We start from the raw sequence: 121,896 nt of genomic DNA, 5'->3' as shown, positions 1-121,896 counted from the left end.
ACCAGCTTTTTTTTTTTCATTATGTCATCAAATTTCAAAATTGAGCTCCTGACCCCTATCTGCATGATTTTATACATTACACTGCTGTCAAACGATTGGCTGGTTAGATAATCACAAGTAGATGTACAGGTGTACCTAATAAAGTGGCCGGAGAGTGTATGTACCTACAGAAGTGTGGTTGTGTATATTATAATGATTTTTGTGATCAACGGTGGTGTGTGTGTGACATACATTCACCTAAAGGATTATTAGGAACACATTTACATTTACATTTACATTTATTCATTTGGCAGACGCTTTTATCCAAAGCGACTTACAAAAGAGGAAGAACATCAGCGAATCATCTTAGGGAGACAGTGGTACAAAAAGTGCCATATTACAAAGTTTCACTATCATCATAATAGTATACAAAACAGATTTAAGTGCAACAAGAAATGTAAATATATATATATATATATTTTTTTTTATTTTTTTTTATTGACCGGTTAAGTGCTTTTGGAAAAGATGTGTTTTTAGCCGCTTTTTGAAGATAGAGAGTGAGTTAGCTTCCCGGATTGAGTTGGGAAGGTCATTCCACCACCGTGGTATGATGAAACTGAAAGTCCGGGAAAGTGTTTTGGTGCCTCTTTGTTTTGGTACGACAAGGCGACGTTCCTTAGCCGACCGCAGGCTTCTGGTGGGAACGTAGCTCTGCATAAATGTTTTAAGGTATGCTGGAGCAGACCCAGTGACTGTTTTATATGCCAGCATCAGGGCCTTGAATTTAAAACGGGCATGAACCGGCAGCCAGTGGAGAGAGACAAAGAGTGGTGTAACATGTGCTCTCTTAGGTTCATTAAAGACCAGACGTGCTGCTGCATTCTGGATCATTTGGAGAGGTCTAATAGCACATGCAGGAAGGCCTGCAATGAGAGCGTTACAGTAGTCCAGTCTAGTTATGACAAGGGACTGAACGAGCAGTTGTGTGGCATGTACAGAGAGGAAGGGTCTTATCTTCCTGATATTGTAGAGTGTAAATCTACAAGATCTTGCAGTTTTTGAAATGTGGTCTGTGAAATTTAGCTCATCATCAATGGTTACCCCAAGATTTCTGACCGTTTTGGAAGGCGAAACTGTAGTTGGACCCAGCTGCACGGTGATGTTGTGTTCAACAGCAGGGTTGGCTGGAAAGACAAGGAGTTCGGTCTTGGCAGGGTTGAGTTGAAGGTGATGTTCCTTCATCCAGGCCGAGATGTCTGCCAGACAGGCAGCGATTCGAACGGTCACTGTGGTGTCGTTGGGCTGGAAAGACAAGTAGAGTTGCGTGTCATCAGCGTAGCAGTGGTAAGAGAAACCATGTGACTGGAGGATGGGTCCCAGTGATGTTGTGTATATGGAGAAGAGAAGTGGCCCAAGCACTGATCCCTGAGGTACCCCAGTAAGTAACTTGTGTGGCTTGGATACTTCCCTCTCCATGCTACCTCAAAGGACCTTTCTGAGAGATAAGAGTTGAACCAGTCAAGCACAGTTCCAGTGATACCCAGTTTAGAGAGGGTGGAGAGTAGGATCTGACGGTTGACTGTGTCAAAGGCAGCAGAAAGGTCCAGCAAAATCAGAACGGATGATCTCGATTCAGCTCTCGCCTGTCTCAGCGACTCGATGACAGACAGCAGGGCAGTCTCAGTGGAGTGTCCACTTTTGAAGCCCGACTGATTGTCATCCAGCAGCTTGTTCTGTGAGAGATAGGCGGAGATCTGATTGAAAACTGCCCTTTCAAGTGTTTTTGCCATGAATGGGATGAGAGAGACTGGTCTGTAGTGTTCTATCTGTGTGGGGTTAAGTGCAGGTTTTTTCAGCAGTGGGGTTACTCGAGCCTGCTTAAATGTAGTGGGAAAAGTGCCTGCAAGAAGGGATGTGTTAATTATGTGTGTAAGTGCCGGTAGGATGGACGGAGAGATGGCCTGGAGAAGGTGTGATGGAATGGGGTCAAGGGAACAGGTTGTGGGGTGGTTGGAGAGGAGGAGTTTAGAGACCTCAGTGTCAGTTAAAGGAGAGAACATAGGGAAAGAAGGGTTGCATACAGGAGCCAGGTGTTTGACAGGGTGTGGTGCTGTGAATGTATTGCTGATGGCTGTAACCTTATCAGTAAAAAATGTGGTGAATATATCTGCTGTCAGTGATGTGTCAGGTGGTGGAGGGGAGGGCAGAGAAGTGTGTTAAATGTTCTAAACAAGCTACGAGTGTCTGTGGTGCTGTTGATCTTGGTCTGGTAATATGAAGTTTTTGCAGTTTTAACGTTATTTGAAAAAGTTGCGAGCAGAAGCTGATATTTACCTAGATCAGCTGGATCTTTAGATTTCCGCCATCTCCTCTCAGCTGCCCTGAGATCAGTCCGATGTTCACGAAGGACGTCAGACAGCCAGGGGCTGGGTGGTGTAGTCCGTGCTGGTCTAGAGGAGAGAGGACAGATGTTGTCTAGACAGGTTGTTAAAGTAGAGCTAAGTGTGTCTGTGGCAGTGTTCACATCAAGCATGGAAAATACATTTATTGTGGGAAGAGAGGCAGAGACATCAGTGGAAAGGCGAGAGGTGAGAGGGAACGGAGGTTACGGCGAAAGGAAACCAAAGGTGGGGTCGGTTTTACAATGGATGGGAGAATCATGTTGAATTGAACAAAGTAGTGATCAGAAACATGTAAAGGTGTAACAAGAATATTAGAGGTGGTACAGTTACGTGTAAAAATGAGGTCCAGCTGGTTGCCCGACCTGTGAGTTGCTGTGGTGTGTAGTCTTTCCAAGTCAAATGAGGCCAGAAGAGTATTCAGTTCAATGGCCTGGGGTTTGTCCTGGTGTATGTTGAAATCACCAAGAACCACAAGTGGCCTGCCATCCTCTGGCAAGGAGGACAGCAGGACATCCAATTCCTCACGAAAGCTTGTCAGCTGACCTGGGGGCGATAGATGACAACAACATGTAATTTTGTGGGTTGCATTGTAGTAATGGCATGGAATTCAAAAGATGTATTGTTACATAGTGAAGCATGTGGTGAAAAAGTCCAGTTATTATGAATGAGCAAACCTGTTCCCCACCCCTACCAGTATGTCGAGGGGTGTGGGAGAAGGAGAAGTTGTTAGAGAGAGCAGCAGGTGTTGCTGTATCCTCAGGACGTATCCATGTCTCTGTCAGTGCCAGGATGCTGAGGGTGGACTGCGTGGCGAAAGCTGGAATGAAGGCAGCTTTGTTCACAGCAGACTGGCAGTTCCAGAGTCCCACTGAGAACGAGAGTGGAGCAGGTGTTGAAGTGCAAAGCGGCCGTAGGTTGAGTGGGTTGCGTTTTGTCTTGCATCTGTATCTTGTGAACGGTCTACAACAGATAACAGGGATGTGCTTGAAGGCATGTGTTATTAGTGAACTAGACATGTTAATATGTATGTATAAGTAAAATAATAAAAGAGATAGAATAGAAAAATACTTAAGTGCTTTGGTGAGTGGCGCCTTGTCAGTGTCCTTGCTCGGTGGACTCGCACAGGTAGACTCGCTGGTCTTTACCCAAGTAGGTCTTCACACGAGGGCCACCACTTCGCTGCCGCTTCGGCGTCAGCATTAAGTCCAATAAATAACAACTTTTACGAGCCGTTCAGTGGAAAAAAGCAGCCACGCCTTAATGCTACTTATCACAACAAAGCTAGTCACGTGGTCACCGAACCGAAACTCAGGGTTGCGCGAACAAACGCAACTTCTGTACAGCGCAAATAAATTATGCTGCACTTAGCAATAAATAATACTCTGAAACCAGTGAAGCACTGTTTGCAGACACTAAAACGACAAAAGTTTTACACACACACAGGATAACCAACCCGAAGTCTAAGCAAATCTAGCAACGAATCCTACGTGACAACTTTAAACAAGTCTAGCAATTCTATCAGCGAATACTATGGGACAAGTCAACACAAATATAGCGCGCACACACACCAAACACACGTCTAAGCGACCCGCGTTCAAGACAGTAAACAAACAGCACCTGATCTAGCAATGAATACCACTATAACAACGTTAAAAACAATGAAATAAACACACTTACATACAACTGCAGACTCCTGTAGATAGATCGCTTCTCCAACACACCTGTTCAGTTTCTCATTAATGCAATTATCTAATCAACCAATCACATGGCAGTTGCTTCAATGCATTTAGGGGTGTGGTCCTGGTCAAGACAATCTCCTGAACTCCAAACTGAATGTCAGAATGGGAAAGAAAGGTGATTTAAGCAATTTTGAGTGTGGCATGGTTGTTGGTGCCAGACGGGCCGGTCTGAGTATTTCACAATCTGCTCAGTTACTGGGATTTTCACGCACAACCATTTCTAGGGTTTACAAAGAATGGTGTGAAAAGGGAAAAACATCCAGTATGTGGCAGTCCTGTGGGCGAAAATGCCTTGTTGATGCTAGAGGTCAGAGGAGAATGGGCGGACTGATTCAAGCTGATAGAAGAGCAACTTTGCCTGAAATAACCACTCGTTACAACCGGGGTATGCAGCAAAGCATTTGTGAAGCCACAACACGCACAACCTTGAGGCGGATGGGCTACAACAGCAGAAGACCCCACCGGGTACCACTCATCTCCACTACAAATAGGAAAAAGAGGCTACAATTTGCAAGAGCTCACCAAAATTGGACAGTTCAAGACTGGAAAAATGTTGCCTGGTCTGATGAGTCTCAATTTCTGTTGAGACATTCAGATGGTAGAGTCATAATTTGGCGTAAACAGAATGAGAACATGGATCCATCATGCCTTGTTACCACTGTGCAGGCTGGTGGTGGTGGTGTAATGGTGTGGAGGATGTTTTCTTGGCACACTTTAGGCCCCTTAGTGCCAATTGGGCATCGTTTTCTGACCATGTCCATCCCTTTATGGCCACCATGTACCCATCCTCTGATGGCTACTTCCAGCAGGATAATGCACCATGTCACAAAGCTCGAATCATTTCAAATTGGTTTCTTGAACATGACAATGAGTTCACTGTACTAAAATGGCCCCCACAGTCACCAGATCTCAACCCAATAGAGCATCTCTGGGATGTGGTGGAACGGGCGCTTCGTGCCCTGGATGTGTATCCCAAAAATCTCCATCAACTGCAAGATGCTATCCTATCAATATGGGCCAACATATCTAAAGAATGCTTTCAGCACCTTGTTGAATCAATGCCACGTAGAATTAAGGCAGTTCTGAAGGTGAAAGGGGGTCAAACACAGTATTAGTATGGTGTTCCTAATAATCCTTTAGGTGAGTGTATGTTCTCCTTTCTTTTCATTTGACTGTGTTGTAAAACACCTGCTTGCAACCATGCTTGTGTCCGAGTCATGTAGCGTCTGTCTTTGCCTGTCACAGTAAGGAAAGACTAAGCAAATTTTTATAGAATGGAAATATTCAATTATTAATAGTTATCAGTTTTTTCCATCACCTCGGTTATCGGTATCATCAAAATCCAATATCGATGGACTTCTAATGATAACCGCAAGTCAGGAGAGAGAAAAGATGATGGGAAGGTTTTTCATTTTTATTATAAACAGCATTAATTGAAAATAAAATTGAGTGATTAGCAGATCATTTTGAAACTACATTGTACACTGGTAAAACTTAATGATTATTGGTTCATATTATAATATGCAAATAAATTTTATTTGGGATTATATGAAAAGTGTTTGAACCATTAGTAATTCTCTGCATTTTAAAGGACCATTTTCTCTTTTATATTTACATTATTTAGATTTTTCATGGCACAATTATTCACACATTGACCCAAATGTCACTAAGTTTCATGGGTGCCTTCATTGGCGTCCCCTAAACCTCTGCGGCCCCCGTTGAGGAGCCCGTTGATTTCCCCACTGTGGTACCCGTTGAGGTACCTGTTGAGGCGGTGCATTAGCAGTAGCATTGAGTAAAGCACATCCTGATGTCAGACAGACTCCAGGAACTCCACGTAGGCCAGGGTGACCCCTCAAACAAGGCTGCCCAACATGACCCCTCTCACCTATCTGACCTGGTTTCCCATCAAATGCCTGGTCAGGACGCCCACGCTGACCTAGTAATGATATAAAAACAGTCAAGATGTAAACCTGCACTACAATTTACATGGCAGTATGACTCTTAATTTCCTAAATCTCTATGATGTTTTGATGGAGGGAGACATCAATTCTTGTGTAACGAGTTTCCACTGAGGAAGGGACGGAAACAGCAACAGGATTCAGGTAAGGTTGTTTTTAATTCACACACTAATTCACACACTACTACAACACACTAGCTTCTTGGCCTTCATGTCGGGCTCTCCCCTGGGCTCTGTTGCTGCTGCTTTTTATGCCGCTCCCCTCAAGCTACTGCAATTAGAGACAGGTGTTAGACATAATTTAGCTCAGGTGTGAGCGCTCTTACTGCTTTTCTCTCCCGGACGGGCGCTTGACCACGCCCCCGCTGCCACATACCCCCACCGCCCGACTCAGGCCGGGGCGTCATCCGGCCTGCCTACCACTCCCCGCCCCCCCATTTCTGGAGAGGAAGTCAGCGGCAGCCATCTGCACCCCCGGTCTGTGGACCACCTTGAACTTAAAAGGTTGGAGGGCCAGATACCAACGGGTGATCCGGGCGTTAGTATCTTTCATGCGGTGGAGCCACTGCAGTGGGGCGTGATCCGAGCAAAGGGTGAAGGCCTGCCCCAGCAGGTAGTATCGGAGGGTGAGGACCGCCCACTTGATGGCCAGACACTCCTTCTCCATGGTGCTGTACTTAGTCTCCCTCAAGGAGAGCTTCCGGCTAATGTACAGCACCGGGTGTTCCTCTCCCTCCACCACATGCGAGAGTACAGCCCCCAGCCCTCTGTCTGAAGCGTCCGTCTGCAAAACAAAAGGGAGAGAGAAGTCAGGTGCATACAAAAGCGGCCCCCCACAAAGTGCAGCTTTAATCTGTATAAACGCCTGTTGGCACTGCTCCGACCATTGGACCGGATCTGGAGCCCCCTTTTTAGTGAGGTCAGTCAGCGGGCTGGTGACATCCGAATAATTAGGCACAAATCTTCTGTAATAGCCAGCCAGCCCCAGGAACTGCCTCACCCCCTTTTTGGTCTTGGGTCTAGGGCAAGTCGCAATTGCCGTGGTCTTGTCAATTTGGGGATGCACCTGGCCATGACCCAAGTGGAACCCCAGATACCGTACCTCCACACGCCCAACCGCGCACTTTTTTGGGTTTGCCGTGAGCCCCGCCCGCCGCAGCGATCTCAGGACGGCCCTCAGATGCTGCATGTGCCACTGCCAATCATTGCTATAAATGATGATATCGTCTAGATAGGCAGCGGCATAAGCAGTGTGCGGTCTGAGGATCCTATCCATGAGGCGCTGAAACGTGGCTGGCGCCCCGAACAAACCGAAAGGAAGCGTCACGAATTGGTGTAATCCGAACGGCGTGGTGAAGGCCGTTTTTTCACGGGAAATTGGTGTCAAGGGGATCTGCCAATAACCCATCGTTAGATCCAAGGTCGAATAAAATCGAGCCGTACCTAACCGATCGAGCAGTTCATCAACACGGGGCATTGGGTACGCGTCAAATTTAGACACCGCGTTGACTTTCCTATAATCCACACAGAAACGTACAGACCCATCGCTCTTGGGAACAAGGACGACCGGGCTGGACCAATCGCTGTGGGATTCTTCTATTACTCCCATCTCAAGCATCGCGTCCAATTCTTCTCGAACTACTTTCTTTTTATGTTCGGGCAAGCGATAGGGGCGGCAACGTACCACCACGCCCGGCTCGGTCTCGATATGGTGATGTATGATGTTTGTGCGGCCCGGTAGAGGAGAAAACACGTCTGCAAACTCCTTTTGTAATTCGGAAACCTCTGCGAGTTGGCGCGGTGAGAGGTGGTCTCCACAAGGAACCGGGGTGTTGAGATTGCGGGCTTTGTTTACCTCCGGTCCGAGCTCTGCCCTCTCCGGAACTACCGTTGCCAACGTCACAGAGGCCGCCTCTTCTCTCCACAATTTCGTTTTTACTATTAGAAGGTCCCTCCTCCCAAGCTTCGCGGATGACGTCGAGGACCCCGCGTGGGTGTCGCCCGTACAGCAGCTCGAACGGTGAGAACCCCGTGGAGGCTTGTGGGACCTCCCGTACTGCGAATAACAGGGGGTCGAGCCACCTATCCCAATTCCTAGGGTCTTCGTGTACGAACTTACGAATCATATTTTTTAGTGTTTTATTAAATCGCTCCACTAGGCCATCAGTCTGCGGATGGTAAACGCTAGTGCGAATCGACTTAATGTCCAATAGTTCGTAAAGCTCGCTGAAGTGTGCGTGACATAAACATTGTGCCCTGATCGGTGAGGATTTCTTTCGGAATCCCCACCCGGGAGATTATTTTGAAGAGTGCCCCTGCAACACTACGTGCGGAGATGTTGCTCAGGGGCACTGCTTCCGGATATCGCGTTGCGTAATCCACTAGGACTAACACAAAGCGATGTCCGCGTGCTGTCCGATCTAATGGCCCGACGAGGTCCATTCCAATTCTTTCGAAGGGGACCTCGATCAATGGAAGGGGGCGCAAAGGCGCTTTTGGGGTGGCCAGTGGGTTTACCAACTGACATTCACGGCACGCCGTACACCACCTGCGGACGTCACCGCCAATGCCCGGCCAATAGAAACGGGCTATTAGACGGAGAAGTGTCTTTCTTTCCCCTAGGTGCCCGGCCATAGGATTATAGTGAGCCGCCTGGAAAACCATTTCCCGGCGGCTCTGTGGAATCAATAATTGTGTCACTTCCTCCTTTGTTTGAGCGTCCTGCGTCACTCTGTACAACCGATCTTTAATAAGTGAAAAATATGGGTATGCAATGGCGATGCCCGGCCGGAGCTGCTGACCATCAATTACTCTCACTTGGCCAAGAGCATGTTTAAGGGTTTCGTCCCGCGACTGCTCCAGAGGGAAGTCCCCTCAGGGAATTCCCTGAGAGGAGGCGGCCACCTCGCCCCTTCCCTCGTCATTCCGAGCAGCCGAGGGCGGCCCGGCTCCGCCTCCCCTGCCAAAGCATCGCACACCGCACACCTCTTAATGCAGGACCCATCCGCACAAATACCCTCTAAAATATCTTTGAAATTCGGCCAATCAGTACCCAAGATTAGCGGATGGGCGAGGCGGGAACTAACCGCTGCCTCCACACTATGGTTTTTTCCCTTGAATTTAATCGCCAAAGTCACCATGGGATACTTGTGAACATCCCCATGCACACACCTCACCCTCACCAGTTTAGCTAATCCCAAAGCCCCGGGTTGAACCAAGCATTGGTGGATGGTGGTCTGGTTACAGCCGGTATCCAACAATGCTTGGTATGTACCCCCAGGATCCTTACCAGAATACGGTACGCTCCAGCCCGATCGGGGGCAGCCTGCGGGAAGTCGGAGACCCGCACCACCGTCCCTATTTCCATCAGCGGACACAGATCCCGGAAGTGGTCCGGGTCTCCGCACCTCCAGCAGACCGGCCCAGGCGCCACGGCCGCACCCGTGCTGGTGGGCGCCCCCACCTGAGGAGGAGAGCGGCTGAAAGACTGGGAAGGGGTAGGCGGGTTCTCCCACGGCCGGGAAGTTGGTCTCATGAATCCTCCGCGCCTGCGGGGGGCAGGAACGGACCCTGGGGAGAGGGTAGAGCGAGAGGGAAGAGGGGAGGGGAGAAAAACAGGGGAAGACACAGGGGAAGGGGAGAGAGAGAGAGAGAGGGCTCATCCGCCCTTGGAATCGCCACCATGTGGTCCTCCGCGAGACGTACGGCTTCCTCCAGCGACGCCGGGCGGTGGCACTGGACCCACTCCGCCGTTTTCCGGGGCAAGCGCTGGACAAACTGCTCCAGTACCACTTGATCGACGAGCTCCTCGACGTCACGGTCCCCCGCAAGCAGCCACCTCCGACAGGCATCACGGAGCCGTTGGGCGAACGCAAACGGGCGGTCGGATTTATCCAGTTTCATGGCCCGGAAGAGCTGGCGACTTTCTTCCGTTGTCCGACCAACCCGTTGCAGGATGGCTCTTCTCAAGTCGGTATAAGCCAGGAGGCTTGTTGCCGGAAGTTGTTGTGCCGCGAGTTGGGCTTCCCCGGACAAGAGAGGGACGAGGCGGGCTGCCCACTGGTCGCGTGGCCAACCCCAAATTTCCGCCGTGCACTCAAAGAGGTCCAGGAACGCCTCTGGATCATCTACCGGCCCCATCTTCTGTAGCGCGGGTGGGGGCAGTGTGGCGCGGGTGTCCGGGGTCGCGGCTGCGTCTGGAGCAGCCTCCTGGCTGAGGAGGCTCCGGATGGCAAGCCGGTCCTCTGCTTGAGCCCGCATGATCTCAAAGAACCGACGATCCTGGTCCTGTCGGCGCTCAAGCAGAGACTGTTGGTGGCCCTGATGGAGCGTAGCGAGAGACTGGAGGACTTCCGCCAGCTGGGAGGACTCTATGGGGCGACTCTGTTCCATAGCTTTGGACCACTGTTCCTGCCAGTCCCGGGTTTCGGCACCAGTGTAACGAGTTTCCACTGAGGAAGGGACGGAAACAGCAACAGGATTCAGGTAAGGTTGTTTTTAATTCACACACTAATTCACACACTACTACAACACACTAGCTTCTTGGCCTTCATGTCGGGCTCTCCCCTGGGCTCTGTTGCTGCTGCTTTTTATGCCGCTCCCCTCAAGCTACTGCAATTAGAGACAGGTGTTAGACATAATTTAGCTCAGGTGTGAGCGCCCTTACCGCTTTTCTCTCCCGGACGGGCGCTTGACCACGCCCCCGCTGCCACATCTTGTCATGAGCTTGTTATTTTTACCCATTGGTCCCTGGTCTCCAGTATGGCTAGGAAGGCCATTACCTTTAGCTCCCTTGTCTCCAGGATCTCCCCTGTCACCTGTGGCAAAAACCAATGTATTAAGGCATTTAAACAATGTATCATTAGCTTGGCTCAGGACATCATTGCTGACCTAATAACAATGGGAAAGATCGGCTTGTCATTTGCTACAGGGAAATCTTAGTGGACTCTACCATCCTCCAGCTTTCATTCATGATGTATATATAATTCAAGGGATGTAGATTGAATAGCTCATGCTGACTGAAGAGGTGCACAATATGAACATGTAGTGCTACAAAGTTAATGTTTTGAAACTAGGCTAAACATCTAGCTATTCATGAGAATTTGGTATATTCATAATTAGCCCAGTTCTTAAACTCACTGTTTTGTTAAATAACTTCAATGTAGTTAGCTACTTTCTCTTAGTTGCTCATAGTGTAGATAACTAAGCTTTGGATAAAAGCGTCTGCCAAATGAATAAATGAATAAATGTAAATGTAATAAATGTAACTACTTTTGCAAAAGTGTAGCTTGACCATAGTTTAACTACTTTAAAGAAGCTTGCAGCTTGGGAAGCTACAGTTTTAAAGCAACTTCCCCAATACTAATCTCTAATCCCACCTACATGCAAGCACAAAACATTTGTGTCTATTTTGATTAAATTTTTAACTTGCACACTTTATTTTGCATCTAAATAAGGTAATATCATGGCTATTCCTTCATTAAACACCTTATTTTAACCATTCTTCAATTACACCTCTACACTCATTTGACAGTAATGGCGTCTGGCAGTGGAGTCACACAGCTGCTCAAGCTATTACTTTTCTCTGCTGATGCTTGCAGGCTAAACCTATATAGATTTATTTTATGACAAATAACCCATTGCAAAAGACAACAGTTCCTTTAGAAGGTGAATCTGTCATGTGGACTGCCCACTGGGGCAGCTTTTCAACCAGCTGAGAAGTATTTGTTATACTAATTCATCAGTGCGTGAACACAGCCAAGAGCAATGTTGACATAATATTATTGTTTCTCTATACCTTGGCCTGTTCTTTATTTGTAACATATTACGCTATCTGACATCAAGGCAAACACATTTGTTTCAAATGTGTAAGCACCAACGTGGAGGACCACCCTAGTATTGGTGTATGGTCACAAGGCTACTATTTGTCGTCTGTACAGTATGGAGATGGTTTAACTGATGAGCCCTGTCTGCCCTGGTCACCGGGCTCTCCATAGAATCCCTGCTGCCCAATTTCTCCTTTAAAACCATCAATGCCAGGGTCACCCTGTTAAAATGGCATTGAACAAAGCTGAAAATGTAGTCGTTTGTTAGTAAGCTGTTATTTTGAAGACACTTTTATCAATGACTTATGGAACACTTAATACTGGTACAATGCCCCAGAGCAACCTGGGGTTGAGAGCCTTGCTCAGGGGCACAACTGTAATAAGGGAGCTGTGGGAATCAAACCAGCAACTTTTAAATCAAACTACTATTTTTATTACTTTTATAATTAATTTCTTTTTTTCTTTTTTGAAGCTCTACAGACACTTTTGTTTGGAACTAGGGCTGGGGAAAAATATAGATTTTCCGAATAGTAAACATTTTCAGTTGAACAATCCGATATAGATTTTATTTTTTTTATATTTTACTTTATATGCAACACACTACAATGTGATCAGGGCCATAACCAGGGTTTGAAAATTAGTGAGATCCAGGCTGGAGTGTCAAGAATGGTACCAAAATTACAATTATGTTTTACCAATGACGTTGCGAAACTTAATGAATTATAAAAAAATATATAGAGTTTTCTTATAGAAGATATGAGTTTTTTTCTTCAGTGATTCGTCTGTTATTTTACATGTTTTCTAAAGTCATACAATATATTTGAGGAACCATAATTGGGAAACTGTTACCTTTGAGACACAAAACTTTCTTCCACCAGGGGGCGCTTGACGGTTCAGAAAACTGAATCCTCCATTGATCCGCATTCAAATCTCAAGTCATTTTATATAATTGGAGACATATTTAAACTGATGGTAATTTTTAATAAAAAATTATAATTGCAATGATTCGTATGAGTGGATGGAATCCCACTGCAGCGCTATCTATACAATCATTTTCTTAATCTACTCATCCATCCAGTAAAAACTGGTACATGCTGACAAGGTGCTGACCAACAGGTGCCAAGTGACAGCGCCGTCAATGTGCTGCTTTAGCAGTGGCCTGGACCTCTGGACAATAATTTAAAGCCAATTAATGATATTAAAAACATTTTGAATAATTACTGAATTAAAAATCTGACATTATTCGTACCTGTGGATGGAAACCGTCACAATAATCGACTGTGATTGGTCCATCCTGGCCTCTGCTGAGAAAAGTAACAAATGCCACATGACAGCGCTGTGTATGTGCTGATGTCTGAACAGTAATTTACAGCCGATTAATGATATTAAAAACTTTTTGTATAAATATTTAACTAAATATTCAATGCACTGCACTGTATCATGAAATTCACTAATATGAACTAATCTAAGGCAATAAAACATTGTAGACGCATGTTGTTTAGTTGTATATAGCTTCAAATTTTATTTTGGAATATGAAAACCTTCCAGAGGTTCGGTCCTTGGTATCCTCATAGCTGGTTACGGCCATGAATGTGAGTAAATCATTCACATATGTGTCCAAATTGGAACTAAAAATGCAACAATGCAACTAAAAATTTATATGATTAGCCAATGAATTCCACTCATCACTGTTTGAGAAGTATAATGGATTAGAAGTTCAGCACAGAGATCCTTTTTATGCGTGTTCAGAGTAAAAGTTTGGTTTGACTCGTTCCGTGAAATGTGTGTCCGAAGATGCGAGCCACACAATCCTTTTTTTTTACATGTAAAGAAAGTGGACATAACTGACATCTATCCAAATGAATCAGAATCTGAATTGAATCGAGAGCTTGTGAATTAAAATCGAATTTGGAAATCAATACTCAGTCCTATTTGGAACAGAGTAGCTTGGACATTCTGCAAAATGTCTTCTTTTAGAAATAAGTCATACAGGTCTAAAAACAACATGAGGTTGAGTAAATGGTGACTATTTTTACCACTATCCTTTATGTAATTATAAAGTGAGGCATTTTTCATACATGACCAAAATAATTCTGAATTCTCTGCCTTGCTGACCCTGAAACTTTAAAATGAGAAAGCCTCTCTAGGTCAAGTGTAGTTATTTTACAACCTTTTATATTTTACATGTTTGAATTTGAAGCTCTGTAAACTTTTATCAGCCTTTGGGCCCCTTGAGTGAAATGTTCGAGAAGTCCGAAAAAATCTCTGCTAGAGAAATATGGAAAGGCTTTCCACTCCACTGAAGGTGGGATTCACTCCAAAAACCATTCAACACAGAGCAAGTGCCTTGTCTGTGACTTCCTATATTTCTTCACAGGGACTTGGAAATTCTGAATGTTTTAATTCCAACCCTTACTGCCAAACAGTGCTGCACGTTCTCCAGAGGCCTTCCCACTATGTACATATCAAACTTGGCCTAGAAGAAAGTTGATGTATGGACCGTGTTCTTCCTTGGTTTACTATGGCAAAAACAGGTTTAACATGTGCTAACTTCAAGTGTGAGATGTATAAAACAAACCACATCTAAATGCTGTTTCTCAAAGACTTGCAAACTTGATACTGCTCCATCGTTATAGTGGTTTTTGGGTGTTATTCTTGTCAAAGGTGGGAAACTTACTGGAGGTCCAGTTGGTCCCTTAGGCAGGCCCTGGGGGACCTGGGGCGCCCATGGGCACCTCTCCATAGAGTGGGCTTCGGTTGCACATGTCCTCCTCACAGAGTTAGCAATGGTGGACATCTGCTCCAGCACAATCCGCTTGCACACCTCGATAACATGTTGAGTGGGAAGAGTGGGGCCCTAGGAAAGAGATCATTAGCACTGAGATGGCTGGCCTGAAACACGGAGCTCAGATTAGTGTGCCTCTCACCCGTATTGGTCTGGAAATGGGTGGCTGTGTAATGAAGAAGAAACAAATACAGCCAACAATATTTCAACAGCCTCATTATGGTTTTACAGCCAGAGTAAATGAAAAATTTGCAAGCTGCAGAGAAAGCTTCATTAATGAGAAAGCGTTTACTAGCGATCTCAACACCAAAAGCGTCACCACGTATTTCATGCATGTTACGCCAAGTGCCACTAGGGCCGTATCTCCCAGAAACTCAGAATGATATCTGAAAGTGGTGATTGTTAGTCCATTAAAATAAAATGCAAATGAAAGACACTTCATAAACAAACCTGTAAACATGTGTAGCACCCTGCTAAATTAATATATTGTTTATTTTGTGTTCTGTTAACAGAAATACAATATATCCTGAAACATGGGCCAGTTCAATTGTCCCTGGTGTATAATACAATTTTGTATTAATATGTGTTAATGCAGTATAAAGTGGAGGTGTTGAAATATCCTCTGTTGTGAGTAACCTTTGATTCTTCTGTCATTTTATTTTGTATTGGGTGGCTAGGTGTCAGTATTGTTTGTTATCAAATCAGTGCCATCCAGAGAGCAGTTGGGCAACCTATCTGGTTATTGAGGGTGAGAGACTAAAAAATGTTAGAGCGAGACTGAAAACAAGTGTGACGAGAAAAAAAAACAGAGAGATGGTTACGAGCTAAAGTTAGTTCTCTTACGAGAGGTTCTCTCGTATTGCGTAAGCTAGCTTACGCTACGGGAAAGATTCATCTTTTCTGAGATATTGAAGCCAAAAAATTATCCTTAATTTTTGTATCCATTGTCAACGCAGCGCGGCAGCTGCAGACCTTGAGCGGGCTAGCTAGCGAGCTCATAGGTTGCTCTGTGGCAACTGCTGCAGCCTATAGACGAGCTTGGGCTGAACTCGCATCCAATGAGAGGCGTCCAGCGCTCACTGCATCAAAGCCCGCCAAAATGGGCGTGACTAGAGTGCATATAAGCGTAGTTCAGTAGGCTGGAACCCTGATTTTCATCTCTTCAGCGAAGCTCTCCGCGATCGCTGACCTGGAAGCCGCGTCGCCGTTCGAGGGGCATCTAGCAAGCGTGGACAGCGCTAGAAGAAGTCGGCCGTCTCAGCCACCTTCAGCCATCCTGCGAGCTACGCCATCCGGACGACGTATCCTTTTATTCAGCAAGCTAGTTCTCACGAACTATTCACAAAAGAGTACGAGCGTCTTTTTCAAGATGCCTCGCTCCACTTGCGCCTCATGTCGCGCCCTTCTCAGCACAGGAGACCGCCACATCATCTGGCGCTCTCTGCCTGGGACTGGGGCACGCAGAGCTCGCCCTCACTGAGGGCGGATGCGATTTCTGCGAGGAGCTACCGATGTCGACCCTGCGGGCTCGACTCGAGCGATCAAAGCAGAAACCGCCAGCGCCGCTTACCCTCAGCCAGCGCAGGAAGAAGCGCCGCTCACAAAGGCTGCCGGAAACTGTGGTTGAAGTGACTGCCTCGCCGAGCCTCTCCCTCGAGCATCGCTTTCACCCTCCCCGCCCCGGGGCCAGCGCAGTTGCCGCCGGCGGCCGCACTGCTGCCATCTCCGGATGACGGCGGAGGATAAGGGCCGCTGTTCCATCATGGCTTCGGACAGCGAGGAGTGGACAGGCTCCCAAGCCTCCTCCTCGGCCCAGGAATCCAGCAGGACCGCCTCGGGCTCGAGTGGTCACCGCCTCGGGCTCGAGTGGTCACCGCCCCCTGAGCAGGCACCCAACAGACTCGACGGCTGCTTTCTTCAAAGCCATCGCCGCTCTACACCCGCGGCCGGGCCGCTCCCTTCCTGCCGGAATTACATCACGGAGCTTGCAAAGTCGTGGAGCGCTCCTTTTCAGCCAGGACCCGTTCACACATCTCCACCTCTCTGGCGTCGGTGGGCGGTGCCACTGAGAGAGGCTACTCCTCCATCCCCGGTCGAGGACTTCGGTAGCAGCACACCTTTGTCCGCCCTCCGCGAGATGGCGTTCCAAGCCTGTGCTCCCGACTAAGGCCTGCAGAGCGACTTCCGCCTATATTGGCGCGCCTATTCCGCCGCCCGGCCAAGCCGCATCTGCTCTGCACTCAATGGCCGTTTTACAGATCCTACAAACAGACCTTCTTCGGGAGTGGGATGAGAAAGGCAGGCACCCAGAGGCTGTTACTGATCTACGGCGCGACAGACCTGCGCCCTCGGCTACCAAAGCTGCAGCCCAAGCTCTAGGGAAGTGCATGGCCTCGCTGACTGTGACCGAGAGACACTTATGGCTAACACTAGCCGACATGGGAGAAGCAGAGGCTCCACGTTCCTCAACGCACCGCTCTCTCCGACCGGTCTCTTCGGCTCCACGGTGAGTGGCATTGTTGACCGCTTCTCAGAAGTCCAGAAAGCCACCCAAGCCATGAACCTCTTCCTGCGGCGTCGCGCTAAGCTCCTCTGCAGGCCGCTCACGTGATCAGCCTCCTGCACGAGCCTCTTCACAGCGCCCAGTTCAACAATCTCCAGACTTCTCAGCGTCGACAGGGCGGCCGCCCTCGATCGCGCTCAGACAGCCGCCGCAGACCGCCGCCCCGCGGGCCTCGATCTAAAGTAGCGCTGAAACCCGAGCAGCGAAGTCTTCCTAACTGTGTTGAACAAGCGACGGCTCAGTCCCGCCGCGGCCGGACCACCGTCAAAGCTTTGCCCCCTGTCAGTCCCCTTCTCTCAGGCTACTACAGTGGTGAATTTAGCAGCCAACAAGCCGGTGACACTGCCCGCTTGCCTGCACTCAAACGCCGTTTTCACGGCGACCCAAATAAATCTTGTAAAGAGCAAACATGTCTTATGTGTAGAAAAAGTGCCCACAATCCAGTGTTCACTTCTGCACACAAGCACTGCATGTCTCGTGTCCCCACCAGAGCACGCTCACATAAAGCGGTTACGAACCACTCGAGCGCTAGAGTCAATAAATGCGCCCACAAATGCGTGCGCGCGCCCATTCTCTGCCCGCTCTGTTACACGGCCAGCAACCATTCCTCTGTGTGTAAGTCCCGTGCTTGCGCTTCACGTAACAGATGTGACTCTTTCCCCATTCATTCCAATCGGGAAGTCACTCACAAAACAGCCTGTTCATGCTGTCTGCGAGCAATCATGCATGAACACACTAAACGCGCTCACACATTTTGTTCAGCTCTGTGTGCGGCAATCAGAGCGAATTGGCCATTCACCCTCTAGCGTTACGCTTCAAAGCGTGGGAAGCTATTCCAGGGATATCCAAGTGGGTGTTAAGCACAATACAACAGGGCTATTTGCTACAGTTCGATCGCCGCCCCTCGCTTCAGAGCTGGCTCGAAACCACTGTGAACACGGAAGCAGCGTGCATGCTTCGTTCAGAAATAGCAAGCCTTCTGTGCAAAAGGGCCATAGAAAAAGTGCCACCCTCTCTGAGCGAGTCGGGGCTTTACAGCCGTTATTTTCTTGTTCCCAAGAAAGACGGCGGCCTCAGACCCATATTAGATCTCAGGGTTTTGAACAAGGTGCTTGCAAAAAGACCGTTCAAAATGCTTACAATCAGGAAACTCCTCGCGCATGATGCGCCAGGGGACTGGTTTATTTCTCTCGATCTGAAAGATGCATACATTCAGATTCAGATAAATCCCCGTCACAGGCCATTCTTGAGATTCGCCTCGACGGCCAGGTTTATCAATACACCGTCCTTCCGTTCGGCCTGTCCTTAGCACCCCGTACTTTCACGAAGTGCATGGATGCTGGCGCTCGCACCCCTGCGGAGTCAGGGTTTGCGAATTCTGAACTATTTGGACGACTGGCTGATTATGGCTCAGTCACATATGGAGCTTCTGTCTCACAGAGCAGTTCTCCTCAGCCATCTGAACAGTTTGGGTCTTGCAGTCAATTGGACCAAGAGCTCACTACAGCCCAGTCAGACCATTTCCTTCCTGGGAATAGAACTAGACTCCGTGGCAATGACGGCTCGCTTATCTACACAGCGCACGCGCCGTGTTCAGCGACTAGCCGCATCTTTTCAGATGAACAGCCTCACGCCTCTGAAGAAATTCCAGAGAGTGCTAGGTTACATGGCCTCAGCCGCAGCAGTACTTCAGCTGGGTTTACTGCACATCGCCCGCTTCAGCATTGGCTAAACACCCGGCGTCTCGCCGGGCTTGGGCCACAGGCCGCCAGCCCATCAAGGTGACTCAGACCTGCATATCAGCTCTGCAGCCCTGGACAGTGGCCGAATGGTATCAGCGGGGAGTGACAATGGGAGCTGTATCTCGCCGAAAAGTCATCTCGACAGACGCGTCCAACACGGGTTGGAGCGCGGTCTGCGAGGGCTCTCCGGTTTTCGGCCTATGGTCAGTTCAGGAAAAGCTCCTTCACATAAATTGTCTGGAAATGATAGCGGTCGAGTACGCGCTCGTGCGCTTTCTCCCGGTCATTCAGGGTCACCACGTCCTGGTCCGTTCGGACAACAGATCTGTGGTATCCTACCTAAACCGTCAGGGCGGTGTCAGATCCAGGAACCTCTTCCATCTGACAAAACGCATACTGAGTTGGTCCCAGTGCCACCTGCGCTCGCTGAGGGCGACGCACGTGCCAGGCCACCTGAACGACGGCCCAGACAGACTGTCCAGAGACAATATTCCCCCAGGGGAATGGTCCCTGCACGCTCAAACAGTCCAGACATTATGGCACCTATTCGGCAGAGCAGAGATAGACCTCTTTGCGTCCAACGAGAACTCTCACTGCCCAATATTTTTCTCGAGCGAGGACGCCGCTGGCCCAGGACTGGCCCAGACGCCCGCTTTACGCCTTCCCTCCCGTCTCGCTATTGCCACAGGTAATGCAGAGGATCAGGGAAACGCGTCACTCGGTGCTCCTCATAGCCCCGCGTTGGGAGAATCAGACATGGTTCCCGGAGCTTACGCAGCTGTCACTGACAGCGCCGTGGCCCATCCCAGTGAGAGCAGATCTCCTCTCTCAAGCTCGCGGCACAATCTGGCATCCCCACCCAGAGGCTGGGCTGCATGCGTGGGTGATCAACGACTACCCGTCGCTCTGCCAGAAGGAGTAATAAACGCCATCATACACGCTAGAGCCCCTTCCACGAGAAGACTCTATGCGTCAAAATGGTCTGTGTTCTCAAAATGGTGCACCGACAGAGACCTGGACCCGCGGACATGTGGGGTGTCGTCGCTGCTCAGTATTTCTACAAGAGCTGCTGGATAAGGGCAGATCCCCATCCACGCTCAAAGTGTATGTGGCGGCCGTTGCGGCGTTCGCTGAACCCCTGCACGGCCAGTCATGGGGTAAAAACGAGCTGGTCATCCGCTTCCTCAGGGGAGCTAGAAGGATGAACCCCCGCGCCCCCATCGGTTCCTATCTGGGATCTTTCTATAGTTCTCGAAACTATGAAAGCCCCCTTTCGAACCACTTCAATCCGTGGATTTGAAATACCTTTCACTCAAAACCGTTTTCTGACTGCCCTGTCATCAGTCAAACGTGTGGGAGACCTTCACGCGCTGTCTGTCAGCGCTGCGTGTCTTGAGTTTGGACCAAGTGACTCCAAGGTCATTTTAAAGCCTAGACACGGCTATGTTCCCAAGGTGATCGGTACTCCTTTCAGAGCACAGGTCATTTCCCTATCGGCGCTGCCAGCACCGGATAGCGACGCGACGCCAATCTCCTTTGCCCGGTCAGAGCACTGAGATTGTATACTGCGCGCTCCGCTGCTTTCAGACGCTCCGAGCAGCTTTTCATTTCGTTCGAGGGCGCACCAAAGGTCTCGCCGCCTCGAAACAGACACTATCTAGATGGATAGTGGACGCTATTGCTGCTGCATACGCGTCAAAAGACCTGCCATGCCCGTTGGGCATTAGGGCTCACTCCACTAGAGGCATGGCATCCTCGTGGGCATGGTCCAGCGGAATTTCCATTCACGACATATGTGTGGCAGCGGGATGGACTTCCCCTCCACCTTTGTCAGATTTTACAATATGGAAGTGCCCGCTCTGCAGGCAAAACTACTAGTGGTTTAATACGCTACAGCTCCCCTGGTGAGCTGCACTGATGGGACACATTCCACACAGACCGGCACCGCCGCTCTGTCGTTCCCGTCCTACTATGTGCTTATGTATTACACAATCAATGACCCGCATTCTTGCCGGCCAAATATTATTTCCCCACTCATAAGGGCTCCCCGGGTCCCCCCTTAATTCCCTGGGGCTCATACAGTGGATGCTTGGCGCGCACGGCGTTGACAATGGGTTCCCGTAGCGTAAGCTAGTGAGTAGCGTAAGCTAAATTAATATATTGTTTATTTTGTGTTCTGTTAACAGAAATACAATATATCCTGAAACATGGGCCAGTTCAATTGTCCCTGGTGTATAATACAATTTTGTATTAATATGTGTTAATGCAGTATAAAGTGGAGGTGTTGAAATATCCTCTGTTGTGAGTAACCTTTGATTCTTCTGTCATTTTATTTTGTATTGGGTGGCTAGGTGTCAGTATTGTTTGTTATCAAATCAGTGCCATCCAGAGAGCAGTTGGGCAACCTATCTGGTTATTGAGGGGGAGGGACTAAAAAATGTTAGAGCGAGACTGAAAACAAGTGTGACGAGAAAAAAAAACAGAGAGATGGTTACGAGCTAAAGTTAGTTCTAAGTTCTGTATGATTGATATAGTGCTGTTATCGTAGTTAAGAGCCAGGGGGATTTTATTTATTTTTTTTGTCAAGTTTGTAACCCTGTTAAAACGGGAGAGTGAGCTATGTTTTGGAGCTGTTTAAATCGTCCACAGAGATTCTGTTGAAGTGAAGCTAACGCCATATCCACGTGCAAACTGCTACTACATAGCCAGAAACCACTTTGCCTTTTTCTGAGTGAGTATAGACATTGTGAACTAGAATGGAATTGACATTTTGTTTTTGACAATTGCTCATTAGAGTTTGTGAACTTTTTGTTAGTGTGCGTCAGATGCTGCACCCATGTTGCTGCAATAGATGTGCTCAGGATTCGCGCTGCAGGACGGAGGTGTCGCGTTTGCACAGGGATGGACGGAACTTCAGGACGGGCTTCCTCATTGCGTATCTCACCATTGGACAGAACGGTTTGATAGACGGTCACAATAATCTTTCGGTTACCGAGGAATCGTGAGTACAGACAGTCTTATTTGGAAAGGTTTCAATTGAGCTCCAACAAGCGCGCCAACGTTGTGGTACCACAAAACTGAGATATAAAAGTAGAAAAAACCCCCGGGGTATGGTTCATTGTCATTTCATTTGGAACATGAGGACATTTTAAAAGGTTAACTCACCTAGTTCTAAAAAAACAATATAAATACATTTCAAGTATAACATTCAACCGTTGTGGTCTGATATTTAAGTGTGTGCGATTGAAATGTGATTGGTGTGATTTTAGTTTCATTGTTGCACATAAGGGTTATAGTGGCTAAGTATATGTGCATGGGAGTTTTATGCTCACAGTAAAAATAAAATAAAATAAACTAACACAGTATAGCTATATTTAAGCTAACCAGGCCACTCTACACTCTAGCCAGAATTGCGTGCCCGAAGTTTTAGTTGCTGTGAATACATCCCGATTTTAAATTCTAGTAACCTCTCACCAATTCATTCCCCATGCACATGATAACTCCTTAAAAAAAAGTGGAATTGTGCAGGAGGGTTACACGTGGGGGCTCGTCTGGGATTGTTGTTTACTGTTGTTTTGTTTTGTGAGCAGATTTATAAAATGAATAAAAAGTTAGTGACAGTCATAGGAAAGTCAGTGTTAAATGAGGTAGCTTAATAGCCCTATAGCCACTTATGTGTAGTTAAGAGATTTTTTTTATTTTCTTTCTCTGTGTATGTAAAGCTAATATAACATGGAGTCAGAACAGATTTTCAAATGGTGTAAAGACAAAGGTATGGATGCAAAGAAAGCATTTGTGCTTAGTAGGGTTTCTCTTGGTGTTACTGATGAGACTATGTATAAGGTACTGGATTAGGCTGAAGTTTTTAGTCCCTGTAAAATCAGAGGACGGTGTGTAGAACACGTCAGTAAAAGCCAGTTAGTTTTAGTCGAAACTATTAATGATATGACTAAGACTGACATACCTGAACAGTTACTAGCTGGAGATGAGTTTGGACCTTGGATGGTGAATGTCACTGAGATCCAGAGTGTTCCTGTAACTGGTAAAGGAGACTTCCAGTCCAAGTTGCTGTCATTCTTAGCAAATGAGGGGAAGACATTAGCCGATGTCACAGGCTTACTTACCTCTGCTTCTGCTTCACCCACCGCTCCAGACCTGAACACAAAGCTGGTGAATGCCATCTCCTCACTAGTTGAAAAATGTCAAGCTACGCCTGTAGATGGACCGGGCTATCGCAAGCTACGCATGTTCTCCAGTATGAAACCCACTCCACATGGAGAAGAGGAGTATGACGCTTGGGCGGAACAGACCACCCACATGTTGGACGAGTGGCAATGTTCTGATGTTGTCAAGAGACAGAGAGTAGCTGAGAGTCTTAAAGGGCCAGCAGCAGATATTATCCGAGGTTTGCGAGTCACTAATCCCCAGGCCACTGCCAATGACTACTCTAAAGTCCTTGAAACAGCTTTTGGAACCACAGACAGTGCAGCTGATCTCATGGTAAGGTTTCGTAATACATTCCAGCAAGACAGTGAGAAATTATCATCTTACTTACTCAGATTAGACAAGCTATTGCATGCAGTCCATCATAAAGGTGGAATTGACGTGATTGACATGAACCGAGCGTGCATTGATCAAGTTGCTAGAGGCTCTCTGCCTCATGACCTTGTTGCCCTTTGCATAAGACTGACTTACAAACTCAAGCCTCCTCCCAGCTTTACTGATTTGCTTCGGGATGTAAGAGAAGAAGAGGAGATGATCCTTGAAATACCGATTGTAAAGAAGGGTGCGCCTTTAGCTATTGGTAGACGTGCAGAATGTGCTACAGCCTCAGTTGTACATGTACTGCCAGAGCCTGTGCCAGTCTCTGATGTAGCAGAGAAATATCCTGCAATAGAGAGTCTAAGGAAAGAGTTTCAAGGTCTCAAGACTGACGTTGCACGCCTCCTCTCTGCCTCTGTGACTGCATCAGCAAGTAGACCAGAACCCCAGCCAGAAAGCTACTGGAAACTCATATGCACGTGTGAAGGAGAGGGCTCCCAAACCTCAGTATCATGCTGATGTCTTTTGCTACAGATGTGGTGAAGATGGTCATTTCCAGCGGGAGTGTCAGAACCCAGAGAATCTCAGAAAAGTGAACAAGCGTCTCTTGAAAATAAAACAGCCGACGGGAAACTTTCCAGGGGCTCAGCAGAGGAACGGCCTGACGCTCCGGAGAAGATACGTTCCACAAGGTGTGACACGCTACCAGAAAAGAAGGCTAACTTGCCAGAGGGTTTAGTTGGACCTAGCTCTATTGTCTCAGTACAAATTGAGGGCATTTACGCCAAAGCTTTACTTGTTAGCGGGTCTCAAGTTACCATACTGTATTGCTCCTTTTATGACAAGTATCTGAAGCACCTGCCTTTGATCCCTATTGAGTGCCTGGAGATTTGGGGCCTCAGTGCAAAGGAGTATCCATATAATGGTTATATGTGCTTGAAGCTTGAGTTTACTGGAGATGTAGTGGGAGTACCTGAGACCGTAGAAACACTTGTGCTTGTGTGTCCAGATCCGGTCATGAAAGGGGATGTTTCCATTGTGGTCGCCACAAACACCTCTATAGTTCGAAGACTGTTCCATTCATGCAAAACACATGGAGGAGACCATTTTCAGCAAACTCCTGACGACACAGCTGAGATAAAAAAAGGAACAGTCTGGTTCACACGAGACAAGCCTTTCACTCTGCCACCTGGCGGCGTTGCAACGGTTGTTGGTATTCCAAAGTTTCCTGGAGGTCTCTCTAGCCAAACTGTTCTTATAGACCGTCCGGAGGAGGATTGTTTTCCTGAAGAGCTTCTGGTCATGCCGTTTGTTGAAAAGTCCACCGCTGTCCACTGTCGTCGCATCACAGTCACCATGAGAAATGTGTCCAGTCATAATGTGACATTAAAACGTGGAGTTCCTATTGCTCATCTATTCCCTGTAGATGTACTAAATACAGTTCTTGAAAAGGAGGGTTCTAAGCTGTCAACACCTAAATTGTCCCCGTCCTCTTTCAACTTTGGTTATTCTTCTGTGCCACCTGAGTGGAAGGAGCGACTGTGTAAAAAGATGATGGAGAGAAAAGAGGTTTTCTCCTGCAGTGAGTTTGATGTGGGTTGTGCAAAGAGCACACAACACAGCATTTGGGTGACAGATGATAGACCTTTCAGAGAATGTTCTAGACGTTTACCACCGGGTGATTTGGAGGATGTGAAGCATCTGAATGATCTCAAAGAGGCAGGAATCATTTCGGAATCCAGAAGCCCCATGCTTCTCCAATAGTTGTGGTACGCAAGAAAAACGGCACCATACGAATGTGTGTGGACTATAGGACATTAAACAGGAGAACGATTACTGACCAGTATACAGTTCCTCGTGTGGCAGATGCTTTATCCTGCCTGGGTGGTAGCCAGTGGTTCAGTGTGCTTGACCTCAGAAGCGGCTATTATCAGATCCCTTTAGCTGCTGTTGATAAAGAAAAGACAGCCTTCACTTGCCCAGCAGGGTTTTATCAGTTTGAGCGGATGCCGCAGGGGATTTGTGGGGCCCCGGCCACATTTCAACAAATTATGGAAAGGACTGTTGGTGATATGAACCTACTGGAAGTGTTGGTGTATCTGGATGACGTGATCGTTTTTGGAAGAACATTAGAGGAACACAAGCAGCACCTTCTTAAAGTCCTTGACAGATTGAAGGAGGAAGGATTAAAGATATCGTTGGATAAATGTCAGTTCTGCTGCCCCTCTGTTACATACCTTGGCCACGTTGTGTCTAGAAATGGCATTGCTACAGATCCTGCAAAGATTGAGGCTGTGAAATCATGGCCACGTCCAGAAAACATCACTGATCTTCATTCCTTCCTTGGCTTCTGTGGATATTACAGACGTTTTGTAAAGGATTTCTCCCGAGTCTGTTATCCACTCAACCAGTTGCTTCAGGGCTGCATTGTGGCTGGAAGGACAGGGAAAAGGGCAAAGAAAAATAAGGACATCAAAGAACAGAGGAAAGAACAAACAGGCACAGCAACAAAAGATTGGTACCATCCTTCTGAAAGTTTTGGGGCTAGGTGGGATAAAGACTGTGAGAAAGCTTTTGAGGCTTTAATGAGAAGTCTTACAGAGGCACCTGTGCTGGCAATCACCAACCCAAAACTGTCATATGTGCTGCATGTTGATGTGAGCAGAGAAGGATTGGGAGGTGTCCTCTATCAGGATCAGGGAGAAGGTTTGCGCCCAGTTGCTTTTGTCAGCAGAAGCCTCTCGCCAGCAGAAAATAATTATCCCACGCATAAGCTCGAGTTTCTGGCGTTAAAATGGACTGTTGTCAACAAATTGCATGATTACCTCTATGGAGTCAAGTTTGAGGTCCACACTGATAACAATCCATTAACATATGTGTTAACTACAGCTACATTGGACGCAACAGGGCATCGATGGTTGGCGGAATTGTCCACATATGATTTTAGTCTGAAGTATCGGCCTGGAAAACAGAACGTGGATGCGGATGCATTGTCACGTCGTCCTCATGCAAATCACAATGCTTCACATGAGAAGGAAACACTGCTTGCCACCACAGTCCAAGCTGTCTGTCACGTGTCCAAAGTCAGAGTACCTCACTGTCGCCGGTGCAGAGCTGTGGATCTCATGGGCTCATCCAAAGGTGCGGTGCCCAGAGCCTATTGCAACTTGTCCTTTCTGAACAATCAGCAGTTGCCCAAATTGAGCGCAGCAGAAATCTCAGATTCTCAGCAGAAAGACCCATGCATTGGAGAAGTGTGGCGTGCTATCATTCAGAAAAGTGCCAACCACGCCAATAAAGAGAAACATCCTGATGTGTCATTGTTGTTAAAAGAGTGGGATAAGCTAATGGTCAAAGACTCTGTGTTGTATAGAATAAGCCATCCACCAAATAAACCAGCTCTGCAGCAGCTGTTGCTCCCACAAGAGTTCAGAACAACTGTGCTCCAGTCTTTGCATGATCAAGCGGGCCATTTGGGGGTTGACAAGACATACGGCCTGATACGAGAGAGGTTTTACTGGCCTCGCATGAAAATTCAGGTTGAACGGTACTGCAAGAGCTGTCCGAGGTGTATTCAGAGAAAGATGCTGCCTAAAAGAGTTGCTGAGTTGTCACATCTTAACAGTGATGGACCGATGGATCTCGTCTGTATGGATTTTCTGACGATTGAGCCTGACTCCAGAAATATCTGCAATGTGCTCGTAGTTACAGATCATTACACAAGATATGCTCAAGCTTTTGCAACTAAAGATCAAAAGGCATCGACTGTCGCTAAGGTTCTGTGGGAACAGTACTTGGTCCACTATGGTTTGCCAAGAAGGGTGCACTCAGATCAGGGCAGGGATTTCGAGAGTCGGCTTATCCATGAACTGTTGAGCATGCTTGGCATAAAGAAATCCAGGACCACTCCTTATCACCCTCAGGGTGATCCACAGCCTGAACGTTTTAACAGAACTCTTCTTGACATGCTTGGAACTTTGGAAACACAAGACAAATGTAGATGGAGTAAACACCTCAGCCATCTTGTACATGCGTACAATTGCACAGTGAATGAGTCAACAGGCTATTCTCCATATTTTCTAATGTTTGGACGAGAAGCCAGGCTGCCAGTAGATGTGACATTCGGGATCTCAAGTGATGGCACATCCACAAAATCCTACTTGAGATACGTCAAAAACATGAAACGTGAGCTCCAAGCTGCCTATCAGTTGGCAGGGAGTATGGCAGAGAAGAAAAATGTAGGGAACAAGCAACGCTATGATCAGAGAGTTCGTTTCTGTCCATTAGATTCTGGGGACAAGGTCTTGATTCGAAACTTTGGTTTACAAGGGAAGCACAAGCTTGCTGATCGGTGGAAAGATACTCCTTACATTGTGGAGAGTCAACTGCCTGGTTTGCTCGTATTCAAACTGAAGCCAGAGAGTGGACATGGCTCTGAAAAGATACTGCACCGCAATCACATTCTGCCGATCGGACAGGAAGAGCAGCTGCGGCCTGAGATGAACAAAGAGCCTCCAAAACAAAGGAGAGTCAGTAGACGGCTCAAAACAAAGAGAACAGAGAACTGTGACACTCCTTGCTTACTAGCGTCTGAACAGGATGATAAGATGGAGGCAGCATCTGACTCCGACGATGATGAAATGGGTGTATGGCATGACTATTATGTACCACGAGAGTTGCCAGGACCAGGACCAGAACCTCAAAACATTGATCACTCTGAGCCTTTCAGTCTGGATTTGGATCTGGCTGTTTTGATAAGTAGATCAGAAACGGATGAGACTTCAGCTGAAGAACCTGCTGCAGTGGCGGAGGATGACCATTTGATACAACATGTGACTGCAGAAATTGTGGAACGAGAAAGAGACACTGAAATACAGATGTCAGACGAAATAGATGAGAGACAAAACAGTGTAACAGATGTTGGCTCTGACAAGACAACTCGACCTCAGAGTCTAAAGAAAGCTCCAACCAGACTAACTTATGACTTTCTAGGTACCCCAATGTCAGTAGCCGTTGGAACACAGTGCTACCGTAGTTGAAATTAATGACAAAAATGATCCTTCAGTCCTATCTCCTATTAAGAGATATAAAAGTTACTTTTACAAGTGGATAGGTTAAGGGGAATGTTAGTAATCTTCCTAACACAATCTTTTAAGAGAATGTGATTATTTTCTTGAATGTGATTTACGGTGTTAGACGTGTCATGAGGGCATGACCATTTTTTTGTGGGGGGAGAATGTAGCACCCTGCTAAATTAATATATTGTTTATTTTGTGTTCTGTTAACAGAAATACAATATATCCTGAAACATGGGCCAGTTCAATTGTCCCTGGTGTATAATAAAATTTTGTATTAATATGTGTTAATGCAGTATAAAGTGGAGGTGTTGAAATATCCTCTGTTGTGAGTAACCTTTGATTCTTCTGTCATTTTATTTTGTATTGGGTGGCTAGGTGTCAGTATTGTTTGTTATCAAATCAGTGCCATCCAGAGAGCAGTTGGGCAACCTATCTGGTTATTGAGGGGGAGGGACTAAAAAATGTTAGAGTGAGACTGAAAACAAGTGTGACGAGAAAAAAAAACAGAGAGATGGTTACGAGCTAAAGTTAGTTCTAAGTTCTGTATGATTGATATAGTGCTGTTATCGTAGTTAAGAGCCAGGGGGATTTTATTTTTTTTTTTGTCAAGTTTGTAACCCTGTTAAAACGGGAGAGTGAGCTATGTTTTGGAGCTGTTTAAATCGTCCACAGAGATTCTGTTGAAGTGAAGCTAACGCCATATCCACGTGCAAACTGCTACTACATAGCCAGAAACCACTTTGCCTTTTTCTGAGTGAGTATAGACATTGTGAACTAGAATGGAATTGACATTTTGTTTTTGACAATTGCTCATTAGAGTTTGTGAACTTTTTGTTAGTGTGCGTCAGATGCTGCACCCATGTTGCTGCAATAGATGTGCTCAGGATTCGCGCTGCAGGACGGAGGTGTCGCGTTTGCACAGGGATGGACGGAACTTCAGGACGGGTTTCCTCATTGCGTATCTCACCATTGGACAAAACGGTTTGATAGACGGTCACAATAATCTTTCGGTTACCGAGGAATCGTGAGTACAGACAGTCTTATTTGGAAAGGTTTCAATTGAGCTCCAACAAGCGCGCCAACGCTGTGGTACCACAAAACTGAGATATAAAAGTAGAGAAAAACCCCCGGGGTATGGTTCATTGTCATTTCATTTGGAACATGAGGACATTTTAAAAGGTTAACTCACCTAGTTCTAAAAAAACAATATAAATACATTTCAAGTATAACATTCAACCGTTGTGGTCTGATATTTAAGTGTGTGCGATTGAAATGTGATTGGTGTGATTTTAGTTTCATTGTTGCACATAAGGGTTATAGTGGCTAAGTATATGTGCATGGGAGTTTTATGCTCACAATAAAAATAAATTAAAATAAACTAACACAGTATAGCTATATTTAAGCTAACCAGGCCTCTCTACACTCTAGCCAGAGTTGCATGCCCGAAGTTTTAGTTGCTGTGAATACATCCCGATTTTAAATTCTAGTAACCTCTCACCAATTCATTCGCCATGCACATGATAACTCCTTAAAAAAAAAGTGGAATTGTGTAGGAGGGTTACACATGCATTCAGGTTGTCCAAAGTAAGAATTGTACCTTTTTATGGACCATAACACAGTCCCTTTTAGGAAAGTTAGTCCACTTGGTGGCCATCTTGGCAACAAGAGATAGTCAATAGTCATGCAAGTACAGCTCCTATTCACTTGACTGGGGGAAAGGTGAAGTTTAAAAAAACATATTTAAATCAGTAATGCAGTAAATGCATTATACATCAGTTTTGCTTCTTTAGCTGAAATTAGGCTAAAAACTCTTTATGAAGTGGGTTCAGTCACTGTAGACCCTGTCACAAATGATGCACTGGATACTTGCAGACTTGTAGCCTTGAATCTATCCATGAAATCCATGATTCTGGATTGCCTTAATTTTCAGAAGGAAGCTCACGACTGCCCTCGTTTTGGCATTGACCTACCCTTTTGCAGAGCCTGCACTCATGCAGACTTCACTGTGGACTGTAGACCATTTCAGCAGTTAGTATTGCACGGATCCAGCCATCTCACTTTATTGGAATGGTTGCGTCCATATGCGGTTGATTTTTCAGAGATCAAGACACTTTAACTACCATTAGATTTAAACATCCAGAGAACATCTAGCCATCAAACAACAAGGTCCACATTTTTAGAATGTCATTTTATGATAACTGTTTATGCTAATCATGTTGAAGTCACTATTTATGAAGTGCCTCCTGCTGTTTTGAATTAGTTTGAAAACTAGCAGGAAATGTTTAAGGAACTAAGACATCAATTCCTTTGACAAATAGTCCTTGAAATGGTCAATAGAGCACAAGAGTCTGGTTCTGGAAGTAAAAATCACATTTTGTCCATAGGTAAATAATTTTAACAAGAACTTATTAACCTTTAAAGACATCTTTACCATGATCTTCAAGGTTGTTAAAGGATGGTATATGATTCTGTTGAAACCATCAGTCTGTGTTATTCAATTGTGTTTAATAGCCAGATTTTTGATGAACTACAATACCCATGTTCCTGAAGAGAAATGCTCCACCAATCAGAGAATCGCGGCCAACAAAGTGCACCAAACAAGCTATGCACGACGGCCTACTTCCATGATGCAATACGGATGACGCTATCGAGTCAGTCTCCTTACATTTTCAAACTACTAATATATTTGCAAATATCTGAATATTTTGGCAATAAAATATATTTTTCTCTCCTCTAAGTATTTATGTACTTACAAGCAACAACTTTGCTTGCTTCATGGGATTGTACATTCATTCCCTCACAAAAGAACTTTAGTACAGGGTCTAATACCTTTGTATTTTTGTGCGATCTTTTTGCTTGAAACTTTGTAATGTTGTGATTCACTGCCGAGCTGGTTTGTTTTGTTCATGGCTGAGATTTTTTTATGAAGGACTTGATAAAATCCCTATGGAAGAAATTAATAGGAAAAATACTTCCGGAACCAAGATGGCTGAAAAAGAGGGCAGGCACTGTACAATGTACTACTGGGCAATGTACAGCTTTCAGACTTACCGGTGGGCCTGATGGGCCCTGAAAGCCAACTGGACCACCATCTCCTCTCACACCCTTGGACCCGACACAGCCTTTTCTACCCAGCTCTCCAGCGGGGCCTCGTTTTCCTATTCCTCCCTGTACTCCTAGCACACCCCTGTCTCCAGTCTGAACCCCAAACAAATACAGACACACCCATAAATAAACAAGAACACTTTCATAAAGTGTACAAATTTCTGTATGATACCTCGACAGCAAGCTGTTTCCTGGAAAGAAATACAAAATGAAATTCATACAATACATTGATGTGGTGCTCAGTTGCATCTTTCCAAAACAGGATTTCTACAGCTGGTGTGACAATGGACAGACCAGTTCCTGAAGAAATCTCCATGTGGTTATTCGAATTGGAATAGCAAACGATCACTGTCACTTTTTACCCTGCCTTTAAGTCCTTTGGCTCCTTTTGCACCCTGTGGAATAGTATAGAGATGTGAGAAAATAGAACCACATGATAAGTGAAATATATAAACAGGAAATCAAATGCATTTGAGTCAACTACCTTCTGCTCTTTGTTTCCTTAGACCCCCTGAATGCCAGTGTCGCCCTGTAAAATACAAAAGCACAAATTTCACAATTGCATTGTAGCTTTTGTCCAAGAAATATGATGAGATGTAGTTAATGGCCAATGTTTTGCAAGGGGAAACCCCAAAATTCTGATACTGCTGTCAACAATTTGTGTTTGTGTAAAAGAGAGCTGCAAAACTCTGGAAAACTGTGTGCTGTAATGTGTCCTAATCGGAAAATTGCCCTGGAATTTTACACATTAGCTCAAGCTGTAATTTTGTGAACTCTGACTTTCTTCTACTCTGCACAACGAACATGACGTTCTAAGTGTTTGTTTTCAATGTTTCTGCTCTTACCAGAACTATTTTTATATTTCTTTCTGTATGTGTGTGCATTTGAGTTCAAAGTCCAAAGGCTCCATCATTTCTTTCCTTTTTTTTATTTTGAAAATGAATAATAACTGAAGGAACAAAACCAATACTTTCCATTTTCTAAATTCTCCCCATGTGTATTACATAACATATTAATACAACATCAGGCTCTTTCTCTGATCAAAACATTGTTCATGTTTCATAAAATGTGTTGGAAGTAAATATGTCTTTAATGCATTGAGGAGTCATCAATACTGTAAGAAAACATTCACGTGATGCTGAAATAATGTTTAGAAAACAGATGGCCTACGCACGAGTTGGCATGGCTCTTACCATATGATCATTCGCATATAATGCTAGAGCCTCTGTAGAAATACGATTATTTTCAAATATATATATGAAAGTCTTGTCCACATGGACATTTATTGGCATGTATAGAGATCTTCTCAGAAGTTTAGATATCAGTGGAGGGCTAATGCTGGAAAGAGAACAGAGTAGTCAACAGTTTCAGTCTAACTCACTTTGAAGTGTGACGGCACCCAGAGCCAAGTGACTGCATGCAGCCAAAAAACTGCTGTGCTAACAGTGTAGAGCTGTGCATCGCAGACATGACTGCAGTGTGAAAACATGCTGGGTTTTTACGCTGTTAGATGACGCCAGGTGTGTTCTTGAACTGCCGGCAGCAGAAGGCTTTTCTCCATTCACTGTTTTGGTGAATGTGTCAGATCAAAAAGACAGTACAGCAATTTGTCAAGGCCCAAATTAATTTGATGACATGCTGTATAAGTATGCATTTCATAAATGTTAATATAGTTGTCTATCACAGAAGTTCTCTACAGAAGCCTATTTGTACATCAGACTGTGCGCTGCTCACTGTAAATGCTGACATCATCATAATTTATTATCGAGGAAAGGGCTTTTAAGAAAGCTTATAGGTTAACTTTTTCGGCATGGTGGAAATGGATGGGTGACCTGACATCTTTCATATTTATTTATATAGCTAAAGCATTTTCCCCTATAAATAACTTCACTTTATTTTGTAAATTGATTAACTTTTTAATCTCAAATGTGATAATATAAAGTTCTATTAACTTAAAAGTTATACAAATGTAATATAACAAATACAATAATTCAGATAATTCAAATACATAATATTATTGTGGCAGAAATAAAGCATTGATTAGAGTAGACCAATACGCAAAGTGGTTTTGGAAGTCAATATATTGTTTGTTTTATTTCCATATACTGTAATTGATCATAAGGCTATTTTTGCCTACTCTAGACAGCAATACATTTTCAACTGAGTTTGTCAAGCTCTCACCAGACATGTCCTTTCTGGTTTGTCTATGTACACATGTGTCAGACAGATGCTCTTGGAGCATCTCACTTAAGTTTTGTCACAGATCAGCATGTTTTACCATGTTTTAGGACACTGTGTCAAGTTTAAAGTAGGTCTCGAGATCCCAGCCTTCCATTGTGCTCAGTCCAGCTATGTTTGTTAGCAAAATCATGTAATTAGTGAAAGGCTCCTTATTTATTTTGTAATGCCTGCTTTTGATGGTAAAAAAGTCACGTTGCCTGTACAGCTCAGGGAACTGCCCACTCTCACCTATGTCTATGGTACAGCCCCAGGCTGAGGCTGCGCTGACTGCCCCATGCTGACTACATGCTTATTATAGAATGTATGTATGGGTCAGGGGGCATCATTTATTGCATCCATTTTATTAACCCGTTATTTTTCATATGATTAAGCACACAAAATGAACACAAACTTAAACTGATAGCCCTAATTTCGAAGCATTATTTGTTTAGATGGCCATAGGTTCGCGGCACTCATTGCACCCATTGAAGCTCAGCTATAGTTCCAGTGTATAGATGAAGCAGTGAGGGTACTACACAAAGGTATTAACAAACCAAAAAAAGGACTATCATAGTTTTAGAATCAAAGGTATTTTTGTATTTTAGACTGCAGAAATAATCTGGGATATCTGGGGCAGTAAACCGATACTGACGCTTGATTTACACATCTGCAGTAACCCCTCCATAAAGTCAGCTACATGACAGAACATAAATGAACGGATGTAGAAATATGCTAGATTTACAGGACAAAGATTTATAACAGATGATTCACATTACACCTGGACCACAGCTCTGTCAAACAGTGCTATGTCTACTTGTAACTTCTTGCAAGAATCAAAATGTCCTTTTAATGAGGCAACTTTTGTTCAGTTTGGGATATATTCCATATTAGTTATAATTGAAAGGCATATTAATTATGCTTTGCAAGTACAATAAATATTCAAATTAAATAATTGAAGATGGCTTTTGGACATGCTGTAACTGTGAATTGAGATCATTACCTTGGGGCCTGGTCTACCAGGTAATCCCACCTGCCCCTATGGAGACATAACATGTTTTAGTATTTTGCAGTTAATAAACTTGAATATTTCAAAAGCTTTAGAATATTTATCCATAATGCTCACTTTTAGTCCAGGGGGCACAATAAATCCCGGACTTCCTGGCTTCCAGCGGATCCCTTGTAACCTTGTGGGCCTTGAAGATTGCATCACTTTATAAATCTACCAGAAGACAGGGTGTATTTTCTCTGTTGTAGAATCTCAAGGTAAAATATTCAGTTGGCATTTACAGAGGTCACATATAGCTCAGTGAAGTGATTTCTTTCGATAAGCACTTACTGTTGGTCCTGGAGGGCCCATGTTCCCTGGAGGCCCTTGTTTGCCTTTTTCACCCTGTGTGAAATACAGTCCGTTACATAACCAAACAAAACAATACTGGGTCTGGTTGCAATTTTGATTCTAATTCCACTTTTTGTACAGTTTGTGAAGTACTGGGAGGAAGAACTCATTCAGTAGTTCTCAAATCAGTCAATAGAGGTTTAAATAGTGAATCGATTCAACAATTCATCTGATTATAGCAGCTGCGATGTACTGTAACATTGTGTTGAGAACAACTCAACAGAAACATTTTTGTCTCTATATTGTCTTTGTTACGGTATTTAGTGATAACTTTCGATCACATTCGATTCAGAGTGTAAAATCACAACTCTGCTAAAATATGAATTATTTTGCCATGGTGTAGTAGATTCAGTAACAGTAAAGGAAACACTGGCAGAATATTTTACGAAGGTGTTCTGTCTCGATTCCTAACACCAAAACTTCAAAATTTGGTCACCCTTTCACCAGCTTGTCCATTTTTTCCCTCAAGTCCCCATGGTCCTTGATAAGCCTCCAGGTGATAAACCATGAGATCAGAAGCAAGCTAGTGTTCATGAAAACATAGAACAAAACACACTGAAGAGTTCAGTTTAAACATCTGTACCTCATTACCAGGGTCCCCATCTCGCCCGATCAAACCCTGATCACGGACGATACCCTGAAATATTCCAACATGTCAGCACTTGACCTAGTCAGTAACTCAACAGATCAGTTGTTATCATGACTGGTTGATAAGGGAATTTCCACCCATTCCACCAACTCATCCTTTTGGGCCTTGAATACCATATGGACAGTAAAAAGATAAAGGTGTACCATCATGCATAGAGGCTAATTCTTTTCCATAGTCCACGTGATTGATTAAACTTTGCAGAGGAGTGTCAAAAGCAGTATGATTTGTGGGAGTGTGAGAACGTAATAACTAGAATACGTACTGGCTTTCCCTTTTCTCCAGGTGTTCCTCGCTCACCAGGATCTCCCACAATCCCCTGTCACAGCAGAGACAGTATATAAGCGTAAATCATAAACTCTCAAGATTACAATGACTGTTGCACCATTTTTAAAAAAAAGACCAAAAATCCAGCTTTACTACATGTGGTAGCAACTGACTGCATATACAGTAATTTACCAGGACTTTCACACAAGTTTGTTTGAGTGAGAATCTGTATGTGACTTTCAAAAACAATTTAATTTACCCAAAGCCGCAACATTTTTGGGCTTGTTTAACACTTGCTTTTCAAAGCTGGCTTTTTGAAAAAAATATGTTGATGCTTAAATTATGTCCCAGACATCAGTTTAATTCCTGTTCAAACCCAGAGACCTCATAGAAATCTGAAGACAGTGGGTTTCCTAAAAGCATTTGCCTTGTTCTACCAGACTTTGGGTGGGGGGAGGGGGTCTTTTATTTTCTTGTGGGCTCCAAAAACCTAATGATACCCATAAAGAACATCAAAAATGTATTTTATTTCAAAATGAAAATAAATAAATAATATTTATATTAAAAATACATATTTTGCTAAAAGAAAATGAAGCCTATTTTTAGGACAATTACGATATTACAGGTTTTTATATAGTTTTTAATCATTTTTGTATAATTTTTTTTTTATTAATCACACAAATTGTCCTTATTATAATGTATATTATGTATTTATTTATATATATACTGTTATATAAATGTTGCATAGTATTTAAAGTAACAAAGTATTTGCAGCAACAATTTCAGTGTGCGGATAATATTTTTTTATTTAATTCATATTTATTTATTAATACTATTTTTTATACTTCCTTTTTTTTTTTTTTGCCTTTTATTCTTAGTATTTGATATACTACCTTGATTTATTCTGATGTAAATGTATAAATAATATTTTGTTTTACTGTGATATAGTAAAAGAAAAGCTGTTTTACAGTAATAAGAATAAATTAACAATTAACTTAAAATGACTGGATATATTATAGTAATGAGAATTTGGGGGAAAATAGTTGCTTAATTGTCATAAAAATAATGTCACAATGCAGAAACATCAATTGTCCTGAAAATAGACTTATTTTTGGAAAATATCTTTAATTTCCTTTTTTTTTTTTTGAGATTTACTCCAAACAGTGCTAAAATATTTTCACCTTAAAAATTCCACCTTAAGCCTCCACTATAAATACAATGATGAATCATTCAGTTTGTGCACACTCATTTAGTATCCCACTAGTTGACAGATTTTGAATTTAAGGGCAGTCTATGGGTCTTAAATGTCATGAAGCACAATGCTGAATGTCTCAAGTCTGTTTTTTATACCTGGCGACCCCATGGTCCTCGAGACTCTTCAGCACCAGGTAAACCCTCATTTCCCTGTTGTAATAAGACATGGAAATTATGAGATTTGTTAACAAAATGGAGCAAATCTGTTTCAGAGACAATAATAAACCAGATTAAAGGAGAAAACTTGCCTTCACTCCCTGATATCCCGCAATACCCTCGTATCCTTGTTCTCCTGATGCACCCTGGGAGATGTGGTGTGGAACACATGAGTCATTCATATCCACAATAACACAAGCCATCGTGCATAAATTGTTTGAAGAAAATGTTCTAGAGCAAAACTTACAAATTCCCCTAGCAGGCCAGTTTCACCCTGCTCTCCTGGAGGTCCTCGCACTCCCTGTGATCAGATGGACAATATCACAGCGTAACACTTATTAGTCAAGGACAATGGATTGCTTACCCTGATGTCCTTAAGATGAATCATGCAGAAGAAAATAATCTTTACGTTTGTGAACTAATTTTGAAATAAAGTGCCAGCTAAATGTACTCATGCACTTAAAGGGTTAGTTCACCCCCAAAAAATGTGTTATCTTATAATTTACTCATCCTCATATCATCCCAGATGTGTCTGACTTTCTTCTGCAGAAAACAATAAAAAAAAAAAATTAAGAATATCTCAGCTCTGTAGGTCCATGCAATGCAAGTGAATGGTGACCAGAACTCTGAAGGTCGAAATATCACAAAGGCATCATAAAAGTAATTCATACAACTCCAATGGTTTAAATCAATGTCTTCTGAAGCGATCCAATCGATCCTTCCTATAGTGCCATCTAGCACTCTACACATGCGTTAATCACTAGAGGGGTAATCGAGCTTGAAATCACGATTGCCAAGGGGACTGCTGTCAAGATGTACAGTGAAAAAGGAGTTACAATTTGGTCTATTCTTACCTAAATCGACTGGATCGCTTCTTAAGATATGAATGAAACCACTGGAGTAACACTGTATGGATTACTTTTATGATACCTTTTTGTAAAATTTGAACCTTCAGAGTTCTGGTCACCATTCACTTGCATTATATGGACCTACAGAGCTGAGATATACTTCTAAAAATCTTAATTTGTGTTCAGCAGAAGAAAGTCAGAAACATCTGGGATGACATTTGAAGTGATGGTGGCGTAGTGGGCTAAAGCACATAACTGTTAATCAGATGGTCGATGGTTTGATCCCCACAGCCACCACCATTGTGTCCTTGAGCAAGGCACTTAACTCAAGGTTGCTCCAGGGGGATTGTCCCTGTAATAAATGCATTGTAAGTCGCTTTGGATAAAAGCGTCTGCCAAATGCATAAATGACAAGAGTGGAGTAAATGATAAAGAGAATTTTCATTTTTCACTATCCCAGTAGGCAATGTCTTGCATTAGATAACAAGATATCAATGCAAGTGGCATCTGTAAACAAATTATGCTTTTTTCAGATCCAACTTTTCTGAGCCACTTTTTGCAATGACTTTTTACCAAGGGGTCAAGGTTTGACTGGTTTGAGCAGTTAGCCCAATGTAGAGGCCATAACCACACCATTCTGAAGGCAAAAGACATTTTTCTCTATTGACAGCATTCAATAGAAGTACGATAATACAAAAGTACGGTAGTTGAGTATTAAGACATGCCTAGATTATATTTTTCTGCTGCTCCAAAGTGATTAGTTGCATGGCATTTATGGCTCGGTTGCTTGGCTGCACAAGCCAAGAAACTACAATTAAAAATATAGCTATAGTAGTGATGATGGGCCCAAGTACCATGGTACATTTTCACCCGGTGGCTTTCAGAAAACAATGCCAGGTGGCGCTATGACCATGACCCAAATCACCCGCAAAATATCCACATCCATGTGATTAGCCCCAAGACTAAAAATATATCTCAGTTTTGATCTAAATCACTCACTGCACACAGAAGATATGAGACACTTCCTGTTTTCATTTTTCGCCATTCATTTAATACCTCGCCATTGCAACATCATTCGATATATCAAAAATCAGTTCACAATTTAGCATCATCAATGTCTTGGCATAATATTGTCTAAATGTGGTGACAGTTTTATGAATCACCAAGGAGGAGTATTTAAAAGTTCAGAGACTGCAATTTTCAAAAAATCAAAAATGGCAGACTTCCTGTTGGGCAGACCTTATGACTATAATTATGAAAGTTACCCAGCTTAATGAGAAATATATATATATACCAATTTTGGTGACTGTACGTTAAAATGGGGGTTCTACAGAGGTCATTTTACATGCCCATTTTAAACCTGTTAATTGTCACTGGCCAACAGGTGGGCCGTTTGAGTGTGGCTAAGTATGTTCACATACTTAGTATCTGCAATTAGAACATTACAGTGAAAAACATATTTTAAAATGTTAAAAGAGTGCATTTTTAAAACATGCGACAGTAGGCTACTTATGTTTCTTGTTTTCTGCTTAGAAAAAACAGCATGCGTTTCGTTAGGCTCGTTTGAGATGAGCCAGTTCTGCGCAGAACTGATCACCAGTGATCACCAACAGGTGCATGCAGGTTAGAAATCTATCCGACTTGCTGTGATATCATGACCACATATGTCAAATACTCCAGTGAGAGCAAGGTGGCCGCAGTTGTAGCAGGCAGGCGACACAGTTGCATTATCCAAGTTGCGCGAATTGCAAGCACGATGGGAAATTACACATCTTAATGCTCATTGGCTTAAACAACCGTGATGTTTTGTTCTCTTTTAAAATGTTTGATTTTTTTTTATCTCTAATATCATGTTTTGATGTGTATAAATTATATTTGAATATTCCCAACATTCTGGGTTATGTGTTTGGTATCATATTTCTGAAATATCTAAAATACATGTCTTTATAAAACAAAACATTTACAGAAAAACACGTCGCATGGGAGGAATTAAATAACAGGTACATTGAGAATTTTGTTCATATTAATTTTCATTTAAAAGCAACTGAATATTAATTGCATTCACGTTATTAACAGCAAAGCACTTGAACATGAACCACGCGATATCTGCCTTTGATCTCGTAGCGGCTGATCAACTATGAGAAGTGAGAACTGTCCGACTTGACAGCTCTTATTTCACTCCTCCCCAGACTGCACCAGCCTGCTCTTATCTACTTTCAAGGAGAGGCGTTTGACTTCTCAAACGAGCCTAACATGAGGGTCCACGGGTAAAAATTGACCATTTTATCCAAAACATCGAAAATAGGGGGTAAATGGGGAAAAAGCCCCACTAATCCTCTATTTTTATGTTAAAATGTCTCATTTCAATAAAATATTGATAGTAATTAATTTTTATGCAATCAAAATCGATCGCTGTGTTCAAAATGGTTCACTCATTCACTAATTCCTATATAATGATTGGCAGTGAGTGCACTATGTATCAACAGTGAGTGAACAAAATGAGTGAGTAAATTTGGATGCTGATGTATATACACTGAGCATCGGCGCTCTGGGGCTGTCGCAGACACAACTTCACATAGGATCTTTTAAAATAATTGGGCCCGGTTGCATAAAGCACTTTAAGTGTCATTTTCCCTTAAGAACGCCCTAAAGTAACCATTAATTGTTATTTAAGGGGTTTATAGGTAAAAAGTCATAATCCCTTTCGGTTTCCCTTAAAGTCGCCCTGAAGTGCCTTGACAAGCGAGGTTGGAGTAACTGTTTTAACATATTTCCTACTAAAACAGGATGTGGGGGTGGGACTTGTCAAACTACTTGCCACATTTTTAAACCAGCCAATAGGTTTTGGTATGTAGCCACACACTGACACACACCCCTTTTCATCATGCTGATCAAGCTAGAGCACTCTTACCGGGGAAACTTGAGAGGCACTGTCAGTATCGGCCAGCTTTTCCAAATATTTGAAAACTGGACAATGATCTAACTGTGTCAAAATGACTACATTACCTGCCCACAAACACAAAAAGATGACCTTAAAGGTAATAAGTATAGATGAAAAGTAGCAAGACTTTAATTTTGATCTCACAGGATCTTTAAGTATAAATGTTTTACTCAAAAACACCCTTAAAACACGTTAAGTGTTTAAGCCCCTTAAGTGCTATTTTTCGAAGTAAACTTAAACGTTGGTAAGTTAAAGGTTTTCAAAAACAAGATGGCTTAATTTATGTAACTAATACAGTATGTCAAGGCAATTTATTTCATGACTGAAAAACTATTGCAGGAGTACATATTTCACCATCACATAATATGAGAGATCGCCAACAAGCTGGAGGGTGAACTAATAGGAAAACACACACAGAAACATGCCTAGTATTTTCTGCTCTATGCATCTTTATAAACTGTATAAATGGATGCATTAAAATCTTGTTTACTCAGATAATTGTGCAGATGTGGACTTTTGGGAATCATTCACCATTGGAGTTTGGCTGTCCTCTATTTAAATTTCTGGTACTGTGTCTGAATAAAAACTGCCACCAAAAGGTAATTTTATGATATATAGTCCGGAAATTTGGATCAGATCTAGGTTAGACATGTGGCTTTGTTTTTCTAATATTTTAACATTTCAGTTGATATTTTTAGTATATTTTATTTATATGAAAATTAAAAAGTTTTTGCAATATATTTTCATTACAATAACCTTCTATAACTTATTTCACTTTAAAAACTGTTTTCACTTGCATAATAAACTGCCAAGAGTCTTCTTTAAAAAGAGACCAGGCTTAGGTTTGTACTACCTAGCATTCATGATAACAACCATTTAAATTTACACCCAAATATATGAAGAAATGAATAAAAACAATTAATGTGTTGCCATTTCAACACTATTTAAGACATCAAACATACCAAACAACCCAAACAATCTAAAGAATTTTAAAGCAACTCATGTTAACACAAGAGGGCTATTTCAGTCTGTTAAAATTGCCTTACTTCCTGCTGCGTTGGTGGCGCTATGACCATGAACCATAATAGCTGCATAAATGTGATCTGCCCCCATTACTAAACATACAGCTGAATTTTCATCAAAATCAAACAATGCACACTAAAGATGTAAGGAACTACCTGTTTCGCATTTTTGCCCTTAAAGGGGTCATGACATGGGTTTTTTTTATTGTATTATTATGTTCCCTTAGGTGCAATTATAGTATTAATATATTTTTTTTTAAGAAAAACTTTTAAAATCTAGTGATTTATGACCTTTTCCCACCCTGTTTCTCATCCTCTGATTCAAACAGTCTGTTTTGGGGGCGTTTCCATTTAAGACTTCAGTGTTAACGCCCACTGTTATGATTGGCTAACGCCAGTGCCTATGTATCAATTATTGACGCCTCCAGCCAGAACAATATGCAAGTAAACTAAGTAAAAACACTGTGATTATTCATAATGAATGAAATTGCGCTTTAAAAAGTAGTTTAAAGTTTAAAATAGATTACTTACAGTTTGCGTCGTCGTTGTTCCCAGAATAGTCGGCACGGACTTATCTTTGAGCAACAGTTTTCTGGCAAAGCCAGCATCATATTGAGATTTGTTCTCAAAACAGTCATCCTTAAAATGTACAGAACAAACGCTTAAGTTAACACTGCCGTGACTGGGACGTCCGCAAAAAATAAACTGCATCCATTTTTCCCTGACGTTTGGATCTTTCGGCAGCTTATTCAGAGGTTTTGTTTGACCACAGCCAGGAACAGCACATCTGTGTGGCATCGTAATTTTCCTGTGCACAAGTAGTCTCTGTCACAGCTCGCTGTCCATCGACTGAACACTTGTGAGGCGCACGGCGATACTGAAATGAGCGTAGTTGTCTTAGCGCTTAAAGCGTAGTTATCTTGTGCTGGAGGCGGTCATATGCAAACGCTGTTACGTCACTTCTAACCGACACGTCACTTCTAACCATGAATCCAGAACGAGCTGTATTTTGAGCTTGATTAAATAAATGATTCGTTTAGAATGGGGAGGACGTCTTAAAATATTAAACTTGCAGGACGTTTTAATGATACAAAGACCTCTTATATACCAAAAGATCAAGGCAAATTTGGTTTCTCATGTCATGACCCCTTTAATTTATTGCCTCGCCATGGCAACTCTGTTATATTAAAAATCTGTTCACAAATTAGCATCTTCAATATCTTGGCATAAGGTTGTCTAAAGTTGGTGACACACATGCTAAGTACCCCAAAAGTACCGAAAACCTTGAAAAGAAGAAGAAGAAGAAGAAGAATCCTTAAAAGAACTATAGGGCCTCTGCACTTTCAGCGCTTGGGCCCTAATAATAGTAATCCGTAGAAGAACAATAGGGTCTCCATACTTTCAGTGCTTGGGCCCTAATGAACAGGAATGCTAAAAGCTAGCTCTCTTCAGGTACTGTAGACTTCCTTGCGTTCAACCATCCATAATTGCTGTGTACAGTATGTATGAAATACAAGTGCTACTCTTTGGTGAAACTGTTTTATAAGGCTGTGAATATGTAAAACAAAAATAAAAACAAAATCCTTTAAACATTTCAGCACGGACTTCTGTCTTTTAATGCTTTTTTGCCTTATGGCCAGTAGCTCCTTTTAACCCTTTCAGTCCTTTGGGTCCTCTGTCACCCTGCAAGAGAGAAGACGATTATTATTGTGAACTTGTGGATGCAAAACAAAAACACAAATGCCATCAAGGTGCACTGTGCAGGTGTATAGTGTCTTACCTCATGACCTCGAAGCCCTCTCAGCCCTTTTTCTCCTTTAATACCTTCTTCATCCTGTAAGACACAAGCTGATAAAGTCAGTGGGCCCGTCCAGAAATGCCAACCAAGGGATGATGCAATGAAGCCACTTACCTTGGGCCCAGGTTCTCCTATGTGTCCGTAATCTCCAGTGTTTCCACGTCTCCCCTGAATCAAGAAGGGTTTGAGATGAATTTTTGCAAAGCTGCTTGTAATAGTCCACAGTATGTAACAATATCAACAAATGCAGACTTTAATTGGCCAGTATGTTTGGCCAAAGACTGAAGGACTCGGTTTACAGCACTGGAAAATGGCAGCATGTATTCCACTATATGACTGCCTGGAGCTTTATAGTGGCTTGGAGAGGGTACCCTCCCTGTTTGTATAAAAATGCACTTGACCAAACAGGATCCTTTCTCACACAACTGAATAACTGCCAATAGCCTGCAGAGGATTAGATGGGGTTTTAATGAGAAAAACCTATATTAAATGGAAAGCAGTGGAAGCCTAAACTTCATGAGGCCTGCGAGCAGAATGTTTTCTTGCTAATTTATTTCTATAAAGTGAGTGACACATTTTACATCTGCAACAATGCAATAATGATATGTTAGTGATGTTTCTCAACTGTTGATCTGCACCACAGAGGTCAGTTGTAATTTGGTCTATTCATCCAATATACATCCCTTCACTTCATTTGTAAGCCGTTATCTGGCCCAGATGGAATTTTGCTTTATCTGCACTGATTTTGGGGAAAATCTCCATAGTGAATTTAAGCATGGCAAAATTTGTTCAGTGGAGTACTACAATCTTTAGCCATCTTCACAGAGATTGTGCTTGTATGCACAACAATATGCTCATAACTATCAAAAATCAGCTAATTCTAAAAACCCATAAATGCTTATAAAAAATAAAAACATGCTAAAATTATATTTAATGTCAAAACCAGAAAAAAAACCCTAGTATATCAAAACGTCTCTGGTTATTTAACCGTAACCCCTGTTGCCTGATAAAAGCGGAACAAGATGCAGGGCTGAATTAGCGGTTCGGGAACAATTTTACACATAAAGTTGTGACCAGCTGTTAATATGTGTGCAACACGTCAATGAATCTGACCAGAATTTATAGCCTCTGCTGGTGTCATCATTGGATGAACCTGTAGCAGGGCTATAAATAGATGCGTCACAGGTGGATCATCAGGTATTTGGTCTGAAGAGCAGTCCTGGGGCATCCCAGTGCAGCAATGAAGCGCAGTATCTCGTACCGCTTTTATCAGGGAACAGGGGTTAAAGTTAAGTAACCCGAGACGTTCCCTGTCAAAAAGTTACACTTTGATGCTGCGCTGATTTAGCGCTTTGAGAACGAGAATACCCACGCCGCTGCACTATGGATGTCTGGATCCCTTACGGTTGTGTAGTTGTGCTCACAAGAGCACGAGAGGTCTCAGACATGAGCTTGTGATGTTGACTCAAGGATGTTGAACATCCAAACTATTAAATCTTATGAATGTGGGCAGAGAGGAACAGCCTGCCGCATCACAAACATGCTGCAAAGGGACACCTCTAGTCAAGGCTTTAGAGGAGGCGACCCCTCTGGTAGAGTGAGCCCTGATACCTACTGGCGAAGCTTGACCATGCGCCTCGTAGGCCAGGGCAATAGCGTCCCTCACCCAATGCGACATAGTCTGCCTGGTGGCCGCTGCCCCCCTGTTGCGGCCCCCATGGCAAACAAATAGTTGCCCTGACTTATGCCACTAGTGCGGTGGACATAAGTCTGAAGGGCATGGACAAAGTCTATGAAGTCTTTCCTGCTCCAGCGTAGCAGAAGGCTTCGAGAGTGACCGGATGTACAGTCAAGAATGGAACCTTAGGCAGGTAGTCAGGATGAGGGTGCAAAATTGCTTTAGCCATTCCTGCGGCAAAATCTAAGCAGGCTGGCAAGACAGACAGAGCCTGTAGAAGCCCAGTTCTTTTTAGAGAAGGAATTGCCATAAGAAAAACCATCTTGAGAGTCAGAATTTTATCAGACGCTGATAGTTTGGAGCGTTTGGGGGGTCTCTTGTTCACGTGGCCAGTCTAACTGTTGTCTGGCCACAGCCCGAGTAACCACCTCGAGTAATTCCTCAGCCACTTTATTATTGTGCGTGGAATGTTCAGAGGTTCAGCGTCCCCCTCGTGAACCGAAGAGGCGCCGAAGCGTGCTTCAGGCTTACGAGAAGGATCAGCTGGATCTGGGGAGAGAGTGAGCTATAGGCCAGATCTATTTGAGAGCCCCACGATGAAAGAGTGGGCGCTAGCTCTTGGATGTAAGCGAGACGAGTGCGAAGCATTTTGACTGTAAACAGATCACAATGCTATAAAACCATGGCCTCTAGCCTCGGTCGCTAGTGCATCACATAAGGCCAGGAGAGTTAGGTTTACACACTGCAGAGCTATCACATACCAGCTGGCTACCATTACACGTCAACACCTTTGTCTGCATTCTGACGGCTTATTACATTTTGCTGCACAACACATATGTTCCCTGTCAAAAAGCTACACTTTGATGCTGCTCTGATTTAGAACAACTTTAGGTGTGACCAGCTGTGAATATGTGGCGACCGAGGCCAGAGGTCATGGTTTTATAGCCTCCTTGCTAGCATGTCCGACCCCCATGCACTTAACACAGATCATCGAAGCCCGCTCAGGGCGGGTCGAATAGGACCAGTGACACTGATGCCATGACCCGGTTGGGAGTGAGGTTTAGGGGGTGTGTGGAACGGTAGCCAGCTGGTACGTGATTGCTGTGCAGTGTGTAAACCTCAATCTCCTGGCATAAAGAGATGCACTAGTGACCAAGGCATGGCTTTATAGCCTCCTTGTTAGCGCATCTGACTCCCGTGCCTGGGATCCCGTGCCTGGGTCGAGTAGGATCGGTGACACGTGCAATGTGCAATGGGGATAAATGGCGAAAATCTACATATGCCAATTGTTTTTTACTTAAATCGTTTATGACCATACCCCCTTAAATGAAAACCATTTAAGCATCTATATGACCTTACATGCTACCAGCTTATTTAACATAATCAGTGTTAGATTGTGAATTTAAGTGCACTGCCAGCATCTCTGTGCTGTCGGTTACTTGCATTTATACATTTAGCAGATGCTTTTATTCAAAGTGACTTACACAACATTGAAAATGTTACAAAACAATTTACCAGTATGTGTGTTCTGTGGAAATCAAAGCTATGACCTTGGCATTGCTAGCACTATGCTCTACCAGTTGAGTGACAGGAACATTCGATGCCCTTCTTACAGCCTCCAACTGTATCAGGTAGATAACTGTCTGAAATCCATTTGGTAGTTGGTACTTATCTCATTGCGACACTGCTCAATTGTATAAATCTGATCTTTGCTCAACTTTTTCACATAACCAGTGTTAAGGGTTGCCAACTGTCCTGCAATATCCAGGACATCCCATGTTTTGTCCCAAATGAAGACGTCCTGTATGGGATGCCTACTGTCCCATTTTGAAGCAATAAAACCCTCAAGGAGGACCCCATCATTTGGACAGTGCAACACTCAAGGGGAACTCCCATCCCACATTGAAAAGCATCCCGTATTCATGCAGCAAAAAGTTAGCAAACCTAACATTGCTTGTTCCACTCATGTCACTTCAAATCATCAACTCTCATTGAAATTAAAAGACTTCTGGTCGCTTTATCGCTGAAAATCTCTGTCACTGTGAACACCCCTTCATTGGTTGCTGAAACATCAAATTTGCCAAAAATAATTAAGAACCAAACATGGAAGATTTTAAATATGTAACCTTCAGAGCTTTCTGCTGAGTTCTGCGGGCACCGATTGCTTGGGGGTGCAAGTCTTTATTAAACAATGAGTCTCTTAACACAGTTAGCAAGAAACTCCCTTAAACTCCCTCCCTCCCTGTGCAATTTGTGGACTAACCTATGGGAATAGGAGCTTGCAGAAGACGTTATAGAGTCAAGTCATTTTTATTTGTATAGCACCTTTCAAAACACACAAAGTTTTAAAGAAGCTTTACAGAAAATCATGCATTAACAGAAAATTAAACTGTAATATCTATAATGTCTTAGTCATCATTGTGTAGTTTGAAAAAATATGATTGTGAGTCATGTTTAAAAATAAGTAATTAAATAATAATTGTCTTGGAGTATTACAAACTCTTCCCAGTAGAAAGAGACCTCACTAAGCAGCAGATGAACAGTGTCTCTACAGGGCAGGAAGGGCACTTAGTAGCCCCCAGCAGGGCAGCAGTAAACACAACCTTGCCTCTCTGCTGCACAATCCATCAGTCAGCTATTCCAGTCCTACAACATTCATACAGTACCACATTATCAAACTTATGGCCATATATATCTGGCTGGAAAAATGTAGGTGTGATAATGTGGATGGCAAGAGTAAGAACACATGCATTTTTGGACAGATAAAACTGGTTGATAGTGGAAGTGTATGAGCATCTCCACAGTTCATTTTTAGAAGTGCACATGTTCACTGTGTTGCATGCTGATGGGGCTGACTTTTAATATATTATTCCAGTATGCCACAGAGAGCTGGACTCGGATCAAAGAAGTAAATTAGTCATAACTCTGGGGTGGAAAGAACCAAGTCTACCGCCCAAGGTTGCTCACAAACTTGGGCCTTGCTTGCATAGCCCAAATGTATACAAGTAATTGGATCCTGATGCATTATGTCATGTCCTTTAATTAAGTTGATCAGGAGACATTGTCCTGTATTTTTGCAGGGCCTGTTTGGACTCTAATGGCTTCTCTTCCTTTGAGTTCATCTCAGAGACTCGGAGTCTGACACCACAACTGATTTTTCCATTTGTTTATTTATACCACTGCAACTCAAAAGCAAATGGGTGTACAGTAAATATAAAGATTCTGCAAAGAGTTTAAAATGTTTAGTCACATTGAGTATGGTGGAACATTGCCAATAGTATTACAGCATATCACCTATATTTTCTACAGTAGTAGTCACTAACAAAAAGGTATTGTTGTACTACTATGCTTTACAGTACTTTCAAGTCCATTGGAGGACCATAAATATGGCAGGTCATTCTGTAACATATCAATTTATCAAAGAACCATTATTGTATGTGTTGTTTTTTTTTTACGACATTTTCTTGTCCAGTCAAGGAGAAGGTAGTGTTAAGAAATCAAAACCTTGAACAAATTATTTGTAAACATTCATGTATATGTTGTGTCCGAAACCCTTCATGAATGCCACATGTGAGAGTAAAAGAGTTCAGACACAGCAGTAAATGCTTAAGCACTGTATGACTATTTCACCTAATACTATTTGTTTATGAAGTTACAGTCAAAAAACTGACTTGAAATCAATATTTAGGTGTGGTTTGAAACAGGTTTTGTCTTTCATACCACAAAAGCTAAGCAGAAGTGGGGGCGGAGGTCGGGAAAATGTTTTTGCTGTCTGTCTGAACAAAGCCTAAGACAAGCATGTAGAAAGCATTCCACAAAAGACAGTTAAGCAATTCCAGTTCATTCAAGGGATAAAGAAGTTATACTTTTCCAGTCATTTTTTTTATTACCAGCAATTTTGCAAAACATTGCATGGCTCCTTACACGTATTGTGGCAGAGGTGAAATGTTCAATGTGTGGTACTTAAAGCAAGAAAAATTCTCCCCCAAACAGATGAGGTTGTTATGGTGAATGCTTCACTGAGTTTGAAATCAACAAAACCGACCTCCCTACCCTAAACCTTAAATCTAAACCTAACCTATAGTGTCATAAAAAGCAAATGTGAGATAAAAAATGCAATTGCTAATGCAACCATGTCATTTTATAGTGCGGTCACTTTGAAATCACGTATAGACTATAGAATAAAGATTTTGCAGTAGAAATGGGATTCTATGAGACCAGATTGTGACTTACAGAGCATTTGAAATATATGTAGTTTGTACATTCCCTCGGAATGAAGCCCTTGGCCTTGCAGCTGCTTGCGGCATGCTCTACCAGTTAAACTACATAAACACTCTGATTCTTATGTTATGCTTGATATATTCTTAATTATCTTTCAATACCACACAATTATCGCTTAAGTACACACATAATACAGTCCTCACTTATTATGGCCTTTAGCTTACCTAATGCAGTAACTGCCAGTCATTGACAGTGATTGCTCCTGCTGTCAGTAAATAAAATTGTTTCCTCTCACCGAATGAGAGAAGCCGCAATGTTTACCATGCTCTCAGAGTAAGTCCTGACTCTCAGCTTTGTTTCCATCTTCAGTAATGTGCCGAATGCCATTTTCCACAACTTCACTTCCCAGGCAGGAACTATTCCAGGTTAATTCACTCTCCATTTCTCTCTACACTGTCTCATCTTTCAATCCACTTCGCTAGCTTTCATTTCAAACATCATGCTTGTCCAATGGCCCTTAATACCCCCTTATTAAAACCTTAATGACCAGTGACTGTTGCTTATAGCTTGCCCAATCAAACGCAGCAGAGCCCCACACTATTGTGAGAGATTTCAGACAGAGCTCTTACCCAGTTGCCCACTCTGCCTGGATATCCTGTATTCCCTGGCAGACCTCTATGACCCTGTGGAAAAGAGATTGCAATGCATAGTGAGTTTGCGATGAGAGCCATTCCTAGAATGCAGTCAGTGTTAATATCATCAACATAATTTCTGACAAAAATAGTAATTGATAAAGGACTTTTTTATAATTTTTTTATTGCAAGCAATAACTAAGAGATGAAAAAGACACCCCTTACAAATCGAGAGTTCATGGCAAATTTGCCACAAATTCACCACTGAAAATGTTCACATGCAAATGAGATTTGCAGAAAATTGTCCTTTGTTGCCAAAGGTTTGCTGCATGTTCATCACTACCTGTAAAGAGCTGCAAACTTCTGGCAAACATTTGTGACAAATCACAAACTGATTTGCATGTGAAAATAATCAGTGCTTGATAGCTGAAAGCTCTTTTACGATCAAAATGTTTAAGCAAACATACTTCCATAATTTATGTAAGGAATGAACATCTTTTGTATCATGCATAATATATCATGAAATAATTTTGCAAAGACATCTCCAGTTGTGTAAGATCCAATATACTTGTCAGTCGATGGCTTTACTTAAACAACCATTAGATCTTTTAGTCCAAAAGTGTGCGCATTTTGATAAATTATGATTTTCAGAAGCTGACTATTTCTTCAAACAGAAATGTGATTCATGTTCATTTTCCACAATTTATGCAATCTTAAGCACTACAGCACTCTAATACTCTCATATGGTGTGTGTTTTGTTCACCCAGGTAGACAGGCTGCTGCCCTGCAAGATATGATTCAAATATGGACTTATTACATCAGAGGCCACATGACAGGACTTCTGCATACCATACCACATTAGAATGGTATCTTTATAAACTCTGTATAAAGAGTAAAATAAGGTTTTGACTAATAAGACATGTCGTGAATAAATAGATAATTGCGAAAATATATGGTTTGTCTATATTTCACAAGCGTGTTTTATAGGTTTATTATCTGCATAATTACATCTGTCATTTTCTTCAGGATGTATATACTATATTATGCTTTCTTTGTTATTCTATGAACTGATTCCACATTTTATTAGTAAAAGAAGCTCACCCTCAATGATGATTAAACGTAAGATGTGTGCAGTAGATAATGTGCAATCTGTAATGTTTTCAATTTGCAGTCACGGCGCTAACGCTAATGCTGGCATGTTTGACATAGCCATAATAAGCACCTTTTACCCTCTGCTATTGTGTTTTATGATGGTATTTGACAAAAGAATCCATGTAAAATCATGAAAAAAGTTTGCTATGTTTTTGGAGGAAGACATTTGATGCAATTCCCAAAATCTAGAATTGCCACAAATTGACTGCAAACTTGCAACAATTTTGCCAGAACTCTCGATTTTTTGTAGAACAATCATTGTTGGTTGTCATTTATGGGTTTAACTGGCATACATATAAGAGGATTAGTCAATGGGCAGAATCAACGCTGTGTTGGTAAAAACGCGCTACACGCAATGCAATACCCAACATATTTGGTTTCTCAAATGCAAAGTATGGACTTGCGTTCTCGTGAAGGTGTTGTGCTGATTTCTGACTCCCTAGTTTGGTTATAGGTTAGTGTATGGGTGGGCTTTTGTACATTATTGTCAACTAAAATGTTATTTTCATTGACTAAAATTATATGCCATTTTAGTCAGAGTAAAACTGATTAAAATTTATGAATATAGCATGACAAAAGATTGACTGAATTTAAAAGACACAATGACTTAAACAATAAAGTGTGTAAAAATGAACACTGTATGTGGTTAATGTATGATCCTATGATAATATATAAAAATTATAATGATAATAATATCAAAGTTCACCCTCTCATGTAAACTAACTCTCAATGGCTAACTTTGCACGTCCATGTTGTTAGGCATCCTAACAACATGTTGTTATTAATTAAGTGTATGAGCATGACCAGGTCACATTTCTTTCATTGAAATACCTCTTTAAATTACAGCACAAGCATATTCATATTTGTTTGTGCAGAGCTCAAAAGGTACAACAAAGCATAATGTGCAGGGTGGTTGTAGCTATACCTTGGGTCCTGAACGTCCCTGGGCACCCGGCTGTCCATGTACACATTTACAGGTGGCTCTTCCCCTGCTGGCAGTTAAACCAATCTCAGCATATCCTCCACACTGTTGTGGAACAAATCAGTGAGAACAGGCTGAGGTCAACTGAAAGCTCATGCAGAAGGGCAGGGAGGCTGACTCACCATGCTGGATAGTTCCCAACAGCCTTCAGAATATGCCTGGTCAGCATCACAGGACACCTCCATCTTTTGCAGATCCACATGTTCAAGCACAGATGTGTGTGTATGTAGGTTCACATAAACATGCACTCTTTCTCTATCTGGCAACCAGCCTAACTCCCTCAAAATATTATGCTTTGGAAGCTGAACTATTATACACACCATGACACCATTTTAGGCCAGCAGCATATCACTCTGCAGGTCTCGCCTGGTTACCCACCGAAACTCAGCAGGGCTGAGCCTGGCAAGTACCTGGATGAGAGACCTCCTGGAGAAAACTATGGTTGCTGCTGGAAGAGGTGTTAGTGAAGCCAACAGTGGGGGCCCACCCTGCAGCCTGTATGGGTCCTAATGCACCAGTATAGTTATGGGGACACTATACTGTAAAAAGGCACCGTCTTTCAGATAAGGCATAAAATCTAGGTACTGACTCTCTATGGTCATTAAAAATCCAAAGACATTTCTTGAAAACAATAATAGGGCCGTAACCTAGGTGTCTTGGCCAGATTTGCTCTTTGGCCTCAATCCATCATGGATACCTAATAATCTTCTATACATATGAATTGGTTACATCACTGTACTCTCCTCTCCAACAACAGCTGGTGTGTAGTGAGTGTTCTGGCACACTATAGCTGCTGTTGCATCATCCAGGTGGATGCTGCACACTGGTGGTGGTTGAGGATATTCCCCCCATAATGAAAAGCACTTTGAGTGCCTAAAAAAAGCACTATATAAATGTAAGGATTTATTAATTATTATTATTATTATTATGACTTAACAGCTGTGAAGGATATGTCATTGGACCTTCACAGGGAGTTAAAAGGAATAGTTGACCCAAAAATGGTACAGCTATATCCAAGTCCGTCCCTGGTACTTACCGAGACAGAGCTGTCACCCATAGCCCTCTTCACAATGGAGGTAAACCCTCGCCAGATGACTGGCTGTGGCTCATCCATGCTGACCTCTTCACAGTCCACCAACAACTTCACCTGCTGTCCCTTGACGCTTAGTGCTAGCTTGTGCCAGCTCACCATCAAAGAGTTTCTCCACTCTCTGGAAGGTTTGCAACATCTGAGTGCCTTGAGGGCTGGTGTAGAAGAAGTCCAGGGTTTGAGTCTCACCCTGAAAACGCATGCCCACCTGATCCTGGCCTTCAGAGTCACTGACCTCCAGGATTCCAGGATGTTTTAGCTGCATCTTTGGTCAATTTGAAGGTGGCGATGATGGAGTAGTCTGAGTGCATGTAGACCATCTTGGTAGACATCACTGGATGGATGGATGGATGGAAGCAGTGGTAGATGGAGGGGTGGATGGGTGGAGAAGTGGATGAATGTTAGAGTGGATGGATACATAGATTAACTAATGTTGTGCTGGATGAATGGATTCATGGAACAGTGGATGGATGGATGAATAGATAGAGGAATGGATGGGTGGATGGATTCATGGAGTGGTGGATGGATGATAGAGAGGATGGATGGATGGATGGAAGGATGAGTGGGTGGATGAATGGATTGATGGAGAGGTGGATGAATGGAGTGTATGTGTAGTTCACAAGGAAAAGAGAAATGAATAGAAGGGATATTTGAGTGGTGGAGATAATAATCTTGCAATACAGTTATTAAAATACAACCATCATAGTAAAATACAGAATGCCATTTTTTTATTAATATGGCAATAATGAAAAGTGGAAGCCTTCTATTAAAGTACTTTGTAAGTACCATGGTACAATTACAATACTGTCTGAGACGGTCAATCTGCACATCTTATCACGTGGCTTGTTGAGCGCGTTACCGTGGAGACTTAGTGCATGTGGAGGCCCACGCTATTCTCCGCAGCATTCACGCACAAAGCGCCATATGCCCCACCAAGTGTGAGAACCACACATTACAGAGACCACTAGGAGGATTCCCCATGTGACTCTACCCTGGCAAATTTAGTTGCTTAGGAGACCTGGCTGGAGTGACTCAGCGACTCCAGGGGTGGTAGTCAGCATCAATAATTGCTGAGCAACCCAGGCCCCTGTAAAAACAGTTTAACATGTTTTTTTTTAATGTGAAGTTGTACATTAATCTAAACCAAATGATCTCCAATAGTTTCCAGTTCGATTTTGAGTTGGACAGTCATTTTGTCAAAATTAGCCATTAATCATTGCAAGAACAGTATTAATTTATGCTCAGCATGGTTACACAGCTCTAACTCACTGTCTCTTTTCATGTTGTTGATCACATTTGCTGGTTGCTTAACTTCTCTTTGGTCAAGTAGGGGATGTTGGAGGGAGGTAGTGGTGGACGGCAATGTTGGCCGCACACACAAAAAGAAAGACCCAACACATGCACACCAGTGTAAACACAAACACACAGCTGCTGATGATAATTTTATACAGGGGTCTTCAACAGGGGGTCTGTGGCAGTACTGTACGGGGTTCACCAATTATTCTTGGATCTCTAAACACATTTTTTTAAAGAAAACATGAAATATGTGTTAAAGAAAAAAAAAAAACACTTCAATTAACTTTAACCAAAGCTAAAGTTAAGAAGTTAAAGTACAACAAAATTTGTGTTGTTCTTCTGTTAGTAGAGTCACAGTCATGAACTACCATTTGCTATTACTAGTCAGTGAAGTTCCATGTAAACAAGTCTTGAAATGCAAAACATTATGGTATATGTAACAGAGTCCCTGCTATCTCTCTTTCCACCAAGGGTTCCTGGGTCTTAAAAAAGGCTGAAGACCCCTAATATAATGCAAACATTTGAACAATTATCGTGTTGGTTAAGGACGTTAAGCTCTTTGTAATGGTGCCCTACATACAGCTGAGGATTATACAGAGGAAATGTGTAAGCATATATTGCATGATAACATGAAAATAAAAGCCCAGATTACACCAGTGGAAGAATCGGCAGCAGGAAATGAGAGATATTGTTTGGCGAGTGTGATTACACAGTGGAAAAGTGAGTCGGACAAAATCAATACCTCATTCTCTTCTTGAGGTGCTGGGAGGGGTTAATGCGATACGCCACTGAGTCAGATTTGGACCCATTGACCCTTCTCACTCCTCTCAACATAGACAAGCGGAACTCTTCTAACAGGTTATAAGCTAAAAATAGACAATATTATTGTGATTCATACAATCAAAAAGTAAAAAATGTATGTTGAACAGTATTATTGGAAATGTTATTTCATAGATGGGAAGTGGTCTTGCTCTTTACAGCGTAACTAGATGTTATTAAAGGAACATCTAGTAAGGAGTCAAATATTTAATGGTTAGCTTTAGCAGTTAGCCCCTGCTGTTGGATGTCAAAACTACAGGAGGGTGGGGTAATTTTGAAGTCATTCAAAAGCAGCAATGGTAGTCTAAAAATGTTTTTTTAAGCAACCTATATATGGCTTATATTTATATTTATACAGTAGTAGATGTTTTTTCCAGATGTTTTGGCTTTTAAAGGTATAGTTCACCTAAAAATGAAATGCATCCCCTTGTTTATTTACTCTCATGTTGTTTCAAACTTGTATGACTTTATTTCTTCTGTGGAACTCAAGAGATTCACACTAGGCTTTGAGTATGCACATTTTTGTCTGACTCTGCAACAGGCAGGATTTGTCTCACTTGAGGGCTTCTGGTTTTAATAAAAATAAAATAATATATACTATCATTCCTGCAACAGTAAAAACACACAGATTTATAAATATGTATATATTGAAATATATATACACTAAGGGCCAAAAGTTTGGAATAATGTACAGATTTTGCTCTTATGGAAAGAACTGTACTTTTATTCACCAAAGTGGCATTCAACTGATCACGATGTATAGTCAACATATTAATAACATGAAAATGTACTATTACAATTTGAAAGAAATGTTCAGAACTTCTTAAACTACTTCAAAGAGTTCTTATCAAAAAATCCTCCACGTGCAGCAAAGACAGCTTTGCAGATTCTTGGCATTCTAGCTGTCAGTTTGTCCAGATTCTCAGGTGACATTTCACCCCACACTTCCTGTAGCAATTGCTGTCGGGCGTTTCTCACGCACCTTACAGTCTAGCTGATCCCACAAAAGCTCAATGGGGTTAATATCCATAACACTCTTTTCCAATTATCTGTTGTCCAATGTCTGTTTCTTTGTCCACTCTAACCTTTTCTTTTTGTTTTTCTGTTTCAAAAGTGGATTTTTCTTTGCAATTCTTCCCATAAGTCCTGCACCCCTGAGTCTTCTCTTTACTGTTGTACATGAAACTGGTGTTGAGCGGGTAGAATTCAATGAAGCTGTCAGCGGAGGACATGTGAGGTGTCTATTTCTCAAACTAGAGACTCTGATGTACTTCTCCTCTTGTTTAGTTGTACATCTGGTCTCCCACATCTCTTTCTTTCCTTGTTAAAGCCAGTTGTCCTTTGTCTTTGAAGACTGTAGTTACACCTTTGTATGAAATCTTCAGTGTTTTTGCAATTTCAAGCATTGTATAGCCTTCATTCCTCAAAACTATCATTGACTGACGAGTTTCTAGAGAAAGCTGTTTCTTTTTTTGACATTTTTGACCTAATATTGACCTTAAGTCAATAAAAGGTGTTGGAGTGATGGCTGCTGGAAATGGGGCCTGTCAAAATTTTATCAAATATTACTTTTTTTTCAAATAGTGATGGTGCTGTTTTATACATCAGTAATGTCCTCGCAATACTTGTAATCAGTTGAATGACACTTTGGAGAATTAAAGTACCAATTTCTTTCTGAAACAGCTAAATCTGTTTTGGCCACCAGTGTATATGTATATATATATATATATATATATATATATATATATATATATATATATATATATACATGGGCACTACTATCTCACAGGACCTGAAGTGGGAGATACACATTGACTCCATTGTGAAAAAGGCCCAGCAGAGGTTGTACTTCCTTCGCCAGCTGAGGAAGTTCAACCTGCCACCAGTGCTGCTGAAACAGTTCTACTCAGCACTCATTGAGTCTGTCCTCTGCACTTCAATAACTGTCTGGTTTGGTGCAGCTACGAAATCAGACATTATTGGTTGCCCCCTGCCCCCCCTTCAAGAACTGTACACTTCCAGAGTGAGGAAAAAGGCTGGTAAAATCACTCTGGACCCCACTCAACCAGCCCACTACCTTTTTGAACTGTTGCCTTCTGGCCGGCGCTTCAGAGCTCTGAACACCAGAACCGTCAGACACAGGAACAGTTTTTTCCCTCAGGCCATCCATATAATGAACAATTAAATTGCCCCATTGAGCAATAATGATGTGCAATACACAGTTTAATTTTAATTTTAATTTATATTATCCAACATATCCACTTCTGCCATTACTTACATTGCTCTGTACATAATATACAGTTTTTTGTTCTTATATACAGATTGTAATAGATTTGCACTACGTGTGTATGTGGGTATGTATGAAGGTGAGTGTATGTACGTATATGTATAATTATTTATTTTGTGTTCTTTTTTGTTTTTAATTACCTATGTCTTGCTGCTGTTTTTGTATTGTTGTGCACTGGAAGCTCCTGTCACCTAGACAAATTCCTTGTATGTGTAAGCATACTTGGCAATAAAGCTGATTCTAATTCTGATTCTGATACATATTATATATATATATATGGGTTGGGGAGTAACAAAATACATGTAATGGAATTATGTATTTTACGTATTTAAATCCAAAATATAAGTAACTCTATTCCAATACAGTTACATTCAAAATATATTTTGATTACAGAAGAGATTACTTTGCATTTTATTGTCATTTGTTTCATTTAATATTTAGTCCTTTCAGATGGAAAACATTTATACATATAAACAATTTGATCCAAAGTGCATTTGAACAGCGGTGAAACACTTTCTTATGATGTGTTACATTCATACGAGCAGACAGAGAAGTACGTTTGAAGTAAGTTTAGAGCAGAAGAAATAGAAATAAACCTTGTGTAAATTGTCAGATTTACGCTAAGCTAAAATGCTATTTCTAGCCATTTTACATGCACATGTTACCAGACATGATCATATTATTTTATCAAGACAATTTTTTTCTAGTAAGATCTTTGATATTAGTGCAAAAATTATATTCTAACTAATCATTTTTGTATTTTTTCCTGTAAAAATATTTAAAAAAAATCCTTAAAACAAGATCAATTTGATTTATTTGTTTTAGAAACAACACCGCATAAGATATTTATGTTTTTCAGAGAATGTATTTTTAACATGTGTATTTTGTCTTACTGTACTTACAGAGTTTTTAAAGTCAAAACAAGTGAAAAAAATCTACCAGTGCTGAAGAAGTAATCCAAAGTATTTAGAATACGTTACTGATCTTGAGTAATCTAACGGAATACGTTATAAATTACGTTTTACAGCATGTATTCTGTAATCTGTAGTGGAATACATTTCAAAAGTAACCCTCCCAACCCTGTATATACTGTGTATATATATATATATATATATATATAGTGTGTGTGATATTACTTATATACAACAGTTCAATGAACAAGTACATTTAAAAAAATTATTAAAAATTGAGTATGGTCATAAAAACGCATTTGTGCATGGAACTACTTTCTTACACGACTTAACAGAATCTGCCGTTGCTGGTTCAAAACAAATGATGCGTCCAAGCCTTCATTAGTAATTCAAAAATGTCACTTCAGAAATAGTATCACAGCTTGTGCTGTTTCGAACATGTTATTGGATAAACATGGATGTGTGTGTGTGTGTGTGTGTGTGTGTGTGAGCGTGTATTTATCACTTTGTGGGGACCAAATGTCCCCATAAGGATAGTAAAACCCGAAATTTTTGACCTTGTGGGGACATTTTGTCGGTCCCCATGAGGAAAACAGCTTATAAATCATACTAAATGATGTTTTTTGAAAATGTAAAAATGCAGAATGTTTTCTGTGAGGGTTAGGTTTAGGGGTAGGGTTAGGTTTAGGGGATAGAATATAAAGTTTGTACAGTATAAAAACCATTATGTCTATGGAAAGTCCCCATAAAACATGGAAACACTACTGTGTGTGTGTGTGAGAGAGAGAGAGAGATAAATGGATGGAGCGTGTGCATTCACATGTTGCCACACCCAAGCAGAGATGCTATCAGTTTTCTGGATATCAGCTTTCTCAGTGGTAAAATAGCCATCCAAGTGGGGGTATTCCTCTCTATTTCGCAGTAGCCAGTGTTTACGGAACGTCTCTCGTCCAATCAGATTCGAGGACTGGAAATAACTGTTGTATATATACAGTGAGGAAAATAAGTATTTGAACACCCTGCTATTTTGCAAGTTCTCCCACTTAGAAATCATGGAGGGGTCTGAAATTGTCATCGTAGGTGCATGTCCACTGTGAGAGACATAATCTAAAAAAAAAAATCCAGAAATCACAATGTATGATTTTTTAACTATTTATTTGTATGATACAGCTGCAAATAAGTATTTGAACACCTGAGAAAATCAATGTTAATATTTGGTACAGTAGCCTTTGTTTGTAATTACAGAGGTCAAACGTTTCCTGTAGTTTTTCACCAGGTTTGCACACACTGCAGGAGGGATTTTGGCCCACTCCTCCACACAGATCTTCTCTAGATCAGTCAGGTTTCTGGGCTGTCGCTGAGAAACATGGAGTTTGAGCTCCCTCCAAAGATTCTCTATTGGGTTTAGGTCTGGAGACTGGCTAGGCCACGCCAGAACCTTGATATGCTTCTTACAGAGCCACTCCTTGGTTATCCTGGCTGTGTGCTTCGGGTCATTGTCATGTTGGAAGACCCAGCCTCGACCCATCTTCAATGCTCTAACTGAGGGAAGGAGGTTGTTCCCCAAAATCTCGCAATACATGGCCCCGGTCATCCTCTCCTTAATACAGTGCAGTCAGCCCTGTCCCATGTGCAGAAAAACACCCCCAAAGCATGATGCTACCACCCCCATGCTTCACAGTAGGGATGGTGTTCTTGGGATGGTACTCATCATTCTTCTTCCTCCAAACACGGTTAGTGGAATTATGACCAAAAAGTTCTATTTTAGTCTTATCTGACCACATGACTTTCTCCCATGACTCCTCTGGATCATCCAAATGGTCATTGGCAAACTTAAGACGGGCCTTGACATGTGCTGGTTTAAGCAGGGGAACCTTCCGTGCTATGCATGATTTCAAACCATGACGCCTTAGTGTATTACCAACAGTAACCTTGGAAACGGTGGTCCCAGCTCTTTTCAGGTCATTGACCAGCTCCTCCCGTGTAGTTCTGGGCTGATTTCTCACCTTTCTTAGGATCATTGAGACCCCACGAGGTGAGATCTTGCATGGAGCCCCAGTCCGAGGGAGACTGACAGTCATGTTTAGCTTCTTCCATTTTGTAATGATTTCTCCAACAGTGGACCTTTTTTCACCAAGCTGCTTGGCAATTTCCCCGTAGCCCTTTCCAGCCTTGTGGAGGTGTACAATTTTGTCTCTAGTGTCTTTGGACAGCTCTTTGGTCTTGGCCATGTTAGTAGTTGGATTCTTACTGATTGTATGGGGTGGACAGGTGTCTTTATGCAGCTAACGACCTCAAACAGGTGTATCTAATTTAGGATAATAAACGGCGTGGAGGTGGACATTTTAAAGGCAGACTAACAGGTCTTTGAGGGTCAGAATTCTAGCTGATAGACAGGTGTTCAAATACTTATTTGCAGCTGTATCATACAAATAAATAGTTAAAAAATCATACATTGTGATTTCTGGATTTTTTTTTAGATTATGTCTCTCACAGTGGACATGCACCTACGATGACAATTTCAGACCCCTCCATGATTTCTAAGTGGGAGAACTTCCAAAATAGCAGGGTGTTCAAATACTTATTTTCCTCACTGTATATATATTGTACATCAAAATGATATAGATATATATATCTCGGCAGCCGAGCAACTGCTATTGAGATGAATGGGAATATCAAAGCGCAGCTCTCTCCAGGTATTATAGACCTCCTGGGAGAAAATCAAATTGAATTGGAGTAAATGCAACTTTGGTGATTTAGTTTTTAAAGTGCTGTAGAAGCCAACATTTCTATGATTTCTCTATGATGAGTTTTCAAGATTTTATGGATTTATTTCAGGCTCTTAATTTAGAGCTTTTATTTCCAGTAAAGTACTGTAGGAATTATACAACAATATTACAATAACAAAACTCTGCAATGACTTCACATTTAAAGTTTATATAATGCTTTATGCTCCAGTGTTATGCAAAGAAAAGAAAAGGAAACCCACAGGGAAAAAATGAGCATGTATTTGGAATCTGGATATGGAATCGGACTGACAAATCATTTTCTACCAAAAATATTTTAAATAGCCATGACAGAATTTAAACTCCATCCAGTAGCCCTTCTGCACCATGATGATGATCTCCTGGGTAGAAATTACTTAAAACTGGTTCTTGCTTCCCTCTGCTGGTCAAAAGTGGAACAAATAAACTTTCATAGGATATTAATGTCACTCTGGTGCACCTGATACCTGGCTGCATGTGATTGGTTTAATCCAGTGCTTTCACAATAATCTGAGAATCTTCTAATCTAAGGGCCATTACATTTATCAGCCTGACACTTAATTGTGTGGTCCATTGTTGGATGCTTACTTGGAGATTCCTTGCACGTGACACAGCCAAAGACAACCAGGAGTACTGTGATAACCATCATTCAGCCTTTAACCCTCACGGATGCATAATTAGCCTAATACGAGACCGGGTGTGTAGTATCAGGACCCGGCCCCGCCCTCCGCCCTGCCACAAACACATTTAAAATTAAAATGTTAACAGCATATGACACGAGCAAAATTTGCTGATATTTCCATAAACTTTCATTTGATATTTGAATTCTAAATACAATTGAAATAGGAAGGGGGTAATTGCAGAAGAGCAAGCAAAACTTCTATATTTATTGAAAACCAAAATTAACGCTTTTTTTAAGGTTAATGTTTCATTCATTTAAATGCCATTTTGTAGACTTTGAAATATTAAAATAATCAACACAGTTAAATGCTTTGAGACCAACTTATTAATTACCTAAAACATGCTTGCAATACAGTAATGCTTGAATTTGATTTCAACTATTCCATGAATCCTGGTAAACTTTATGCAAAAAGCAAATGCTAAATAATAGTTTAACACAGAGTCTGATGAGCAACCTTCAACAATAGCCCACACGATCATTTCAGATGAATTAAAAAGCATTTCATAATAATATTGATTGAGCTGTAAACATATAAAATTCACTTACATACAGGTGAAACTCGAAAAATTAGAATATCGTGCAAAAGTTCATTAATTTCAGTAATTCAACTTAAAAGGTGAAACTAATATATTATATAGACTCATTACAAGCAAAGTAAGAGATTTCAAGCCTTTATTTGATATCATTTTGATGATTATGGCTTACAGCTTATGAAAACCCCAAATTCAGAATCTCAGAAAATTAGAATATTACATGAAATCAATAAAAAAAAAAGGATTTTAAATACAGAAATGTCGGCCCTCTGAAAAGTATAATCATGCATATGTACTCAGTACTTGGTTTGGGCCCCTTTTGCATTAATTATTGCCTCATTGCGGCATGGCATGGATGCTATCAGCCTGTGGCACTGCTGAGGTGTTATGGAAGACCAAGATGCTTCAATAGCGGCCTTCAGCTCTTCTGCATTGTTTGGTCTCATGTCTCTCATCTTTCTCTTGGCAATGCCCCATAGATTCTCTATGGGGTTCAGGTCAGGCGAGTTTGCTGGCCAATCAAGCACAGTAATACCATGGTCATTGAACCAGGTTTTGGTACTTTTGGCAGTGTGGGCAGGTGCCAAGTCCTGCTGGAAAATGAAGTCAGCATCTCCATAAAGCTTGTCTGCTGAAGGAAGCATGAAGTGCTCTAAAATGTCCCGGTAGACGGCTGCGTTGACTCTGGACTTAATAAAGCACAGTGGACCAACACCAGCCGATGACATGGCTCCCCAAACCAACACAGACTGTGGAAACTTCACACTGGACTTCAAGCATCTTGGATTGTGTGCCTCTCCATTCTTCCTCCAGACTCTGGGACCTTGGTTTCCAAATGAGATGCAAAATTTGCTCTCATCAGAAAAGAGGACTTTGGACCACTGAGCAACAGACCAGTTCTTTTTTCTTTAGCCCAGGTAAGACGTTTGACATTTGAAGCCCATGTCCAGGACCCGTCTGTGTGTGGTGGCTCTTGATGCAGCAACTCCAGCCTCAGTCCACTCCTTGTGAAGCTCCCCACACATTTGAATGGCCTTTTCCTGACAATCCTCTCCAGGCTACGGTCATCCCTGCTGCTTGTGCACCTTTTTTTCCACACTTTTCCCTTCCACTTAACTTTCTATTAATGTGCTTTGATACAGCACTTTGAGAACATCCAACTTCTTTTGCAATTACCTTTTGAGGCTTTCCCTCCTTGTGGAGGGTGTCAATGATGGTTTTCTGCACAACTGTCAGGTCAGCAGTCTTCCCCATGATTGTGAATTCAACTGAACCAGACTGAGAGACCATTTAAAGGCTCAGGAACCCTTTGCAGGTGTTTAGCTGATTAGAGTGTGACACTTTGAGCCTACAATACTGAACCTTTTCACAATATTCTAATTTTCTGAGATTCTGAATTTGGGGTTTTCATAAGCTGTAAGCCATAATCATCAAAATTATATCAAATAAAGGCTTGAAATATCTTACTTTGCTTGTAATGAGTCTATATAATATATTAGTTTCACCTTTTAAGTTGAATTACTGAAATTAATGAACTTTTGCACGATATTCTAATTTTTCGAGTTTCACCTGTAGTCTTGAAAAGCAACTTCCTGCAGATTGATCTTTGCTTGTTTCCACAGTGATCATAAAGGCAATGGTCCCAGCATTGACTTCAGCCCAAAGCCTAATTTCCAGAACCTTCTTAAAAGAAAATCTAACCAATGAACAACTCCACCCTTGGGCCCAAGAGGCATTCATCACTCTTGCACATTATCCTATGTAAACACTAAACTCCACATGCTTGAAATAATCATTCTCACAATAATCAATCACTGACACTTCGGGTAGTTTTTATTCATGTTTATGCATTTATGGTTATGTCAGAGGGGCAGTAATATTTTGGAACCTGCATCATGGCTTAATGTAGTTTTGTTGATATTCTATGGCTGAGTCCGCAAAATGATGAAAACAAAATTTGAAACAAAAATAAAGGCAAACTATCTGTGTTAAGTATACAGTGGACAGTGAATCACTGTCTAGATAGTCCGCTAGGAGACAGATGTAGTATGTCACGGATAGGCACTAGCAGAGCTCTGCAAACATTCTGACCGACACTCCTAAACCATTAACCAGACCACTGCATATATATTATACATCCATGGTATAGTATGAGCCATTTAATTAAAACAGAATTTATAATTACATTTTACAGAAACAATAATGAAAAATACTGTAAACAGTGTGATAAAACAGAAGAAGTACAGTATAAATGGGTTAAAGATAAAAGCCTTTCACAAAAACTAATATACGTTTTCACAAGCAGTAGGTTGACTTTTCTTTAGCTAAAATCGGTCTGTGCTTACCAAAATACAAAACACTGCCTCTGGTGGCCAAAGTGAGTTGAATCCTACTCAAATGCATGTGACAAAATAAAATAGAATAAAATAAAATAGTTAAATGTAATCCAAAAGTAATCAGATTAGATTAGACCCAAACATTTTATCTACAAGATTACATTACTGGTTGCATTTTTGTCACGTAATTTGTAACCAGTACCGTATTACAATTCACAAGTAATCGAGTTTATTGACAATGTTTCGACCCGTTCGAAATGTTGGCCAGAAATTGGAAGGGTTAGCTGTATGCCAGAACTTTCCTAATTTTTCAGTGAACGGTGTATGACCAAAACTTTATGGGATGTGTTTATTTGGTGTAAACAGCTCGCAATGCTCGCACCTGCCCCGCCCCAACAAAAGAGCAGCATGCTCTTCCCCCAAACACACAAAACAAAACTGGCGTGTGTCCGTTTTAGCCATATGGCGTAAACACGGAAACACACACCGTTTGCCTTGATTATTGCTCATGTTAAGGAAGAAAGAAAGGTTTTCTGCTCGCTGCCTAACAAATCTAACTCCTATAAGAGGAAAGTTGAAAGTATTGACAGGCTTGAGAAGCACAACACACACAATAGTTTGAAGACAAAAGTCCTAATGATGCACCTGTGGCGCATCTATTTATGATGTCATCAGCAGAGGCTATAAATTCCAGTCAATTTCATTAACGTGTTGCACACATATTCACAGCTGGTCACTCCTATAAGACGTTCCCAAAGCACCAAATCAGCGCAGCATCAAAGTATAGCTTTTGATAGGGAACACCGTGTTTCTGTGGCACCACACCTCTGTGGACCCTGACATAGCAACATTGGCTCAACCATTATCATTAGGTCTAGTATTTTTGGAACTACCTGTTTGTATGACCAATGGAAGATGGGCAGAGTGTATGGGAAGTTTGTTTTCTATTTTGTGCCACTAGTGGTGTAGAAATTGCACACTTCAAAAAAAAATTTAACAAGTGACAATTGACAAATCCTTTTTTTTTTTACTTTATATTCATAAACTTACATCCACTGACCACAGTACTTTAAAGGTTTAACAGCTTTGGGGTTCTTTTGAATTTTATTTTTATCTCTTTGTTTGACTTTAAATTTGAAAGTACTTTGCCTGGCTTGACCTTGGCCGAGATCAGAATGGCACACTACCATACTATTACTATTACTGCCATATGACAGAAGTTGTAAGAGTAGTATGGGTAGTATGACATTCCAAACTCATCCCTTGTTTCCTTACCTCGCCATTACTGTGTACAGGTGTGTTTTAAATAGTTCCAGTGCATACTTAACTATTGTGTTTCCATTGTCTTTTGTTATAACCATCTTTGGTGAGTCTCTTCCAGGTTTGTTTTTATTTATTATTTTCTTTAACTTTTCAAGACTTGTTTTGAGAACTTTTACTTTTATTGTAATAAATTGTGAATTATAATAAACTGAAATTATATGAATTTGGCCTATTACAAAACCAAGGTTGTTTTCATGGCACAGTTGATTCAACATATTTATTTATGTATTTAATTTATTTTCCTTTTTTATTCCCTCTTATTGGTTTACATTAAAAAAAAACTTGAAAAAAGATTGAAATTATGATGGCAGGGTCATAATTAGTATGTAATCACCATATTGATCTTAAGCATTTAAAATTGTATGAATGGATCAAATGGATCTATTGGAAGTGGCATTATTGCTATTGGATGAATTGAAATGCTACGGACCATTGCATTAATACAGAGCACAACATTCTAAATGCATAGAAGCTGGGTTTGTTTTTGTCCACTGGATTTTTTCTGTTTTGTTGGCACTTTTGACACTCCTGATGAGTAAGATAAAGATTTACTGTCATTTGACTCCCAGCAATTGTTTATACTCATATTCAAAAGCTCACCATTTACTCTTTGCTAAAAATTGGTCTTATATATTTTTCAGAATTTTTTTTTCAGAAATATTGTTGTATATGTTAATATGATGAATATTATTATTTTTTATTATTATTATTTATAATTCTGATTCTGTTCACCACATCTCCCTCCAAATAGTCTTATTTTATTCCCCTAGATCAGTGTTTCCCAAACTGGGGTATGAGTACCCCTGGAGGGTACGTGAGGTGGCAATGGGGTACGCTAATGACATTCTGAGATTTATCGTTCTTTCAATTTCATCACAGTCTAAAATAACATTCAAACCCAGTTCATGTATTTCTCACTGGTAAAAATTATTTTGTGTGCCCTCTAGTGTAGAAACACCAAAATGGTTGTGTCATAAAGGTCAGAAAAATATGCAATGAAATAACACAATATTTTGCGGTTAAAAAATGCATCTACTCATGCGTCGTGCGTCACACAAGTATCTTTTTTCATCAGCCCAGTCCAGTGCTACGTTTTGATACTGATGGTATGAATTCATAAGCTTTGATGACACAGTAATTTTCAATCACATTTGTTCGCAAGGTAGAGACATGATTTTACATTGTTGCATGATGTTTTTTCAGCAAATTAGCTCAATCTTACTAACAGTAAAAATCACCTTGAGCTGACCGCACAACTGCACAGATACTTACCCTCAATGCTCAAATTTGGAAATGCCATGCCTGCAATGATGCACAATTCCAGGCACAGAACCGAACGCTATTCTTGCAAACCGTGACGCGATGAGTAGGGAGTTTTCAAGTTATGCAGTTATATCATATCTAGCATTCCCATCTCAATCGGTAAGCCATTTATTCAGTATACGTTTATGATTAATATAACAAGTACAAAACATGTACAAATATAACATGTTTAATGGGAGTTGTTTACAAAGATAATTGTGTTAAACAGACATATTTCCAAATGACCTTGTGTGCATTTTATCTATGTGTTAGAGAGGGGGTATGTGAAAGGATGTTGAATGTTTGAAGGTGTATGCCACTGTTAAAAGTTTGGGAACCACTGCCCTAGATGACAGCAAGTACTAGAAAAAACTATTTTTCCTTTATCAGCTTCCGTCACAAAATGCCGATCTGAAATATAGATGGCGCTATAATGCATTTTAGCCCTCGCAGATGCTCTCGTCTATAGACATTCATTCTATATTTCAGTTCATGCACCACCCCCATTTTTTTCAACAAATATTTAGGATATCTCGGATACCCCCACGTGATAAAATGCACGGATTGACTGTCTCAGACTCGGAGGCAACTGAGAATCATCCTCCGCCACCTGTATTGAGACAAGTCACTCCGCCACCATGAGGAACTAGAGCGCACTGGGAATCGGTCATGCCAAATTGGGGAGTGTGACAGCGGGGGCTTGGTCAAGCGTCCGTCCGGAGAGAGAAACTGTAAGGGCGCTTGCACCTGAGCTAGATTATGTTTAACACCCGTTTATAATTCTAGTGAGCATGGGGAGAGTGGCATATAAGCAACCATGCCACCAACAGAGAGGAGAAAGAGACTGGCACGAGGAAGGCCACATGCTTCTGAAGCTGTTGTGTTTAATTTATTGTGTTTGTGAAACCGATGTGTTTAAGTGACTACGTGCCTGTGAAGGTGATGAGTTTGTGATGTGGTAAAGCACTGAAGTTTTTATTGGCCTGGCATTGGCGGCAATGTCCGAAGGTGGTGTGCGACATGCCACGAATGTCAACTGGTGAACCCACCGGCCACCCCAAAAGCACCATTGTGCCCTCTTCCTTTGATCGAGGTCACCTTCGAGAGAATTAGAATTGACCTCGTCGGGCCATTAGAGCGGTCAGCACGCGGACATCACTTTGTATTATTCCTGGTGGAATATGCGACGCGATATCCGGAAGTAGTGCCTCTGCGCAACATCTCAGCACTTAGTGTTGCAGAGGCACTCTTCAAAATAATCTCCCGGGTGGGGATTCCAAAAGAAATCTTCACCGATCAGGGCACAACCTTTATGTAACGGAACACTACCTAAGCTTTACAAGTTACTAAGCCCGCATCGAGCTCCAAATTACTCGGAAAGTGGCAAAATCTGTACATTTATACATTTATACATACATATTGTACATTTATATATATTTATATATGCTGAGTAAGGAAGCTGTGGCAAGGAACACAAAACTCCATAAGATATTTGTTAATTGAGAAAAATAACCTTGGGAGAAACCAATGCAGGGGGCTCATCTAATTTTTTATTTGGTTCGTCGGTAAATACTACTGAATTCATTTGAATTCATTAGTTAATTAATTACTTGCATTGGGGAGACGGCAGAAGAGTTTTAACTGGAGAGTCGATCTGTGTTTGTCATCAGCTTTGAGAAGGTGAGTTCTTGCGGTTTAAAATTGTATCTATTTGAAGTACTCCCCAGTTAGGTTGTAGCAATTCTTTGCGTTGTTTTATTTTGTTTTAGTTTGTTATTTTTGTGCGTCTCCTGGGTTGAGTGGTGGTGGTGTTCTGAACTGTTTGTTCTGTTCCACGCCATCTGTATTTTATTTTGGTTTGGATTGAATGTCGGATTATTGAATTAAGACATTAGTAATTAGTAGAATTTGGTTATACTCCTTCTTCAGAGTTATTAAATCTTTGTTCTAAAAAACAGCTGTGGAAAATTGTAGAATGGTAAGAATTGAGTGGTATAGAGTAACGATTAAAATTTTAAACGATCTAAAAATGTTGCCTAGTACATCAAAACCATTAGTTCTGCAGCTCAAAATCTCTCCATTTCATTTTTAGGGTTATTGTTTGAGAAGCAGAAAGAGCTTATGAAAATGCAACAGCCTCATGAGAGTGAAATGTGAGAGCGTGAGATCAAAATAGAAAAGTTTAAAACACAAAACTCTGTCACCTCACTGCTCATCCTCTCCTGGCTTTCAGGTTGCGCTCCCTCTGGTTCCATGTTCAACAGGAGGCCTTCACGCTGTCTCCCACAACCTTCAAACTCTCTTCTTACTTATTCAGCATGAAACCTTCTGCAGCCCACCTCAACTGGAAATGGCTGCGCCATCCATCCTCTGTCCTTGCATTGCTGAAACAGCTCCAGGTATGTTTACTCCTGGGCGCTTCTTCTATGAGGCCTCCTTAAAGCCCTCTTCCCATGGAACTGTCAGCTCCATCAAGATAATCTTCTTTCCCTCTTGCAACCACAAAAGTATATCTGACTTAAATTATATTTAAGTCAGGAATTTAAGCTTTCTGCCGAAATCCACTCTCAGCTTCCACACTCAGGCCAACTTCAGCAGGCATGTCTTTGCTGAGGGCCTAGCTATGTCCTTGACAAAGGCAATTGGCTATACTAGCTTTGTGCTGACAGAGGGTTTATTCCTCCTTCCCTTTTCCAAGATAGCTGCAAGCTCTAACAACACTTTGTGACACCACATCAGGGTTTGTGTGTGGAAATGAGGAGACGGGGAGCAGTGACACTCTTCAGGTCAGATTTGTATTCTCTTCTTCCTTTGGTGTACAGCATATGCACTTTTTTGTGGCTTTTCACAGTCAATAATTCACTCTCAAAATAAACATAAACATCTTCACAATACTCAATATAAACAGATGTCAACGCTGCACACTCGTTCTCTCTCTGCTCTCTGGCATGTTTTGGCTGCTTTTGAGGTCTCTCCCTGCTATCACTGTAACAAGAAACAGCTCTTCATGTCAGAAATCATGACAACCAGTTTGATGAGCAACACTATTTCCTCTCTCCTGCAAACAGACACATGACTACGTCCCCATCACCACACTCTTTATCATGGTGTCCACCCTTATCTTCCCTAGGTTAGTGCTGTCTTGCACCCAGACTGAATATGAGCTATGGTTCCCTTCTCTTCACAGACATTGCACACTGGGTCCTCTCTCAACCCCCACCTATAAGTTCACCTGGAATGGCAGGGTGTGGTAGAATTCCCTCAGCAGAAAGGACAACCAAAATTGCTCCGCCCTACACAGGTCAGCCTCTTAGAGAGGACCCACCTCTAGAGCCCTCTTTTGCCCTCTTGCCTTCCTCTTCCAGGTTCCTCACTTCAGCCTGGACCACAGCTCTCCTCTCAGTAGGGCTGGCTTTAGACCATTGCTAAATGGGCTTTTCTTTGCACAAACCATTTGGTATAGGCCCATTTACACAGCCTTACAGTAAGAATAGCTAATTATATTGCAATGAATGATAGTGAGATAAACAGACCCAAAATCAGAGGAACAGTTCAAAAGATTTATTAACAGTAATGATGAGCAGTCAATGGGTTGAGGAATGTAGAAAATCCCGACACCGGCTGCAGCAGAGGGAAGCGATCTCCAATTCGTGAAGAGTGTGTTCGTAGGATGAGTGTGTGCATTGTGGTCATAAGAACAAAATCTGATCCTGCAAGTCAGGCTCAGATTTTTAGAATCCTCTGTTGAAGCTTGGTGAGATGCAGAACAACGTACAGCAGAGATGAGCGAACTTAACTCCCGACATGCGGACAGAGATGAGGTATCCTCCGTGGAAGACCAGCTGACACGCAGCAATACAGGAAGGCAACCACACACCTGACACGTGGGCAAACAACAGATACACAAGACAGGACCAACTTTGCAGAGAGAGAGTGAGGTTAGTACTCAACATCAAAAAACAATCTAGCAACGATACTGACAACACAACGGTCTTAAGAAGGGAGTGAATTAGGGGAGAACAGGTGTTGCTCACACGGTAATCAGTGGTATGATCAACGTTCCCACGGGAGCAATCAGTGTTCCCATGGAAACGCAGATCATGCATGACAGCCGCGCCTGCGAGACATGAGGGAGAGAAAATGTGACATATATAAGTTATGTACACAGAGATTCAACAAGCCAAGAGCAGAAAAAGGGGTAATTTTCAAGACAATAAAAGGGGGCACTGACTTTTGATTAAATTATTAATTCAAGCTACCTTGTCTCTTTTAACCTCATGCATTAGTTTACCAAAATATGAATTGGAGAAAAGGGATACAAAGGGTTTCCAGATACTTTAAAAAGAAGGGTTGGGAACCGAGAACTGGTTCCATTCTTTAAAAATATCAGAATTGTATGATCTTCTAAACCTTCGGTTCCATTAACGGTTCTCCAGAGTGCAATTTTCCGCCGATGTGGCTGGAATACCATCCTGAAATACTCTGACAGTTTTTCCAGCAGTGAATTTTCCAGCACTCGACTGACTCTACAGCATAAAAACACACAGATCTACCAGTGTATTTCATTCCCAATCGAATGAGTCTCGAGCCGGCTCTTTTTATAGCATGAAACATATGCGCTTCCAGTACAGTTCGATTCCCAAAATAATTACTCAAAGGAGCCGGTTCTTTTGAATCAACAGTGCAAAACACATGGTGCTTCCAGAATAGTCCGATCCCAATAGAACCATTCTAATGAGCCTGTTCTTTTGAATCTACAGCGTGAAACATACAGCGCTTCTAGTATACAAGTAATCTTATACTGATGTGCAGGGATGTAAAGTAACGATTTACAAATACTCACATTACTGTAATTAAGTAGATTTCCCAGGAATTTTACTTTTTTAAGTAGTTAAATTTTTTTATACTTTTACTAGAGTACATTTTAAGTGCTGTAACAGTACTTTTAATGTGCTATTTTCCCATCGTCTGTGTTCACTACTACTGTAGATCACTACTGTAGATCAGATGCCAACTTTTATGGATGTGGAGGATGCCTCAAACACATTTAAACACCTGAACATCACAGCCGTATCTGAAATTGATTTTTGCAGTGAAAAAGGACAATTGCTTGACTGTGTCATGCGAGTTAAACTTGCTCAAGCCAGATATCTGTATTAATCCTGCCTCTAATTTAAAAAAACATATCTAGGTAAATTTAATATTTCTACTTACTAGATTCTGTGTATCTATAATGTAGCCTTTAACCCTTTCCAGCCATTTATTCCCATGGTTCCTGTCTCAATATCTTCGCTGTCCAATCACCGGTTTTATTTCTGAAAACTGCGATTTACTCATGACAATATAAGCTAAAGGCACATATGATTGGTTAAGGGGTTACTGGGCATGAATAATAAATATATTGTCATCTGCGTCATCCTCCATTTGCCTGAGTGGAGCCAGAGAGGACATCACGGGAAATTACCTCCAGTGTTGGATTTACTGCTTCAACTTGAAAACTGAGGCGATATTTCAAGGTAAGACAAGTTATTGCATAGTATAATATGTGTTGTCAATATTGTCTATTGAAAGTCAAAACGTTTTAGTTACGAAGCATTTATTTGTAGGAGTAACTCTATTTTTGTCTGGGAAAAATTACGGCGTTCATCGGATCGGCAGTTAGCCTCTATTTTTAAGCACATTTCTGTGAAATTTGCTAAATAAACTTTAGCTAGCATTACTATGTACATTTTAAGCTAAATATCAATAACTTTTTTAACAATTTTGTTGCTTGTGGAAGATAATCAAACCTTTGTAGTTCCGAAGCATTTATTTGTAGTAGCGCTGCTAGCTAGTTATTTTCTGGAAAAAAATGTGACAAAATGTGAAAGAAATTGACTTTTTCGTGCTGTTGCTGAGATATGCAGCTTTACAAACCGTCAGGGGTGGGAGCTCGTAATTAACTGTCCGTCATAATCTAGATACCAAGGAGCTTGGATTGAGGTGACCCCCGATGAATTTTACAAATTTCTTGGGTTGCTCATTTACACTGGGTTTTCAATTCTCCCTGATTCCCATCGTCATTGGGGAACCAAGTCACTTCAGGGCTCGTGGGCGAGGGGATTTATGTTGCGTGACCGCTACAAGGCTCTTTAAGCAGTTCTACATGTTGTAGACCCTACCACAGAGGATAATCAGGATTGCCTTAGGAAGTTGCGTTAGCCTAACCAAAATCTCGCAATTGATGAACGTATGGTCAAGTCTAAAGCTCAGTCAGAATTTAAACAATACATGAAGGGCAAGCCTACTCGGTGGGGTTTTAAATTATGGGTAATTGCAACATCAGACTCGGGGTATACTATCGACTTTAATGTTTACATGGGTAGTCATGATGGGTGTGTCACTGACTTGGCCACCAAAGTAGTTGAATCGTTACTGCTGTCATTCAAAGACCAGGGCCACAATGTTGGGTTTGACAACTTTTAAACATCCCCAGCTCGTATGGTTAAGTTGTTAGAAATGGGAACTAATGCCTGTGGGACATGCAGGGTGAATCGTAAACTGTTTCCTGCAGAATTTAAAAACATCAAAATATGGGAATGCAAGACAGCTCGTGGGGGTATGAGGTGGTGTAGGATTGAGGGGAATATACTTGTAGTTCAGTGGAAGGACACATGTGCAGTTGCATGCCTCACCAATTTCCACAATGCGAATGGCTCAACCAAAATTACTAGGTTTGTAAAAAATGATGTCGACTGGACAAAAGAAGTAGCCCTCCAGCCCACTGTCATCAGCGATTATAACAAAAACACGGGTGGTGTTGATAGGTCAGCCCATGTGCTGACCACGAACAATAATCTTCAAAGTGAAATAAAATGAATTAGGCAATATTAGCAATTACTTGTGCAGGATGGGAACTGTTTCTTCTTCCACTCATCTTAACATTCATAAATGCTGAAAAACACAAGCAGACAAGCGCTTGTGACATCACAAGACTCGTTCAAACAAGAGCTCAATACCTTATAGAGGTAATGATAGAAAATCAGAGAAAAAGCTTCTGGTGTGTAGTCTAGGGCATATAGTCGTCGTATGCCCTCCTATCTGTTTAAGGATTTTGCATATGCCAACATGAAATAACTGATGATACGTTTGGCCGCCAGAACAACGAGTATTTCACCCGGATCTTTTTCAATCTAAAAACGCAATGCTGCAGCACCGTTGAGTGAATTGTGTTTTATTATTATTATTTAAAAAATTAACAGAGATTCTCTCTAAACGCACGGAGATGCACTGGGGAGCACTAGCAAGACAGACAGTTCATTTCAGACGCTATTGGATATTAACCAATCATATCTTCCGTTTCAGTATATATATATTTCCCTGCTAAACGTAAATATATGTATATACATTTAAATGTAACATGCAATTAAACTTTGTTAAAATACTGCATGTTATTGCACCCTTGATAGTTTTTATGTTTATGTTTTTTGGCCTTTTCCCATTTTCCCACTAATCATTCAAATGGTCATAACTTTTAAACACTAGATTATATTTTTAATCTGTCTGCTATTCTACATTTCCCACAAAATCATGTATATTTCATATACTCTAAGTTTCCCTCTAGCTTGTAATTAAAATGGTTGAAATGATGAAGTATGACAAGATTTTTTCTGTGAAATCTTATTGATAAAGGATTAATCAACCATATATTTACAGGTGAAACTCGAAAAATTAGAATATTGTGCAAAAGTTCATTAATTTCAGTAATTCAACATAAAAGGTGAAACTAATATATTATATAGACTCATTCCAAGCAAAGTAAGATATTTCAAGCCTTTATTTGATATAATTTTGATGATTATGGCTTACAGCTTAAGAAAACCCCAAATTCAGAATCTCAGAAAATTAGAATATTGTGAAAAGGTTCAGTGTTGTAGGCTCAAAGTGTCACACTCTAATCAGCTAAACACCTGCAAAGGGTTCCTGAGCCTTTAAATGGTCTCTCAGTCTGGTTCAGTTGAATTCACAATCATGGGGAAGAGTGCTGACCTGACAGTTGTGCAGAAAACCATCATTGACACCCTCCACAAGGAGGGAAAGCCTCAAAAGGTAATTGCAAAAGAAGTTGGATGTTCTCAAAGTGCTGTATCAAAGCACATTAATAGAAAGTTAAGTGGAAGGGAAAAGTGTGGAAGAAAAAGGTGCACAAGCAGCAGGGATGACCGTAGCCTGGAGAGGATTGTCAGGAAAAGGCCATTCAAATGTGTGGGGAGCTTCACAAGGAGTGGACTGAGGCTGGAGTTACTGCATCAAGAGCCACCACACACAGACGGGTCCTGGACATGGGCTTCAAATGTCAAACGTCTTACCTGGGCTAAAGAAAAAAAGAACTGGTCTGTTGCTCAGTGGTCCAAAGTCCTCTTTTCTGATGAGACCAAATTTTGCATCTCATTTGGAAACCAAGGTCCCAGAGTCTGGAGGAAGAATGGAGAGGCACACAATCCAAGATGCTTGAAGTCCAGTGTGAAGTTTCCACAGTCTGTGTTGGTTTGGGGAGCCATGTCATCGGCTGGTGTTGGTCCACTGTGCTTTATTAAGTCCAGAGTCAACGCAGCCGTCTACCGGACATTTTAGAGCACTTCATGCTTCCTTCAGTAGACAAGCTTTATGGAGATGCTGACTTCATTTTCCAGCAGGACTTGGCACCTGCCCACACTGCCAAAAGTACCAAAACCTGGTTCAATGACCATGGTATTACTGTGCTTGATTGGCCAGCAAACTCGCCTGACCTGAACCCCATAGAGAATCTATGGGGCATTGCTAAGAGAAAGATGAGAGACATGAGATCAAACAATGCAGAAGAGCTGAAGGCCGCTATTGAAGCATCTTGGTCTTCCATAACACCTCAGCAGTGCCACAGGCTGATAGCATCCATGCCACGCCGCATTGAGGCAGTAATTAATGCAAAAGGGGCCCAAACCAAGTACTGAGTACATATGCATGATTATACTTTTCAGAGGGCCAACATTTCTGTATTTAAAATCCTTTTTTTATTGATTTCATGTAATATTCTAATTTTCTGAGATTCTGAATTTGGGGTTTTCATAAGCTGTAAGCCATAATCATCAAAATTATATCAAATAAAGGCTTGAAATATCTTACTTTGCTTGTAATGAGTCTATATAATATATTAGTTTCACCTTTTAAGTTGAATTACTGAAATTAATGAACTTTTGCACGATATTCAAATTTTTTCGAGTTTCACCTGTATATCATTTGAAAGCCCTGGTTCTTCTCTTCAAAATGGTATAAAGAGTTCAGGTGTGTGATGTTATATGAATATAATATGAATTTAGATATACCATATTCTGGCACAGAATGGAATTTTCAGAATTTTGGACTCAGGCTGGAAAGCAATCAATCACTGAGATTATTGGGTTGATGTGAGAGATTAAGGTAATGTTATCAATAGGGCTGGGCGATACATTCTGATGTTTATCTGATAGAGAGAGAGATAGTATTATAATGCCTATTGCTCTGTACGGATGTGAGGTTTGGGGTCCACTCTGTATATGGCAGGTTACTCTAGATGGGACAAACACCTCATAGAATCCCTGCATGCAGAATTCTGTAGAAACATTCTAAGAGTTCAGAGAAGAACACCTACTAAAGCATGCCGGGCCGAACTAGGCAGATACCCCCTTATTATACATATTGAAAAACGATCCCTCAAATTTTGGACACACCTAAATTCAAGTTCCCCTAACACACTGCAACATGAAGCCCTTAAAACCCAAGAGCTGAAGCCTCAAACCAGTCCCCTTTGTCAGCTGGCTCTGAAACTCACAAACCCACTAAAACAACTAACAAACACCAGTTTCAGACCAGCACTGCTGAACAAAACCAAATCAAACCACATCTGCACACTGTGAGAGATCAAAAACGGAGACGGATCCTCCCCAAATACAGACTCAGTGATCACAGTCTGGCCATAGAAAAAGGCCGACACAGACAAACATGGCTTCCAAAGGAAGAACGAGTCTGTGCTCACTGTGACAGAGGTGAGGTCGAGACAGAGACACACTTTCTCCTTCACTGTGAGAAATTTACAGAGCTGAGAGAGAAATACCTCCACAAACTCTCAAACCTCATGCCACAGTTTTCCAGCTTGGCAGAAACAGATCAGATGCTGGTGTTACTGGGGGAGGTCCATCATGCATCAGTTGCAGCTAAATAATACCCTCAGAAACCAATTACTGCCTTAATGTACTTCATTCACAGTACTTTTATTTTCTTATGTTCATAATGTCCTGTTAAATGCATATTTTATTTTATATTGTATAGTGTATATTGTTATTATAGTTTTTATTTTATTTTATTCATTAGGCCTACCTGGCACCTTATAATTCTATCTTATCATTATTATTTGTCTTGTTATTATCTGTTTTGTGTATTAACGCTTTGGCAATATTGTATGTAAATGCCAATTAAGTACTTTTAAATTGAAAATAGAGAGAGATAGAGAGATAGAGAGATAGAGAGAGAGAGAGAGAGAGAGAGAGAGAGAGAGAGAGAGAGAGAGAGATAAACGTTTGAGTAGTTTTCTATACTTAGCCTATGTTCTATATCTAGAACGGGTGTTCATTACATCAGTCGCAATAGCAAGACAAAAACAACACTGGTTGGTTGATCTAGAAGAAATATAAAAGATTGACTTTTTATTTCCTGACGTCTGTAGCTGCGTGGTGTTTGATTGACAGGCGGCTAATGTTAAAATGCTAATGCGGTATACGCGCCTAAATGATTATACACTTTATAATTCTATTAATGCCTGTCTTGGTGAAGATTTAATGTAAACGCAGTCGGTTTGATTTAAAGTGAATTTAAACAGTGGGACAAAAAGCGTATTTACATCAAAATGTTGGACTTGAAGTGTACATGTAACCGAATTGATCACTGTCTAGTAGGCTATGTCATATAAAACAACATTAACAAGGACAACTTTTGGCTGAATAGTATATAATAATGCTGACCCGTGATGTAGAGGTGTTAATTTGTATAATAAATTACCAGGAAAGTAGAGATGATAAATAATTTTATAATTATGCTTAGAATTTATAAAAACATTTTTTAATGCCTGATAGAAAAGTATCAACATTTGTAGAGCAATACTTCAGGCAGAACATTTCACCTGTCACAAACATCAGAAAAGTGTGCATCATGCATTAGAATGAGAACAATTGCTGGGATTAAAAGATACAAGAACTAAATCAATGTGGAACATTGTATCTCATAAGGAGGACAATCCGCCACTCACCATGTGCTACTTAAAGAAATAGTTATCTCAAAAATGAAATGATTTTCTCATGATTTACTCCCCCTCATGCCATCCCAGATGTTTGACTCTCTTTCTTCAGCAGAACACAAATTAAGATTTTTAGAAGAATATTTCAGCTCTGTAGGCCCATACAATACAAGTTAATAGATGCCAAAATGTTGACACTCCAAAAAGCACATAAAGGCAGCACAAACGTAATCCATAACTCCAGTGGTTAAATCCATGTCTGCAGATGTGATGTGATAGGTTTGGGTGATAAATTATCAACATTTAAGTACATTTTTGCTAGAAATTCTTGTCCATGCACAGTACCTGTAGATGACAATATGCATGAAGAATGTGAATCAACAAAAACAAAAGAAGTGAAAGTTAAAGTGGAGATTGACTGAGCAGGGAGGAGAATTTATAGTAAAAATTGACTAAAATATTGATCTGTTTCTAACCCAACCTTTCATATCTCTTCTGAAGACATGAATTTAACCACTGGAGGCACATGGATTAGGCTACTTTTATGCTGACTTGTGTGATTTTTGGAACTTCTAAATTTTGGCACCCATTCAATTGCATTGTACGGACCAAAAGAGCGGAGATGTTCTTCTAAAAATCTTAATTTGTGTTCCGCAGAAGAAAGAAAGTCATATAAATCTGAATTATTACTTTGAAGCCCGATGTGGCCCCTGTAACGGACATGACACGCCAAGTGACCCTGCTTTTTTTTGTGCATTTCTTGCATTGTTTTGAAAGTTTTATGCCCAACAGTAACTCTCTGTCGACATTAAGGGAAATTTAGACATTACACATAAACTGATTTTAATGTAATTGGTTCATAAATTATGATATAAAATGAGGATCATTGTATTGAAAATAACTTTTTGATCTTTTAATTTTTGGAATCATGTCGCCCTTTTTATTTATATATTTTAAATCAGATTCATGTAGTGTTTACTTTATCATAGATAAGTGATATATTGTAAAAGTTGTCAGTCACAAACATCTATAAAATACATATATTTTTAATTCTTTCTGGCAAGCAAACATAAAGGGGAATTACAGTATGTGTACCTCATTTTTAAATAGCAAAAAAAAAGTTTTTATTATAAAGGGGCATAGATTTCGCAACTCAGTACTCAATACTCACGAGTACCTTTAGATGAGCTACTCTTTTACTCTTTCTTGTGTGACGATTCGAAGGAAGTCAAGAGAGCGGGATCTAGATGCAGCTTTACTTTTAATAAAAATAAATCAAATACAAGAACAGGGTAAACAAAAGGTAAACCTTCGTCAGCATCACAAACATGTGTCCAACAGCTGACGCTGCATTTCTTCTCCTGTTGCACTGTTCAAACCGAGTCCCCGGTCCGCAGGCCCGTCAGAGGTTTCAGCTTGAGCACATAAGTGTCTTTTAATATCTCCAGAGCATGAGGATTTTGAATTTGTGTACATATTGACTTCAAAGAGCAAATATGTAGCAGAGTGTATCAAAACTCATCAGATTATAAAACAAAATGTACTAAACACTAGCAAACTCCACAGAGCTCGTCGTCTACACGTCTGCTCCTTGCATGACATCACGTGACTCCGTCTAGAAGTGTATTTTTAGCAACAGAACATTTATTTCATGTATCTGGAATGTTTGGGTTGATTTTGTTTGGTCTAACCAGAGTAATGTACAGTATGTTCTCATAATCCAATTGTGACAGATAAGATTGTAATTGGGCGTCCATACATATTTCCTCCCATATATCTAAGGAAATGTCTACTTTAAGGAATCTTCTGAATCTAAATTTGTTTCTTGGAGAGAAGATCTAAGAGTACGGCACTATAATATTATAAAACTGAAATATTAAGCCTTTAGATTGAGGTTTTGATAATACATTTTCTAGTGGTGACTTCTTGGGATTTGCATTTTGATTGGTATATTTTGTACAAAAATAGTCTCTATCTTTTGAAAAATATTTTAAGGACCTCAAATAAGAAAAGCCATTCCACCCTGTCAAAGGCCTTTTAGCGTCCAAGGACTGGATGGCTGTATCTGAAGCCCCTTTTTATTAAGATGTAGTACTGTATATGAAGTACTGTCCTGGAAACCCTGTCTGCCCCTAAGAAATTAGTTTTGGATTATCTATTATCTCTGGTTGATGTATCTCCACCTTCCTTGTAAAAATGTTGCTTTATACTTTAACATGTACGGTGCTAAGCAATGAAATTGGTCGAAATTATTCACATTTGGCATTTCTTTTTTTAGGTTTAGGGAGTAACGTAAAAAGAGCACTTAGAGACACTGGGAGCACACCATTTGCAAATGATTCTTTAAACAGCTCTCAAAGTGGTGGGAAAAGTTTTTCTTAAAATATTTTGTAGAAATCTACATTAAGGCCATCCGGCCTAGGTGTCCAACCTGCCTTTAAACTATCAATAGCCTCTGAAATTTCCTCTATGTTATATCACGTATAGAGAAGTGCCTCTTTGCTTGACATCATGGGAAAATCTAAAGAAATCAGACAAGACCTCAGAAAAAATTGTGGACCTCCCTATCTGGTTCAAACTTGAGAGCATTTCATTCATCTGTACAAACAATAATACACAAGTATAAACACCATGAGACCACACAGCCATCATACTGCTCAGGAAGGAGACGCATTTTGTCTCTTAGAGATAAACGTAGTTTGGTGCAAATCAATCCCAGAACAACAGCAAAGGACATTGTGAAGATGCTGGAGGAAACAGGTAGACAAGTATCTATATCCACAGTAAAACGAGTCCTATATTAACATAACCTGAAAAGCTGTTCAGCAAGGAAGAAACCACTGCTCCAAAACCCACCATAAAAAGCCAGACTACAGTTTGCAAGTGCACATGGGGACAAAGATCTTACTTTTTGGATTCATTTCCTCAGCTTCAACATGTCATCTTTGTAATTCCCATTATGATAATTGCTGTTTAAAAAAATTTGGAATAATTTTGGAATTTGTTTGGTTATAGAGTTAGCTTTAACTGAGGAAAAAAAAAATGTCTCAGTTGCACAACCCATGGTTAAGATTGAAAAATCTAAAATTTTGTCAACTCAGAATAGTGTGAAAACAGAAAGAAAATGTATAGAATATGTTATTGCTTAACTCCTTTACTGAACACCATTATTAGAAAATTGAAGAATTTACACTCTTGTTGGATGGATCAAATTAAAATGGCACACTTTTTAGTGTGTCTGATGGAGTTGACACAAATGACAGAAAGATAATATGATATGAAGATAATGTCAATTTTCTGAAAAATATGTTTTTATAAAAACCTGTTCCCTTACATTGTTTGTTAGCTGAGTCTACAAATATATCCATTTCAAATGATGTATTAAAAAATAATAAATTTTAAACATGTTGTGCCTCTTTTCTCAATGATCAGTGAGCACACACCATCTTCTTCCACGACCACTGCTTTACAAGTCTTCCCACAGCAGCAATATTTAGGAATCAATCGTTTATGGGGAGTTTGCAATAGTAATATATATATATATATCTTCCCTTTTAAGTTAGGTCCAGAAGTCAGTCGTTAGAAATACCTTTTCAAATCTTTTCTTACATCCTGATCCTGGTTGGACAAAAAAAATACAAAAATAAAAATAGCTTACAAGTAATCAGATAAGATGAAAGTGAGGTCAGTGATTATTTGCTGCTAATCCTCAGCATCCTGCAATAGAATATGGCAGTTCAGCCTTGCACAAAAAAGCTGTTTTATAACAAACAACTAAAACTAAAGTCTATAAATGGAGAGAAACTCTCTAAGCATTTATAAGCTGGGATAAAAATTTAATAAATATACATGGAAAAAAAGCTTGCTCTTTGGTTCAGTTTCATACTACTGTTATCATTACTAACTAGGGCAGATATAAATATAAATGTGTGAATTTCTGTGAGATTATACACACTGACAAGGATTAGATCGTGATTTAGTGCAGCACATCATCGCTGACCTCACTTTTATCTGATTACTGTACACATCAACTTGTTCTCTGACATGCATCAATCCAACTCACGTTTAAGGCCATCTGGCCCTCTTTACATAAGATTGTTTTGTCAAAATATCCTGGCACAGGGACTGCTAAACGCTACAAGGCAGATATATCATTTTCTTGTAAAACATTTTATTTACTTCTCAAGACTCGTTAATTATGGGCTCAAGACATTATAGCATTAATGTTCATCAGTCAAAATGCATCCCTGAAAATCATAACTACATTGGACAGATGGAAATAGATGAGGCTTGTGTATATTGTTGAGCCTTCTGCAAGCAGATTTATTAAAAAAGTTGCGAGAAATCTTCATCACTCAGGCAAATCAAAGGTAACCATAAAGTACACAGACATGATTGCACTTAGAAAGTTCTAGTCAGTTAGGTGGCACACGATTTGTGATTTGATCAAAAGAAGCATTGTCTACGCTAGTAATAGAATACTGGCATACTACTTAGTGAATACTGTGCAGTATATATTTTTCTTAATAGTAAGTGAAACAGTAGTGTGCTACAGTACTGTCACATGATCATGTTGCATTTGAGTGAAATACAGTTATCATCTTTTAAAAAAAACAAGGTTATTTGACATTTTTAATCCACTTTTGGGTAAAAACATGTTAATATTTTGCAGTATGATCAAATAAATATTTGGCAAATGTATCATGTAATCTCAATATTTCATGCATATAGAAAATGTGCATACTGTGCACAGTTATATATACTAAGAACTGCATCAGTAGTAAGAGTAGTATGGAAGTATGCTATTCCGACCATTTCGATATAAGATGCATTGCGGATTAAGTTGAAAGACAATGGTCAGGGTTAACTGTAGTGTAGAACGCTAGCTGTGGTTACAGTTGGAATTACTGTATTGCCATTTAAAGGTATAACAGCATCTTGTCATTGCACTTTAAATAGATGAATAAATAATTGTGGTGTCCTATCAGAATACAGAGGCATATTATCGCCAACAAGCATGTCCGCTTGAGGAAATTACTGTACATTCAGCTTCTCCCTCGACACAAACAAGTGGAAAAGTGTTAGTTTACCTAACAACATACAGTCTGTTTTCGCTGTTCGTTAAACAGCAATCAAACTAATTAATAACAATGCAACATTATTCACATAGAGGACAAATACGTACATTGCAATTCAATACACACACACACACTCCACATGAACTTTCTCTTCACGTTCACAACAGAATAATTTACATCTTGCTACAGGTTTTTAAAAAGACTTTGCAGTCTTTAGTGTGAATCTACATCTGTCCGGTCTCAGTCAATTATGGCACAGAATGTGGCCACTTCTTTTGACCGGACTGTTGACTATCTCTTGGTGGTCTTGGCCAGTTTGCTAGTAGGGGTGTTCCTCCTTTGGGGAGTCGGGATTTTAGAGGGCTTGCCTCCATGTTGGCGTGCAGCAGAGCGGGGCGTCGGACGTCCTGAGTCTGTCACTGTCTCTGACGTGTCTGAACAGACTGACTGGATGTCGGAAATGTCAAAGTCTGAGGCGTCGCTACCGCGGCGGCTGCTCCCTCTGCTTCCAGCTTTGCTGCCAGGTCTGCTTGTGATCTTACAAGATCCTGAAGGGAGAGGATAAGGCCAGTTACAGATCAATGTGATGATACTAACTCTAGAGTAATTGGCTTGCACCAAAACTTTACACAAAGGTAGATGAGTGAATCTAATGAAACCTGTGAAAGAACATGTCCGGTCATTTTTTTCAAATCCAAAGAAAGGAATAAGACATTGTATTTAGTTTAAAGAAAATTAAGATGAAAATGAGGAGAAATTGAATGTTTAGTGCCTTTAAGATTTTTAAATTGTGACATTATTCTCATGACAGCTAAGCACATTTTCGCTAACAGTTCTCATTACTGTATTGCAAAAAAAAAAATATATATATATATATCTCATCCTCATTATTGTTCCCTATCAAAAAGCTACACTTTGATGCTGCGCTGACTTAGCGCTTTGGGAGCAAGAATACTCATGCCGCCGTACTGTGGATGTCCGGACCCCTTACGGTTGTGTATTGTGCTCACAAGAGCGCGGGAGGTATCAGACATGAGCACCTACAACTTTAGGTGTGACCAGCTGTGAATATGTGTGCAACACATCAATGAAAATGACCAGAATTTATAGCCTCTGCTGGTGACATCATTGGATGCACCTGTAGCTGGGCTATAAATAGATGTGCCACAGGTGCATCTTTTGTCTTCAGATCACTCTGTGTGTATGTGTTTGTGTGCTTCATAAGCCTGTCAGAAACGTTCTACTTTCCTCTGTTAGGAGTTAGATTTTGTTAGGCAGTGCGCAGAATCCTTTCTCTTTTCTCCAAAAAAAAAAGAAAAGAAAATTACTGAAAGACAGAGCAAGCTGTGTGTTCCCTTGTTTACGCTCTATGAGAGGGACACACATCAGTTTTGTTTTGTATGTTTGGGGGAAGAGCATGCTGCTCTTACGTTGGGGTGGGTGCGAGCATTGCAATCTGTTCTCAGTCAAAATGCTTCACACTCGTCTTGCTTACTTCCGAGAGTCAGCGCCCACACTTCCATCGTGGGGCTCTCGTATGGATCTGGCTGAGGAGCGAGAGACGAGTCTGTCCCTATCGCTCGCTCGCTCTCCCCAGATCCAGCTGGTCCTTCCCGTGATCCTGAAGTGTGTTCCTGCACCTCTTCGGTTCATGAGTGGGACCATGGATCTCTTGAGTCTGCGGACTTAGAGTTACCCACCTCCGAGCATGATAATAAATCATCTGAGGAATTACTCGAGGTGATTACTCGTGCGGTGGTCAGGCTTCAATTAGACTGGCCACGCGTACAAGAGACCCCCAAACACTCCAAGTTGGAGGACAGATTTCTGTCTGGTGGCCAAGGGAAGGGAATGCCTCATCAGTCCCTTCCTTTCTTTGATGACCTCCATGACGAGCTCTCTCGTTCATGGAGGGAACCTTATACTTCCCAGAAACAAAGCGTGGTGAGTCGTGCTACCCCTCATAGAGACTGGGGACCGGATCGTCGCCCTAAGCAGCCTCCAAAGCAAGACCTTGGGAAGTCATTTCTAAGAGGAAACAACCCTGACAGTTTTGCGCCAAGCCTTGGTGGGGTAGCCCCCCTTGGGACGGGGCGCGTGTATCATCCACTTCGACCCTCCCGATACCACCACGAAACCTCTCCTTTCCCACTGCCTCTGGTTTATCAGGAGTTAGAGGCTTCCAGTGAAATGTTGGGTGTACCGTTGCTTCCTGCCTTAGTCCAGGACACGGACCATTTGACATCCCCTCAACAGGAAGTGTCAAAATTAATACCCATCTCAGAGAACCTGGCAGTGTGGAAATTCTGCCAGGTATTTCTATGTGGGTCCTAAGAACAGTCAAAAAGGCTACAGAATTCAATTTGTTCTCCGCCCTCCGCCTTTCAACGGTGTGGTTTCCACTACCGTGAAACCGGAGCAAGCATGTCTACTGTGGAAGAACTGCAAAATCTATCATATAGAAATTCTGCCACAGCACAGGAAGTTCCAGAGGTTCGCTTTCGGGGGCGAAGCCTTCCAATATCGGGTTCTTCCATTCGGCCTAGCCCTATCACCCCGCACATTCACGAAGGGCGAGCCGTCGATGAGAAGGCCCAAGGCGAGCCGTTGAGGAGAAACATTATCTCCGAGAACCATAACCTGTTCGGCCAGCGCGGTGCTATCAGTAAGAGGCAGGACTCTTGCTGGCGAACTCTGGCCAAGACTCCCGGGAGCCAATAAATGGGGTGTCTTTGAAAGATGGTGCAGTTCACATAATGCAGATCCATTTAACTGCCAGATTGCTTCAGTTCTGGACTTTCTGCAGGAAAAATTGTCAGCAGGCACATGCCCCGCCACTCTCACGGTTTACGTGGCCGCTCTATCGGCTTGTCACGCCTTGATTGACCAGGATCCCTTAATGGGACTTAGCAATAGTCCTTGAGGGTCTGGTTGAGACCCCCTTCGAACCTTTACAACTTTGTCCAGTCCGTGCCCTTCAGACTTATGTCCACCGCACTAGCCAGTGGCATAAGTCAGGGCAACTATTAGTTGTATAATATCCCTGGCCTATGAGGCATGCGGTCAAGCTTTGCCATTAAGTATCAGGGCTCACTCTAACAGAGAGGTCGCCTCCTCTAAAGCCGTGGCTAGAGGTGTCCCTCTGCAGCATGTTTGTGATGCGGCAGGCTGGTCCTCTCCGCACACATTCATAAGATTTTTAAGGTCTGGATGTTCATGCCACTCCGGGCTCTTATGTCCTTGAGTCAACATCACAAGCTCATGTCTGAGACCTCTTGCGCTCTTGTGAGCACAATACACAACCGTAAGGGGTCCGGACATCCACAGTGCGGCGGCATGAGTATTCTCGCTCCCAAAGCGCTGTCAGCGCAGCATCAAAGTGTAGCTTTTTCACAGGGAACGTCTTGGGTTACTTAACTGTAACCCCTGTTTCCTGATAAAAGCGGAATGAGATACTGCGCTTCATTGCCACTCTGGGATGCCCCAGGACTGCTCTTCAGACAAAATACCTGACGATGTCCCTGTGAAGCATCTATTTATATCCCTGCTACAGGTGCATCCAATGATGTCACTAGCAGAGGCTATAAATTCTGGTCAATTTCATAGCTGGTCACACCTAAAGTTGTTTTCAAAGCGATAAGTCAGCGCAGCATCTCGTTACGCTTTTATCAGGGAACAGGGGCTACAGTCAAGTAACCCGAGATGTAATCTGAGATTGCGTTAAATGAGAATATCCCATCATTTACTGAATTAAAAAGAAAATAAATAAATAATCCGAAATGCTTTACAGATAAAAATAAGATATCTGACCTGTGTTCCTTTTTTAGAAACATTACTACAGTAAAGATAAGCAAATATTAATGCATTTATTTACTGATGAATATATAATGCAATTATTGTAATATTGAATTACTATTTATGTAACAGTTGATAAAAGATTTTGTAGACCCAATTATTGGGGGTTAATTTGGTTATTTAAATATTACAGTTGTAGCCAATGTTTTGGCAGGTTCAAGTCATTATAGACATAAATGTACTGTACAATAGATATAATTATTGTGACTTGTGTATGAAAAACATACCATACATGGTTTTGGTGTTTAGTGAGAATAATAAATTGTCGACAAAAATGTCCGTTGTTGAATAGTCATTTGATCTTATTTAAGGTAACGTGATCATATTAGACTCTAATGATGACGCATGAGAGGAGCACAGTATCTCGAACGCATGATAGAGAGGAAGAGAACACAGCTCACAGTCTAGACACACTCCAAACTTTCCAAACAGCTTAAGGTGGTATAGATGGTAAAATATGAGTGAATTACACAAAATTACAAAATAAGTAAATAAAGAAGCAGTGTCTTTGTGAAAGAAATCTTGCATGTCAGAGCATCTAAAAAGGAAACAAGATAAAAAAAATAAGAAAGCGTGTCGTGTTACTATGCACAAACTCTGAAACTGGTATTTCTTTGTGCGGTCAGAGCCGCTGGGTCGTGTGAAAAACAGAGCGAGAGAGTTTCAAACTGATCCAGACTGATGCGCTAATCCCTTGTGCACGCTTGCTGCTGCTCTAGATGATTACATGATGCCCGCAATGTATTGAATCATAATATATGTGTCACACATGTATCTTATTGTGAAGAAATCGGCAATATGCAACTCTTTTAGGGTTACTATACGAACAGAGTTTGTTTATTGTGAGTTAAAGGTAGATCGAAAGTAAGTGAATAAAAGGTGAGAGAGGGTATCTTAGTCCATTATACACTGCAACGAAAGATTTTAGTTAATCTTTGTTGGCTTGTTTTCCAATATAAATATCTAAGACTCCTTCAAAACAAAGTACATTTACTTTAGGAGCTATACTGCAGATGATATTTAATCATCTTGAATAAATAAGTGTATTTTGTCTTTATTACACTGGCAGAAGTATAAACAAGTGAAATAAATGATATACAAAATACACTTACCAAATAAAATAAAAGACTAAATATCTTATATGTTGATTTTAGGTAAATGTATCTTGTTTTAAGGATTTATAGATATATTTAAATGGAAAAAAGAGAAGAGAAAATTGTCAGTTGAGAGCTAATGATTAATCGTTGCGATAATCGTCCAAATAGTCTAGTAATTGTTTTAATAATCATTAGATTAGTTGCAGCCCTATTCGCAAGTATGTTAAACGATTTTGGGCATCAACTAAATTGTCATTGTTTTTTAATTATTGACAAAGACAGTACGAAAAGTGCTGCATTACAAAAGTTTCAATTGCGTCATAAAAATACTATCCAAGACAGAGATTAGAGTACAACAAGAATAATATACTAGGTATATATATAGATATATATATATATATATATATATATATATATATATATATATATATATATATATATATATATATATATATACATATATATATACATATATATACATATATATATATATATATATATATATATATATATATATATATGTATATGTATATATATATATATATATATATATATATGTATATATGTGTGTGTGTGTGTTCATGAATGAATGGTCAAAGAAAAGATGTGTCTTTAGCTGTTTTTTTTAAGACAGAGAGGGAGTCTACTTCATGGATGGAGTTGGGAAGGTTATTCCACCATCATGGTACAGTGGAGCCGAAAGTCCGGGAAAGTATTTTGGACCTCTATGGATAATGTGACCTGGACATATTTTTGTGAGATTCTCTCAAATGTGTGTGTGTACTGTAACTCACCTATGGCCTGACCTTTAGCCTTCATGACTGCAGCATTGATTAAGGTGCCATCCTCTCCCGACTGAAAACTCTTTCCTGATAAATATCCTGGAAGACGAAGCTTGCTGCCCTGAATGGGGGTGCTCTGTAAAATGGAGTTATTAATGATTATTAGACCATTCAGAATACAACAATGAGATTAACTGTGAATATGACAGAAACAGCAATCCTTTAACGGCATCACGTGTTCATTTTTAAAGGTTTTCTTTGATGCAGATATAGCCTACATTCTGTAGGTTTCTACTCTAACATATTGCGAATAAAACTACTACAACAAACCAAATATGCACATTACACACATCATCATCAAAAGTTTGGACACATTTGAATTTGTTTCTCATGATCTTAAAAGCCTTTTGATCTAAAGGTTTATGCTTATATGCTTACATTTATTTTTGTAGACAAATATGAATTGTGCCAATGTATGAATTTCTTTACAAAAGACTATATAATTCCAATACTTCCATTTGTTTAATTATTTTACTATAAAATGTGAGTATAATAAATAATGAGAAAGTGTGTCTAAACTTCTGACTGGTAGTTTATGAAAACTGGTTATTATAAATTAGACATACACATCACAAGAAACAGAAAACAAATGGTTTAAGAGCATTTTTGGATGTCGAAAAGATCTCACAAAGCTGAAAGCCTCTAGTTTCGGGTGTAAGAGCAGGTATTTGGAGAGGATTGAAAAGTTGTCCAAGAAAACATCTAAAACACTGTTCATTTTGCAGGTAGTGTTTCAAGAATTAAGGCAGGAGGGTGATGATTAGAAACGGCCCAGTTTCCCTTTGTGATAGAAACATTTACAGGTTGAACAGCAAACACATCCGTCTTTGATAATGGAATGATAGAGCCACTTTCATGCATCATTACACAGCAAAAGATCTTCAATCCAAATCCACTCAGGAAGCAATTAGATCAGTGACACAGATTAGGAGCAGGAGGCAGAGGCGGAGATTAGATCGCTGTTTGCCACTCGTTTCTTAAGCACTATACCTCACTGGACGATTGGCTGTCAAAGGAGTCAGATGATTTAAGCGGAGTAGCTGATTTGCTGTTTGTCAGCCAGGGTTTATCATAATTTCGAGTTATTTGTTGGGGAGTCTGTGAGAAAAAAATGGCTGGATAAACCACATACAAAGTGTACCACTAGAAAAAATGACAGACAATACAGAAAACAATTATATATCAACAGATAATGATGGGATAATCAGTTTCTGTGTTCCTACACCTAGTTGAGCTGCCTACTAAGATAGCACTTTCAGCCTGACGGGTAAACAACAAAATATATATATATAAATAATAATATATATATTATATACTTCATTCAATACTGAAAAGTATTGTTATAGTTAAATAATTATATAATTTGTTTTTTTATTGCATTACATTAATATCATTATTCTATATAATAATACATTTGGGCTGTTGATTAAGTGTATTCATTTAGTGTGATTCATTGTATAAAAAATAACATGTTAAAAAGTAATGCAATTATTAATGCCCCCAAACCATACATAAATTCCCTAATAAGGAATGTTCCTACTATATATGCACTCTAGTACCACCTTGATGTTTTTTGATCTGTGGCAGTAGAGGGCAGTCAGTGCAACTCCAGCTACACAGACAATGCTCAGATGACATGCAAGCAATATTATGACTATTATATTTATAATTATTTAAATTATTATACACAAAATTATCTTTATTTTGGGGGCTTTCTCAGTAAAAACTGATAAATGTATTTAATTCAATAAATGAATCATCACATCATGTAAGCAATTTACTTGAAAATGTCAATTGATGGACAGCAGTAAATAATATATTATATTTTATCTTTATATGTTATAAGCTCACTAGGTTTTGAAATGGATGATTTGTAAAAAATAACAAAACACATGAATCATCTTAAAAAATGCACAATACCATCAGCAGTAACCAATACCTTGGGTGTGTTGGCTCCAGGTGGGTTGGGTTGCGCGGGGCAGCTGTGGCTGGAATTGGATCTGTTTGGGGAGGCGCCTCTTGAGGAAGGCCGTGACCTTCGACCTCTGTAGCGGAAGCTGGCCATCACCTGAGTGGTGCCTTCTGGGAGCATGAACTTCTCTCGCAGCTCCACGTTCGTTCTGCCTTTAGCTGGAAGAGGGACAAACTATGCAATGAGCCCAGAACCATGACCGACAGCAGAACATTTACAACAGGCTTGACAAATGATGGCTCTGAGTATTGGTACAAAGGAATGTTCTGGATTAAAACAATTGTAGCACTATGGAGAGCATCTGTGTCATGCTGTTGGTTCCCATAATAAATCATTTTGGCCCAACCCAAACAAAAACCATTTAAAGCAATGCACTGTGAGGAGGTCTAAATGCATAAACAAGACTACTAATTCAGTTAATTATTCAAATGTCTCTTTTTAATCACCATTCACACACAGCCCTGAGCTGTTCAAATGATAGTCATTTCATATTTTAACAGAACAGATTCTTGCAGGTGTATTCTCACAGACCTTTTAAATTACATTTCCTTCATGACTTTTTTTTGTTGAAAATATGTATAATTGCAACACAACTCAATATGTATATTTAACAACACATTGAGCATATTTACATACACGCCAATAAACTGATTACTACAATTACGCAAGAAATCTGTATTTACATGACATTCAAAATAATTGTGTTATTTTCAGATTTTGACATCAAACCGTGAAGAGGCATGCGCTCAACACGTGCGCACATTGGATGAGCCGGTAAGAATGCCGGTTATGGTGTTTACATGCCACTCGAAATCAGCTTAATGGGCAAAAATCTACCTGTGTTGACCTGTTTATTCTTATACTGTTTATGACCTTACACCGATAAAGGAAAACCATTTATTGCATTTACATGGCCACACATGTTGTCGGCATATTACATAGGCTACAATCATGCAAGAACTTGCATGTAAAAGTGCTCATTGTCATATGAACATCTAGGCTGTAATTACTCTGCTGCTTTCAAATGCTAGTGGAATTCTCGTAAATATGAGTTTCCTTTTAGGAAGTTGCACCTGAATGCCCACTCAAGACTGGGAGTTTCTGAGTTGGGGGGACATAAACTTCCAACAAAATTCTAGAGAAGTAGAGTATGGTTTTTGAAGTAAATGGAAGGTAAACATTTATGTATATCAATAACCATGATACAATTTGTACATAGAGAAAATAGCATTTATTTGTCCAAAATTCTATTATCATCAGTAAGCAGACTAACATGTATTACAGTGTCTAAATAAGAGTACCCCAAGAAATATGCAACAATGAACCTGTCTTCCTCCATGTTTTGGAAAACAAAGCACTTGAATGTGATGAACACATAATTATGACTTTAGAAGTGGAACATTTCAATAGCGAGCTGAACATGATGAATGGTTCGCTAAGTTTTTGATACACTAAAATGAACTGGCTGATAAGAGTCATTCATTTAGGAAGAAGCGTTGTATGGTTTCGCTCAGGAATCTGGCTACACTGGTCACGCTGTATGCTTTGCGACGTACATGACGTTGCGGCGCCTCTGAATAGCAATACAGGAAACACTGACAGAGTATTTTATCACAGTGTTCTGTCCGCATTGGCATAAGAGTGCTTGTTTGAGAATTGTTAACGGAACCAAAAGTCATGAAAATTATTAGGTTCTGATATTTCTGATATTCTCTGTTCCCTACCCTATTGTCAAGTCATTTCTATTTGCATAGCCTTTATTCACAATACATTTTGTTTGTTTTTTCAAATGAGCTTTACAGAAAATTACACATTTATGTAATGTCAATCAACTGTTTTAATTGTTATGGCTATAACTTCGAAAAAGTTTGATAGTTGCATATGTTATTTGCAGTGCAGTGCAATTAAGCCATAGAGATCAAGTGCATTACCGTACACACATGTTTGTTAAACTGACAGCATGCCACATATGCAGTCGATTGAGCTTAACTTGCATTTAACCAGTAATATTCCTTTAAGGGTTTAAGAATGATGTGCATCCACTAAAATAGACAAAAATAATGCAAATTCAGTGGTTTGATTTGATGAAGGGAGTAACATGCATTCTACATCACTTAAGCAAAGACAAAATAAACAATAAAAAAAGAAATAATGTAAAACTGATAATGCATATACAGTAAATAACACCAGGAAATGTTGAATATACTGCTTAAAAATAAAATGTATAGTCTTTTTATTGCTTATAGTTCCCCTCAACATGACATGAATGATTGTGTAGATGCACAGGTGAGATTGTCGAGCAGATTTCACTGCATTGCAACAGAGACACCGTAAACACATGCAGAGAATTCAAGACAAAACTGCATGTGAAACACTCCCAGACAGCATGGTGGAAAGCAAAGCATGAGATTCATGTTAATGAGAATACCATTGAAGGATCACTCCAACACATACGCACGCGCACACACAAAGGATGCACACATACCACTGGGATGAAGCAAGGAGAGAAAGTGTGAGAGTTGCCAACCTATAGGAGACTGAGTAATAGACGAGTTTGATTCAGAGCGCAACATTTTACTCCCGTGGTGATGAACTAGAAGAAAAAATAAGTGGGTTCACCAACAAAGAAGCAGAAAAAGGGATATTCAGAAAGAAAAGCTTCATGGGAAGACATTAGAAAGCTTTAAGAACATCATAAACAGCTAATCAGAGTGCAGGAATAAACGATTAAGCCGCAACAAATTATTACAGTCTACGTGAGAATACCCATCAGCATATTCTCTTAATAAACATCAAAATGTAATTATTGTTATCTAAACTTATAGGATTCACTGAACATAGGGTCTGTTCCAAAACCTAGTGAGCTAGCAAATTTGGCAGGGTGATCCGAAATGGGATGGTTCTTTTTCAAATTTGACAATTTTGGTAATTTTCTCCACTTTTCCAAACTGCTTGTTGTCCAAAATTTGCCACTTGAGGCTATCTTTGGTATTGAATTTACAGTGTATTTGAAATGAACATTTCTCTCACTTCGTCCACCTTGGATTAATTTTCCCACGAGGCATTATGGCATTGCCTTTTCGCAAGTTATATTTATTTATTTATTTTATTTTTTTTTGCTCCATGGTAAAACACAAAACATTTCATTTTCTTCTTTACATAATTTAAATTCCCATGTGCAAAAGGGAGCAGAAAGAAGATACAATCTTATAATATCTGTCCCCTATTCCAAAATAGGGGACCAAAATATTGGAAGGTACTGCATGTTTCTTGGAACAACTTTGTGTCGGGAGCATGAATACAGTATGATGCTGTCATATTGCCTATGTAGGGAGCTCACTAGATTGTGGAACAGAGTCAGAGTGTCTGCAAAAAGGTTTTAAAAGGGCTCAAAGAGAGAGAGAGAGAAAAAAACACCCAGAACTTAACAATTTTAAATTTACAAATGCATTGAACATGTTCAGTATCCACGATATCAATTCAATTAAAAATATAGTCATGCAACACTATGCTATAACATACATGTAAAAGTCAAGTAAATCAGGAAGAGTAGTAGAACTGGGTGAATGTTACCTCTGCATGGGTCATTCTTCACCAGGAACTCATCGAGGGCCATCCAGCCACCCCCAACCCTCACCATCACCGTACTGCGCAGGATCCGCACCAGACGCAGCTGCTGAGAATCTCCAAACTGAACATGAACAGAAAACTGTCACTCCTCTGCACTGAGATACAATCATGATTATCACTGATAGGCACAGCAGAGCAACAGCAGAAACCACATTGATTTCTATAGTAAATGTTAGCCGTCGAACATGTGGAAGCTAGACCAAAGAAGTTGTGTTTTGTTTACCATCTGGTTTCCTCTTGTTGCCCTGCTGAGCCATTTGATCCAGACAAAACAAGTCTAGATTCAGACATAACAATGATTTAATTCCAGCAGACACAAATGAATGGTCAATCCAACTGGTTTCATTTGTAGCTTTGTGCTGATTGAAGATTAATTATGAAAAGATTCTGGGATGCAATGGGCTGCTTCACTGTATTTTTATTAAAGGTGCACTAAACAATTTTTGGTTTGCCTGGCCGATACGACATTAGATGTAGCATCACGCAAAAGATTCTGATTACTAGAAATACACTTTTCACAGATGTGTGTCTCCCATTATTCATACATTCTGCAAACAAATGTGTCATATAATAGGGTAAATCTCACGGAAATATGTCCAGATCCAATTTTACCCCAAAATAAGTTTTTATTAAAATTATAATAGGTATAAAGAAAATGAAGCCTATTTTTTTGACTATTAAAATGTTTGATCATTACCATAATGCTTGACTTTTTACTTTTGAGTTTAGTAATTCTCGATACCATCACAGTAGGCAAATTATGATTATATATATATATATATATATATATATATATATATATATATATATATATATATACTGTATTATTTGTATTAAAAATATTACAACATATATTGTAATTAATATTCATTACAGATAAATAAAATAAGGTAATAATAAAGTGAATAAAACTTGGAAAATAAATTAAAGGAGCCGTTTACTTCAAACAAGTATTTGTGCTAGAAAGCACCACAAATAGAGCAGAACACATGAGTCTGCAAATAAGTACTTAATAACTTGTTACAGCATCTATAAAACAGGGCACTCTTGTGCAAGATGCTGCAAAAAACAACTATACAGAGCGCAACAGTCAAAGATGATCCTGAAAGGTCAAATTTGTCCAGCGCATGTTTAAACTGAAAAAATTGTGTTCTGTGCAAACAGCCCTAAATGGGTGATTTAGAGAAAAACCTAGGCATCAAATGAAATAAAAGTGTTAACTAAAAATCTATTTAAATGATTTGTCAATTACATCAATTAGTGTTTAATGATGACACAATGATAATAGATAAGATCTATTTATGAGCAATGTAGACTATGAAGTTCATATAGTATAAATCAATAATAATAATCATAAGAATATAGATAATAATATCTATGAAGAAACCAATTTAGTGGGCTAGAAAGAATATCCTGAAATTTCCTGATACATTTTAGTCTCCCCAGCCGACCCTGTTCTCCTTGGACACGTAAGAGTGACCCAGACATTCTAGGCAGATTTTCACGAGATTCACTCCATAGGGGGTTAACAAAATATATATTGAGCATTATTTAGCTTTTCGTGTGAGGACAAATGAGTGTGGGACCAAATGAGTGGGGGACCACCCTTTTGTAGAATAAAACTCCATTGACAGGAGTACACATCATCTAAGTGCAGTGCTGGTCCTACACCATTTGGCACCCTAGGCAAGTCCCTCCAGTCAACCCCACCTGATAAAAATTATTAGAGAGTTATGTATTTAATTTTACTTAAAAAAGGACAGATTAAAACATAATTAAATACATCACTAATGGCTATAAACTCAATCTAGCAAAACATTAATAAAAACAATTATGTAAATTGCACGTAAACAAAACCGAGTGGTCTAAGATGTTAGAAGAAAAAAAAAGCAAATGCGCACTGATCTAAAGATCACATTGTGCAGTATGTTTCACAGCAGGGACATTTAAAGGCTTTCATCATTACTGGGTAGTCTGGGGCCCATCAAGAACACAATCTTTTGTATTTTCAATCTGTTTGTATTTTGATACACTTTTATTTAGAAAATGTCGTTATCTGCATTAGAATATCATTCACAGGCTGCACTCGCACATGACGACTGAATGCACCTGCAGGTTTTGTTTAATTTAATTCAAAGTAAATATCCACTTCTTTCATCATTGTCTTCCGTCTCTAAAGCATCCCGTTACTGTGTGACAAAATGCTTCAAACTATTCAGCCCTCATGTTAGACAAATTCATTGAAAAGAACTGACACAAAGAATGATTATTTTACGCATTGTCCATCACTCCCATGTTTGCTCCCAAGAGCCCCATGTTTGTGAGTCTATGGCTGTGTTCACAATGGCATACTACCTGTACTTCTCTCAATTTTTTGCCATACACAGATATAACAGAAACAGTAAAAGTAGTATGGTAGCAAGGCATTTAGTACACAGTCTATAGATTCTGTGGGGGGCACCACAAAATGTTATTGGAACGCACAGGGCACATTTTGTTCAACACAGAATGGACACAATAAATTGGCTCTGTAGATCGGCGCCCCAAAGCGATACCACCCAAGGTGGTCGCCTATGTCGCTTAATTAAGACCGGCCCTGTGTGACTGTACATCATTTTAAACATATTTGAAAAGTTACAAGATACAGTAGAGAAAAGGCCTACTTAGTGCACCTTTACAGAAGGAGGACAGTATTGTGTTCAGTGCGGACACAAGGGTGTGCTACATATGTATTCTCTTGCTGTGTATCTAGCCATGCCAGAACACTGTTTTCATACAAATATGGGCACTAGCATCGAAATGTCGGGGATACTGTGCATAACTCTACAGCATTCCCCAGCATCCTACATGCCAAAGATAGGAGCCAAATAAAACAGAAACTAAATCATTTGTGTCCAAATTATTTTTGCCAGTTGGATTTGGCCAAGGTAAACTGATTTCACAGCACAAAAAATTATGGCCTCATGCTTTCTGTTGAATAAGAACAAACCATACCATACAATAACTCACATACCAACAATACATACAAAAGTTGCACCGTCAAGTACTACAAACTACCATTCTCAGAGGATGCGTGTATTGACACTGATGCAGAACCAATGCTAGACTCCAACAACACACAATAGGAACAGTATGGAAGAATGGCTGAAATCGACTCTCTGAAATTGAACATGACCAACACACTGATGACCGCCCCGCTGAGAGAGAATTTTGAAACATGATCAAACAACAAACAGCTTTAAAAATGACCATTTACCAGGATACAGCTTTCCAAAACAGCAACGTGTAGATGGGGGGTTTGATTTTGATTGTCCCTGTTTGTTAAAGTCTCATCGGCGATTAAGGGGTCATGTAAGCAGTGAACGAGACCAAACTGTCAAAAGAATTGTTTTTTTTTTTAAGTTGATTTGAAAGAGAAAACTGATTTATGTGATCAAATATTTTCTATACAAAGAAAGACAAATATTGCTACCCAGAAAAAAGCCCTTCACCGGCTAAGAGTTATCATGTACCTTCCCAAAACATGACTCGGAGAAAGCATGTAGCTCATGATTTTATGTGATTTATGAAGAGAGAAACATGCATTGTTGAGTTTAAAGTTTATCTGAAGCTTTGGCTTGTTTGGACATCAGCCACAAAACATGGGTACAAAAAAAGAATAGCTTAAGCACGTAGAACGTTCATTCACATTAGCTGAGAGTCCTGTAAAGCAGAATTAAAACAAGTCAAAGGAAATTAGGGAGGTAGCAGAAAGCAAGCGCACTCTTTGTGCTATATTGCAGCAGATTGCAGCAATGCGTGGGGAAATGCATATAAACTCAAAAGCAGATATGAGACTTTTCTAAAAACATCCTAAAATGGCTTAACACTGTTGGGTCAACATGCAATATCTTAGTCAACATGAAATCATGTTAATACAGCAATTATATTATTGTGTTAATGACTGGCAAGTTTGTAGTAAGGCTCCATTACTACAGCAGCCTAAATAACAATCTTATTTAAGATTACGCAATCTTAACCAATAAGAAAGTTGTGACAGCAAGTTATGTTTTAATGAAAGATTACGAAGGCAAGATTTCTTTTTATTTTTTCGGAATAACATTTACTGATGAATCACTCAAAATAAAAATAAAAAGTGAATTGAGAAAGTAAAAAGTGTCCAAATTTATTTCATGTTGACTTGGAACTATTCCAAAACATGTTTGCATGCTTAAAACTTTAATGAGTTTTTATTTAATCTTAATGAGTTTTGAACAGAACTACAACATTTACCATGGTTTTATTATAGTTACCACATTTTAACCATAACACTTTTGGTAAAAGAGGGACTAAATATGATTTCCATATTTTATCTGCTTCTGAGTTTAAGACTGACTGAATATTAAGGATTCAAAAGCACACTGACAGAAAATCTAAACCAAAAGAGCAGCACAGCAGAACTTTAAAAGCACTATACATGTGTACCTGGTTTCCAAGGTAGAACTGATGCAGGAAGGAACAGGGAAAAAACAAACATTAGTAAATATCACTTCCATCTCTCTGATATATATATATCATTTAAATGTTCCCCTATGGACAGTAATAGAAATGGCAGTGAACAGTTAATTACATAAAATGTATAGGATGTTTTGATTCAGTGTGTTTGGTGAGAAGTGGACAGGGAAATCATTGAGAAATCAGACATAAGTGTCTGGTAGTTGCTTAAAAAAAACGAATGCCATGTAAAAATATTTTTTTATTTTTAAGTAATTGTCTATGGCAACAGCAGTGTTGTGTCAAAGATATCTAGGGGAGAAGTTAAACAGTGTCCTGTGGATCAGAGCCAATTTTCCACACTTTACCATCACATCCTTAAAACAATAAAGTACTTTGACATCTGAAACAAGGAATAAGTATTTGAGTTAGCCTGATGTTCCCACATTAAATCAAGTTTTATGCGTATGAACTTTTTCTTGACCCATCCAGAAAGCGTGATGTGATGTGCAGTCACTTACCCGATATTTGTTGGCGCCAATTTGCTCTACTTGGAACCGTTTAGGACACTTGCACTTTGCAACTTGTCGAGTCACCTACACACATGAAGTTATACATCAGATTGGAAGCAGACAATCAGTAACACTCAGGTAAATTGCCAAAGTTTACCTCATCTTCAATTTTGTCATCATCGGTTAATGGTTTGTAGGCTTCTTTGTTGGGATGCAGAGCAGCCACAAACTCATAGTAGTCGATATAACCGTCACCATCCCGATCGAAGATGTCTGCCACAGCGCTCATCTCCAAACGACTGGTGGGGAACTCTACAGGAACAGAGAGAAGACATAACTATAGTATTATAGAAAGAATTACCATATTTACTTTCTTAATAGATGTTCTTGGTCATGTTGTGCATGTCCAATCAAAATCCAATCAAATCACAATAGATAAATCAAGCTCTACATTATTTCCTTTTGAATATTTAATTTTGACCAGATAAAACATCCCATTACGGATGTAAATTGAGTAAATAAATGCTTTCAGATTGCCATTTTACTTTGTCTTCACAGTTTGAAACCTTTCCTTACTTGAGGACAGGATGCCATCGATGAACTCCTGCCTTGTGACTTTGCCATCCTGGTCTTTATCAATGCGGCGAAAGAAATCCATGACACGGGACTTCTTGTGGTTCATCCAGCGCATGTAGCGTTTCCTCCACACGTCAAAGTCAAAGTTGGCGAACTCTTTGAGCTAATGGGCAGAGAATGGGTTTTTAATGCTCCAGTCAATATTACACTGATATGAAGTCAGGTGTGGATGTATGACTAACCTCCTCTAGTCTGTCCAGAGCATCGTTGAGTTTCCTCCGCCTGTCCAGGGCCAGCAGCCACACCTGCTGCCACTTACTAACCAACAGGTTCACTCTGGGGTTCTTAGTCTCGATTGGTGCTTGAGACGCCGCTGTGTACATGGATTGTGTTGGGGATCTCTTTCCTGTTGACCAACAACAATTGGCATGATCATATATTCATAAACAACTGGTGATGACAACATTGCACTTACATTTGGTGGACTATACTACAAAAGCTGATAACATTTTTGTCAAAGACTTGGCATATTTAGTCATAGAGTTGACACAAATATACAGTGCATCCAGAAAGTATTCACAGAGCTTCACATTTTCTACATTTTATGTTACAGCCTTATTCCAAAATTGATTAAATTCATTATTTTCCTCAAAATTCTACAAACAATACCCCATAATGACAACATGAAAGCAGTTTGTTTGAAATCTGTTTGAAAATAAATAAAATGTAACAACATAAGTATTCACAGCCTTTGCTCAATACTTTGTTGAAGCACCTTTGGCATCAATTACAGCCTCAAGTCTTTTTGTGTATGATGCTACAAGCTTGGCACACCTATTATAATGCAGTGTCTCCCATTCTTCTTTGCAGGACCTCTCAAGTTCCATCAGGTTGGATGGGGAGCGTCGGTACACAGCCATTTTCAGATCTCTCCAGAGATGTTCAATAGGGTTCAATAGGTATATAAAAAAAATATATATATTTACATTTCTTGTTGCACTTAAATCTGTTTTGTATACTATTATGATGATAGTGAAACTTTGTAATATGGCACTTTTTGTACCACTGTCTCCCTAAGATGATTCGCTGATGTTCTTCCTCTTTTGTAAGTCGCTTTGGATAAAAGCGTCTGCCAAATGAATAAATGTAAATGTTCAAGTCTGGGCTCTGGCTGGACCAGTCAATGACATTCACAGAGTTGTCCCGTAGCCACTCCTTTGTTATCTTGGCTGTGTTCTTATGGTCGTTGTCCTGTTGGAAGATGAACCTTCGCCCCAGTCTGTGGTCCAGAGCGCTCTGGAGCAGGTTTTCATCAAGGATGTCTCTGTACATTGCTGCATTCATCTTTCCCTCGATCCTGACTAGTCTGCCAGTTCCTGCCGCTGAAAAACATCCCCACAGCATGATGCTGCCACCACCATGCTTCACTGTAGGGATGGTATTGGCCAGGTGATGAGCGGTGCCTGGTTTCCTCCATAAATGTCGCTTGCCATTCAGGCCAAAGAGTTCCATTTTTGTTTCATCAGACCAGAGAATTTTGTTTCTCATGGTTTGAGAGTCCTTCCGGTGCCTTTTGGCAAGCTACAGGCAAGCTGTCATGTGCCTTTTACTGAGGAGTGGCTTCCGTCTGGCCACTCTACCATACAGGGCTGATTGGTGGAGTGCTGCAGAGATGGTTGTTTTTCTGGAAGTTTCTCCTCTCTCCACAGAGAAATGCTGGGGCTCTGTCAGAGTGACCATCAGGTTCTTGGTCACCTCCCTGACTAAGGCCCTTCTCCCCCGATCTGGCCAAACTGAGCGATTCCTGGTGGTTCCAAACTTCTTCCATTTATGGATGATGGAGGCCACTGTGCTCATTGGGACCTTCAATGCTGCAGAAATGTTCTGTACCCTTCCCCAGATCTGTGCCTCGATACAATTCTGTCTCGGAGGTCTACAGACAACAGACTACAGACTACAGACTACAGACTACAGACTACAGACTACAGACTACAGACTACAGACTACTTCCTTGGACTTCATGGCTCGGTTTGTGCTCTGACATGCACTGTTAACTATAGGACCTTATATAGACAGGTGTGTTCCTTTCCAAATCATGTCCAATCAACTGAATTTACCACAGGTGGTCTCGAATCAAGTTGTAGATACATCTCAAGGATGATCAGTGGAAACAGGATGAACCTGGGCTCAATTATGAATGTCATGGCAAAGGTTGTGAATACTTACATACTCGTTTTTTTATTTTTAATAAATTTGCAAAGATTTCAAACAAACTTCTTTCACATTGTCATTATGCGGTATTGTTTGTAGAATTTTGAGGAAAATAATGAATTTAATTAATTTTGGACTAAATTTTGGAATAAGGCTGTAACATAACAAAATGTGGAATAAGTGAAGCACTGTGAATACTTTCAGTATGCACTGTACACAAATGAGTAATACTATAACAAAATGTATTCATCCTAAGAAGACAGTAACACAAGATGTGCCACAATACAATGTTCTATCATTGTTATGAAAAGGACAAGCTAATACAAAGATGTAGGTAAACATGATCACACAGTAACTTGACATGTGTTCACCTTTACAGTACATGTGGCATAACTCACAGGTTCCAGTCCCACGGAAACAAGGATGAAATCACATCAATATAACCAATGATAAGTGTGATTCAGAGGTTGCATTTTCCTTCTAAGATTACATTTTTACTCCACTTATGGTGAAGTTTAGGATTGGGGTTTTGGGGTAGAGTTAATAAAATATGCATTTCTGTTGACTGTATTACATAATTTACAATAAAAACAACTTATTTTGGCACAACTTGGTGGACATTTCACCCGGAAACTGGAAACTGTCAAACAAATGTTTAACTACTATGTTTTACCTTTTGCCACAGGGGCAGAAGTTCAAAATTCAGTTCCGAACTTCTGATGAAGAAATTTCAACCTACTATTGTCAAATTTACAGTGAGATCAGTTTGTGTTGGCTAGGTGCGACAAACAGGAACACTTTCTAGGGCCCTCTAACAAGGGGTGCCCTCTAAAGTCATCAATTAACCAATAGGCTACAGTAGGTCTTTGCATTAAACATTACTGTATGATGTGTTCCTGAATCAACATCTTTTCTTGGTCTTGGAACACTTTTTACAGCCCAAACCCTAACCCCAAGATGGTCCCAATTCCCTTTTCTAACCCTAACCCTCAATTGTACCCCAAGTGTACCTTTTTTCTAACCCTAACCCCCAATTGTACCCTAGGTTAATTTTTCGAACCCTAACTTCCAAATCCGAACCCCCAATTGAACCACAATTTCAACCAAATTTGGCCTATCTCCTGCTTAACCTTGCTGGAAACAATATTTTAAGGAGAAATTTCAGCTCAGTGGTACTCACTGTCAGTTCGTCCTTTGTCCAGAACAGGGATTTGAGATTGGACCGGGGTATCCACAGTAGCTTTCCGCTTATGAGTTTTGGTGATTTTGTCCACATCTGGCTGTTTTCTGGTCATCTCTTCCATGAAAGTCTGGTACACAACAAACACATACACAGCTTGTCCCTACAATGCATACACCGAAACCTGAGTCTACTTAATGTAATGGCATTAGAGTGAGCTCTTTATATAACTGTTGATGGTACCTGATGCTCAGCGATGAGCGCTTTGACCTCTTCTAACTCTTGAGGGAGAGGCTCCTTGTCTTTTTCGCCAAGGGTGGTCTCAGCCCACTGAAGCCACTTCAGTAAGTTCTCCAAAAGTTCCTGATTGGCCAGAAGATCAGCCAGAGCACTGGATAGTCTCTGCTGGTGCTGATGAGCCCAGGCAGTTACCTGACATGGACACACAACATCTGTTAAGCATACTCATAGATGGTAATAGCCTCAGGCATGCCCTACTCCGTCACTGCATTATGTATATAGCTTGCAAAATTGGAAAGCACGTTCTTCATCTGACTAGCTCTCATATTATTGGCTGACTTCACACAACTTCTGAGAGTAAGGGAACATTAAAAATGTTGGCCAGAATATGCTGCAATGTGGACCGCACATTAGGTTAGACAAAATCTGATATTAACTCCAAAGACAAAGCTGACTTCAAACTCATCTTCTTTAATTCAAATGTATGATGTCTTAATATTATGCTGTGCTTCTGTTTTAGTCAGAGGGTGTCTGTTGGACATGGACTGACCTCTTCAAAGCGTGCTTTAATGATGGTGTTCCAGTGTTTGATGGTGGTGATGGAGTCCGGGTGGCAGATGGACAGGATGGCTTCTCCCATACTCGTAGCTTTGTTCAGGGCTAGCCTCTTCTCCTCCAGATTCTTCATAAACTCCTGTATAGATCAAAGTAGATAGCTCTTCAATTAGTAATTGGAAGAATTTACATAATTACCCAAAGCAACGCCCCTCCACATTTTTAATTCACTTCTAAAAAAAGTAATTAATTACATTAAATTGTTGCTTTTTATGGAAAGCAACATCTGCATTATTTTTTCTCACCATCAGTCTTCCAGAATGGCTGCAGCATACTTGGCTTGTAGCTTTTTATTTAGTTTTTACATTTTAAATGCCAGTCAATAAAAAAAAAATACACAAAATCCTGAAACAAATGAAAAAATTAACTAGATATAACAGTGCAATTGTAAAATGTGTTACTTTCATGTTACGTCATTTAATGTGTGTTTTAATTGTAACTAGTTCATGGCTGATATATTAGTCTATCACTACTTGTAACATATTACATTACCCTCAACGCTGTTCAATGTTAACTGGAAGTTTTTATGTAAAGGGAAGCCAAAATATCACCTTTCGCAAACCTTTGATCTGTGGACATGAATAATGTCTCTGAAAATGTATGCAGATTATGAGCTAACTATTTTTTTTACTTTGAATATGAGATCACAGTGCAGGGAAATGGGGTTCTAGGTTAAACTCTTTCCTGGCAGACAGCAGCTAATAAAGATTTGAGAGCCATGTATGGCTTTTGTTACTTAGTTGGACACAGAGAAAGACAGTCAGAATAAATCATGCTGCGGATCACCACTTCACATCTTAAGAGGAGCTAATAAAAGAACAGACACACGTTCTGTCTTGGAAAGAGAGGTATGTGCTTGCTTTTAAATCTAAAGGCCATGCTACAATGTTCAGCAGTTCACCAGCATTTAGATTTAAAGGCATTTTTGTATGTGTTCATCTGTCAACTCTTTGAAAATAAATGTTCCCATCATTTTTGTTGGTTAATACTGGTATACTGTTATCTGTGAGAGGTTTTTCCAAGGTAAACATCAGACTGATTCATTTGTCTCTTTGTCCTCGGTGTGGGAAACTTGCCTTGTGATGTTCAAAGAGAAAGCGGAGGGCTTCTTCATCATCAGGCAGAGTGCCGTGAAACCGAAGACTCTGTTCTGCCTCAGCGAGCCACTCCAGTAAAATATGAACAGTGGAGTGGAACTCCTCAGCCTGAGAAATGGTGTAGAAATGTGTTACAGAAAAATATAATGCTGTACTAAAGCCATTCTCATCCGTTTAAAGAAAATTCCAGGTTCAATATAAGTTAAGCATTTGTGGCATAATATTGATTCCCACAAATATTTCTTAAAAAAAAAAAAATAATAATTATCTGGGTTCCAGGGAGGCACTTACAATGGAAGATAATTGTGCCAATACATAAATATTAAAATACTCACTGTTTTAAAAGTATGCACAAGACATAAATAATATGCATTTACATGATATTAGGGTGATAAAATCACTTTCTAACCTTTTCTGTGTAAAATATTTAGGCTTTTACTCATTTATTGCCATGACAATATATTGTCGACAAACCTTAAAAGCCTAAAATGACTGTAAAAATTATGATTTAAACAACTTTATAGCTCATAAAATACACCAGTTTTCATAGAAGAATTAACGTTAATGTTTTTATAAAATTATAAGCTTTAAATTTTGCCTCTAAATCCTCCAAAACTTGGTCCCATTCACTTCCATTGCAAGTGTCTCACTGTAACCTCGATTTTTGCTTTGTTTTAAGAAAAGGAGGGACAAGTCGAAATATATTTTTGTGGTAATCAATATCATCCCACAGATGCTGTCGATTGAGCTCAATTTGTATTGAACCCAGAATATTCCTTTAAGATAAAATACACATAAATATAAAATGTCATTAATATCAGCAACTGAGGAAAAGAAAATAGAGTTGTTGTTGTTTTTTTTTCTTCTTGTTTTGAGCATAAATACAGCAAAATGTAGTTAGATTTATGCTTTATGGGCTTAGAAAAAAAACTTTCTCTGAAAAGTCGTCGTTTGTTTCTCAAGTGAATTTAGCTTATTTATGTTATCTTATTCATTTCTATATCTGTGACAGGGTAGAGGGCGGGGCCGGGTGGTGATTCTACACACCCGGTCCCTTATCAGGCTAATCAAGCCTCCGAGAGGGATAAAGGCCGACTGAGGAAGGTGGTGCAGGAGAGAGAGAGATTGTTTACGGCAGCTGTCCGTCATGTGTGTTTGTGTCATTTGTTTACGTTTTTCATTAAACTATTAGTTATATTGTCAAGCCGGTTCTCGCCTCCTCCTTTCCATTAATCCCTTTACAGTATCTTAATTATTAGGGCAGTAACTTGATTATGTTTTTTAATTAAATTAATGACATGATATGCTAATTAATCAAAATAATCTGATATATTCATGTATTTGCAAAACAAATCCACAAATAAAGATAATATCAAGTATAATAAAAAATTATAAAACAATATATTATATAATAAATATAATACATAAAAGGCAATGCATTATTGTGGGAGATGAGTAAAGCATCAATTAGACAATACAGAAAAGTTTTTTAGAAGTCAATCTATTGTTTGGTTTGTATAAATTGTGTTACATTTTTATATTTATATAATCAGTTGCACTTAATGAACATTGACAGCCTTAATATTTACATTATGCTTTTCTAATGTTTAGATAGGTTTACTGAGACAACAAATATAAATAAATCTTGATGTAAAAAATAATTGTAAAAAAAAAAAAAAAAAAAGGGAGGGTATAATGCTTTTTTGTTTTTGTAGTGTTTGCCATTATGACTGACAGTTTTACCTGACACAGTGCCTGCTCTAGTCGTGTCTGTTTGGACACAGAGAGGCTGCACATCGTCTCCCAGCGTGTGCTCAGCTCTTGCATCTGAACTTTCACCCAGGACGAGTCATCATTACTGTTCTCAATCAGCTCCAGGGACGAGCGCTTCAGAGCCTGCACGCTGCCCGTCCTCTTGCCCAACTCTTTCTGGAACACCTGCAATGCACATGCAAAAGCACACTCAACAAATCCATTTATAACTGTCCAAGTCTCTGTTCCTCTCGTCCATTTGTAAATAATTTGTTTTGGATTTGTCTTCTCCACGAAGGATATGTGCAATGATGTATGCGAATTTGGCTGAAATTACATCTTAGAAACTTAAATATTGCAATATATATATTTTATTTTATTAATTTTTTTAGTTTTCATCAAACTAATTTGAATTAAAGATAAGGTTTGGATTAAAAAATGTACAGAGTAGGTAAGTTTGAGTAGATTCAAAACTGATAAAAAAATTTTTTGCCCATAAATCAATGTTGTTGTTGTTGTTGTATTCTTTTCTTGTTTTTTTTTTCAGAAGTCTCTGTGTGGCATTTAGCATGTATTAAAATACAAATTTAGTGAAAATATATGCAGATAAATAATGCGGGTTATTACTTGAGTTTTACAGTATTTTTTACAATATTTTATTCTTGCATTCATCAACTTGGCTACAATGTTGGTTACTCTTGACAACTTAAATCACCATTTTAGGGTATTTCAGGGCCAATACATAAGTATCGAGATATAGCCTATAGTGAATATTGTCAACAGTGACCATGTTGTCTGGCTAAAGTGTTGATTCTGAACAACATTGAGGACATCATCAGTGACCTCATCAGCTCAAATGTTCTGTGATGTGACTCAAGTCTTGCCAGCACTCCTGTCACCTCAAATAGTCATGTTACACTCCCTCTGACAATTCTACAGTAGAATTATGCCATTATTTCCATAAACACAACCATGAAACCCAAAACACTGGCAAAAGGATATTTTAAGAAAACTTCTCAATGCTTAAAAACTTCCATAAAGTTTTTTGTCACGAACCCCGCTCCTCTGCTTCTCCCCGCATCGTCTAGCACACACACGCACACTCCCTCGCTCCACCCCTCGAGCTTTTCACGCTCTTTTTGCTCGCTCGAGCCCTCACGCCCACTCGCTCACATGCTCGTAGGCAATCTCCCTTCCTCGAGTTTCTCATGCGCTTCCAATCCCCCAGAACATTATGACCACCTGCACTCGCGTCATCTGCACTCCTGCACATTAGTTTCACCTGCACTCGTCTCATCACCTGTTCATTGTTTACACCTGCACTAGTCACTATAAATACCACAGCACTTCCGTTTCACGGGTGTTGGTTATTGTATTTAGATTCCCGTGTCTTTGCCCCCCGCTAGTCTCGTCTAGTTTTGACCCCCCTGTGATTCGTTACCCCCTTAGCTTGCCAGCTCTCTTGTTCCCCTAGCTCCCCTGTTTAGTCCTTCCCGCTACTCTATTCTGATTACCCCGGCTTTGACCCTCGCTTCCCTCGACCATTCTCATTGGATTTGCCCCTTGTTTATACTTTGATTCCCCGGCTTTTGACCCTACGCTTCCCTCGACGATTCTCCCTCTGGATTTACCCTGTTATGTACTTTTGCCTGCTTTATTTTTATTAAAGCAGTTTTTCCTCCGACATTGTGACTGTCTTGTGTGTGTGTGTGCGGGTTACATAAAGAGACACTATTAAAACATCTTTCTATATTCTATCTTATACATGGCCAAATAAAAAAACACTTACAGCTATATTCACAATGTTACATAATTTCACCATCAATATTATAGTGAATATATTGAGAACACTTGATCTATTGAGCAGTACTACCCACTGTGCCACAGCTTAGACATATTATTTTTTGTTTATTTATTTTTATTTTGTATTATTTTTCTAAGTAAGCAAATATGAGGATGCCGGAGCAGTGGCTTAGCAATGCTCATGTGGGATTTGTGAGTTTGAGTACAGCTCACATAATGTCCTTTAGTTTCCGGCATTGTTGTAGAGCTCGAGTCCAGGACTCGGACTCGAGTCTGACTTAAGTCACGATATTGATGACTCGTGCCCCATCTCGGACTTAAACACTAATGACTCGGACTCGAGCATTGGGTACATTCTGACTTGGAGGATAGGACTTGTAACAACCGTTAACTTTTGCGTTCTCTCTTTTATGGCATGAGATCACATGCATGTAATGTCGTGTGCTTTTTGTGCGAGCGCGAATCTCTGCGTCCGCTTTCACTCAAAACTGTACACGCACTCTCAAATATCCCTGCTCTTGTTCAGAGAGTGCGTGTGCCACTCAAAACATGCAATGTGTACTCGCAAATCTATTATAATGCAAAATAACTCTGCCTCTGTTTATTCATACAAATAATCTGCCTCTGCAGACGTTGTATAGCGAGGGAGAATAACAGAGTTTGAGGACTCAACTTGCCATTTGGTAGGTGGTGCATAATAGATGGTTAAAGTCATACCGCAAGAATGATATTCTGATACTCACTGACAATGTAAGAGGCATGAGCAAATGACAGAAGCAAAGAACCCGTTGGGAATCAAGTCCTCTCAATACTCAAAACCTTAGTAAAAAACTTACCAGCGCAAGTTTGTCTAAAATGCAGAAAAGAGTTTTTGAGAATATATGTGGTGGCACATATGTAGAAAATTAGAAAATATGTGGATAAAATCTTAAATCATTATTATGAGTTATAATTATAAAGGGAATATAAGATCATGTTGACATGTGTTCATGCATTTATGACAGGTGCAGTTTTACATAGAGATGGAGATCGGCTTGTGTGATGCCAGTTTATCACAAACGTAGGCTAAAACAGTTCAGTAATCCAATTATTAAAAGGACAAACATCCATCCATGAAAAATCATGTGAATTGCTCCTATGCCTGAATTACAATTAATTTTGATAATATAACACTAGAGGATAATACCTGAGAATAAATAAATAATCTTCAAATAAATGGCAAGAAAGTACTGTTGTTTACAGTGGAGAGTTATTTTTCTCACATCTCATTTTTTATGTCCTTGATTATTGAATACAACATTGTGATAGATAGATAGATAGATAGATAGACAGATAGACAGACAGACAGACAGACAGACAGACAGACAGATAGATAGATAGATAGACAGACAGACAGCTTAAAGTTTCAAAAAGCAATAATCAAACATTCAAGTAACATTAAGAAATAAAAACCCTACAGAGATGGTATTGTAATTGTGTGTATAGTTTCTTGTACAATACACTTTGAAAGGCTGAATGTGTGTGCCAATAAACTTAAAATGGCAACAGAATTGTGATATTTTTTTTTTGCTTATTATATGACATAGACAAGGACTTGTATCTCAGACTTGTATGCAGTTACTGGCAACTCAATTTGGACTCAACTCGGACACAATATTGGTGACTTGGATTTGACTCGGACTGAGATCTAGTGACTTGACTAAAACACTGGTTTCCGGTCTCCTCTGTACCTGTTTCAATTAATAGAGTGATAAAACAATAAATACAAATAATATTGGTATGAGGATAGATGGTACCTTATGGCTGTCGATGAGGTTGAGGACAAGGTCTATGTCTCCATGGACCGGCTGATCTTCAGCTAACTGTGGCTCCACTTTATACAGCCAGTCAATGAGAGCCTGCAAAGCATCTGTGAACTGACCTGAGAACAGCAGGGCCTCCTCCAACTTATTCTGCCTGTAGAGTAAAAAACACATATGATGTCAAACTTGAGGTATTATTACACACTTGTGACCATAAATCCCTATTTATGACCATGAATCATATATTTCTCCATTACATGTGGAAAAAAAGGCTTTCAGATCATAAAATGCACTTTATGTCCTGAAAACAACTTCAGATTCCATTTAAAATCTGAGGGATACATGTAAAATCTGCCATGGTGCTGTTGATTTAATTTGTGTTTTATTCCACTTGACTGAGATAAACAATACAACAGTGAGTGAAATGCCTGGGTCACGTTCACAAAAATCAAAAGACAGAAATAAGGAATTATATTTTTTATATTTAAATGAATTTGTCTTACAGCATTTTTTTATTGTAATACATAATAAAATTGTACTGCAGTAATGAGAATCTTTTGAGAATTACCAATTAGGAATAATAATAATAAAATGTCTGGACATTTTAAAGTAATAAGAATGTGACAGAATGTGCTTATTTGTAAAAAAAAAAAAAAACTAAAAGCATACTTTTTTGTATTAAAATAATCTAAAAGACTTTAGATTATTTAAACAAATATAAATTCATTTTTATTTCTTTTGATTTTTGGGGTAAAATATGACCTGGAAATGTTTTTATGAGATTCATCCGGTAAACTCACCTCTCCACAGATTTTCCACAGACTGTGTCCCATTTGTCCCTAAGCTCACTGAGCATGCCATCCAGTTTTTGGTCGTCATCTTGCAAAGAGCTCTTGTCCTTCAAAGCTCGGCCCGTGCGACTAGTGGTGTCATACACTGAATGCTTGCAGCCCAGAGCTTTCTGGAACTCCTGTAAGCCGCCAAACACAAGAAAACAGGGGTCTAGGTCACTCAGGGACATTTAAATGTAGCTTAAGGTCATATGTCCTGCAAGGCCTTACGAGAAGCCTGATGTCATCAAATCCTGCCATTTGTGTTTCTGTCTGACTCATCAGAACATCAGAAGCACTGCTGAGCTGCTAATTACATACCAATGTACAGCACTGCACTCACACAACACTGCGCCCACTCATATCCTGCTTTCAAACCCCTGCTGATGCAGGTCAAGTACACGGTGACAGATAAGTCTGACTTCACTATTGAAGTATTACACTGAGAATATTCTACAAAGGATAACAAGACTTTTAAAGTAACAACAAAAATGGAATGGTGAAGGGAATTTAACAAATTTCTCATCAAAGATATATATATTATTTTATATATATTTATATATATATATATATTTATTATACATATTTTGGCTGCCGTCTGCACACATACAGCGGACTAATTGCAAAACATCTGTCATTTTACAGAAAATCCCCTAGATTAAAAAAAGAAAATATTCCATGAATTCCTAAATAATATTGTACATCTTTACACTCATGATGAATATTCATTTTATTTATGAATTTATTAATTTGAATCCTGTCTTTGAAAGCCTGTGAATCAGGCTCTGTTTGCTGTATGTCCCTGATAAATGTGGTAATTTGATTTAGTAAATGAAAGCAAGTACTACAAATAAGAAATTTTCCTCATTCTATCACAATATAAAAATCAGATATGTAGCTGGCGCTCTAACGCAGCTGAGCACTCGCCATGTCTTCGTCCTTAGGCGCGCAAGTCTATTTTGATGAATATATCGGCCTCTGAATGGACTAGAAACTTCCCCTAGGTGTGGTTGGATTGTGGTACACGATTATGTGTAATAATTGATCATTGATCATGGAGAACATATTTGCAGATTTTTTGTTATGAATGCTTTTTCAGCTAGACTGCACATTTTGTTCTAGTCATCTGAGCCATAACATCGGATTATTTACCCAAACAAGCTCATAGACAAGTAAAAAAACATCTCATTTTAAAGAAATAGGTAAGAGCTAATATAGAGTTTGTGGCTACTTTAGACTCAGAGAAGCAACAGTCAGAGCAGACATGAGACATTTGTCTTTGTTGTCTAATAAAGATCATATTTTACTTCTTAGAATTCTTTTTATCATATGTGCTGTAATGACAAAAAAAAAAAAAAACATGAAAAAAAACTTTTTCACCATATAATAAAAAAAGGAAACAGTGATTTTGGGCTCCACTTGTCACATCGTTCTTTTCCCTTCATTTTCACCAAGGACTCTTATTTTGAAAGTTATAAGAGACTCGTAGTATGAAGTTTTGTATCTTCCTTTGTTATGTCTGTCTTCCTGTCCTTTGCCCAAATTGTATCCCAGGTGTTCCTTGTCTCCTTGTTAGCCCAAGTTTATATATATATATCTTCTTCTTCTTCTTCTTCATTGTAGTAGTAGTAGTAGTAGTAGTAGTAATAATAGTAGTAATAATAGTAGTAGTAATAGTAATAGTAATAGTAGTAGTAGTAGTAGTAATAATAGTAGTAATAATAGTAGTAGTAATAGTAATAGTAGTAGTAGTAGTAGTAATAGTAGTAGTAATAGTAATAGTAATAGTAGTAGTAGTAGTAGTAATAATAGTAGTAATAATAGTAGTAGTAATAGTAATAGTAATAGTAGTAGTAGTAGTAGTAGTAATAATAGTAGTAGTAATAGTAGTAGTAATAGTAGTAGTAGTAGTAGTAGTAATAATAGTAGTAGTAATAGTAGTAGTAATAGTAATAGTAATAGTAGTAGTAGTAGTAGTAGCAATAATAGTAACAGTAATAATAGTAGTAGTAATAGTAGTAGTAATAGTAATAGTAATAGTAGTAGCAGTAGTAGTAATAATAGTAGTAGTAATAGTAGTAGTAATAGTAGCATAGTAGTAGTAGTAGCAGTAGTAATAGTAGTAGCAGTAGTAGCAGTAATAGTAATAGTAGTAGTAGTAGTAGTAGTAGTAGTAGTAGTAGTAGTAATAATAGTAGTAGTAATAGTAGTAGTAATAGTAATAGTAATAGTAGTAGTAGTAGTAGTAGTAATAATAGTAGTAGTAATAGTAGTAGTAGTAATAATAGTAGTAGTAATAGTAATAGTAATAGTAGTAGTAGTAGTAGTAGTAATAATAGTAGTAGTAATAGTAGTAGTAATAGTAGTAGTAGTAGTAGTAATAATAGTAGTAGTAATAGTAGTAGTAATAGTAATAGTAATAGTAGTAGTAGTAGTAGTAATAATAGTAGTAATAATAGTAGTAGTAATAGTAGTAGTAATAGTAATAGTAATAGTAGTAGTAGTAGTAATAGTAGTAGTAGTAGTAATAGTAGTAGTAATAGTAATAGTAGTAGTAGTAGTAGTAATAATAGTAGTAGTAATAGTAATAGTAGTAGTAGTAGTAGTAGTAGTAGTAATAGTAGTAGTAATAATAGTAGTAATAGTAATAGTAATAGTAGTAGTAGTAGTAGTAGTAGTAATAATAGTAGTAGTAATAGTAGTAGTAATAGTAATAGTAGTAGTAGTAGTAGTCGTCATCGTCCTTCATCTTTGTATCCCCTTCTTTTGTTTATAATAATAATAATAACAATAAACTTTATTTTAGCATCTTTAAAGAGGCATCTCAAGGCGCTTTACATAGAAAGAAATACAGAGCTTAATACAAATAGAATAAACATGCCTAATTAAAGTTCTACATTTGGATCCTTACTCTCTCATCTTGTCTCTTCCCTTCACAAAACCCTGACAGAAGAACCAACCTACATTATGGATCCAGCAGAACATATCCATAAACTCTCCTAAGGGTCCACTCTAGCAGCTGAGTACTGCTCCATTTCTTTGGAAACTGGCCACTCAAATGCCCTGGTATGAGAGATCCCTCAGGACAAGATTTTGGATGGGACTTAATGGCCCTGTGAGGAAGCTGGTTCCTTTGGACTGATTGTCAGTCTCTTCAGGATTTTATTGCTGAAATCATAAGGGCTGACATTCTGCTCTCAGCTTTGGTGGTCCTGGAGACCCCCTCTATCTCATATATATATTTATATTATAGTGCGATCAAAGCAAGCCCCACATCCACTATGGATGCATTATGATACACAGTCATTTCTGTACACAGGCCTTGAACAGTGTTACTATGATCACAATTATTGGTGTCCAATATTTGGTGTTTTTGTGACTCATGGCCATTGAAAAGCACGACAACATTGAGAGTGAAACCACCTGGTATTGTGATTCACATCATGTCTGTTAACCAACACTTGTCAGAAGTTCCACATACACAAATGGAGGATGGAACCATGGTGTCAGCAGGGAAGGTAGAGATTAATGAGTTCAATGTGAAAAGTGCCAGTCACCTTGTGTTGGGCTAACTGCATCTTGATCTTGTCAGGATCATTGGCGATCTCCAGCTCTGAGTCCAATGCTCTCTCTGACTCTTCCAGCCAATCCATCAGCTTGTTCCAGGTCTCATGGAACTGCAAAAGACAAGGCCATGAGAGTCCAATTCATTTGTGTTTGCCCAAAGAGAACATTCCGTTATCATTAACTAACCCTCGTGTTGTTTAAAATTTCCCATTTTTGGGTAAACTATCCCTTTAATTCAGATAGGATTCAATTTCAACTAAAGTTGGTAAAGTTTCAACCTAATGGCATACTGAGTAAAACAAAGAAAAACAATGGCTTTAATTCTTTTTTTTAGCACAGGAGAACTTTCACACCTGTTTGGCACGTTTCCTGGCATCGTCGAGCAAGCGTCCTCTCTCCAACGATCTCTGCACAACCTTTTCCCAGCGGCCCTGAACACTCAACAACAGGTTCTTGATCAACACCACATCCTGCTTCTGACTGAAGTACTTCAGATGTGTTCCTGTCTTATCCAGATCCATGATCTGATCCCGATGTGAATTCACCTCCGTCACAAACACCTGCCAGTGTGAGAGTGAAAAAAAGAGCTGTGTCATTAATCTCAGGGAATTAGGCAGATTATACAGTGAATTCTATTAAATCTGGCAACATATTTACTATGTGACGAATGTCAAAATGTGGCCCAATTTATCTGAATTCACCCTACCATTCTGATCTGCAAAGATTTGGTTGGAACCAATTTAAATCATGCACTTTCAGACTAGATTTTTAAATCGAGCACTTTCAGACTAGATTTTTCAGGAATTTTGCAGTCTGAACTGAATGGATTTTTAAGTGTTTTGCAACCTGCTTTGAAATATAATGCTCATATCACTATTCAGGAACATGTCAAACACAACAAGCTCGATACTTCTACTCATTCTCAAGCCCCGACAGAATCTGCTCACTTTTTTGCATTTTTCCACCTGCTGATTTTTTTAAGGGAAATTCAGCGGAAAAAAAATTAACCTAGTAAGTGGAGTAAACTGGAGAGGTGGTGGCGTAGTGGGCTAAAGCACAAATCTGTTAATCAGAAGGTCGCTGGTTCGAACCCCACGGACACCACCATTGTGTGCTTGAGCAAGACACTTAACTCCAGGTTGCTCCGGGAGGAAGTGCACTGTAAGTCGCTTTGGATAAAAGTGTCTGCCAAATGCGTAAATGTAAAATGTGTTAAATAGAACTGTGAGGTCTATAATCTTATTCACAGCTGAAAGCATCATCACTTGTATTAGTAATATATTAAAGTATAGCAAAGAGGTCGGACTGGGGCAAAATTTCAGGCTGGGAGTCTGAAACTCATTTAGGCCATGCAGTCACAACACATTTTTAAACGACAACCTACTTTAATATATAAAAAAATAGCATCATTTACTTTTAGGACTATTAAAAAAGGTTTGGAAAGTGAGAACATTGCTGTTGTTCCCAACTATTAAATGAAACAGTAAGTCGAGAAAATTTACCGCTGTGATTAGTACTTGGAGCCAAGTACCAGCAAGCACAAAAACACAACGTTGGAAATAAGCCATAAAAACTGCAACCCCAAACTGTCCATATATATTAAACAATTTATGAAAAAACAAGCACAAGTCACTTATAATAAGACTAAATAATAATGAAAATGGCCAAAACAGACACAAGGCAGGCCAGGCCACCAGGATTTCTCCCAGTCCTCCCGATGGTAAATCTAGGCCTGGTTTTGTCAAATAATCAGTGGCGACAGCTACTTTTGGAATTATTGGTTATCGGCAGAAAATAAAACTAATAGTTCGCCACCAAAAGCTTTTCTCCATATGGGTGGCATTGGAGGGTTCTTCAGTACCACTGCAGCCTCTGGAGTTGACGTATAAACACTCACTGCTCATTTAAACATTATTGATCGTTGATTTTGATAGACAATGTCCCTTCTTTATTGTTTTTGGTTATTATTGGGATTTTAGTCACACAATAATCTGCATCAGTGATTTCATTCAATTTAGACTCTTCTAACCTCTATATCTCTGCCATCACAGTAATGAAAGACAAATATGTTTTTCTTAAAAAGAAACACATTCAATAAATCTATTTTAAAACGACCGATTAATCGGTTATCGGCTTTTTTGCCTCTTGGTTATCCGTATCGGCAAAATCCAATATCAGTCGACCTCTAAACGGCATATAATATCCTAAATTTGAGCTTCTTCAAAGTAGAAAACCTTTTGTCTATATTACAGCTCTGCATACTCTGACTGCCTTTGCTTAACTATCCGCTCCAACTCATCCATTTTAAAAGTTTGTAAAGGTTTGTAATGAAATTCCTACATAGGTTCAATATATATTTGTCTACCAAACTAACATAAATACAGCAAACCTTTGAATGGTATTGTGCTATAACAAAGAGTGCAGCATGCTGAGCTGCCCTGAATGCAAGTTAGTGTTAATAGACTTCAGCATAGATAAATGTGACACTGAGTGAAAGGTGAATCCATCCTGATGTGAAAGAGCACTGACCTTATGCTCATCTATCTGGAACATGATGGTCTCCAGGATGAGAGAGGCAGGAGACACCATGGTAAGGGTCTGTTCAGCTTGAGTCAGCCAGTTAATGAAGTCCTGCAGTGAGTTATGGAAGTCTGTTGCCATTGCCAAAGCCTCCTCCAGTTTCACCTAGGGGCCATTACACACATGCACACACACACACACACACACACGTTTAAAATCCTTTCCCTATCAGTTTAATGTGCAGAAACAACTGTAAGTAAGCCATTTGTAGGTTATCTAACATTTGAGGTGCCTTGCTTTTACATTTTGACATTACTTTTGTCCCTTTATGAAGCTGTTGTCCTAATGGGTTTCAAAAAGGTCTCAATTATGTAGATATGTCAAGTTAAACTATTTTTGTATTGGTCCTCACATGGATAGACAAACAAGAGCACACATATATCAGAATCAGAATGAGATTGTGTCATGGTGACAGAAGCTTTCAGTGCAAATGCAACCATATACTGCCTTTATAGACTAAGGCAACGGTTCTCAACTGGTTTTGTTTCAGGACCAAGATTTTACATATGACAGGTGGTGACCCAATACAGAATTAAGGTAACGAATCGGTTACCTAACGTAACCTCGGTTCTCTCTAGACGAGGGAACGAGTATTGCGTAAGCTAGCTTACACTACGGGAAAGATTCATCTTTTCTGAGATATTGAAGCCAAAAAATTATCCTTAATTTTGTATCATTTGTCAACGCAGTGCAGCAACTGCAGACCTTGAGCGGGCTAGCTAGCGAGCTCATTGGTTGCTCTGCGGCAACTGCTGCAGCCTATAGACGAACTTGGGCGAACTCGCGTCCAATGAGAGGCGTCCGCGCGCTACTGCATCAAAGCCCGCCAAAATGGGCGTGGCTAGAGTGCATATAAGCGTAGTTCGTGAGGCTGGAACCCTGGTTTTCATTGAATGAAGCGAAAGTCGCCGTGGCGCGAAGCACGGCCGGCCACACAATACTGTTCCTCGTCTAGAGAGAACCGAGGTTACGTTAGGTAACCGATTCGTTCTCTTACGAGAGGTTCTCTCGTATTGCGTAAGCTAGCTTACGCTACGGGAACCCATTGTCAACGCTGTGCGCGCCAAGCATCCACTGCATGAGCCCCGGGGGTGAGGGGACCCGGGGGAGCCCTTGTGAGTGGGAGCCCTTGTGAGTAATATTTGGCCGGCAAGAGTGCGGGCCAGTGTGTGTGTAATACTGACAGATATCGCAGCACTGACAGACAGCGCGTGAAGGTCTCCCACACGTTTGACTGATGACAGGGCAGTCAGAAAAACGGTTTTGAGTGAAAGGTATTTCAAATCCACGGATTGAAGCGGTTCGAAAGGGGGGGCTTTCATAGTTTCGAGAACTATAGAAAGATCCCAGATAGGAACCGATGGGGGGGGGCGGGGAGTTCATCCTTCTAGCTCCCCTGAGGAAGCGGATGACCAGCTCGTTTTTTTCCAGTGACTGGCCGTGCAGGGGTTCAGCGAACGCCGCGACGGCCGCCACATACACTTTGAGCGTGGATGGGGATCTGCCCTTATACAGCAGCTCTTTGTAAAAACACGAGCAGCGACGACACCCCACATGTCTGTGGGTCCAGGTCTCTGTCGGTGCACCATTTTGAAAACACAGACCATTTTGACGCATAGAGTCTTCTCGTGGAAGGGGCTCTAGCGTGTATGATGGTGTTTATTACCCCTTCTGGCAGAGCGACGGGTAGTCGCTGATCACCCACGTGCAGCGCCCAGCTCTGGGTGGGGATGCCAGATCGTGCAGCGAGCTTGAGAGAGGAGATCTGCTCTCACTGGGATGGGCCACGGCGCTGTCAGTGACAGCTGCGTAAGCTCCGGGAACCATGTCTGATTCTCCCAACGTGGGGCTATGAGGAGCACCGAGTGACGCTGCTTCCCTGATCCTCTGCATTACCTGTGGCAATAGCGAGACGGGAGGGAAGGCGTAAAGCAGGCGGTTGGGCCAGTCCTGGGCCAGCGGCCCTCGCTCGAGAAAAAATTGGGCAGTGAGAGTTCTCTTCTGACGCTAAAGAGGTCTATCTCTGCTCTGCCGAATATGCGCCATAACTTCTGGACTGTTTGAGCGTGCAGGGACCATTCCCCTGGGGAATATTGTCTCTGGACAGACTGTCTGGGCCGTCGCTCAGGTGGCCTGGCACGTCGCGTCGCCCTCAGCGAGCGCAGGTGGCACTGGGACCAACTCAGTATGCGTTTGGCCAGATGGAAGAGGTTCCTGGATCTGACACCGCCCTGACGGTTTAGGTAGGATACCACAGATCTGTTGTCCGAACGGACCAGGACGTGGTGACCCTGAATGACCGGGAGAAAGCGCATGCCGTACTCGACCGCTATCATTTCCAAACAATTCATGTGAAGGAGCTTTTCCTGAACTGACCATAGGCCAAAAAAAAAAAACGGAGAGCCCTCGCGAGACCGCGCTCCAACCCGTGTTGGACGCTGCCTGTCGAGATGACTTTTCGGCGAGATACAGCTCCCATCGCCACTCCCCGCTGATACCATTCGGCCACTGTCCAGGGCTGCAGAGCTGAAATACAGGTCTGAGTCACCTTGATGGGCTGGCGGCCTGTGGCCCAAGCCCGGCGAGACGCGCGGGTGTTTAGCCAATGCTGAAGTGGGCGCAT

The 121,896-nt window shown here is 40.4% G+C and overlaps 2 protein-coding genes and 1 pseudogene across 2 annotated transcripts in view; all 3 read right to left on the bottom strand.

Moving 5' to 3' along the window:
* Window positions 1-504: 504 nt before the first annotated feature.
* LOC127617769 (uncharacterized) lies at window positions 505-5,797 on the bottom strand (the record flags this gene model as incomplete). The annotated part of the gene is made up of 2 exons (XM_052089846.1): window positions 5,788-5,797; window positions 505-1,280 (listed from the first exon to the last, which is right to left on the bottom strand). Coding segments are annotated over exons 1-2 (786 nt in total), but the record flags the coding sequence as incomplete, so codon positions are not given.
* Window positions 5,142-69,299, bottom strand: LOC127617768 (collagen alpha-1(XXII) chain-like; annotated as a pseudogene).
* A 14,417-nt stretch (window positions 69,300-83,716) lies between these two features.
* LOC127617767 (dystonin-like) overlaps window positions 83,717-121,896 on the bottom strand; it is a 45,027-nt gene continuing 6,847 nt past the window's right edge. Inside the window, exons 4-24 of the mRNA XM_052089845.1 lie at window positions 119,223-119,378; window positions 117,047-117,253; window positions 116,684-116,803; window positions 113,097-113,266; window positions 112,291-112,450; window positions 108,683-108,877; window positions 106,919-107,047; window positions 105,778-105,921; window positions 105,231-105,419; window positions 104,988-105,117; window positions 101,839-102,002; window positions 101,597-101,759; window positions 101,178-101,332; window positions 101,030-101,104; window positions 100,500-100,517; window positions 95,979-96,096; window positions 94,891-94,998; window positions 92,373-92,563; window positions 91,424-91,531; window positions 90,386-90,509; window positions 83,717-85,187 (exon numbers count right to left, since the gene is read on the bottom strand). Coding sequence (XP_051945805.1) covers window positions 84,931-85,187; window positions 90,386-90,509; window positions 91,424-91,531; window positions 92,373-92,563; window positions 94,891-94,998; window positions 95,979-96,096; window positions 100,500-100,517; window positions 101,030-101,104; window positions 101,178-101,332; window positions 101,597-101,759; window positions 101,839-102,002; window positions 104,988-105,117; window positions 105,231-105,419; window positions 105,778-105,921; window positions 106,919-107,047; window positions 108,683-108,877; window positions 112,291-112,450; window positions 113,097-113,266; window positions 116,684-116,803; window positions 117,047-117,253; window positions 119,223-119,378 — 3,081 coding nt within the window. The 3' untranslated portion in view covers window positions 83,717-84,930. The remainder of the gene's footprint in view (window positions 85,188-90,385; window positions 90,510-91,423; window positions 91,532-92,372; window positions 92,564-94,890; window positions 94,999-95,978; window positions 96,097-100,499; window positions 100,518-101,029; window positions 101,105-101,177; window positions 101,333-101,596; window positions 101,760-101,838; window positions 102,003-104,987; window positions 105,118-105,230; window positions 105,420-105,777; window positions 105,922-106,918; window positions 107,048-108,682; window positions 108,878-112,290; window positions 112,451-113,096; window positions 113,267-116,683; window positions 116,804-117,046; window positions 117,254-119,222; window positions 119,379-121,896) is intronic.

The sequence above is a fragment of the Xyrauchen texanus genome, chromosome 24, assembly GCF_025860055.1.
Source record: "Xyrauchen texanus isolate HMW12.3.18 chromosome 24, RBS_HiC_50CHRs, whole genome shotgun sequence".
Taxonomy (NCBI): Eukaryota; Metazoa; Chordata; class Actinopteri; order Cypriniformes; family Catostomidae; genus Xyrauchen; species Xyrauchen texanus.
This window is presented reverse-complemented; position numbering and strand designations above follow the sequence as displayed.